General features: G+C 38.8%; 3 protein-coding genes across 8 annotated transcripts; 1 reads left to right on the top strand and 2 right to left on the bottom strand.

Annotated features, from left to right (window-relative positions):
• Window positions 1-6753: 6753 nt before the first annotated feature.
• On the bottom strand, window positions 6754-11413 carry LOC148184495 (uncharacterized). The gene is made up of 4 exons (XM_088054635.1): window positions 11348-11413; window positions 7945-8038; window positions 7132-7677; window positions 6754-7055 (listed from the first exon to the last, which is right to left on the bottom strand). Exons 1-4 carry the CDS (start codon window positions 11411-11413, stop codon window positions 6754-6756), a joined length of 1008 nt encoding a protein of 335 aa, XP_087910761.1.
• GCNT1 (glucosaminyl (N-acetyl) transferase 1) lies at window positions 7028-16980 on the top strand. Of its 5 annotated transcripts, none has more exons than XM_088054192.1 (4): window positions 7028-7078; window positions 11289-11447; window positions 14078-14209; window positions 14609-16980. In XM_088054192.1, the coding sequence occupies exon 4, from the start codon at window positions 14752-14754 to the stop codon at window positions 16030-16032; it is 1281 nt and encodes a 426-aa protein (XP_087910318.1). In that variant the 5' UTR covers window positions 7028-7078; window positions 11289-11447; window positions 14078-14209; window positions 14609-14751; the 3' UTR covers window positions 16033-16980. The 5 variants fall into 5 exon arrangements, with proteins under 5 accessions (XP_087910318.1, XP_014107839.1, XP_014107840.1 ...); XM_014252364.2 differs by lacking the exon at window positions 7028-7078 and adding an exon at window positions 7379-7513 and having other exon boundaries at window positions 11248-11447; XM_014252365.2 differs by lacking the exon at window positions 7028-7078 and adding an exon at window positions 7387-7513 and having other exon boundaries at window positions 11398-11447.
• A 29192-nt stretch (window positions 16981-46172) lies between these two features.
• PRUNE2 (prune homolog 2 with BCH domain) lies at window positions 46173-109134 on the bottom strand. Of its 2 annotated transcripts, XM_088054431.1 has the most exons (13): window positions 102765-109134; window positions 101500-102301; window positions 80732-80811; window positions 79626-79826; window positions 74285-74461; window positions 69991-70093; window positions 66319-66450; window positions 66077-66163; window positions 55239-55337; window positions 53442-53477; window positions 52877-52915; window positions 51379-51426; window positions 46173-49159 (listed from the first exon to the last, which is right to left on the bottom strand). In XM_088054431.1, the coding sequence occupies exons 1-13, from the start codon at window positions 109117-109119 to the stop codon at window positions 49138-49140; spliced, it is 8181 nt and encodes a 2726-aa protein (XP_087910557.1). In that variant the 5' UTR covers window positions 109120-109134; the 3' UTR covers window positions 46173-49137. The 2 variants fall into 2 exon arrangements, with proteins under 2 accessions (XP_087910557.1, XP_087910558.1); XM_088054432.1 differs by lacking the exons at window positions 52877-52915; window positions 53442-53477 and having other exon boundaries at window positions 102765-104943.
• Between the last annotated feature and the right edge of the window lie 35045 nt (window positions 109135-144179).

Genomic DNA, 144179 nt, shown 5'->3' with positions numbered 1-144179 from the left:
CCTCTGTGATAACATATTTCAGAAAGTGTAACAACCACTCTACAGCAGCTGTGAGAGAGAAAGTGAGAAAAATGTGGAAAAAATAGCCCTATGGACACCAATGCCAGCAGGGAGGGAGGGGGGAGGAAGTGCTTCAGATGCTGGAGCAGATGTTCCTCTGCAGGTCCTGGAGAAGAACATAGTGGAGCAGGTTGTCCCCTTGCACCCCATGGATGACCACAGTTGAACAGATATCCACATGCAGCTAATAGAAGATCACATAAAAGGAGGAGCTGGGTGTGTGTTTTGAAGAAAGCTGTAGGCTGATGCTGCTCTTGGCGAGCTTCAGGCTAGCTCTACGGTGCTACTCCGGCACGGGCAGGCGCCAGGAGTGGGGAACTGCAGGGGAAAGATGACCCCACTGCAGAACCTACAGAGCGCTGGTTCACTCCGACCTCTGCTAATTCAGGCATCACAGGTAGTCATAGAAAGACGGAGGAGACTCTTTCGGTTGAGATTCCCAGGAACAGTTTTATTGAGGAGAGGGGAGGAACACGAGGGTCTGGGCTGGAAGAGTCCAGGACCGAAGAGAGCCCTGAGCACCTTGGTGCATGGGGTTTTATCCCAAATGAAGGTACAGTTCAGGGTCCAATGGGAACTCATGGTGGGAGGAGTGAGGGGAGGAGGTTACAATCTTAGGGAGCAATGGGGATATGTCGTGGTTTTAAAGCAGTAACTAAAAAATCACCAGAAAACTTACTCATTTCTTGCTGTGAGATATCGATTAGAACAAGAGCAAAACAGGCTTAAAACTTAAAATGAATAAAGAAAGTTTATTAACAAAAACTACAAGAATAAGAAACCAGAATAAAACCTCCAGAAACTCCTTTTTCCCCCAACTACCCAACCATTCCCTTGTTCACATGACAACATAGAGACAAAAAAAAACGGTGGTTAAAACAGTCTCAATTTTTGCTATAGTCCTTTCATCAGTCTTTGTAGAGAAAAAGAAGTCTTCTTCTGCTAATCTATGGAGTTTTTCACAAGTAAACTATTTTCTTCATAGCTTTCTATTTCTCTGATGCCCGCTGCCCGGAAATTCTGCCATCAGTTCTCTCCTTCCATTTCACATTACTCTGAAGTGTGCTATGGGTCAATCAGTCTAGGATGTCATTTTTAAGGATGAGTTATTTAAAGGCAAAAGTTCTCTTCATCTGTTTTTGTGAGCCTCTCTAGAAACAGAAGTTTTCTCTTTGCCTCTTAAAGGCCACAAATCTTCAACTATTACCTCTCTTTTTCTGTTCCAGCATCTCATAGGATCAAAACTACTTCACTTTGAACACTCCATTCCTCCCAATATACTCTGTCATGAATTAAAGGAGTTCTTTTCAGAACACTACTGTCCATAGCTTTAACAGAAAAATATTTCATGCTTATTAAAGCATCTCCTTATTTCTCTCCCCCCTCTGATATATATTATGGTGTCTCTTTACATGTTGATCATTCTCTCTCTCTCTTCCCCTCTCTCTCTTTGGAGAAAAAAAAAAAAATTAATCTGCAAGTCTCATCCGGGTAGTGAAAGAGTTGAAGTCTTGCTCAAGCTGCAGATGTTCATAGTGTCAGGTTTCAGTTCGGCGGCAGAAACTGCAGCCGAGCCAGGAACCGGCCTGGCCCGGCCGGCCCCACTTTTCCCCCCCCACCCTCCGCGGCCTTGTCTGGCCTGGTGGCGGCAGGGGGAGGAGGCTGAGCCAGAGCCCGTTACTGCTTCAGAAGCTGGAAACTAAAGAGAACAAGAAATTCCTGGCCTTACATCTTCAGGTGGTGTTCACAGGTTGATCTCACTGTTCAATGGTTAAATCCACTGTCAGTTCTCAGAAATGGCCAGTTATTGGCTAGGAGAAAAAACTCCCATCAGCCTCCAGCACTTTCAACTTCCCTAGCTCTCAAAACTAATCTTAAAGGTACAGAACTTAATATATAACATAAACTAGGCGTTTGGGGATACCAGCATCATAAAGTCACCCCAGGACAGGATACAAGGAAGATGGGAATGTAACATAATAACCAATAAAGTATCAAGGAAGGGATGCTATACATGGAAAGGTCTGGAAGGAGAGGTGGGGTTTACAGTGATGGATTAGGGGTAAGGGCAGGGCTAAGGTGATTGATAGGGAATGTTCAGAAAAACTAGGAGGAGTTTACATAACGGACAACTGGAACATATAATGTAATCAATGGAGGAAACCAGGAACATACCAATAGACTCTTTAACAACTTCAACAAAATTAAATAAGCATACTACAACAGTAGGAAGCAGAAAGGAGGCTCCTGGCTGGAGTAGCTACCTGGGACGGGAACCCATGCTGAAGCAGTCTGTTCCTGAAGGACAGCAGCCCATTGAAAGGACCCACACTAGAGCAGTTTGTGAAGGACATGGAAGGAACAAACAGCACCAGAATGAAGGATTGGCAGAGAGGAGTAGTTATGGACAGATGACAATCATTATACTTGACACCCCTGCAGTGCTCAGGAGGGAAGGAGTAGAAAGAGTAAGAAATGAAGTGATGAAATTGAACCTGAGATGAAGCCAGAGGGACTAATGGAAATAAGTTTTTAGTTTTGTCCTTTTTTTTTTTTTTTTCTCACCACTGCACTCTATTTTTAATTGACAGTAAATTAATCTTTCCCAAGTTGAGTCTGTTTTGACCATGATGGTAATAGGTGAGTAATCTCCGTGGCTTTATTCCAGTTCATGAGCTTTCTAATCCTGTTTTGTGAAGTTAGCAAAGTAAGAGAGCTGGGTAGGCATCTGGCAGCAAGCCAATGTCAAATCCACCACAGTGGTAGAACAAGATGCCCCTATTTTACCCACTATATGTTTTACAGAAATTCTGGCAACCCAGTGTTGCAATCCACACCACATTATTTTCAATTCTGTAATTAGTACTAACTGCCAGCCAAGGTCTTGGAAAAAATTTGTCCTGGCATGTCCTTGATCATACCGTACTGACATAGTCCATTCATATTAAACTTATGTGAGAAATTTTCCTCTCAAACAGTATCAGAATTCTGTGTACGCACACTACAGGTAAAGTGAAATAGTATTTTCAATATGTATTACACATAGTCTGAGGAAGAAAATATGACCTTCCTTAATAAACTTTAGGCACGGGCTGCTCTTGCCCCTACCAATTAGTACTGACCCGTATCAGTAGATATTTTGTTCCAAAGAGAAGCACACTACAGTGTGCTTTAGATATGCTTTTCTTTATTTTCAAAAATGGGTTGAGATGTCTTTCTTCTTCAGACAATGTTTTGTGTTAAAATGATTTTGGCAGTTGCGATCATCTTCTTCAGACCTTTTATTTCAGCACATGATATTCACATTTTTGGCCCACTCCACCCCCACCCCTGATTTAGGTGGAAGCTCAGCAAATTGAAGATTACTTTTTTCCCCTATTCAGATACAGAGCAAGCAGAATTGGGAATCTAGGACAAGAACATTAAGTCTCATAAACTTTGCAACAAAGGTAAATGTTGCTATGGATGTTTATGGAGAAGATAATAAAAAATTCTGGATTGGAGCAACTCTTTCCTTAGAGAAGGCTAGTGCAGTAAGATCACTTTCTTTATGAAGAAACCTTCAAGCCCTTCAAGGATTCAAGACTGAGGTTAGTCTGTCTGAGGACAGGACAATAGGACCTTGCCTCTTTCTAATGTTAGGTCTGAATTATCAGAAGAAATAGATATTTGGGTTACATTTACATGATAAATTAAGACTAGTCATTTTTTACAAAGGTTAGTAGGGAAGCTCTTATTACAAAATGCTGGATCACTGTCGGCCTTTTCAGAAAAAGAAAACTTTTATTTCCTTAAAACTAGTAAAATTACAAGAATTAGCAGTAAGCCTGAGGTTTAAAAAAATTCTCTAGCATTTAAACTTTTGACGTAGCATAAAAAAATCTAAGATATTTAGAAACATTTTGCATACTTTATGTTTTCCAAGAAAAAGCCTAAAGCCTGGAGGCAGCTGTCAAATTGCAAATGAGATACTAATATCAAATTAGAGAAAGCATGGCTGTGAGAGAGCTGTCCTCATTATTGGAAATATATTTGAGCTGTATTCTCCTGCACCATAACTATGTAAGTTTAGCCAAAGAAAACTATTTTTGAAACTTTCTCAATGTAGTTTGTATGTACTTTTTCTCACTGGATTGTTAGTCTTGCCACATCAATCAAATATTCATGTATAAACTGATTTCACTCATACCAATCAAAATTCACAGCAAAATAATTTATGTATTTTAAACTTCCCACATTTGTAACTTGCTTTTTGTTAATTTTTGTCTTTATTTTGCCTCTAAGGTCCACTTTTTCTATTGTTTTGTCTGTCAGTAATTCCAAAATTGTGAAAAATGTAACTTTCCTTGTGTTTTACAGCTGCCATACAGTCACATCCATCACTGGCTTGTCACATGGCAGAAAGGGCAGCTTGTGGGCCCTGTCATCTTCATATTCCAGACTAAAGAAGAGTAAAAACCAGGCACAAACCCATTTCATTCATTTTTTTCAGGAAGACTTAAAAAAAAATTACCTATGAATGGAACCACAAGTGAAACACAGTCCTTGAAACGTCACAAAGCAGCACTAAAAACATGATGGGTCTCTGCCAGCATGGTCAGCCAAGAATCACAACCTCTGTAATTATGTCAGTCTATAGAGAACTCTGATGCAGTGCCAGGACCAATTTGCCAGCTTGGCTGTCCTGGACTGCACCAGGTATGGCCTCTCTCAGGCTATGAATAGCCTCAAGTAGAGGTAAAGCAGGTCTGCTCAGCTCAGCAGCAATAAGTCTGCTTTTCAAAGAGCTTTTGTGGTCAGTGTTGAGGGTCAGGGCAAAGACCAGGGAAGGGTGTTTTGTGTAGGTCCCCACAGAAGTTTATGCTCCAGAAGGGTCCAGGGACAAAAGACAAAAGATACAGGGCTACAGTAACTTATATACAGGGGAGGAGCCAGAGGTGGGGTACAAACCATCAACCAATAGGGAAGACTTAGAGGAGGAATTCAAGGCGGGGTTCACAAAACATGGACCAGTGAGGAAGCCTGAGGTAACAGTTTCCCTGTTACCTCCTAATGGAGCATCAAATGACATCAACAGGGAAGATTCCAGAACAAAGGTTAGGTACCAAGTAAAACTGACAGGGAAGGATCTGGATAAAGGGGTAGGGTTACCATGACTGGCAGGGAAGGTACTGGAAGAAGGGGTTGGGATACAATGATTGATGGTGCAGGGGAGGAGGATTCAGCTTGGATTATACCAACAAAACTGGGGGGTAAGCGAGTCAACCATCTGTATAAGAACCTCAAACTTATTGAAAGAAAAACACACCACAACAGAACTCCATTTTTTTACTTGTGCGAAAGTTAGAATAGTAGAGAATAACAGGCTTCTTAACTTCAGTCCTCTACCTGAAATAATTACATGCAGTAATCACTTTAATGCCTTTTTTTTTTTTTCTCTCCACAGGAAGTACTTGTTAGATGGTACTTTGTTAGTGCACCAATATATATCAGCTCTAGCTGGTGACTTTGCATTGGACATCCTTGCATCTGTAGCTTTGTAAGGAATTAGGGGGAGGGTGAATGGAAAACTGAGAGGAAACATCTGCCCCTAATGCTTACCTAATTCATTCTCTTAAGAATACTGGTGTGCAGCTCTACTACTTGTACTGTGATTGCAATACTGCAATGTTTTGCAGGCAGTTTAGCAAGAGAACACTTAAATTTATAATTTACATTATAATTTATTTTTCTAATTTACATCAAAGACCAACAAGACATAGTCACTGTCTATAATCATAAATCATTAGTAATTACAAAACATTACTTTTCATGGGGAAAACTAATAGGAAATCATGCCCACTCCCTCAGATTTCTGTCTCCTGCTGAAAGCTTCTTACCAGCCTCTACTGGGTTTACAGATGAAAGGCCTTTTTGGCATGGTGCTCCATGAACAATCAAAAGTGAACAGAAGTTCAGCCCTATAAATAAAAGAAACACTAGAAAACCATCGTTTCCCCCCACATCTGTCAGGAAAAGAGGAAAAAGGGAGAACTGCCAAGCTGGCATGCAGCTACACACTAATTCTTTACCCAGCATATATATTTATATATATACACACATTAAATATTCTCTTGACAATACAATGATGAAAATTTGAGATCTTGCTGTCCATTCCTAAAATAAGCTGTTTGATCCATGTGGTAATGTGTGGAGGCAATTCCCTCTTCTCTTGCAGTGTGTTCCAGTAAGAGCCTTGAAAGCTAATCTCATTTTCTTGTTACCTTCCAGCTTCTTGATCAGTGCAGATGCGGGACCCCTCAGTACAATCTCACAATTGAGATGAGAAATTGCCAGTAAAGTCCGCAATTAAGTGCGCCTCCAGCTGCCAAATCAAGCTGTATGCCAGATAATGCATGAGATTCCAAGGAATTCTGGAAACACCGTTCAAGCTGCTGCAGGCTGCAGCACGTGGGACTTTTTAACGAGGCACATGCTCTCTTTGAACTTTTTATTTCCTTGAAATTTAATTTTCTCGTTTCTGTCAAAGTACTTTGCTAAAATAATAAGAGGCTTGCCCCTAAGGTTCACCTTCATGTTTCACAGCTCTCCAAGCCCAGTGTACTATGTTTATCGTCGGACAGATATTTGATGGGACAAAGTGAACAAGAAATCTGAGTCTTCTTCACGCTCTGCCTAGACACGTCTTACTCCTCACCGCTTCAAGTTTCGTACACCGCTTCCCAACGAGGTCTGTTGCCCTTCCACCCCACCCTCCGCTCCGTATCTCGATTTTCCCTCAGGGAGTCCTTCCAGCTCACATGTAGCAGCCGCAGGCGAGACTCGGGCTGCCGCCTCAGGAGCACCGGTCCCGCCGGCTCCCCGCTGACAACGCGCGGCTGCCGCAGCCACATCGGGCCCGCCCAGCGCCTTCGCCCCCGTGGCATCCGGCCCCCAGCGCGCTGGGGCTGGGAACCACGAGAGAGCCCTTCGATCCTCCAGCAGAGCAGCTGGTCCTGCGTGGATGCCAACGTTACCGGTACTATCGGAAGAAGCGTTAGAGCAAGCAATAAAAAAGAAAAACACGCGTACTTGCCAATGCTGCCAGGGCACGGTGTGGGTGAGGTCCGGGCCAGGCGGGGGGCGGAGAGGTAGGGGCGGGACCCTGAGCACGGCCGCGGTGCTGCGGAGGGCCGGGCCGGCTGGACCCACGGGTGTGTGCGGGAGGGGCGAGGGGCCGGGCAGGGACCCGCAGCCCAGGCCAGGAGCCGGAGTCCGGCTCGGGGCCGCGCCCGCAGGGGAGGTGGCCGGGCTGCCTGCCTGCCTGCCCCGGGCTGCTCCGCACCTGGGTGCTGAGGGCGTACCGGGAGCGGTGTGATCCCGAAGCGGGTGGCCTGGAGCGTCGCTCTCCGCCGGCGCCGTACCCTACGGAACCTCGCAGCACTACTTCAGGAGCCGCCGTATCGTCGGGCAGGTGCTGCACTGGAGGGCAGGGAGACGCATCTGTTGTGCCTCTGTCCTTTTCCTCCTTCTTTCCTTCTTTTTTTCCACACCTCTTTTTTCTTTCCTTACCGCTCTCCTCTCTCCCCCTCCTTTCCCGCCTTGCCCTCCTCTTCCCCCCACCTTCCCGTCTCCCCTCTTATTTTTGATTCCACGTATGTCCTTCTGTTTCTTTCTTTCCCCTTTTTTTCTCATTTCCCCTTTCGCTTTCTTCCTCTGCTTTTTCCCCGCTACGCCTCCTTTTTTCTTATTTTGTTTTGTTTCCCCAGTTTCTGTCTGTCTGTCTGTCTTCCCAGCCTCCGTTTGCCTTCTCCCGCGGCAGTGCACGCAGGGAGCCCGGGGCAGGCTCTTGCCCTCCGGGGGGGTGTTGGTTTGGTGTGAAATCGGCTAGGGTTTAGGGCATACCAGATGCTCCTGAGCTGTTGCAGTCGTAGGTGGTGCTTTTTTTCTCCCTCTCTCTCTCTCTCTCTCTCTTAAACTCTCTGTAACCGGGGAAACCCTGAAAAAAAAAACTTCGTTTTGGTCAGAATGAAAAAAGCAGTTTAGAAGGTTGTAAATAGGTTTTTTTGTGGCCCAGGTTGGGTGAGAGGACTGAGAAGGAAGCCTGACAGGAGACTCAGTTATGCTCTGGCACTTTGCCTTCTTTCAGCGTTACTCAGAAAAGTAGACTTCTTTGTGGGAAAGAGGAGGAGTGGCAGCAGGAGGGAATTGCCATTTTGGAGTCTGCTATTTTAAATATAATTTTTAATGGAATATGAGGTATTTGACCACAGAGCTGGCAAGAATGAGAATCAGAAATGGTAGTGAGAAAAGAGGGGACAAATCTAGCTTTTCTGTCTTTAAACTTGAAAATCTTTGTGAAAATAATGCAGTGTTTGTGGCTCAAGTTGGAGTTCACTTACATTGCTTTTGAAAGTAGGTGTATACAAAAGAAAATACTTTCTCTCCTCAATGATTAGCTATTCTGCCTGTAGTGTATACCAGTTATCAGCGTAATGCCTTTCCTATGAAATCTAAATTCTTGGAGTGATACTTCCTGAGGCCAGGAGAGCCAATAGTTGCTAAAAAACCTGATGAATACCTTTGCCAAATCTGCCTTTTTTTCCTAACATAAACTAAATGCAAGCTAAAGATTCACAGTCTATTTGCTGAAAATATTACATTTACTGAGCAAAATCCTGCTCTCCGATTTTATTTCCACGTTGGAAAACTCACTGCTAGTCTTACTGAAAGATTTAATTTCACTTTTTTAAATAATCCCTCTTAGTTTTGCTTTGGATTTTAACATAATTCAAAAGTTCTTCCTTTACTCTGGTTCGTAAGCTTCTGAAACTGGAAAACACCTAACTTTATCAACATAGAATTTCACCTTAGAATAGGTGAAAAAAAGGTAGTGCCACAGAAATGTAACATACCCAGTACTACAGCTGAAGTAACTTTCACTGTTAGGTTTACTTCACAGCTCCAGAGACACGGCTTTTTGCAATGTGGAGCATTATTCTACATGGGATAATTGTGATGCTATTAGAGGAACTTAGTAAAACAAACATAATCCTCATCTTGGAAACTGTGATAGAGTATCTCAGAAGTTCATTGATGATTCTTTAGCTCACTGATGAGCTGTAACTGTAGATATGGCTTTAAAATGCTGGCTTCTCCATAGGGCTAAAGAAAATCCCAGAATACTTTCTATGTTGTGCTTGAAGACAGATCCAAGTACTCAAAAATTTGAAAACCCTTCTGCTTTCCTTCTGGTTTTATAGATTACATTTCCTGCTATTGAGTCCTGTTATAAAATACAGCATTGTCACAAAATTAGCAAAATTTTTTGTGTGGGCATGAGGAGTGCAGCAATTGCTCTCTTCCTGGTGATGTTATAGGTCCTACTTTAGAATAATGTGAAAAAAATGGGTGTGCGTTTCACCTTGAAGTAGCTGAAATTATTTGAGGAACCCCAGGCAGTTCTACCACATGTTAAATTGGCCACCATTAGTTTAGATTTCATGATTTTTTGTTTTCTGATCTATCTGTACTTTCAGTGTTAGTAACCTTGAGGTAAAATATAACTTTTTGTCCATACTAAGAGTCACAAGCTTCCTGAGGTAGGAGCTGGTCACTGAATGACTTCACCATAACATCTTTACTCCCCTTAGTTGAAATTTCGCACTGTTATCTCTATCTGGGAGGCCTCTAAGGACAGACAGGATTCAAAATAGGAGTCAGGCTTTGAACTGTTCTGCAGAATGTTTACGTGATACGGTAGTATAAGAGTCTACTAGAGAGGCTAGTAAAACTTACTGCTTTTTCAATTTACAATCTACACAGAGTATATGTTCATGTGAGTGTTACTTATTTTTTGAAGCAAAAATACTTTAGTGTGTTAGATTCCTAAAAATTGAATTTAAGATCTTCAAATAACCTGGAGCTCTGATTTATTTTCATCTCTCTTTTTTAGCTCTGAAAAAAACATCTGTCTACTTTCAGCTACTCTCAGTATTTAATTTCCATGTAGTGGTGGATGTAGCACTGCTAGTCACTTGTGGAGTTTTGTTTAAAACATCTTCCTAGTTAACAAAGGACTGTAAATGTGTTGGGGTTTTTCTGCAAAAAAGGGAGTGTATTTTTCCCTTTTTATTGTTTTCTTAAGCACCTCTGAAGGAAAAGCATCTACTCTTACAGAGCGTTGTCAGTTGCAGACAGCTGTGCCCACATGAAACCCTGCTGCATATGATTTCAAAATTAAGGGTCCCGTAAAGGCTTATGGTAAGCTAACTACGCAGCTTACCATAGCTAACTACTCGTCCTCATTTTCATGTAGACTCAAGACTGAACACTACCTAACAAAACAGATCCAAGTTCTTTGATTTAGTTACAGGCAAATGTGCTTTCAAGATTGTGCTGCTTGCTGTCGTGGAAAGCTGAGTAAATGACTTCTGTGTCTGGCAGATCTTTGCAGATGACGCTGCAGTCCACGCAGTCTGTCTTTGTGTTCATGGATGTTTGTGTTTATACAAACTGCTTACTGCTTTAAAAATCACTTCCCCATCAGAATGAATGTTCTGTGTAACTGCAGCTGAATGGAAGCATGGTTATTGCAGTAACTGTATGTGCTCTGAAGCATTCTGGATATACCTTTGTAACATGTTAGGACTTCCCAGCAGATCCATCTTTGTGGCTCCTCTGGCTGGAGAGCTCCCCAGAGGCCGTCTGGTTGGACCTGTCGTTGCACTCCTCCTGGCACTATTGTGGGTACCAGAGATGGGAGCAGGGTTCCTCCTTCATGAACAGCACATCATGGTGCCAGAGCAGAGGTGTGGTGAAACCGCAGAGGTGGCCTGGTGTCCTGGCTGCTGGAGTAGCAGTGTCCTGCCACCTTTGCATGCCCACAAACATCCTCATTTGTGGGACCAGCAGCTCCAGTCCAGCCTGTCTGCAAAAAACCTCCACACCAGCTCTGATCTCCCTCCAAGCTGTGGTATACTACTGGGAAAGTGTTTGGTGGGGTTTTTTTTGTTTGTATGTTTGTTTTGGAGATTTTGGGTGGTTTTTGTTTTGAAGACCTAGGTTTCTTATTTGATTTTGTTTTTACTAGAAATCAAGCTGAAATTATCCTGGTTTTGTCTAGTCATACCATACAGTTTGTATATGGCAGGAAAGAGGGAAGTGGGCAGCTAACTCGACCTTTGTACTTGCTCCCCAAACTACCAGCAACTGCTGTAAATTTCCCCTTTTAATGACAACTGCTTCAGAAATACAGATTTTGACTTGAAGAAAAAGCAGTTAAAAAAAGGAAGTGGTTCAACTCAACCTCAGTTGAGAGCAAGACGAAGGCTGCCAAATAAAGCATTTTCTCCATAGCTTTGCAGACCTCCATCTCTCCCAAAGTGCAAAGTGCTGCCTCTGACAAGGTAATTCTCTATCTAGTGTGCACATAAGACTATGCAGGGCTAAAGCTTACTGATGGTAAAAGCGTAACTGAATGCAGTCTTAAACTATATTAATGAGTGTTGTAGGCTCAGTAAATGTATTAAGTGTATTATTAGATGAAAGGTAACAAATCTTACCTTGTGAAAGATCAGCTTTTTTTGGAATGGGATATGATCAAATTTTAGGACTTTGAAATTGTGAGCATGAACAAATAGTAACTTACTGTTAAAATTGGTCTGAGGAAACAGCATGCCAATGAGAGAAATTTGCAGGGAAAAAAAATCCACATGAAGATAAGAGCCATGTTAATGTGTAAATGTTTGCAGATCTCTCATTTTGTTATAATGAAAATGCCGGGTCTGATTATTCTGAGCTCTGAACAATAGAGGAATTGCACCCAGCTGGGTATACAAGATCTTTATGAAAGGAATTTTTTTTAATTCTTTATCCTGCACTCAACTAAATTTTCTTAGTTTTCATTCTAAAATGGGAGCAGGGAAGACTTCTTAGCAAGCTTTATTCTTTGAAAATGTTAGAAGGTGAAGACTGCCATGGTCACTTTCAGTTAAGACTGTCTGCCTCCACTGGAACAGTGATGGCTTGGTAATCTTCTTGAGTGTGTGTTATTTCTCAATGGTAGTGCTCCTATAAAAACTAAGAATAGGATAAAATAATAGTGCTAACAACCTAAAGAAAGGATTCCAGTGTCAGCTAAAGTATCACAAATATAACTGTATTTGAAGCACACTTTAAGTTCTAGAAATGTCTTAATTTTTGAGTTTGTAGGCAGAATACAGTAATTGAAGGTTAACAGTATCACAAGCTTCATCCTATGAAAATATATACCAAATGGACATTATCATATATTTAGTCTCCTTCCTTTATTAATTTAATATGTGATAAATATTATTTTTAATGGATTAGATCTAGTAGTGAAAACAAGCAGGACATCAAGTACAAAAGTCTGTGATAAGTTACAAAGCATATTAAAACATGTTCTAAATTATGTTAATTCTATATTATGTTATTTGATGTCATATTGCAAGCAGAAATCCAGAATTTTGGAATTTTCTTTTTAATATTTTTTAAATTCAAAATGTAAGACCTTAACTATTAGAATTTCCCTCTGTGTGCTCTCAGCTGAATTGTATGCTAGCTCATGGGGCTACTTTTCTTAAGTTTTAAAATTTAAATTTTCTTCCAGTTTGACTTCAGCATACATCTAAAATATACTGTGAACAAATGTTTGCCTTCCTTAAAATAAATTAGAAATGCAGGGTAAAATACTTAAAATTGTAATTCTGAAGACAAAGTACACTTCAGCATAAATCAAACATTTATATAATGCTGTTAGTCACATAAATTTGTGTCTAGTTTGTTTCTCTGCCTGCTGTTGGCTTGAAATATAAAATATTGACTACAGTACTTAAAAATTGCTGATTCCCATAGCTGTGCTAGATGTTTTCGCAGTGTTCCACACCTTCCTCCCACCTACCACATTCCCCCAGTCAGTTTGCAGTGCCACGGGCAAAGTGGTGGACCCAACGTGTAATGCATCCCGGGCAGCATTACTAACAAAAAACTCTGTGATGCCATCCCTTACTTTCTTAAATGCACCTGTTCTGATATCTGCATGTAGCAGCTTAAGAGCCACAGTTTAGGAATTAAAACCTAAAATGCAGCTGGGGTGGCTTAAAGAAAATAGGCAGGAAAATGAAATTCTTACGCTGAATAGCTTATGGCAAAACACAGAACAAACACAGTACAAAATTATTTTTCTTAAACAGAGTTTCTTACCAGTCTTTCTGAGTAGCTGTTATTCTTAGAGCTATTCAGAAAGTTGTTCTGAGGCACTGTCTTTTTTCTTGAAAGTAGTAAGAATGTAAGGAACCTTGTATCTCTCAAATATTTTATATTTCATAAACTTACACTTATTCATGTTTATTACTTATTCATGTTTTGGAAGACATTATCTGTAAACTGTGTGGGCTTTTGCATGTAGAGGCTGGGTTGAAATTCAAACCTGCACTAAATTGTTAGGCAGTGAGTTTGTGATTAGATTTGGCATCTGAGTAGCAACGTAAGTTATTTAAGGATATCCTGTTCTTGATCAATTTGCCTGCATGAAATAGCACCTTCAGAAAAAAAAAAAGGCAGCCAGTTCTGCTGTTCTAGAGCGCAGTTTTCTCAACAGCTACAGATTTAGCTACTGCACAACTGCAGTGATTCTTTTCAGAGAGTACTGAAACAGAAAACAGGTGCTTAAAGAGTAGCAGAACTAACAAAAATTACCTAGTGCTTGTGCAGTAAAGCAGAAAATAAAATTGGCTAGAAATCTTGTTGAAATCCAGCATTGCAGCAAACCTCCACATAAAAACAATTGCTGAGTCATAAAAACAAGTGTGTTTTAATGATGGTAGCACAACACTGCTGTGCACTTAGATTTGTGCACTTGCAGTGACTTGATAAAAACAGCTGGAGATATGGGTCAGAACTATTGCCTCTTACCTAATAAAGCTATTTCAGCAATTCAGTAGCAGTTTTTCTCACAACTGTGAAAATTGAGGTGCCCTGCTATAATAACTTTTTTCTTTCTCACACTTCTCATCAGCTCTTTCCTGGTGGTATTTCTAAGTGCATATGCAGGATGTTGACGAGACTATCTCACACAAAAACCTTGAAAGACTGCAGTGGCTTTTTGCCAGTGAGAACTAAAGCATGACTATCATCCAGGAAGTGAGTGGTAAGTTTTAATGATAAAGAAATCTATGTCAACCCTGAAGTGGGTATTAAAAATTCTTATCAAGCTCTAAGGCATGAATTAACAAGAAATACTTGCTTCTCAGCAGTGTATCTGACTTCAATTTTTTATAGATCTATAACATCCATAGATACAGCTGGATCAGCTCTATTTTCTTACTGAACTTCAGTTAGCAGCATTAGCACTGTGAAAGTTTCATGAATGTTGTCCGCTTCTCCCAGTGTTTTTCTATAAAAAATTGATTAGTTTTTAATTTTCAACAGAATATTTTTGGCTGAACTATTCAGCTTTTTACTGTCACTAATTGAGAATGTCATTATTAATCACTGATTTTTTTAAAGAAACCTTTTAGTCTGACTGTCATATTCCATTTTATTTTAGGATTTTTCCTTCCATTTCCCTGAAAAACTTGCCAAATTCCTGCAAAACGCAGATTTTTTTTCTGAAGTTGTTGAAGCTCATATGAACAGAGAAGGAGGACCTTTTTTTTTTTTTAAGTCCTGCAAAGCTACCTGGTATTTGAAATGCTGAAGAGGAAATTACGGTTTTGCCACAACTTGCGCTTTAAGCTTTTCTTGGGTCTAACTCTCATTTTAGTAATAATTTCAGTTTTGAAAGTTAACCAGAAAGAAGACTTCCTGAATCGGAGACATCTGGAGCTAACAAAGGAAGATCCTATTAGCAATGTTAACTGCACCAAGATTATTGAGGGGGATATAGAAGAAATACAAAAGGTACAGCTTGAGGCATTATCAGTGTCGTTTAAGAAACGCCCCAGATTAACAACAGATGATTATATTAACATGACTGCAGACTGTGCCTCCTTCACCAAGACTAGGAAATACATTATGGAGCCTCTCAGTAATGAAGAAGCAGAATTTCCAATTGCTTACTCAATAGTTGTTTATCACAAAATTGAGATGCTTGATAGACTTCTAAGATCAATCTACGCTCCACAGAATTTTTACTGCATTCATGTAGACAAAAAGTCTCCAGAATCCTTTTTTGCTGCTGTGAAGGGAATAGTCTCATGTTTTGATAATGTCTTTATTTCCAGCCAGTTAGAAAGTGTGGTATATGCTTCATGGAGCAGAGTGCAGGCGGACATTAACTGCATGAAAGATCTCCACAGAAGAAGTTCAAACTGGAAATACCTAATAAACCTGTGTGGTATGGACTTTCCTATAAAGACAAACCAGGAAATAGTAGAGAAATTAAAAGCCCTTAAGGGTGAAAACAGCTTGGAAACAGAAAAAATGCCAGTTTATAAAGAAGTAAGGTGGAAAAAACACCATGAGATTGTTGATGGTAAAATAAAGAACACAGGCATAGACAAACAGCTACCACCTCTCAGTACTCCAGTTTTTTCTGGCAGTGCTTATTTTGTAGTTAGCAGAAGCTTTGTAGAATATGTACTAGAAAACAGCAAAATACTTAAGTTCATTGAGTGGGCGAAAGATACTTACAGCCCAGATGAGTACCTGTGGGCAACAATTCAGAGAATCCCTGAAGTCCCAGGTGCATTTTCTTCCAGTGACAAGTATGACGTTTCTGACATGAATGCACTGGCCAGATTTGTCAAGTGGCAGTACTTTGAAGGTGATGTGTCCAAAGGTGCACCCTACCCACCATGCAGTGGAGTTCACATTCGCTCTGTCTGTGTTTTTGGAGTAGGAGACTTGAACTGGATGCTACGAAACCACCACTTATTTGCTAATAAGTTTGACACTGATGTCGACCCTTTTGCAGTGAAGTGCTTGGAAGAGTATTTGCGGCACAAAGCTCTGTATCTGCAAAAGAACTGAAACGTATGCTCCTGTTAGGTATTTATACAAAGGTGCAAATACCCTACTGCGACATACTTTAACGTGTTACAGCAACGGTGGTGATGCTGATAATGGGTATAATGACTCTCACCATGTTGGTGTGGTGGTGCTCATGCCCTGCCTTGTCCATGGACAAGGGGGAGAAAAAGAAATGTCTCAAGTATGCCTTGTGGCATACTGAGGCTTGGAGCTTTAGGTACAAAATCAGACAGCAGTTTTTGGAAAGCCAGTTATTTGGAATATTTATTATCTAGAAGGCATAATTAATGGACTTCCTTTGGTTAAACTGTTTTAAGGCATAGAAAATGCATATTGTTCATGGTTATTCTCATTTTTTATTTTTTTTTCCCATGAATGTAATGCTAGTTGGAAGAGATAGATGAGGGGGTGGGGTAAAAAGCAGCTGGACTGCACTTCATATTAAGTACTGAAAGATCTCAGGAATATAACATTAGAAATTATCTAAAAGCTGTGCAAAAGGGGATATGCAAAGCCAGCTATTACCATTTTACTTAGATCTGTTTGCTGCAGTTCTCTTACATGAAATTGTTAATCCTCTTGAAAATTTTGTCTTCAGCATGGAGTATTAAGGAATTCAAATCTTTATTTTGTATTCTTAAAGCACCCTGATATTGTGATATATATTGTGTAGGTACTTTATACACTAGTTAGTAATTACATCTTCTCAGGGAAACTTCAGTTTTGTGCCTGATGAGATTTTAGACTTGTAATTTTACATTTCTTACTGTATGGGGAGTTTTGCTTTTGTATCCAAAATCACTCAAGCTTCTCAAAACTTAAAGAACTGCAGTAGTGTCTAAATATTACTGATGGAGCTGCTGGTTTCTGCTTTCTGTTAAGCTCAACTTGTATTCCAGATTATTTTAACACTAACTTTGGAAAAAATAAAATTATTTTTTTAAATTATATTGTCTCTTCGTACAATTAGAAGTTGTAAATTACAAATAAAGTCCCTCTGAAAACATCACAAGTAACTCCTAATGGTAAAGGCCAAAGATATTTTTACTATGGTTTTCCATACATGACTGAAGCTGCAGCTCCACATTCATTCAGTCTGTGCTTGTTTTGATTTAACTGGTTCATCTGATTTTAATTCCAGTTAGGCCCTTGCTTAGTTTAGCTGCTGCAGTGTGGCACAGAAGCTTGGGGATGAATGAAGAGGACACTGTGAAGGATGATGTTTCCTTCTGTATCAATTCAGGTTTGTCATGCATAGTTACTGCCGGATGTCTCATTCCTGAGATGGCAGTGGAATTCAAGCATTAGCAATGGGCAAAACAGACTAAATTTTTTTATTGGTGAACTGGTGCTGTAATTGCAGCCTGTGTTTCTTACAAAAGCAGTTTGTTCTGAAGTTTCTCAGAAGAAACTTAGACATACAGGACTGCTTACTGGTGATCATGCAAACAGCTAGGGAGTCAAGCCTTTTAATCTGAAACGGAGCCTGGTTTTGGCAAGCCCTGCCTTCAAAACCACCTGAAAGTTGATCAGGGAGTTTTCAGAGACTTTCACATTAGCACGTAATTAAAGCCCGTGAGCAAAGGCAGTTGAGGGAAATACCCCATCTTCCCCACTCTTTGGCTTGTATCCAGGAATGATTTTTTAGACAGCTGTGCTTTTTCACCTTTGCAGAAGCTACAACAAACTTCACTGCATATAGTACTGGGAATTTCCAGGAAGTCATTTTTAGCAGAAAGCAGTTTTTAAGAATTTGTGCCTAAAGACAGTCTACATGAATATCTTCTATGAGGCCAGAACTTTAAGTCTTCAAAAAGACCGAAAAAGTGATGAAAAATAATAAAATATTCTGTGCACCGGGTGACTGCTGACTCAGTTGCTTGAAATCTACTTGACAGTTAGAGCATTTTTACCCTACCTCTTTCAGTCTGCTTTGTACTTAGTAATTTTTGTAATACAATGAATGCCTGCTTGTATTTATGCTATTAATAATACTGCTGCTATTGATAGTGAGGATGCTGCTTGATGAGATGCATAAATATCACCCAGTATTACTATTTAGATGAAGTCAAGAGCAATCCTGTGTATGCTCACTGTATCTTGTGTACAGAAGGAAAAGAGAGCATTGCTGTTAAGCATACATTTTTCCCTAAGGTAGGGAAGAATTTTTTCTGGGAAAAGTGAACTACAAAAAAACCCACCTCTCCAAAATTGACAAGAGAAGTGACCCTGCTCTGGTGAAATTTAAATGTTCTAGGAAGATGTTTTTATGGAAAGAACTCTATTTCCTGAGCAAGCACGGAATATGCCAAAGGAAATTACTGAATTAATTAAAGGATATTGCAAATACACATAAAGAAAAAACACTTTCACCAGCTGTAACAAGTAGAGAAAGCAATCCAGTGTAAATTAGTGTTGTCCACAAAATCAGATTTATTACCTGGTGAGCAACAAGCCAATAACCACACAGCTGAGAGAGACACATTGATTGAATGTGATTCATTTCACATCTGTGCAAGCTTGGGTTCTCACAATTCAAGCACACACCTCCAGACCCTCCCTGTTAGTTATACACAGAAGTTCAGAGTTTATAACTTCTCAAGTACAGCCTCTCCATTATGCTTGCTTAGTAATTTCCATACAAGTTACATAATCCCAGCTAATTTATACACATACTCAGGGGAAGAGTCTTCACATGGATAGGGGTCCTTTTTTTCCTACTTGTAGGCACAATTTTTAGTACTAAAATGAACATAGTTGATAGTTCAGCTATAGGATACATGGGCCTTGAGTATTTTGCCAAGTTAGCAATATGTAAATAGACATACATCAAAATCCTGGTTTACTACATTCTTAAAGCTTGTTAGTTCCAGGTTCTGCTTGAGTAAGGTTGCTAACTGCTATCTGTTATACTGACATAAAACAAAAGCTTGATTTTCTACATCCTTGAAGCTTGTTAGTCCACTAAAGGATGCTGGCTGCTGTCTGTTCCTCTGTTAGCTTTCCTTTCTTGCTAATTATACTTGAAAGTGTACAAAGACGTTGGATCAGAGAATATCCTTAAAATGACCTAAGATAATCTTGGCACATTCCACATTTTGCAGCATTATTATTCTACAGAATCTGCCAAGAAACTTAGCCAAAATAATCATCATTCTTAAATCAAGCACCTTTGTGACACCAATAAAACAAATAAAATCTGGACTATATTCCTTACTGATGCTAGCAGTTCTTTTCATAACTTGTTTCACTTTTCTACTAGATATTCAGAAAACTGGAGTAAAAAAGTCTAATATTAACATAAGTGAACATGAAAGAAAAATGATTCATTGATACTGCACAATAAGCTAGTCTTGATGCTGTGCTGAAGACGCTGGGCACTTGTCAGGAGTAGCAAAACTTTAGTAATTAATTAATTGATAAGCCTTTCAACCATACCTACTGAATACAGTGATGCTCTACTGCTGATTTACTCTGATCACCGTCAGGTTCCAAATGAAGGAAGAAGGCAACATACAGACCTGTGCTAAAATGGACAGAGGATAGAGCAGTAGGTATCAAAGCTGTGATGGTGGGTTCAGCTATGGTGCTGCCCAAGTCACACACCCAAGCTTACACCAGCCTTCACACCATGATCCTGTCATCCTGTGGGCTGCTAGGAGTGAAACTGGTTTGCATTTTGCCTATTGAATAATAATTTTTTTTTTTTTCTCCTTTTTATTTTTTCTGTGGTTTAAAGCTGGTTCAGTTTCCCAGTTCAGCTGGCCAGCATTGCTGGGAAGCAATCAGTAGCCACTGAAATCATTGCTGAAGTGCCAGGTATGCTATTCAAAGTCCCTTAACATTTAATTTTCCATAGCACAGCTTTTCAAAAGAGAGCAGTGCATTGAAGACACTGATCTAGTTCAGTCCCCACTTAACACATAAGCTTTTTGAGTGGCATTAATAATATTAACAACAATTTACCTGTTTACAGATAACTGTGGTAACAAGTATCCTATATCACTAAGGATCACCTAAAGGCTGAAAGCCTTTAGGATCAAAGGCTGATTTGATCCCAGAAACCTAATACTTGTGCTTTTATCTGCTGCCTGACTGAGGTTTGGTTTGACAAGGGAGCATGTGTTTGCCTCTTGCTTCTTCCTATCAAGCACAAGAAAATGACAGAAAATATACAACACTGCAGTTATAATCAAGGTCACCAGTCAGATCACCATTACTTGGTGCATTTTCAAGGGGTCTGACAATTAAAAACTGATCCAGGTCGTGACGTGAATGCAGTACAAGATAAAAATGAAACAAGAGGTCATCTGCTTCAACATATATGTACTGTGCTGATCAGGAGGATTCAGATTCAGTGCTGTTGCTAGTTCTGAATTGCTGCGGCAGTCATTAAAAATAATAAACATAATTTAATATAACTTCTGCTGCAATACTTCAGTTTTTAAATTTATGTCTTCTTTCATTGAAAATTATAGTAGTGGTTTTCTTTTAGTCACAGAATAACTAGAAGAGCTAATGTTGTAGGGAGTACCTCTTCAGTAAATTGAAATAAGGAAAATTATGTAATGTAAAATGGCTTCCAAATATCAATACCATTCATCCTTAGCTTAATGTTTCAATAATCTAGACAAGTTTCCATAGTTTTCAAATTATCTTTTCAATGTATCATTTTAGTGCATTTTAATTCCCTAGATTACAGTGTGACAACAGTAACCTGCTTTTGACAGACAACAGCCTTGCAGGTGCCTTAACAGACATGAAAAGCAATAACCTTTGGATTATGTTCTTTATCTGAAATCAAGCCAGCAAACTTTATACAGATATACTTACTCAGTTTTTAACAATCTAACTGTTGTTGCTGGAGAAGAATAGGATCACACAAACACAGCTCAGGGTGTGGTGAAAGGAAGAGAGCTTTATTTCTTCTCCCAGAATTTATAGGTTTCTGACCACGCCCAGGGATTGGATAGTCGGGATAACACCTTCCTAACTGCACTGGCCGTGAGAGATGTCCATCTCAAGATGTGTATCAGAAAGAATGTATACTTACCTATGTTTACTGTTGCTGTCCTGGGAAAGTTTTTAGAAGACTATGTCAGCAAGCTCAGAAAACTGAGTTTTCAGGGCGACATATAACTAATCTGATCTTTCAAGTTATTTCAAGATGTTACTATTATCTTTCTGGAGTACTCTAATCTTTCTGTTTTATACCTGAAATGAGTTAGTTTGTTACTCTTTGCATACAGCTAATGATTTGGATTTTTTTCATCTTGGTCCCCCCTTCCTTCACCACCCCCTCTCCCCCCTTTCTTTTTCCCCCCCTTTCTTTTTTTTCCCCTTCCCTTTCCTGGATCTGACAGTTCTTCGTACAGATGTTTGTGTTTGCATTGTCTGCCTTATTTGCCGTGCCGTATATACACAGCGTATTCAAAGCAGGAAATATTCTGCTCAGTGCCCTCATTTAAATACTGTGCCTCTCAAACTGAGGTTTGGTGCTGGAGTCTGAAACATGGTTGCATTCTTCTAGGATCTGCCAGTATTTGTTTTAGTTTGTCTGTTTTCTATATCTATAATAGAGCTTGACAAGAAGAAGATAAGAACACAACCAAATCCTTGAAGTAAACCAGTATATTTAAAAATACATTGTTTTCTTTAGAAAAACCCTGAAGTTCTCAAAGTTTCCTAAGGAAACCACTAAGTTGTGTAAAAGATTAAAAAAATCCTGCTAAGAATGTGTCAGGATGGCTCTTGAGCAGATGCCATCTTTTAAATTCCATGTCACATATTCCAAGACAGGATGCTGGAACTTTTTCTGACAGATACAGATCTAGCCATATTTTTTTAAAAAAAGTATTTCCTCTGGACTTGGAAACCTAGGCCTTCTGGGAGATAGAGTCATATACAACTAATAGTGTTTTATTCTGTACCAGGAAAACATATTAATCTTGCATATCTTAATTAAAAAAAAAAAAAAATAAATTCAGGGACATGACCCCCTTCATTCTCTCATTTAAGCAAGTAATATTTCAGGACTATTTTAGTAGAAAATGTTTTAATTACTAAAATCTTCAGTATCTTTGATGAAGTTAGTTTGTCTAACAATCAAAACCCTTTATCTCTTTTTCTTTCAGACAACTTGCCTTTGTTACACATGGGAGTGGGGAGCAGAAATTGTCATAAGGCTTCAAAGTGTAATTTACTGACTGGTGTGTGATAGGGAAAGTGAAAATTGTGGCACAGCATCAACAGTTATGAGTGAATCTTTAGTATATTTTGGCAAAAGCTGTGTGAATTCCAGCATTAGTGATGCTGGAAATAGAGATTTCCCAGTGTTGATGTGAAATCATGATAGTATGGAAAATGTACTAGAAGAGTGCACATGACATGTCTGTAGGTCATAACCTAGGCTTATAACCTCATTTAATAACAGACTGCTGTTAATTAAACATTGCTTTCACCAGGCAGTTAAATCTTAATTACCGCTTTGAACCACTAGATTATTAGGATGATTTCATAATATCTCATCTAGAAGCAGGAGTTGAAATGTTGTTGACCTTAATTTTAAGTTAGTCCAACCCACCCTTTAAGCCTTTTCAAATTCTGCAAAAATAGCAGACCTGTTTTTAACAACATACCAAGTGATGTTACCCCCGTGGCATGTCTTTGCTGGGCATGCAGAACAAGGAGGTGCTCTCAAGAGTTAACATAGGAGACACGTGCAAGCCTTGCATCCTGGCACATTCAATTCCTGTTGCTACAGTGCAAGCCTTGCATCCTGGCACATTCAATTCCTGTTGCTACAGGGGGCCCCAAGAGCAGAGGGGATTTGCTTTTACACCAGAGCAAGTCCAGGTGAGCCTGTATTGGGACAGTGAGGGCAAAAGCATTTATTCTTTCTGCTGTGCCTGTGGCACTGTAGCACTGAGCAGCTGTTGCCTGTGAGATATATAAATCCTTAACAACGAGACAGCAATGAGAGAGCAATGAAAAAATAAATATCCAGACTACACAATTAATTTATATCTTTTTCAAGCACTTCTAATAGAAGGCAAAACACAAGTACCACACATACTCTTCCCTCCCTCTCTTCTTCCTTCCTCCCCACTAAATTTAAATTAAATAGCTACCATGCCAGGAAATGCAGCAAACAAAATACTTCACTGTGATGACGCCCCTGCTCCCTAGGGCAACAGACCTTTGGAGAGCTCTTGTTCTTTTCAAATGACCAGAATCAGAAGGGCCAAAGAGAAACTTCACTTTGATTTCACAGCAATTACTCAAAGCGTTTTCCTTTGCTGCTTTTTAAGCTTTGCTGCCTGCGTGTGTAACTGAGGGCACAGAGAAGGAGGTCTGTTCCTGCAGTCTCAGTATCTCCCATCTCACAGGCTTTCTCCTTCCTTAAAACACAAGACTTCTCCCAACCTTGCCACCTTGATTTGGAATTTCCTACCTTGACTCCTCCTGCCATTATCTGTGAAGAGAGGGCACATGTGAAAGAAACACTAAGAGACCTTCTAAGTGTTCCTTCAGCTGGCCAAGGTACAAGGTGAAATTCCAGGGAAACTGCTTTCAGATGGATTAGATCTAGCATGTGAGGGGTAACTGTTTCTCAACTTGGTAGTTATTTTTTAGCTTAAATTTTAGTAAATTCAGCATCTTAAACCCTCTTAAGAGTAATTGCTTTGTATGTCTGCCTTTTACGTGTTTGGCAAACACATTCTGCTAGGGTTTTATTTTTGAAATCACATTGTTTTTACCTATTAATGTTTCAAAATCTGCAGTCAATATAGAGGACTTTTGCCTTTCTTGACCTTTGAAGGCTGAATTTTTACTAGTAGCCTCTTCAAAGAATCTTCAGAAAATTCTAAATCTTCCAGACTGACAGTGCAGCCATGTAATTCACGTACTTCAGTTAATTTGCACGAAACTATGAGAACAGAAACTTAATTACATCAACTGAACATCTTTCTAGCATTAAAATAGTCACACATGTAAATTTTTTATATGTGGGAAAGTCCTCCACAAGGCTACTTTTGCCATATAAACATGAATGACACAGACTGGAACAGTCTCTTAAAAAATTGGATGTATGCTAAAAGCAGAAAACACTGGAAAGTGACAGTCACAGCAGAACAGAATGACAATAAAAATACCAGAACACTTCACATAGTTCTGTCTGAGATGCTACAGTCACTAGTTGCTTTACAGCCAGTGGAGGTTAAAAAAGCATATTTGAACCAGCTTCTTGAGAGAGGACAGATGATAAAGTACTTGGAGGCTTTCAAGGGAGCTGTCAACCTACTTGTGCCTGTGAGCCCAGCTGGTCTGCACCCAAGGGTGCCGAGGATGCTATCCTGTATCCTCTAAAGGCTGTTCCCCTTCAGCTCTGGTGAATCATAGAGACTGGAGAAGGCCCCAAATGGCCAAGGTAAAACAAATGTTGTACCCATCTAAAGGAAGGGCAAATGGAGCAATCTGAGGTACTACAGGCTGATTGTCTCATTTCCAGTCCCAGTGGAAAGCATCTGTGAAGCAAGAACCCTTAGGCAAGTACAAGCACACCAGGCAGAAGATGGAGGCTGGCTAAGTGATGCCTGATCTGATGGATGATCATCTGTGACAAAAATGGTTTGGTTTGTGGACGAGGTGAGAGCAGTAGATGATGCTGGCCTGGTTGTACACAAGCAAGACTTGCACAGGAGGGCAGCTTCGAAGTGTCTGCTGTGCCAACATGGAGATTTACCGGAGGTTAAGCTTTTTTGACAATCATTGCCACAAGTAGAAACAGGAGTTTTCAGCCAGAGAAAGCAGGCATCAAGAACTAAACACTGGGACAGGCTACTTGGAGAGGCTGTACCATCTCTTTCCTTCATGGAGTTCAGACCCCAGTGACACAAAGCCCTGAGCCATGTCTGACCTGCACAGCTAAGCCTGCTTTAGTGCATTTAGAAGGAAAGAAGGAAGAGTGCAGTTAGAAGGAAAATGAGTCTGCACTTGTAAAAATCTCAGTTTGGACATGAAGAATCTGCACAAGCAAGTCAGTCTTCTTCTATGTATGTCTCTCAGATGCTATTTGGCTTTTGGCTACTTAAATATTGTTTAGTAGCTGTAGTGATGAAGTAACTTCATCAAAGCAGCTGTGATAATGAGCTGTAGGAAAACAAATCTGTTTTCTGTACTTATTTGTATGTGTGCTCCATCTTGCTCCACACAGTCTGTATGTCTCGACTTGAATGGTACTTTTAAAAACAACTGTAAAAAAGGCTTGATACATGTTTGATTGTGTGGCTTGTAATCTCTTTGGGCAGAAGCTGAACATAAAATAGTTTAGACTGAGAAACCACATTAAAGAGGCCTTTGATGGGAACTTGCTATCTGACATATAGTCTAACAGTCCCAAGGAAAATCTTGTCTTAAAGTTAGTACATCAGAATATATCAGTGGTGGTATTATTTATTTAAATTTATATAAATAATAATTTTTATAAATAATAAAGCCACTCTGTGGCCTTATTTATATTATGGCATTGGGGCCATAGTAGTATGAATGGCTTTTGGCAGAAGGCAATATTTGGTTAATGTTTGTTAAGTGGTACTCTCTTTAACTGCTGGGGATAAAAAGGAAAAATAACTCTACCAAAATTATTTCAGTTTCTGCTGAGTGCTCTGTGTAATTTGTTGGCAAAGGTAATGGAAGGAAAAATATGAGCAACAAAAAGTGACCATTAAATGGATTTTTAACATTAACAGCACTGGCTCAGATTCTCTTTCCTATATTTGGTATTGCCAAAACTGCAGGAAAATACTATGATACAATTCATATTTCATTCTACTAGCCTAGGCTAATTCTGAAAAAGAATTGAAAGCACCTAATATGAAACACTGAACTGTTAAGTTCAAAATTACATCTATGCCCTACTACACCTCAAGTTAGAGGCATCTTGTTTCCATCACCATCTTATCTTTGATCCTTTACTTAAACATGTGCATTTGCACATCTTCCATCTGGCTTGGCCCGTTCTGCACAGCCCAGCAACTGACTAGTTTCTAAGTCTGCAGGAGGACACATGCTGTAGGCACGCTCAGAAGACTTTCCTTTTCTTCCTCTCCCTGTGTGAGAACTGCACAGGTACTCATTTTTTGAAAGAATGAGAAATACATGTCGCTGTCTACACAAGAATTTGATCTCTTCTCTGAAGAAGTCAGCAGGTCTATAATTGCTAGTGGATTAAAGACAAACCCTTCTCCATACTATCCACTGCCTTGGCCAGCCCCATGCAGTTGTTAATTCCCTGTGCTGGCTGTTCATGATGTTTATGTAGCTTTGTGCGTCATCTCAGATAGAAAACCAGGAACATAATGCCAATATCCCTTTGGGAAAACATTTTAAACATGAAACCACAGCCCAATGTGTACATCTTCACTGATGTTTGCAGATCTCTGTGCAGATACTACATGCTGTTTACATTTTGTGACTGCTAAGGAGGAAGTGTCACTGTTCTTGTTGGATACCACATTCCTTTCATCTTTCTCTGAGGTTGTGGTACAAACCAATCAATATCAGAGGCCCACTGATGAGCTGGGAGGGTGGCTCAGAGTGATGGCAAGCCTCAAGAACTGACACCTGAAGAATGCCAGGCAGGAGAAGACGGGAAAACACAACAAAGCAATTCAAGTTACAGGAGCCTGGATTCTGCACAGTTGCAGAAAGGAAAGTTTATCAGCCTCAAAAGGCTGATAAACCTCAGCTGGAGAAACAAATCAACCTTCGCTACCCTGCCTTTTAGACATCTCTAATTACCATATAGAAGATTCTCTATCTATATATTAAAAAATTGCAAAATAAAAATGGTAGAATAAAATTTCAGACTTGGTGTTAAATGAAAATCTGCAAAAAAAGGATTAGGTTGTTGGATAAAACACTCTCAAATAACACTTAAGTGTATGCCAAGAGGCCCTTGGCATTTTTTCTTACAGAATCGATTCTAATGTTGCAGTTCAGTATGCAAATCCTGGCTGCAGAGCTGCTTAGCCCACATCTCCACGTTATTTCTGCCATAAGGGAGTCCAGCTGCTGGGCAGGTTTGGGACTCTGCTGTGATCTAATCCTGTGGCTCTACAGTGTATTTTATGAAGGTTCACACAGTACATTTTTTTGCTAGACAGAGAACATCAGCAGAGGCTTGCAAAACACAGTGACTTCTAGGGAAATTGAAATAATCTATATAAACTTAGAGACAAAAAATGTCTTAAAAATCAGCTGTGAAAAGCAAAACCAGTGATGAGACAGTGCTTAGCACAAGCCCTAGCTTTTTTCTACACACAGCAGGGAGATGGTAAGAAAAGACAGAGGATTCAGTGTTAGATGTGAAGTAGTGAAGTGGCCAGGGAAGCCCATGTAAACCTTGAGAACATAATAGTATAGAAGAGAAAACGGCATTGATTTGTTCCCTTTTTCTGGACTCATGGCAGGGGACACACACTGAGTGGACACATACTGGTGGAAAAAAAGAAGGAAAAAAAATCCTCAGTATGGCTTTTTACTAGAGTTAAATATTAACTTGTCCAGAGGAAGTAAAAGGCAGCAAAATATCACGGGGTTATTGATTTCAGTGTAACTTTATCCGAATGCCCTACTGCAGCAAGTGCAATGTAAACAAACGGGAGGACAGATCACTTCCTCCAAAGAAACTACAACAAAAAATCACAGGGCACTGCACTAAAAGGCAAGTGAGATGATGAATATATTTTGTTATAATGAGAAAAGTAGAAAGAGAAAAGAATGTGTAGTAAAATAATCAATAGATGGGAAGTAGAAAAATAGAAAAAAAACCCAGAACAGGAAAACAGGAAGGCTGACAAAAGGGAGGAATAGAAAAACTATTAAGGGACAGTTATTGTATAACAGCAGGATATGGCAGAAAAAACTGTTCCAATGAAGTTTTGACATTTTAAAAAGTTGTCCATTCTGTCTGTACCCATCCTGTCCACCACAGCAGTGCTGAAGCATTACAAATGACTTAATACTGTACTTGTGGGAAACGGCAAGTTTTGACTGGGAGAGCGCTGCACATTTAGGAGGCAGTGAATGATTCACACCACAGCTCTGCTGGGCAGTGCTGCATGCCAGGCTGGTGGTCAGGCTGTGCTGAGCCACACTGTGCCATGTCACACCGTGCCACACTCCTTCCTCCTCCACAGCCTTCCTGGAGGAGCCTGCGGGCGGCTCCTACTCAGCCCCACTGCTGGTAAAGGGCACAAGAAACTCTGTGCAGAACGTCTTTCTTGTTTTTTTTTGACAGTAGAAATTATGAATAGTGTTGTTTTCTCGCTAGGAAACCCTGCAACAGCTTGAATGACTGTCAGGGGTGACTCATTTGCTCCCTCTGTCATAAACAGGGTCTGTGGAGTCTCTTGCTAAGAAATACCATTTTGAATGACACCTTACAAGATCTGAGTGTTTTTTCTTATGGGGATGGCAATAGACCTGCACCTCCAAGGCAAAACCAGAAGCTCTAAATGAAAATCACTCTAAGGAACTAAAATCAGCACATAGTTAAAAAACTAAAGTATAATAAAGCTAAAATCTTTCCACTAACCTCCCCAAAACAACTAACCTGCAAGGTAGTATGTATGCATTCAGTATAAATGACATCAGGCAGTGTCAAAAGATTTGGCAGTAAATGGAAATAAAATCCTTTTTTTTTTTTTTTTAACAGGCACCAAGGGCTCCTCCTCCCTGGAAAGTTAAATTTCTAGCTTACCTAAAATGGAACAGCCATTTGGGAAAATCTTTCAGTGTGGAAAATTAATTCAATGTAATAATGCCTTTATACTTTTTACGGTCTAATTCTGGAACAAGCCCATCCACACTGACTTCTACTAAACAAAGAAGTCTGAGATAGCGCCACAAACAGATTAGTGCAGATCAGGATGCTCATTTCCATGTGAAAGTTGAAAGAACAGGAAGTAACGCATCACACATCAATCATCTTAAACAACAACATATCTCTTGCACAAAGTCATATCCTAGTGTTTTCTCACAAATCATCCATTATCTTGTCTAAACCATAACAGGAAGTCCTCTGGTACATAAGTACCACATTTTCACCTGGTCTGCTCTTTGAGCCTATAAGTAAAATAAATTGAGGTTTTGGATTTATTATTACCAGACAGCTAAGAATGCATTTCTTCATTTGGGAGCACATGCCCTACTTACGACAGCAATTTATGAGATTCTGTAATCCAGATATTTTTGTCATGAGGTGTACAGTGACTATAATTAGTATTAGAATAGATTCCAGATACTTCACATGCAGTAAATGGTGATCAAACCACATTATGTATTTGTACAGCAAGAAAACAATTTTATCCTCTGTAACCTCAGCACAGGGGTGATTTCAAGATGTCACTCCAAGGTTAACAAATTACAAGAGCACAAAACCAGCCTCAGCAAAGACTTGAATCACTGTGAGAGATCTTGATCTCAAAATTCCTTCCTATTGCATATAGGTATGGAAATGCACTGTCATAGCAAAGCAGGACTGAAGGAGAGTTGTGGAGATGGGCAACACTGTCCTAGCCTTCCTGTGACTTCCAGCTCCACAGATTTAGCCCCTAGCTTTGGGTGAGGTGACTGCTTCCCAGCACAGTGGTCTTCTGGGGCTGCACACAAGTTTGATGATGGCCAGTCTGGCACAGTGAGCACTGGAGAAACACACAGTGGCCTTGTCCCCAGGGGCAGCCAGAGGGGAGAGTGAACAGGGGACATCCTGTGCATCCTCCAACTCGAATGAGACAGGAAGGCCCCAGGCTGGGGAACAACATGCTTTGTATTTTTTCTGCATTGATGCTGAGTTACTCTTGGTGTGATAGTTAAGACTGATTTAACGTATCTCCACTCAAAAATGCACATACCTTGTCAGGTACTTAAAAACCTGAGATTTCTAGATATCTTAACAATTAGTTTAAGTGTTAGAATACTTTTTTAGTCAACAGAAATGGAAAAGTTTGAGAGTAGAGACGGGTTACAGCCATCTACTGGTGGCAAGCCTAACCACCAAACATATTTTAATTTGTGTATCACAATGTTATATTTCCTCTGCTAGGCTGCTAATCTTTAACAGTAGCATTGCCGTAAGGATTGCACAGATGTCTATCCTGGTCACCACAAGTAAAGATATGTTAAAACCCACAGAACACTTCTTTAGAGAAGGTGACTGACTGACTGACTGACTGACTGACTGACTTCAATAGAACCAATTAAGATCTGTCTTATTTACTGGAAAATCTTCAAACAAGTCTTTTAGCTAACAGGAACCAGCTGCCCCTATCTTGCTATTCTTTCAGCACTAGATTTTTTTCAAATTCCTCCATTTTATCTTTATCCTAATTCTTCCAGGACCATGTAACATCACATGTGGATATGTCCACTTTTTGTAATGTCAGCCATTTATAAGAATTAAAAATACGGCATTTAAAAAATATAATACTACATTATTTTCACCACATTCTTAAAAAAAAGCAATATAGTCTTATGCCTTCATTTAGTGTAGATAGACCTGCACAGCAATCCGTGTGTTGTGCAAACACATACACAAATTAAAGAACAGGCACAATGCCTCAGCAATAAAGAGGGGTTTCACTGCACTGTACAAGACATAATTTTTCAAATGCCAGAGATGGTCACACTATGGATTAAGAAATCCCCAAAAGAATAAAATAACAACAAGAAGAGGAAACCTTTCCCCAGTGCCCACTGCACTGTTTTTTATTTCACATGCACCATTTGATTTCACATACAAGACAGATGGAAGAGTGCTGTGTGCCTAAGCTTCTCCCATGCACTTTCCAGGGAAGAGGACATAAGAATTTGAATGCTCAAAGCCTGAATAGGACACTTGTAGGTGAATATGCATTCACAGAGCAGACATTCAAGCTTGCACATTAACGAAGTCCAGCTGATGTAAAATAAAATCTCTTTTTGTCCCGTCCACAGGGATTTACTTGTCTCACCTGTATCTGGATCCTCACTCAAGCAACAGATAAGTATTGAGCAACTCAGAATCAGGTAGTTTTGGGTATCAGCTGAGTAGCAGGTTGTATTTTTGAGGCCAGGTTGTAGAAGCAGATTGCAGTTAAAGGATCATCTAACAACAAGGTTGAATCTTGCTTTACTATGCACATCATTTAGTGGCTGTAATTCAAGGTCAAACTGACAGCCCTCAGAGGAAATACAATCCCAAACCAACAAACATGCCAAGCTCTTTTTCCCTAGCTTACTTTGAATCAGTGTCTTCTAGTTCAAACGTGTTTTCCTTTCACATTTCTTCATTCATCCATTTGTTAGCCTTGTTCTGGACACGGGAACAAGCTGTCTGGAACAAACTGTTCTCAGACACCATCTCATCTGTCACCTCATCAGGACTGTTGAGGCCACCTGAAATGTATTTTTGGCTTCAAAAGTCACAGTAGTTGGCTGCAGTGTGGTGCACAAGAGGACTTTAGGCCAGCCTAGATGCTATGGGTAATTTTAACTCCACTTGCTTTAACTGGTCTTAAGCTTTCCATCTTCCTTATATATTAGCAGCCTCAGAGAACACTATGTGGCTTAATTTCATTTTTCAGATAGTTGAACATTTGCTTATTTCCAGCTCCCTTTCTCTCCCCATCTGGTAATAAATGATGGGAAGTCCTGTTAGCAGTTGCAATACCTTTGGGAAGTCTGATGCCTATAATTTGTGTCATGTATATTACCCAGTTGTAATCTGTTATGATGACTGATGGCTTGTTCAAAGACCTTCTAGGCTGAATATTAACTCTAGCACTGGCAGGAGCAGGCTGAATAGAATAAGGATTCATCCCATCTCCTGTGCAGGTATATAAGGTAATCCCAATATTATTTATAAATAAATAGTATTTATTTATTTACAAGTAATAAGATAAAAAGTAGATAAGATAAAAAGATAAGATAAGATTTATAAATCCAGGGAAAGAAGGATACCTGCAGATATTTTCTACACAGAATGAGATCAATAACTTGACTAATTCCAGCTGAGTATTTTGTATTCTTCAAGCTTTGTTCCATTCATAAACTGAAAGAATTACTGTGCTGGTTTGGTTGGGGTACAGTTAATTTTCTTCCCAGAGGCTCAGATGGGGCTGTGTTTTGTATTTGTGCTGAACACAGGGTTGATAATACAGAGAAGTTTTTGTTATGGCTTACAAACCACCAAAGCCTTTTCTGTATTTTGTACTCCATGCTGGTGAGGAAGTTGGGGGGTGCTTTGGAGGCTGGGAGGAGACATAGCAAGGAGAGGTGACCCGAACTAACCACAGGGATATTCCAAATTATATGGCACTATGCTCAGGATATAAAGTGGGGGAAAGAAGGTGTAAGAGGGGTATGTTGGGACTGAAGGCATTTGTCTTACCAAGTCACTGTTACATGTGATGGGACCCTGCTCTCCTGGGGATGGCTGAACACCAGATGCCTGCCCACTGGTAGGGCTGAATGAATTGTTTTGCCTTACCCTTGTGTGTGACTTTTGCTTTCCCTGTTAAACTCTTTTTATCTCAACATATGAGTTCTCTAGCTTTTACTCTTCCAATTCTCTTCCCAGTCCTGCTGGTGGGGGAATAAGCAAGTGACTATGTGAAGGTTGGCTGCTGGCTGGGGTTAAACCATAATTACACAGCAAAAAGAAAAAGACCGAAAAACAAGAGAAGACAGAACTTAACGTGACAAAAAAATAAGTAATAATATTAAAGAATTAAGTAAATTTAAAAAAAAAAAAAAATTCTAGGGCTACCATGAAAAAAAGATCATATAGTGGTAGGGTAAGAAGTAATGGCATTAAACTGAAAGAGGGTAGATACAGTTCAGGTATTAGGAAAAAATGCATCACTATGAGGGTGAAGAGGCACAGACGCAGGTTGCCCAGAGAAATTGTGGATGCCCCGTCCCTGAAAGTGTTCAAGACCAGGTTGAATGCACTGAGCAACCTTGAGTGTCCCTGTGGGTAGGGAGTAGATGATCTTTAAGGTCCCTTATAACCCAAACCATTCTGTGATTCTATGATATGTGGACATTTGTAAACTAAGCCAAATCTGAGGTAAGCAATTCTGCTTTGTTTTTAGTTTTTCCATGATTTTGCATCTGGAATATCATCATCAGTAGATCAGGACAATTTCTTTATAGTATGAAAAAAGGTTTTGATAAAGCAGTGGTCAAAAAGAGCTTTATATTGCAAAATGTGATTCACTTCCCACCAAGTTTTTGAGGCATCTGACTTTTACATAGCACTTTACAAGATTAATCCTAGATCTGTGTCTATTGAAATCTATTCCATGCTATTTTTTCTGTTCCTCTTTGTGGTTTCATTAAAAATGGAACTTACCTCTGTAGCAGTACTTCCTGATGTACAACTACAGTGCTGGTTTCCCCGGATGCAGAAAAGGACCTGTCCTGCATTTAACCTCATTAATGAAAACTGAGAAATAATTGTTTCTCTTGGCTGGACATTTGGTTATTGTTCAGTCCACAGACCATAAAGTGTGTTTGTTTAAGGCTCAGGGGAGAGTAGAGGTCAGAAAAGAAATATTATTTAAAAAAAAAATAAAGTTTAGACTAATTGTTATGACAGATAAAGTTATGAAAAAGAAACAAAACCTGTTCAGTAAGTCACAAACCAAAAGTCATCAGGAAATTCCAGATCCACAGATGTTCTATGAGTGCTGAGTGCTGGAAGGGTCACTATTTTCTTTAACATCCTTTTAGCTTTAAAAGGGATGTAGTAGCTTTTCACATTTATTAACCAACATTTATATTTCACTTTTTAAGCAGTGGGGAAACACTACAGAAATGTGTATACCTTCTTAAGTATTTCGTTGATCTAATTTCTTATAGAGCACCCTGTCCTTCTAGGATACTTTTTTCCAGATATATATTTCTGTGAACAATTAATTTACTTTAATGATAAACTCAGTCTCTGGGGCTACCCATCTGTAATAGCTCATTTCACTTCTTAGTAACTTCACTGGCTTCAGTCAGTGTTTCTGAACGCTGCTAAACATGCTGGCTGCAGAAAAAAACAATAGGATATTTAGATTTAGTCAGGTGTTGAATTTTAAGCCACTGTAAGCTACTTTATTATACTGATTACAAGCTAGTTCATTTTCTGTACACAAAATAAAAAAAAAAACAACTCCCACCCCACATGTACACTCAATAGTAGCACTTCAGCCACAAAACCATCAAATTGGTGATAATCTTGGAAGTTTTTCCAAGTGAAATAATTCTGTGATCTGTGAAATGACCCCTGTTATCTAACCCTTTCCAGCTGTGCAGAAAGCTGCAGGGCCATGCTTGCTGCTTGCTCTGAGGCTCATCCCAGCACTTCTACTGCCACTGCTTCCACAGCTGCTGCCACTGTCACGTCTCTTCCCACTCCACCCTCAGCAGGGGCAGCAACACAGCACCAGAGAAGGGCAGTAGCCCTGGTGATGCCAGCAACAAGAAGGAAATCATAGACCACAGCAGAGCTGAGGATTGGAGCAGCAGCAGGGGTGCCCAGAGAGGAATAGAACTGAACCTAAATGTAAAATAAAATGCTATTTAAGAAAGCTCAGAATAATGCAGGCATCATTCAGCAAGCTGTAAATAGGCTTTAAAATTAATTGTGCACAACATAATATACTACAGTAGTGATTTTAAATACACTTGTTTATAGCAAATGACAACTATTTCTGACACAACTTTAGTAAAAAAGAGGCAGCCATTGTGCCCTTCAAGGATGAGAATTGTCATGAATTGTCCCAGTTCTTGTTTGCTTGCTGACACATGGGGTTCATTGAAGTTTTTGTGCCTAAATATGAAGATTTTATTTTCTTTTTTTCTTCTAGATTTTTAAAAAATTAGACCTGTGTTTCTGCAGAAGCTTGTCTGGATACCTAGATTTTACTTCCATGTTTAAGCCATAGGCTGCCCATTGTTTTGTCAGGTCTATTCTCAACTGTAATTGTATAAACTGTAATTGTCTGGAGGAAAAAATATGTGTTTATTATGTACTATTTCCCCTGTAAGTGATTAAGTCATAGCAGGGTAGCAAGACGGGCAGCAATTGTAATTTTTAATTTTTTTAATAATTTTGGCATCCTACCTGTCTGTACTTACATAGAGCACCATGTCATGCTAAGCTGTTCAGGGCACAGCATCACTCACAAACATCTGCCACAGGCTGTGACTGTGAACCCTTCAAGGAAACAGGAGAGCCAGTCTAATAGGCAGTACTGTTTGGATGCAAGAAATAACACTTTCCCAACTTTCTGCTCTAGTTTTAGCGGAACACAAGTCCTCCATGTCCAAACCCTTCAGGATGAAAAACAGCCACTGACTTTAAAGTGAGCTGCCTGAATTAGCATGGGCAGCCCTCAGGAAATGCTTATCACATTGAGTGAGTTCTCATTATCGTTTGTCTGTTTTCATGGAATAGATCAGTTTTTGCATTTCTCCTTTTAAATATGTCTAACATTTGTAAATACCTTGTCTCTCCCAAGTCTGAGACTAGCCCACACAGCTCACTTCATGCATCCAAAGGGAATACACTGATGTAAAGGGTGTCTCAGCTCACTATGACATGATCCTAAAGTCACTTCTGTTCAATCTGGAAATGAGGGTTCAAAGCAAAGCAATTACATAGGACTGACTAAAATGACACAGACTTTCCTCCTGTCTAAATGAATGTGAGCAAGAGTAAAACTGCAGAAAAATAACAGTTCTGCTGAAAAGTTCTGAGCACATACCCTTGGAAACTTTTAAGAGGCTAATAAGTAAGACCATCTGAGTGAAAGAGGCTTTTATTCTCAGCTTGAGACTGCAGTGGGTGAAACCGATACCCAGCCAAATTAGTGTCAGGCACTCTCAGCAGAACTGAACTCTCTCATTTACTAGTAGTTACTACTGTTCTGAAGTAAAAGCCTTAGCTAGTGTGTGATTAATACTGTATATTGATTTGGTGAGAGCACAGTGAAAAAGGATTTAAAAGGTAATTATATCTGCCAACTTGAAGAGCTACTTTTTTTGATGAACAGAACAGCAAACAGAAGACAGGAAGTCGCTGAAGAGAAAACCAGCTAAGGTGTGAAAATGTATGTATACCAAGAATGTCTGTAGGCAGGTACTGAGATAAGTAAGCCAGCTGAGGTTGCCTTTGTGCTAGTGAGCAGCAGCAGTCAGTGGGCTCTCCCTCCTGCCACAACCTCCAAGCCAATGCACTCGCCTTTCAAAATATTGCTGATTGCTAAAAACAAATTTATAGTTCATCACAATGTGAGGATATCAGTACTTTGCCAACACATGGCATCTTCTCTCTGCATGTCCCATCTTACACTAGTTAGTACTTAGAAAACAAGTCATCTATGAACGCGAAGAAACCCCAGACTGGACTCTTAAATTCTGTTTTCACAGTACTAATGTTACCCCATTTACAGCAAAGAACAAAAGTAGAAACTGTAACTTTGTAAAAATTATACACAAAAATCCATGCAGACACATTTAACCTCCAAAAGATGTTAGCTTACCATTCCATCAGTACTGAAGTTATGACCAGTCTGCCTAAAATTAAATTAAATTTGTTATTTGGTCAAAGTCATAAAAAAGAAAGAAGCAGAACTCCAGATCTAGTAAACTTAATACATGAACCAAAGCTTCATCCTAGCATTCATAAAAAGAAATTCTGCTCATCAATACAAGTGTTCACATTTTAGGAAATGGGAGAGGTTGTTTTTAGCTGCACACAGTTGCATTGACTCATTCTGGAAAGTTTTTGTCAAGATGAGTATACACATACTAACTTCTACTACTTATCAGGTACTCCCCACCTACCAGTAGTAGAAATGTTAACAAAACACTTTATGGTATGTTTGTTAGCTCTTCTACTAACAATAATAACAGATGGCTCCTCCTGCCTTTGAAATAGAGCATTATTAAAAAAAAAAAAGAAAAAAGAAAAAAAAAAAAGAGTAAATTGTTAGGGGACTGAAGTAGGACTAGATAGAAAACATAAAAATAACAATATGATTCACCTTTTAGCTAGGAGTCTGAGTTCAGTGTCCCAGTTAAGCAATCTCTTCTTAAAAAATGTCAAAATAAGTTTTCAGATTAGTAGGCAATTTGAAATACAGGCTGTTTGTTTGTCCAGACTACATTTAAGCTGGTGCTAAGCAGAGTGTTGTGTTACCTAATTCACCTTTGCTCCTTGGAAGTGTAAGCAATGGAACATAGTGTAGTGCTGGTGATCATCAAAGAGAGGTACAGCTGCTTATAAATAAACTAAAGCATATTGCTGACAAAAATTTCAAGTTTTTTTTATTGCATCTTTCCATTCCTTGACTTTACTTTTTAACTGAACTCTTTCTCCCGCATTGTTAAAATGCTGCCTTAAGGAAAAGAGGAAGGGGAATCCATCCTCCTGTAAGTCCAAGATCAAGGCAAGCTTTCTAGTTTGTACAGTCTTGTAAGATTTTCATTCAGTCACATTTTTAAGGTCTTGGCTTAAGCTGTGCTATTCCATTTGTTATGGCACTAGAATAGCTACAGACCTACTTATCAAAGATTTTTTTAAGAGTAATACTCCTAATGCTTATTAAACATTGAGGCCTTCACAGGCTGAATACTGCCAGTGGGTTTGGGGATCTACTTCCCCAAACATTCCTCTCCCCAGAACAGAAGTAAAAATAAACATTAATGGATATTTAATAGGAAGGGTAAGGAAGTAAAAGTGAAGGTAATATGTAGAATAACTGGAAAACTACGTAGCCAGTATTGAGACCTGAGACTTCTGAAACTGAAAAGGGTCTCACTGGGGAAGGGCAGAAAAACCTTCAACCAGACTTTTCCTGGGGGAGTTATAACCTGTAGAAATTGAGCCAAATAGTCTGAATTCAACACTGTTGCCAGTAGCTACCACATATTTGTTACTTACTACATTTTCCCCACCTCATAATGACCTGCTTGTCCCAGGCAGAAACACAGTTCAGAAAAACTTCACACTTAGAGGAGCTTGGTTACTTTTATTATAACTCTTCCCTGAGCTATATCTAATTTTATAGATACTGGGTAATGCCTCAAATGAAGGTGTGTAAGAAAGCCTCATGAATAAGTCTTGCAATAATATTTTTTACTAGGTAATAGACTATTTGTGTCATCCAGACCAGTCCAGAACTAGTTTCTATCTAGTAGTAGTTTTCTCCTTAAGGAGCATTGCAATAATAGGTAAAACAGTTTTTCCCAGTTTTTCCCAGCAGTTAGGACAGACTATTACATTGTTAATAGAACAGCCAGAGAATGTAGGTGCAAGTGTACTGGCCCATGGCTGTTATTTTGCCTATGCAAATAGTTGCAACCCATTGCATACAGTCTCAGAAATGCAAGAGGAAGAAGGCTAATCCAGAAGGCAGAGAGCTGGAGGGGGAAGGGTGTGTAGTGGGACCGCAGCAGCAGGACAGTGCACAGCCACAGGCAGGAGTGAACCTGGCAGCTAGTAAAGAGCTGCTCAGATAAAATGTTCACTCTAAACAACAGCCTCTCTGCAGGCTATCTTGGGAAGCAGGAATCACCCAAGCCTGGTTTATGATAACCAGTGGTGAGGGAAAGGCATTTGCTGCCACAAGCTGTGAGCAGAGTAAGTTAGGCTTCTGTCCTTCTGAGCCATTGCAGAATTCTTAAGAACAGGAAAAAACCCATCCTTTAGACATGTATTTACTTTCAAACTGGCTCTACATGAAGAAGCTACCAAAAACCAGACATGGTCAGGTTTTCACTTTTCTTGTTAATATACTCAGAAAAATCTCAGCTTGTCAACCTGGATCACCAAATGACTAATGTTTATTTTTGACTTGCCATGTGCACCCAGTTTCTAACTCTTGAGTGATCTTGGAACAGCTGACAGAAATGTTCCTCAGATGAATCCCTCTGCTGATGATTGCAGCAGTTGATGACCACTACATTCAAACACTTGTATTTCCCAAGCAGAGGCACAAAACAGGCACCTTGTAACATCTGCATGTTCAAAAGGATGTGCAGTCAAAGTTTGTTCAACTTCTTGGATAGAGCATATTAAATATTAAAAAACCCACTGGAGACTCACAGAATTTCCAAGTTACTCACAGCAATATTCATATTATGATGTTTAAATAATCCAGAGTTTTCTTTTCTACATACATTAAAATGTTTTTAGGTTTGCCCCTTTTTTTATGAAGCAATTAGACTTGTTTGCTCTTTCTTTTTTATCACGCATTGTCAGCTGCCTAACAGAACCTGTGTTGACTTCCTTATTTGTGTTTCTTTAATGAAGACAGAATGTCCAGCCACTCAGCAAGCTTAATAATTTACAAAAGCAAAATCCTAGGTGAAAGCAGCCCAACATAACTCAATAGTTTCTCTCGTATACACTTGCACATCTCTGTTAGTCTTCACCAATAAATCTGAAGGGCTGTCACACATCTGCTCCTCCATGCACACCACAGGGATTTGTGGAATGACAAATCAAGTTGGTTAAAGCAGTTGCCAGTATATAGGGTTGGTTCCTTGTGGCCTCAATGACAGGAGGACACCTATCATGGGGGAAGCTCCGAGCACTTGCAGAAGCTGAGTGGCCTCCATGCTTCTCCTCCTGTGGGAAAGGAGCAGGTGCTGGAACCATACGGGCACTTCATGGACTTCAGATCTGGATGTATGGAAGTGCAAATTAACAAAAATAGGCAGACTCTCCAAAGCTTTTTCTTCCCCCTGAATTTATAAAATCTTTCTACAACTCACACTAATAAGTGAGTATGTGTAAACTCACTTAAAAAAAACCAAAACGAGTAGCAGTGAGATGTTGTGTTACCAGATTGTGAACTATCATTAAGACAAAGGTATTTTTGTAGTGTACCTGAAGAAATTCATATATTTGTTCTGTTGGGCATAAAAATGGTTGTATCCCTGGGACAGCTAACTTAACATCCAGCACCCCAATAGGCAGCAGAGCAACAGATGCAGATCTTTCAAAGCTTGATTGCAACATAAAAGCTTGAATGCAATGTAATCCTGTTCAACTCTGGCTTTGCTCAAAAATTTATGCAGCTATACATATGCATATGTATTTATTAATATGTGCCTACTGAAACGTATCATATCACACCTGTCTACCTAAGTGAGTTGTTGTCTTAGGTTGCAATGCAAGATGTAACCAAAACTGTGAATTCTATAATCAGCTATTAAAACCAGGTGGGGCAGGGTTCTTTATCTCTTCCACAACCCATCCTCCCTCCAGGGCGATATCTCCTGTTAATGGGCCAGTGAGTCTCACTGCACGGCTGATAAAATTACATCATCCCATTGGGAGATGCTCCACCCAGGGGGAGGAGCCAAGCATTCCTACCTGGATATAATCTGAGACTGGAACATCACAGTCAGCCTTTTTCCACTGGATTCTCAGAAGACCAGACCCATCTACACCACCACCGGACCTTCAGAGGAAAATTACACCCTTCTACAGGATCACTGCTTCAACAGAACCACATCTGTCACTCCAGGAGGGCTGCAGCCACCATTTAATCTGACTGCTACCAACACTCTGACCAACAGGGTGTCAGGTTGTATTCTGACTCTGACAGTGGTTTTTGTACTACTGTATTTTATTTTAATTTTCCTATTAAGTTGTAGCTGTTTGTGGTTTTTTATTTATACATAGTAGTAAAGAACTATTATTCCTACTCCCATATCTTTGCCTGAGAGCCCTTTAATTTCAAAATTATAATAATTCAGAGGGAGGGGTTTACATTTTCCATTTCAAGGGAGGCTCCTACCTTCCTTAGACTACATCTATCTTTTCAAACCAAGAGAGTTGTCATCACTCTGTTTCACCGTCTCTGAACTTCAGGTCACTAAAGATTCTGAGAAACCTTCTTTTGCTTCCTCAAGATTCCTACTGCACCACATTCCTACTTCAAGGGACAGCACTTAAAATACAGCTGTTTGAATTAGAAACATGGAAAAACGAAGCCCTTCATAAATAGTAATTACTCATTTGAAGATGGCATAAAGTTAGGAAGTTTATAAATGGAAGAAGTGCTGGTGAACGGCAACAGGAAAATAAAAACATCTAATATGGATTAGTAGCAGTAGTAGTTAATAAATTATTATTATCGCTATTATTATTATTTAATAATAATAATAATAATAATAACAACAACTACTACTTACCAGGCTAAGCAAACCAGAGAGTAAAAAGCCCAGAGTAAGCTATTAGGGATGCAAAAGATTGTCTCTTGTGGGTTCTATTCAGCATTCACAAAAAAAGTCCACTCCTGCTCTCATCCTACTCCTTTTCCTAAGCTGTTTCTTGTCACATGAGAGGAAAATAGAGAACCAGCTTTGCTGAAAGTGAAGCAGCTGAAATCACAGTGGAAAATGAGAAGGATGTCTAGGCAGCCTCAGAAGGGAAATTCTGAGGGGGGTTTACCCCATTACCCCATTTTGTCCCTGTCTGATTTGGCACAGGAGTGCTTTTTTTTTTTTTCCTCCCCACCCCAAGACTTGCTAGATCTGGCAAGTAAGTTAACAAAATTGGTGACAACATTGTTTCTGTGGGTTCACATGACCAGCCTCATGTATTTTTTATTTAGCAGGCCAAAATAATGTTTATTAAGAGGAGCCTGATCGGGTGTACTGGTTTTGGCTGGGTTACAAGTTACCTTTCTTCATAGTAGCTTGTATGGTTCCATTTTGGATTTGTTGCCAAAATGACAATGACAGCGAACAAATCACAGAATCATAGAATGGCCTGAGTTGGAAGGGAATTTAAAGATCATTTAGTTCCAAACCACCTGCCACAGACAGGCACACCTTCTACCTTCTAGACCAGGGTGCTCAAAGCCCCATCCACTCTGGCCTTAACCAGGGCAGGGGCATCCACAACTTCTCTGGGAAACCTGTTCCAGTGCCTCACCACCCTCTCAGTAAATTTTTTTGCAATTATTGCTAAGCAGGCTTACATAGAGTCAAGCCATTTTCTGCTCCTCCACCCAACCCATGCAACTGGGCATGCACAAGGAGTCGGGAGTGGAAACAGTCAGAACAGTTGAACCCAGCTGATCAAAGGGATATCACAACCTGACCATAAAGCATCATGCTCAGCACACAGCTGGGGATGAAAAGACTTCTACCCTTCCAAATCCAGCTGTGTGGAGTGAGCAAATGAGTGTCTGTGGCAGGACAGCATCTGTGAGATGGTAAGAAAAGCAGAAAGCTCCCCATCTAACCAGAGCTGTGAATGAGACACTTCTCACAGTTACTGTGTGTCATAGCCTACCAGACAGAACAGAGATTCCAAATCTCCAATTACTGAAAACTAAACAAAATTCCATTTTAAAAGAAATTTTTCCAAAGAAAATTGATTCCAGAGCAAACAGCAGCAGCCATTATCTGCAAATCTTTCCACCTGGGAAATACAGTGAACACCTGGATAATGCAACCTTACTGGTGGACCATGTTCTGGGTTTATCTGTTCAGTGAGTATGACCATATATCAGTGATGGAACTCCACCAAAGCCAACTCTTCTACTTAAGGAGTATCATTAGTGGATCAGCAAGGTGTCACTAATTTTGCTGCTTGATCCCAAAATCTGCAGTGTTCATTTCACTTTTTTCACCATACTGATATTCTTTACTGTTCCAGTGGTAATGCAGTAGGAAGTGAGCCAATAGATAATTTGAGGCCTTTTATTGGTGTATAAATGTATGCCACCATATACTACTGTGACACCTTCAGGAGATGGCAGCTTCTCCTCTGAGCACTGCTGTTGATCTGCCAAGTTATACAAGAACCCTCTCCTGAGGCGATAAGTTCGGGTTTTTTTCATTTTACATTGCATTTCTGGTCTCCGTTTTTCCTCCTTGGTACAGTTCATCTCCTATTCTGTCATTTCTCTCCTGAAGCTATTTTCCACTATGAAACACCATATTCCCCTCTATTGCATCTTGCTCTTTCCTTTCTATATTTAATTTGTTTCCTAATTCACACTTATGACGTCTTCTGACTCATGCTTATTCTGTTCAAATCACTAAGAAATGTGCAAAATTTCTTTTTCTAAATTTATACAACATTTCCCATTTCTTCAGCTTTCTCCTCTGTGCTGTCTACACAAGGGCTGAGTGGGTTTTATTCTACACTGAGTGAACACCAGATTAAGCCACTTATCTCCAGGGATTCCATAATTTCTTTAAATAAGGGGGGAAAAGAACATTTGGAACAGAGCTCACTTGTGCTTCTTTTAAGTAATGGCTCCAGGCAAACAGGCCTTCTGTGCTTCAGGTTTCCCCAAGGAGAATCAGAATTTGGAAGGAAGCTGGATTCTCAAGCAGAAAGACGCCTGTAACCCTACCCTCCCCCAGTCATTTCCCTGACCTGTCCTTCCCTCCCCTAGTTTTCTCTTCTCTGACTGATAATTTTAGCAGTGTTCCTTATTCTTACATTTTAATTTACATAAAGGCCGAATTTCACATTAATATTCTCTGTGTTCTTTCAGCTGACTGTTTAAGACAGTGTTATCCATACTTCAAAGGGATGAAGGCAGAGATGAGGTTTTGTAGTCTTGATGGCTTAACACAGGTCTGTGCTAGAAAGCCAGCACTTCATTTTCATTCAGAGAGTCTGCTTTACATGCCAGGCCTCAGGGAACAGCATGGGAAGTACTCTGTGGATTACTTTCCTGCCATTGCTGGAGGCTGCTTTGCTTGCTGCAAAGAGGCAAGGAGATAAGGTTTTGACACAGCAGATTTGAATTTTCTTTCAACTGATTATATTTTAGTGGTAAGTTTTGACTTGGCTAAATAGACAGTACTGAGAAGTGAAATAAAGGAATAAATTTAATTCCTTTGAACAGTGTGGCTTGAAAAGCTTAGAATTCAAGTTTTTCTGACAGACTAGATCCTGCATGAGAAACACTGCACTTTTTTTTTTCTGCAGCAGCCCCCCACAGAGGTCACAGCTGGTCAACTCAAACACAACAGAAACCTCATTCTCTGCAGTCAGTATTTACTCCTAAGACTGTTCATAGGTGTCTAGTGTTGTGTTAGGACAGGCACATGAGTCTATTGTTCTATTGCCTCAAGGCATTTAAAAATCATCCAGAAACAGTGCTGTGCTGCATTCAAACTATTTGTTTGTAACGTGGTATTTGCTTGAAATGACATTTCTTCTGTCTTTACAATCCAAATATGATGCACTACAGTGGTGACATAGGACAGTGCGTTCCCACACCTAACATAATTCTGGTTTCAAGACTAAAACCTTCATCCTTTGAAGCCAACGAAGACCCTGCTAACAATGCAAGTATATGCACATATTAGCACACAAAATTGATTTTTTTCTAGTAATAATAGTATTAGTTTCATTAAAAAGAAAAAAAGGCAATTTTGCTTTTGGATTCCTGTTTTATATAAAAGACCAAGACACTGGATTTTCCAAAATGAAAAAAAAAAAAAAAAAAGAGATTGCAAGTGTGCTTGTAAATCAGTCATGTGGGTTTTTTTCTTTAAAAATAACAATTGCTACAGGATCAACCAGCGGAGATACATAAAAAAGCCTACAGCACTTTTTAATGTACTGTCATGTACCAAAAGTCTTGAGAGAGGTTCTGCCTTACTTCCACAAAGCAACATTTAACATGGTTATCTCAAATACAAGAAAACAAGGAATAAAAAAATGTTACGAGTTTAGGCTGTAGTTCCTTTTAGGTTCTCAAATTTGGCAGAGCACAGCCCAGTCAATTCTACTGCTTGGGCTGAATGGACAAACTAGAGTCACCAGGACTGCTGAGAGAATTCACACTGTGGGAGCTGCTTCTGAAATGAGTGAATGTTCCTAGGAAAAGTAAGTCTAAGAACCAAGCACAATTTTCAAACACAAATTTTAAACATAATTTTTAAAGAGACTTTGGTACCTTTGCAAAGTAATTATTTGGAAGGAGAGTTTGTATTTTGTAGTGTTTTGTAGTATTTTTTCAAGGAAGGACTACATAACTGTAAATCATAACAGTGCGAACAGTATTTAACTTCACAGTGCTATTCTCTAGTCTTCTGAGCACAGAAATGATTTCCTGCATGGTAAGTGTATTTTGCAATGGGAACAGGGTGCCAGAAGGGCTGCATGTCTGGAGGAAAGGGACAGTGAATGAGAAGTAAAACTGCTAATCTCCTGATTCTTGTCCAGTTGGTTTAATTTGTGCCAGGCAATACAGGGACACCCTTCTTGTTTTTAGAAATAAATAAATATGGCTGCACAGCTAACACAATCTGATCTGTCATTTATCCCCACTAGTTTCACTAGTAGGAAATTGAGGGTCACTTCTAACACTCAAACTGATAATTTGGCAAACATTTGATAAATCTCCAAACTTATCAGTCAAGTAACCTATTTTCAACAAGCATGAAAGTTTTGTTTAATCCAACTTCTTTGACTCTAAAAGGGTCTAGAAGCACTCAGAGAGCTGCTTGCAGGTGAGTGGCAATTAAGAAGCCACAGTGCATCACCTTTAATCTCATATTTGGTGCCTCACTGGACAATGCTCAGGATAGCTCCAAAAATCAGCCAGGTTTACTTAAAGTAGTGGTAGTATAAATTGGCCCATTTGGCACAGATGTAGACTAGCCTGTGGGCACAATGCACCAGGCAGGTGAGAGGCCTGCATGTCCACCAGCTCTGACCCCTTCCTTCACTGAAGTCAGTCAGGTTGCTAATGTGCTCAGAGTGGTTTCACAGTCAATGTCCTCCTGCCCCACAGCTTTTGCCTTTCTGACATATGAGATGGACTATGTGCATTTGATCTTTACACAATAGCATGGACACAAATTAGAAAGAAATTTAAAGAGTTCCTTATGCTTTTTTTCAGGAACAAAAGCCAGGATTTCAATACATGGAGATGGGGAATGATACCATGAGACGCAAAATTGAGTCCATTTCAGTTTTTGGAAGGATAGACAGGGAATGCAAAGGAAAACAAAAAATGTTTAACTACGCAAAGAACTGATCTGAACCAATCAAGTGTTCCCATGCACCCAGAGAATAAAAAACCACCACAATTTGGAGCTGAAAGGAAACATGATCAGTGGTGCGTTGCAATTCTTTATTTAGATTCATAGGTATATATATCCATACAATGCTATTAGATATTCTTGTATTGCTTAATCTATAATTTAAGTCAGCATAGGTATTTTAACAAAAAAAAATTGCAACTACTAATTTGTATTTCATCTGAGCACTCTGACACACAGTAGAAAAAATCCATATATAAAAGCTTATATCTGTGCAATTATTAGTACTATGTTTCTCTTTCAACAAACTACTGATTTAGCAATAATGGTTTGTTATTGTTAGCATAACATTGATTTGCCATATCATTACATTAAAAAACTTTTCAAAATATATTAATAAGCAAAGATAACAATACTTTGATCCTGCAGTCATTTTTAAACTATCACATCAGTGCCCCATTTTGTTTTAATGTGACATCTGGTTTAAATTCCTTTCATCTTAGGTTGCCACTGTTATTCTACCCATATTAATCACATTAAATTCATAACTTTGCTACTTAGTAATTTTACACAAAGCAAATAGAATTAAATTCAACTCTGAGCTGACATCCACCACTAAAATCACAAATCTCTTATACCCCACGAAGGTCTCAAATAGTGATTGAAGATTTGCACCGAACCTCTGCTTTGTGGTAAACTTCTCTTCTAGTGGAAACTTCTCTCATCTATTGCATAACACAAGTCACATGGCTTGTCCTAGGAGGCTTAAACTACAGGTCTACAAAAGATGCAACTTCATGCTACTCAATGCTTTTAATAGTTTAGATCTTAATGAAGCTTAATTAGCATCTGTAAGTCAATACAAATATTTATCTGTACATAAAACATTATCCCCAATATACTAAGTGACAGCACTTTTATAAGGCAGACACAAGCCAGGATTCAAATATCTGAGAAAAGGTGGAAACTACCAGACCCAAGTTTAGGACAAGGTCACAGAGCAGCAACAATGGTCAGCAGGATTTCACAGAATCTCTGTGACAATTTACAGGAACTGACAGAAAAGATGTGGTACAGCAGACTAGCAAGTAAGACAGAGATACCAGCAAGGACCGCAGAGGGCACATATTTTGGTTTTCATGCTGGCCAATAAGAAAGCATTCTTTTGCCTTTCTGACAATTATGTCAGTCTTCTTTACAGCAGCTGAACAACTGTGAACACAGTGATAGATGCTTGCTTCACTGCTTGCAGACTACCTTGCAAATACAAGACAGAAACTGACAGGCAGGAAATGTGCAAACCACAGAACAAAAACATCGACCTTTTAAATGAAGGACAGAATAGAACTTTCATGCTCAAAAAAATGAAGGCTCATGCTTTACTGCCAGTGCTTAAACTTTATGCCCCAAGAAATATTTTGTTTTGTTCCCTTTCATTAATAATTCTGAACTGAAAGCAGGGCTAGAGTTAGACCTTACTAAAAAGGTGCAACTTGTCTTGAATTGTTATGTCTAAGGATTTCTTTACAAAGTAATGAATCCACAGGTGTAATTCTAGGGCACACAAGATTCTTGTGAAAAAAAGAGTATTTCAGAGAGTATATAATCATAAGATTTCCATTAGGACTTCCCAAAAGGCAGGTGAGTCAGCAGGTGTGGAAAGTTCATGTGTGTATTCATTAGGGTAAGAGAAAACATTTGTCATATTCTTGACTCATCTGTTTAAAGCAGACAAACAGAAATCACTCGATAATTAATTTGCACACTCCTGCAAAAGCATGATCTGAGAAACTGAAGCCATGTCCCAGTAAGGAGCAGGACTTACTGAAGTATCTTTTGTGCCAATAAATAGGATGGCAGGAAACAACCAGCGCTGAAGTTTTTTCCTTTTTGTGTTTTTACTGGTGTGTTCTGTGACACAGACAATAAATACTATTATAAGACTTACTTTCTTATCTAATAGAAACATCTGGAGCAAGATTTTAACAAATATTCCTAACAAATGAGTATGACTCCCAGTTTTCACCTCCTAGTAGGAAATAATATCTGATTCACATTCCCAGAATTAATAGCCTTTACAATTGGAGACAGGATGTAGCTTTAAGACTCATAACTGTAAAAAAAAAAGTGTTCTGGAAGAAAAAGACTTAGAAAGCAACAATAAATTAATGCTTCAAGGATTTTAGAATATATGAAAGTCATTTATGGGATTAGCTGCTTCTAGAAAATTATGCATAAAATAAATATACTAAACTGAATTATTAAAATGAAATTAATTTCATTCATCCTCTGGGAAGTCTAACGAGACTAATTATTATCTTTTAGCATATCATACTTTTCTCTGACTAAATAAAAAAGTCATTTAATGAAGATGAAAAGAGTTTTCAGACAGCAAGGAACACAGATTCCTAAAAGCATGAATACTTTGAGCCCTTAAGAAAGGCTCTTAAGAATCATCTAGTCCCAGCCCTTTGGCCTTGTGCGGGGACACCTTTCACTAGGACAGGCTGCCCAAAGCCTAATGGCCTGTCAAATTCAAGAAAGTCCTGCATAATTTCTAGAATTATTTTTAAACAATAAAGTTGCTGCTGCTCTGTGACACAAGCAAACTAACACTTACTGTAACAACTAACTATTGTGTTCAGCTACGCATAAACATTAATATGCTGAAGACAAAAAAGAAAAAATCCCCATCCTCATTGACCTATTCATGAGGCACACTGTTGGCAAAACGGTATCCTTTTAAACAGAAATGGCTCACACACATAGAAACCAATGCTAGATGGCATACTTCTCCTAATGAAAACTGTTTCTGAAAACAACAAAAATAACCAGGCCTCAAAATTCTGCTGTTTCCATGGCAAATAGGACCGGCCCTTTTGGTCTTCTTGAACTTCTGAACAACAGGGGAAACTTATAAACCAAACACAATTGATCAAATCACTTATTGTACAGCATGGTTGTGACTGTCTGGGTGATGAAAATCCATGTGAACCCTCTTCTTCAAATGCCTGGCAATGATGCTTCTTATTTCAGGGTCATGTCGATGCTATTTATTAAAGACAAAATGACAAAGAACAACAACAACAACAAATTAATGAGTGCTCTGAAAACACTAAAATAACATGGCTAATTATTTCCCCAATCCTGAGCTCTCACAAAGTGTTTGAGTATCCTTATCTCTCATTTACTTCAATGCAGTAGTCTGAAATAACTTACACACATCCTATCTACATCTATGGAAGTGCACACCTTAGTAAGTGCTGCTACTGTTTTACTGAAATCAACAACTACTTTTTCAGCAATTCCAATCTGAAGTAAATCAGTTCAGGGAAGATCCACTGGTGGAATGACATAACAGTGTGGCAGGAATGGGTACCCCTAAAAATGTTCCTAAGTGTACAGTTTTGCTATTTAGTGCAAAGCATATGCCATGAAACACTTCAGAGGTATTCTTTAGAGGAAGAAGTTGTCCTCATAAATGTTGCCTCAAGATACGATCTTCCTTAAAGAATACATAATTTTAAATTTCCTCATAATTATATTTCATATTATTCATTCAGAATATTCATAATAATTCATAATATTTATGAACTGCTACAAATTATTCTTCTACTAGGAATTACTTCACAGTATTTCCTTTAAAGTCATGAAGAAATGCAAGGAATTTACCAAAATAGAACACAGGGAGCATGACAATAGACGGTAACCTTTGAAACAGAATGAAAAACAACAGAAGCAAACTAAGTGCTGGGCAGACTCCAGAGATGTTCCAACAGAAAGCATACAGAAAAAGAGTCTCTGTAAAACTGCTGTTCTCAGAGTGAGGGGATTTACGAAGGATGCTATTTCCTGAACAAATGACAAAAAATAAGGGATATGATCACAGGAAAATTATTGCCAGTTCTGAAGAGAGATTCATATTTATGCAGAGAAAATAAATGCCACGAATTAACATTAATCTGGCCTTAAATATATATTTATTTAACATAAATGTAATTTCTCTTCTCATTTTGCTGCCCAGCTTATCTTTCAAGAAAAACAGGAAAGTTGTTCAAGCCACAAAAGGTCAAAATCATGCACAGCCTTTAACACATCATTTTTGGTTCTCATACTTCGAAAAACGGTTCTCATATTGACTTACTATGGAAAAAAAACACTGTCTAAGAAAAAAAAAAGATTAACTATAATGTCAACTGGATCAGGAATTTATCTTATGGTTCCAAACTGTGTATGAGGTATGACAGTGCGACAGCTTACTAGAGCGCTGTGAAAACCAAAGCTTCAATTTATTTATGCAACTTTTCGCTACACATACTTCTAATTATCTGCCTGTTTATTAACACTCATGTTCTTGATGGAATCTTTTTGCTGAGGATTTAGGTTTACTATATAATATTTCCCCTACAGTGTGAGACACCAGTGTATTTCTACACACCGGTCAGAAGGGCAGGGGCAGCAAAGGCCTTGATCCGTCTGCCCTGGGCACACAGCCCAGCACACACACCCCACTGCAACGCCTGGCTCTCCTGACATGCTGTTCTAGCAACAAACTCGGCACTCCTGTGACACACTGCACCTACAAGTACTCTCACTCAGGAACAGGAAGAGCAGCAGCGCAGGGTTTTCGACCTGCATGCTTCAGTTACGGTATCAGGCAGAGCAACAGCAAACCAGAGGACTGACACATCCCCATTTCCAAGTGAACAAGTCCATCTTTGAAAGGAAAAGGCACAAAGATGTTTGAGACTTAATCAGGAAAATAATTATGAAAGAAGCTGAGAAGCAGAAAAGCAAAGAGAAGGCACATGTTAAGAGCATGGCCCAGAAAACAAAGTAAAATATAAGACTTTTTAATCTTTGAATGAGGATGTCAAGTTTGAAATTGAACATAATGCATGGAACCATCTTCACTGTGATCATGCTGCACTTTTTCTATCTGTTTTTAATATAATTTAACCTGAATATTCTCAGGCTAACAATTATATCTCTCTCTGCTTGGAAATGGTTAAGGACACTTCAAACACATTCCCAATGCAACACAAATATAATATATCTTCAGTATATAACACATATATAAAGTATATAAAATATAACTATAATGAAGTGTCAATGCTTTGTCTGCTTGTACAAGTTGTTCCTGAATATTGCCATAAATGTATTTAGTTCTCAAAAAAGTTTTAAGGAGTCTGCCCAGCCTCAGTTCCTAGCAACATGGTTGTAAAATAATCTTAAAATGTAATGACAGTATTAGGCATAAATTCTTACTCCTGCTCCACTGAAGCCATTTCTGGATCATTTGAGAGGCAGCTAGTTCTGGATACAAGGAAAAAGATAAGTAAACATTTTTTCTGTGTTAATTTCTTTCTCTTTTAAAGTATGACATCAAGTTTGGGGATGTAATAACTAACTGTAGTGAGTATCTTTGACAGTACGAACACACAAATGTTGTTCTTAGGAATGTAGGGATCTTCGTTGCCACAACACACATTAGTCTGAGTAACAAATTTTAAAGCTATTTCTTTAAGCTGGGGAAGGGAAATGCACTACAGTGATCTCATACATCCAACAGTAACAATAATCAGTGGTGCCTCATATGAATATTTTGTTCCCCTTTCACTTGCTACACTGCAGCCTCCGCTATTTTAAATGGAGTAACAAGAAAGCAGCTTTCTTCCACTCATTGTCACATATACAATGCATTTGAAAATGCTGAACAAAAGGGATAGAAGTTGTATTTCAAGGCTGGGTAAGCCTTTTTGTTTAACAAAATAGTCAGGTGGCATCAGGTAACTACATATGTGAATTTATTGCTTCTGAGGCAGTGTTAACTGCTAGAATCAAAAAGCAGTGGCCAGCATTTTAGACATTTCTCTGTGGTTGTTTTAGAAACTAACCTCAGAAGAACTGAAGGAAAATGTGTACTGCAAAAGAAGGAACTTTTAGAAAAAATACAGCAAAGAAGAAGCTGTAAGTTGAAAACTGTGAAGTGCATAAGCAAAAGAAAGGTGATTGGAAAGAAACTACAAAACTCAAAATCTTTAGTTACAAAAACTGCATGAGAGAATCTTGTACTAGAACCAGCACAGGAATTTTGTGTACAATACTCACATAAGGAAAGTGCACAGTAAACTTTCTAAAGCTCTGCTCAGTGAATCAAGTATTGTGCACTTCTTAAGGATTTCTTTGGTACTCTACACTATACTACCACATTATATTCAAGTCAAAGCAAGAGTTATCACTTTAAAGTATCTGATCATCACCTACCACTGGTTTATTAAATAACCATAGACAATATAATATTATTATCAAGTATTAATTTCTCAGCATATTCAGCTAGCATTGGAAAGACAGAAGAATTTATACACCTACCTTAACTGAGATAGCTAACCATAATTTAGTGAACTGTAAAAAAATCTTAGAAATAACTACCTCTTAAAAGCTGTATAAATCAACTGACATAAAAGGGAAAGAAAATGTTTAATGACCCATTTTAATGGAGTATGTGATTTCAGACATTCCCATGACTACAGAAACAATCATCAAAAAACAGCAAATTTTTTTTTATAATGTAAGGGTATAACTATTTATTACTGAGACACAGCAGTACAAAAGCAGTGAGAGGGGAAGTCAATTCACAAATGGGGCAACTTACACAGTAATTGAAACTACAAGCTGACTGCTGTACCAAACACAATGTACTACTGCATTCCAGCTATTCCTGTGAAACAATATAATGCCAGCATCCAGCTGAAAGCTATCTTACTTAGCTGCTTCTGAAGCTTCCCTCAGTTCTTCATCCAGTCTGCATGAGTAAAAGTTATTGATATAAAGAAACAGAGAAGCAAGCAGAGCATAAGAGTGAAGCAGAGCAATAGCAGAGCAAAGAACAAGTACAGTACATGCTTTTAACATAGGCACCCAGTATGATTTAGGGCTGACTTTAAAAGCTCTTCAGTTAAGTAAGATACCATTTATTCTTGTGCTGAACCCACCTTAAATTTGTAAATTCCTTATTTAGCTCACTTAGAGGCACAGACTGAGAAGCAGCAGGGGTCTGAGGCATGCCCAGTGGACAGAGCTGAAAGCATTCATTTGCTCTATCAGATAATGTTAAACTAGCTGCAGCCTGCGCCAAGTCAAGGACATTTACAGTTCAGTGAGTTTTATTTGCAAGGGAAGCTGATCTCAACAGCTTGAAGGGGAAAGTAAGATGCCACATCATTGCAAGTCCTCTCTCATTCAGCTGTTGAGGTCGCCTGCAGGTGAAAGGCTGTCACACAGATTCACTCCATTATGAGCAACAGCATGGGCTAGAAAGCAAGTTTTACCTCATTCTTCTTTTAATATACTTCTCTTCATCATACCTTACAAGATGAGAGTGGATGAAAGAAGAGAAAAGATGTACAAGTTCATATGGTACAACAATCATATTGTATTGTGCTTCTCTGAAAACTACTTAAATAAACACATAACCCAAATTCTGGCATAACATTATGTATTTTCTAAAGGTGGGATTTTTCTTGACCATAGGTGGTATGCTTACTCTTGGAAATGAAGTAATTATGAAGGCAAAAAAATGAGTTGTATTTTTCTATACGAATCTCTCTGAATTTGCAGCAGAAGGGAAGCTATGAACTGAACACTGCACTTCTCCCTATGGTATGGGAATAGCCACTCACAGATGCTTTGAATGCACACAGCCACTAAATCTTCTTATTACAACATCTTGAAATGCTTGCCACCAACGGGTGCAATTGTCATCTTTCCAGTTCTGTCTTTTTCAGCAAAATCATGATCTCTCATCTGGCTGCTGATGATGTGAAGTAGGCATTACCCTAAAACTCTGTAAGTACTAAACTTTCTTTGGTACTAGCGCTGTGATTGTTTCATCTTTGGTCTGAGAGGTGAATGGACTTTTCAAACAGTCTTCAGTTTATAGGGAAGAAAAAAATGTGTGTAACACAGATGTGCCACTGTGTAACACTATGACATACCAAAGAAACAGACAGAAACTCTGTGAGTATCATGGTAAGGTTTCTATCAAAGACAACTATAAGAAACTAAAATGTTTACAGGAATCAGAGGAACATTTGTTAGGGATGTTAGAACATTCTCAGCATATTCCACCTCTAAAGAAGTTACAGCAGCAAATGAAGCTGAGTGAAAGTCTCTATGACCCCTGATTTCACAATTGCAATTTACTGCTATATCCAGACCTGAGCTTCCCACTTCCTCCCTGGAACTGCACCACCAGCTTGACAAAGGAAATTGCTTTATGACTACTGTAAAACAGGTGTGAAAACTCCTGCCTGGGCTGAGAAGATCTATGACAACTTCAAAAGCTGTCACTGGTCAGTCATAATGAAAATACAATTATACTTGCGTATCTACTCTTCAAACTACCTTCTAGAACAGGCTGTTCAAAACCTGGAACATTTGCTAAAGAGAACAATTAAAAAAAATTAAATTTCTGAACAGAACTTAATAACAACTACACAAAAACCATTATCTTTTCCAGTCATGCTTTCAGTCTTGGTATACCATTTCTTTTCGTTGTTTTCAGGTCTGAAAAAAAGTCATTTGAGGAAAACAATGCCAATCAACTTCCCACCATTTTTTAACAGGTATTCTCCTTTGGAAATGCCTGCATTTGGAAAACATCTTCACATAAGCAGCAAGAACTGCGAAACTGTTTTTCAGGGATTGTGGATTTAACCACTAAAATTGACAAGGCAAGGAACAGTTAACCTATGGAGTTTTACTGGTCTTCTATTGAATAGGCTGTCTTTTAATTAATGCCTCTGTTAAGAGCCTTGCACAACTAAAATTTGAAAACACTTCCACTTAAACAGAGATAAAAGTTATGAAAAAATACAGCCTAGATGATACCTCTGGAAAGGCCAAACAATTTTCCCACTCCTCTAGAAGTAAATATTTATTGTGGTTTGTGCTCCCATTCCACAGTGCTTCCCAGTTTGACAGTGACATGTTTGTGGAACAACACATAATTATTTTTAAGAACATTAGGAAAGTGCTTTCTATTCTTCTTACAGTCTTTAACACTATTATTAGTTTGTGGAAGTAGTTTCCATTAGAACAAATCCATACTGCTGTACATCACTTACTTGACAATACTGTCTGGTATATGCACATATTCCATTGGAATCATCTCATGAAGCTCTGCCAACGTGTTGACATACTGTATCTTACTGCTGAACTTAGAGCTGAAACACAGGAAAAAAAGGTATTAATTGACTTTCCCTCCCCGTCTTTTATAACATGCCAAAACCAAATGAAGGAATGTATTAAATGTATTAAATAATTAAGCATTTGGATATTCGTATTTCAATTACAGACTGAGAGACAGGACTGTTAATAATTAATGACTCAATCCACAGCTACAGAAGGCTGGTAAGAGGCACATCCTGTGAAGTGGGATAGCACATTTTATCATGCCAGTCCTCTCTTGCACAATGGCTCAGGTGTCAAAACTTCCCTCTAGGAAATAACCAGGACTTTCACATAGAGCCTGAAGGTATTCAGCCCAGACATAACTGGTGGAACATAAACAACTCAGCTTTACTGATACAAGAAAGAGGCAGCTGTAACATCTTAGAAGGCAAGGTACCTGGCCATTCCCACCTGAACTTGAGTGAATGTAAATGCAATGGACTCTGTTTTGTGGGCTTCCCCTACTCAATAAAGACAGTGACCATAACTTTGACAAGCTTGGAACCCTCATCACCAAGATCACCAGGAGAAGAGGACCAACGGGATGACATCAAGATCATAGAGTGATGATATTATTTCTACTTAGTCTGCCTGTGTTTGTCAAGCTCATTCTCCTCTCTTCACACTCATTTTATTTCTTTCTATCTCTCTCTCACATTTACTGCTAAATAAAAGTCTGTGCTATTTACTTCAGCATATGGTCTTGTCTGCACCTGAATTTGGACAGAGACATCTCTCTAATAATTATAATAACCGTATCTTAACACACAGTTCAGCTGATCATGAGCCTACCTGAGTTCTAGCGAGATTGAAATCGAGCCTACACCTTTTATTGTTCCTTCTCTAGGATGAATCACATTACTAAGCCAACATCTTAAATTGTAATGCCTATATACTAGACAATGTGATTAGTTTTACAGTTTGAAGGAGATGTGTGAAAATTTGGAAAAGAATCAAATCCCTTACAGAGTACTTGCAAAAAGAGATGGGAAGCATTACTTGACATGGATATAATCATCATGACAGTTATCAAGCGAATGTGATGACTTAGCATTTCTATTTTACACCAATTCTCAATCAAACACAATAAAGCTGAATTTTGTAATTTATTCAGAAGAGCACAGATCTGATTGTGTCTATTCTTACTGCACGGACTTTTTATGACAAAATAATTGTTTATTTCAGCTGTACTATATGATTCATTTATTGTGCTTGCAGAATGATCATTTGGAAAAAAGGCTAAATTGTTCAGAAAACACACTTAAAACTTAAGGCTATTTATTTGTCTAACCTAAGTTATTTGGTAAGTGTGAGGTTATGAAAAATCTATCTTTATCATTTGGCTTTTAAATTTTTTAAATTTAACTGTGGTTGTATTTAGATCATCTTGTAACATCAGTAATAGTGGCAAACTCATATTGACCATATATGTTAAGTCTAGGTCTTGAAAACCAGAACATATTCTTCCTATTTACTGCTGACCAGCAGGTACAGCCAGACATGGAGCGTCTGAAATAGCTCTGAGCAAAGGTTACTGTCCTTCCCCTCAACACATGTATCTTCCCAATAATGCAAAGTGAGATACCTGGAACAGGAACACGTGAAGGTGCTGTGAACAGTTCTTTAAGCTCATTCATTGTAAATTGTTTCTGTACCCAATCAGCATAACTAGACACACACACTGGATCAGACCAATGGTCTGATTTAGATTTACGTTTTAGATCCAAGAATCACCCACGATTGTCCAGTCAAACCACATATACAGATTCATACACATTTTATACACAACATACAGATTCTTAGCATTTTATCCAAATTGTTCATCACAGTCTGAAGCATCAGCATTGCCATTTAAAGTAACCTGGCAAACTGCAAGCCAAACATAAACCTCTAAAAGATGGTGGGAAGGCACTAAAAAATCTTTCAATGGGTAACTTTTCCTCCTGAGGATTCTTCTGGGTCCACCAATTCCACTACAGTGACTGATTTCTAGGTAATTCCTTCATGTGGGAGTATATGGGCATCCCAGACACACTTCCTTTCATACTTCTAGGGAAAGTAAGCTGCCAGTAGTGGTAGCTTCCCATCATTTAAATATTTCAGTCAAATGCCAAACATGTTTCACAGACTCTTGAAAAACCCCTTAGAAATCTAATTTCTTATGTAACACAGCTCAAATTATTTTTGGAGTGAATATCTATAAGGGTTCTAATAGAATAGCTAAGATCTATCTCTGCTACCTCTAGTTCTTTCATTCTATATATTCAAAAAATGATTTTTCAGTCAAGATGGATTCCACATTCCACTGAATTCTCCTGCTAGTTTTTGAGGTAGAACAAAGATCTGAGATAGAATTGAGGGTAGCCTACCCTCAGTGACTTGACTGCCCCTCACCATTTTGTTGTCTGTTGAGGGTTAGGTGTCCTTTTTTTTTTGTTTTTGTTTGTTTTGTCGTTCTGGCCTGCCCAGGGAATTTTTACCCATTATGTGCTGGGGCAACCTAACTACCGGTACTTAGGGGTGATTGACAACGGACAAAGAGTAGCCGGGCCCAGGGCGGGGGGGGGGGGGGGGAAGGGGGCAGAAAAGGAGGGTGGGGACAATTTTTTAGCTGGCTTTCTTCGGCTTCGGGGAAGGACGTTCGTGTGCTGGGGCGCGGAGCTGCTGCGGTGGAGAGAAGGGATTTTCGCCATCACCCAGACGGAGCAGTTGCTTCTTCTCCTTCTCCCCTCTTGGTTGGTGGCCTCTCACCCCCTGCCCTGCCGGGACGTGTGGCAGTGCCAGGCACCGCCGCGGAGCTGCTGATACACCTCATCCACCGGCCCAGGATCTCAGCTCGTCCCTGCTGTTCCAGCTGAGTGTTCCTCGGAGCCCTGCAGGAGCACCGGGACTGACTGCCCGAGGGGGTTTGTGAAAACAAAACCTCTCCTCCATCCCATCTCAGCTGAGAGAGCTGTCCCGGGGTCCCTGGTTCTGTGTTCTTGTTATTGCTGTAGTTATTGTTGTTTGTTTGCCTGGTTATACTAGTAAAGAACTGTTATTCCTATCCCCAGATCTCTGCCTGAAAGCCCCTTGATTTCAAATTTATAATAATTCGGAGGGAGGGGGTCTACATTCTTTCATCCCAAGGGAGGCTCCTGCTCTCCCTAGCAGACACCTGTCTTCTAGAACCAAGACAGATTTTGGCACCCAACGTGGGGCTCGAGAGGAAAAAGGCAACAAAGAATAACAGTTCTAAAATAACCTAACTTTTGTGTGCTGGATTTAGAAACCTTGTTAGGTAGAACCATGTTGTTGAGCTTACCCAGGTTTGCGGGGCATGTCGTCACAGCTATATTTCTCCCATTTGCTGTACCTTACTTAAATATGGGTCCTATAACTAAGGCTACTGTGGCTATTATCCAGCTTGTTTTGTGGATTGATAAGGTGAGGAATTCATGGATGTTTAACGTCCTCTGGACGGCGGGCTCATGGATTCAGAGCTGTCACACACTAACTGGATGGTTTTCGGGTTACTTTAATAATGGTACCTACTGGGAGAAAAAGACAGCTGGGGAAATTTTCTCCCAACCTTTCACCCAGTTCCTTGGGCCTACCCCGCCAGTTTTCGAAGGGTTAAAATCTTCTCTGAATGCTAATGACATCTTACGGTGGCTGGCGGTACTGATAGGCCTGTTCTACTTAGCCTTCAGAGACAAAGGGAAAGAGACAGGGAGTGGTGCCCCAGAGCCTGGCACAGCCCCAGAGACAGGGGGTGCTGCTCCAGAGCCTGGCACAGCCCAGGAGACAGGGGGTGCTGCTCTAGAGCCTGCCCCTGCCCCACAGCCCACCTCAGAAATGAACCACCCAGAGTGGGTGGGGGTTCTGGTGAAGGAGATACGTGAGATGAGCCAGAAGATAGAGTGCATTTCCTCAGCTGCTGAGAAACCCTCCCCCTGCCTCGAAGAGGGAGAGTCTGATGGTGCAGCAGTGGAACCCACAGACGTTACAACCATCCAGGTTCCAGCTGAACCACAAGGGCAGTCACAGCCAGCAGCTGTTGCCCCTGTGGAAACCAGGAAGTCTAAGATGAAATCACAGCACCCTGTTGATAAGGATAAGAAAGGAGGGCCCTCACAACCCACAGGGGAGCCAGAAGTTGAAATCATCACTGAGTCTCTGACATATGACAGTCTCCGTAAATTACAAAAAGACATTGTGAGGCGGGGGCGTGAGCCTTATACAACCTGGTTACTTCGGGTCTGGGACCTTATGGGTACAGGCGTGCAGCTGGATGGTGGTGAGGCAAGGAATGTGGGACCCTTGACCCAGGACTCAGGTGTGAATCAGGTATTCGTCAGGGAGCAAGGGCCCCTTTCCCTCTGGGAGCGGCTTTTGACGAGTGTAAGAGAGAGGTTTGTCCACAGAGAGAGAATGGAAGAGCACTATCATAGAAGGGAATGGAAAACCATTGAGGAAGGGATCCAACAACTGAGAGAAGTGGCGATATTAGAGGTCCTTTTTGGGAGGGGTGGACAGCATGATAATGACCCCGACAAAGTCAGGTGCACTGGGCAGATCACTGGGCAAATCTAGGGCCACGTGACTACACCACCTATATTGCACTGATTAACGCGGATAACAGCCGAGAGACGGTGGGTTCTGTTGCCACCAGGCTTAGAAATTACGACAGTATGGTCCATGGCCCACAGCAGGCTAAAATTTCCACTGTGATTAAGGAACTCAAAGAGGAGATGAGGGAAATGAGGGAAGAGATGAGGAAGAGCAGTTCCCATATGGCACCAGTGCGGGTCACAAGCCCAAAACTCCAAGCCCAGCGTCCCCCAGCTAGAGAGAGAGGGTACACCTCACGAACTGAGCTGTGGTTCTTTCTACGTGACCATGGGGAAGACATGGGAAAGTGGGATGGGAAACCCACTTCTGCCCTGGCAGCACGAGTGCGTCAACTCAGGCAGGGAACCAGTAACCAGAAAGGTTCCACTAAAGTGAAGGTAGCCTCAACCTCCCGTGACCAAACTGCCAGACATTACAGAAAAGAAGATGATCCCCTTGAAGGAACCTCTAGCATGTATGCCCAGGGAGGAGAGGATGACCAGTACTAGAGGGGCCCTGCCTCTAGCCAGGAAGAGGCACGGGAAAACCGGGTCTTTTGGACGGTGTGGATCCGATGGCCTGGCACATCAGAGCCACAAAAATACGAAGCTTTAGTTGATACTGGTGCACAGTGTACCCTAATGCCATCAGGACATGTGGGGGCAGAACCTGTTTCCATTGCTGGGGTGACAGGGGGATCGCAGCAGTTGACTCTGTTGGAAGCCGAGGTGAGCCTGACTGGGAAGGAGTGGCAGAAACATCCCATTGTGACTGGCCCAGAGGCCCCGTGTATTCTGGGCATAGACTTCCTTCGAAATGGCTATTACAAAGACCCAAAGGGACTCAGGTGGGCTTTTGGAATAGCTGCTGTGGAGGCAGAGGACATTAAGCAACTGAACACCTTGCCTGGACTATCAGAGAACCCATCTGCAGTAGGACTCCTGAAAGTGGAAGAACAGCGAGTACCAATTGCCACCTCGACAGTGCACCGCCGGCAGTATAGGACAAATCGAGATGCTGTGATCCCCATCCACAAGATGATCCGAGAGCTGGAGAGCCAAGGGGTGGTCAGCAAAACCCACTCACCCTTCAACAGCCCCATCTGGCCTGTGCGCAAGTCTGACAGAGAATGGAGATTGACTGTGGACTATCGTGCATTGAATGAAGTGACTCCACCTCTGAGCGCTGCCGTGCCAGACATGCTGGAGCTCCAGTATGAGCTGGAGTCCAAGGCAGCGAAGTGGTATGCCACTATTGACATTGCTAATGCATTTTTCTCCATTCCCCTGGCAGCAGAATGCAGGCCTCAGTTTGCCTTCACGTGGAGGGGAGTGCAGTACACCTGGAACCGACTGCCCCAGGGGTGGAAGCACAGCCCCACCATCTGCCATGGACTGATCCAGGCTGCCCTGGAAAAGGGTGAGGCTCCAGAACATCTGCAGTACATTGATGACATCATTGTGTGGGGGAACACAGCAGTGGAAGTATTTGAGAAAGGGGAAAAGATCATCCAGATTCTGCTAGAAGCCGGCTTTGCCATCAAGAAGAACAAAGTCAAAGGACCTGCTCGAGAGATCCAGTTCCTGGGAGTAAAGTGGCAAGATGGACGGCGTCAGATTCCCACTGAGGTCGTCAATAAGATCACTGCAATGTCTCCACCCACCAGCAAGAAGGAAACACAAGCTTTCCTAGGTGCCATAGGTTTTTGGAGGATGCACATTCCTGAGTACAGCCAGATCGTGAGCCCTCTCTACCTGGTTACCCGAAAAAAGAATGATTTCCACTGGGGCCCTGAACAACAACAAGCCTTTGCTCAGATCAAACAGGAGATCGCTCATGCAGTAGCTCTTGGCCCAGTCAGAACAGGACCAGACGTGAAGAACGTGCTCTACTCTGCAGCTGGGAACAATGGCTTGTCCTGGAGCCTTTGGCAGAAAGTGCCTGGGGAGACTCGAGGCCGACCACTGGGATTCTGGAGCCGAAGCTACAGAGGGTCCGAAGCCAACTACACTACCACAGAGAAGGAAATCTTAGCTGCCTATGAAGGAGTTCAAGCCGCCTCAGAAGTGACTGGCACAGAAGCACAACTCCTCCTGGCACCCCGACTGCCAGTGCTGGGGTGGATGTTTAAAGGAAAGGTTCCTGCTACCCACCACGCCACCGATGCTACGTGGAGCAAGTGGATCGCCCTCATCACGCAGCGCGCCCGCATTGGAAACCCAAATCGCCCTGGGATTTTGGAGATAATTACAAACTGGCCAGAAGGTGAAAACTTTGGTCTCACTGATGAAGAGGAGCAGGAACAAGTGACACGGGCTGAAGAAGCTCCACCGTACAACCAACTGCCAGCAGAAGAAACACGCTACGCTCTGTTCACTGATGGTTCCTGTCGCATCGTAGGGATGAACCGGAAGTGGAAAGCAGCCGTATGGAGCCCCACACGACAGGTCGCAGAGGCCACTGAAGGAGAAGGTGGATCAAGCCAACTTGCTGAACTCAAAGCTGTTCAACTGGCCCTGGACATTGCTGAAAGAGAGAAGTGGCCAAAGCTCTACCTCTACACTGATTCATGGATGGTGGCCAATGCTCTGTGGGGATGGCTGGAAAGGTGGAAAAGGGCCAACTGGCAACGCAGAGGAAAGCCAATCTGGGCTGCTGATGAGTGGAAAGACATCGCCACCAGGGTAGAGAAACTGTCTGTGAGGGTCCGTCATGTAGATGCCCATGTCCCCAAGAGTAGGGCCAATGAAGAGCACCGAAACAATGAGCAGGTGGATCAGGCTGCAAAAATAGAGGTGTCAAAGACAGACTTAGATTGGCAACACAAGGGAGAGTTGTTCCTAGCTCGATGGGCTCATGATGCCTCAGGCCATCAGGGTAGAGATGCCACCTATAAGTGGGCACGAGACCGAGGGGTGGATTTAACCATGGACAGTATTTCCCAGGTTATCCATGACTGTGAGACGTGTGCCACGATCAAGCAGGCCAAGCGGTTGAAGCCGCTATGGTACGGTGGGCGGTGGTCCAAATATAGGTATGGGGAAGCCTGGCAGATTGACTACATCACACTGCCCCAAACCCGCCAAGGCAAGCACTACGTGCTCACAATGGTAGAAGCCACCACTGGATGGTTGGAAACCTACCCTGTGCCTCATGCCACTGCCCAGAACACCATCCTGAGACTTGAAAAGCAGGTCCTTTGGAGGCATGGTACCCCTGAGAGGATCGAGTCAGACAATGGGACTCATTTCAAGAATAACCTTATAAACAGCTGGGCTAGGGAACATGGCATTGAGTGGGTGTACCATATCCCCTACCATGCACCTGCTGCGGGGAAAGTTGAACGGTGCAATGGATTGCTTAAAACCAGCTTGAAGGCACTGGGTGGGGGAACTTTCAAGAACTGGGAGATTAATTTAGCAAAAGCCACATGGTTGGTGAACACCCGAGGTTCCACTAACCGAGCAGGCCCTGCCCAATCTGAGCCCTTTAGTACGACACATGGAGATAAGGTTCTAGTGGTACATATGAGAGGTATGCTGGGAAAAACTGTTTGGGTTAATTCTGCCTCCAGCAAAGACAATCCAATCCGTGGGGTTGTCCTTGCTCAAGGTCCGGGTTGCACTTGGTGGGTGATGCAAAAAGATGCAGAGACCTGGTGCATACCCCAAGGGGACCTTGTTTCAGGGTGAACTACCCATGACTTCATGCTTGTATCTGTATCTGCATGTACATATGTATATAGTTAAAGTAGTGTGTGTTTGTGTATAATTTAAAGGTTTAATATTTAATGTAACATTTTGGTACGGGAAAAAATTCGGGGTGGATAGTGTTGAGGGTTAGGTGTCCTTTTTTTTTTGTTTTTGTTTGTTTTGTCGTTCTGGCCTGCCCGGGGAATTTTTACCCATTATGTGCTGGGGCAACCTAACTACCGGTACTTAGGGGTGATTGACAACGGACAAAGAGTAGCCGGGCCCGGGGGGGGAAGGGGGCAGAAAAGGAGGGTGGGGACAGTTTTTAGCTGGCTTTTCTTCGGCTTCGGGGAAGGACGTTCGTGTGCTGGGGCGCGGAGCTGCTGCGGTGGAGAGAAGGGATTTTCGCCATCACCCAGACGGAGCAGTTGCTTCTCCTTCTCCCCTCTTTGTTGGTGGCCTCGCACCCCCTGCCCTGCCGGGACGTGTGGCAGTGCCAGCCACCGCCGCGGAGCTGCTGATTCACCTCAGCCACCGACCCAGGATCTCAGCTCATCCCTGCTGTTTCCAGCCGACTGTTCCTCGGAGCCCTGCAGGAGCACCGGGACTGACTGCCCGAGGGGTTTGTGAAAAACAAAGCCTCTCCTCCATCCCATCTCAGCTGAGAGAGCTGTCCCGGGGTCCCTGGTTCTGTGTTCTTGTTATTGCTGTAGTTATTGTTTGTTTGTTTGCCTGGTTATACTAGTAAAGAACTGTTATTCCTATCCCCAGATCTCTGCCTGAAAGCCCCTTGATTTCAAATTTATAATAATTCGGAGGGAGGGGGTCTACATTCTTTCATCCCAAGGGAGGCTCCTGCTCTCCCTAGCAGACACCTGTCTTCTAGAACCAAGACATTGTCTTTCAGGTTTTTGATTTCTACTGTTTAGTCCCACATCTCAGCTGATATACAATTAAAATTATATTGCTTGCTTTTAGCTATCTCACTGATATATCTGCTTGCCTTGTGCCTATTAATTTCTCACTGTAAAATTCCCACTGTGCCTGTCAGGGGTTTGGGGAACAGCTGTGGGCTAGCAAACTAAGCTATTGTCATTGGTCTTCAATCTCATCAAGTTTTTATCTCCTTATCTGAAGAAAGGGAAGAAAACTCATAATGTTCTCCTGTCCTTGGTAAGGGTCCAAATATTTCATGTCATCCTCCAAAAAAATCACACTAGCCATGTGTCCTGCCCACCTTTTTCAGCTTCAGTTTGCACTTCACATTCGTCATGCATCAAGACTCAATCTATTTGGCTGAGGTGGTAACTTAGTGTGTCTAGTTTGGTACTGCTAATCTGCTTTGCCAAACCATTTAGAGTGAACATTTTCTCTTGTATGTCAATGAAAAACCTCTAATCACTGCTGCTTAGTATGGTCATTTTGAATAAATGACTAATGAATTGAAATTGACGTGACTTTAAAAAAGACCACTTCTGGGAGCAAGTAGGATGGCAACAGAAATATCTCAGATATCAAACGCAACTCAGGGAATCCTCGTAACTACTGGTGATAATTCCAAGTATTGTTTCCCTTTCACTCTGGTATTCTAAACTGTTACTTTCAACTTGCTCTTTAAGATACCACATGGTGAAAGGAGCTCTGTTATGACATTCTGCCTGTTGCACTTTGGCAGCAATGGGACAACTCATGTGCTTCCCCACCCCAGTGTCACCTATCAGGCCAGAGCACCCTGTAACAAGAGATCTCCAGTGTCTTCACCCGAGGTCTGTGAGCAGAACTCCCTGAGAACTGTCATAACTCATCTGTGTGGCTTCTGTAGGTGAAGCTTCTTGTCCTGCCTGAAGAAACTCTTTTTTATACCTACTACTCTGCTCTCCCTGATCTCAGGATTTCAACTGCATACTTGCCCATCTTCCACAGTAAGTCTGCAGTCTTTATAGCTGGTAATTTTTTTTTCTTTTTTTTACTAATCAAACCATTCTTTTCTACAGCATTAGATCTTTTTTGAACCCAAACGGATTTAAACACCTCAGGATGCAGGCAGTCCTCTTATATCATCTATGAGCAGCAATGGTATTTTAAAAACCCAGAACTGTAGCCTAATCTGGTTTGGTAGCCAGAATTTTTTAAATAAGGTGATTATAATTACATGCAGTTCCCTTTTCTATATGTCTTTTATCTGGGTTGTGAACAAAGACTAACTGAATTCCCAGTACATACAGATACAGGATTACAAAACCATGCCTATGATTTCTGCGACTAGATACTCATATAGATCACTTTATTCCTGCAATTCACCATACGGAAGTGAAATTCAACTTCCAAAATCCCAACATGATCTATAAAATGAGCTCTAGTCAGTGAAAGATTAACAGCCATGTTTGATGATTTAGGGTGCTTATGTATTTCAGGGACATAGAAAATCACTGGTACTTACTACATACCTTATAAAAGGTCGTGTCACAGCCAGAATTGTCCTGATAAACCATGATGGATGAACAATTATAAATGATTTCAAATTCTTCCGTAATCTAAGTAAAAAAGCAATAGTTTCTTAGAAAAACAGAAAAACCCACAAAAGATAAAGATCATATACAGTAAACCTTGGCATGCAGGTAGGTGAGTTACAGAAACAGGACACTGTTCAAAATAATGGCTGCGGATCAGACAGGAAAATACTACTCACCGTCGATCAATCATCTGATAACATTTTTTCATCCAACCCAGTCCAGGCATCCTTCTTCTTGGTGTTGCTCCATTCAAGTAGACAATCATATAGTCTTCAGCTACCATCAGCTCTAAGGTACTGATTACATACCTGATAAAAATACAGGTGTCAGTGAACATATATTGTACATTATCTGATTGAGCCCAAATTAAATCAGGCTACTAGGAATAAATTAAGGCAGTCTGAACACTTTATGACAATACAGGCTTTTCTCTTCCTTTAAACAAAAGCAAACACTTAGCACTGATCACCATGGTACCTGTAGATATACAGCTAGAAAATCACAGTCCTACATGTGTCTTCAAAAATATGTGGTTTCCATACAAAAGTAAGAGTTTAGTTTAGTGAGTCTTCAAGTATCCGTGGTGAATTTGCTGCTTCTTAAAAAGGAATTGAATCAGAAGATTTTGTAAGGGAGAACATTGCATCAAGTGAAGTCCTAGAAACTTCTGAAATTAACTCTTGAGAAACTTCTATTCACTATTCTAATCACCAAGTTTGATGAATACAACAATAAAAAGTGTCAGAAGATACCTGTTTATACTTCTTGTGATCCTCACACTCTGGCTACAGAGTCTGTGACTGCAAAATACAAATACTTCGACACCCAGACCCAAGAAAACCTGTCAATCAACTTGACTGATGGGACAGACAATTCCTGACATCACTTCATTTTTCCAGCAAGACACTCCCAAAACTCATTATCAGACAGTGCTCTTGGGGCCAAATGCATCCTACCTAGAAAAGCACACTACTCATTCAAATAAGAGGATAGCTTTAAATTCTTGTTTAGGACTATCTATGCAGATAGTCCACTCAGAAGTTTCTACCTCATTTGGGAGCTGATCATTATCAGAATGTTCAAACTGTTCTCTCTACTAGCCAGCCTCAAGGCATGCCTGTGTAAAAACTCAAAGGCAAAACCACAAGTCACACCTTAAAAACCTGAATGCCTCACTACAAAAGGCAGCTCTATCCCTAAGCATAATGGCCCCTTTCAGAGCTGTATGGGCATGCCTCACAATCTAATCTGACCCTTAAATTCCTTAGGCAATGTCTTTAAAAGAATTTTAGGAAGTCTAGTTCTCAACAGAGAGTGGTATTTTACCCGGGCTAAAGTAGGCAGCCATTACCTAGACCAGTTCCATGCATTTGGTAAATCCCCTCCAAATCACTACTCCCTCAATGCATTCCACAGCTCATCCTTTGCAGATGTGCATTCCCTGCTTTTGCCTGACATTTGTGAAGGTTTATGTCTAATATATGATGGTGATATAGGAAAGCAAGGGATTGCATGGACATTCTGATGCATAAAGCTTATTTAATAGCTACTTTAACAAAGCTACTATTTGACAGGTTATAAGATTAGCCCTTCCCACAGGGCAGAACATCTAGTGCTTCAAAGGCACTTAAACACTGAAACACACAGAACTGTGTAAGTGCATATTAAAGTACTACAAGTCTTTCATTTATGGAACATGACAGTCTGAAGAATGTCTGTTTATTAACTCTGAAGGGAACTGTGCCTTATTATGAATTAATTTGTTATAGTAAGAAAAATTATGCCAATTTCTCATCAGAATTAAGAGGCCTATCATGACAAAAAGGAATCTTTGCTAGTTTTTGATTCATAGCTCACATACTTTCATTCAACAGCTCTTATGCAATGCATGTTGAATTAGATAATTTTCCATTTTTAGGATGCTGAGCTCCCTTGTAAACCTTACCTATGTAGTAATTTCTTATTATTTGGTAATAATGGCAATTTCTTCATTATTTAAAAAGATGGACAGAAATTTTCTCATTGACTAGAACAACTGAATCACTCAGAAAGCAAAGTGCTGGTTTTGTTTTCAAAGTGTAGTTTTTCTAATTGAGATTATTTAAAAAAAAATTAATCTGTGGACTGGCTTTAATCTGACTTTCAGGCAGCCACAAATTAATCAGTAGTGTTTTTTTATGTGGTTCTGCATTATCTACAAAAACTGCTGTATAAGCTGTTTCAAGCATTTTCACCCAAATTCAACCCTTCAAAGACAATTTTACAGAATTTGTCAATATAAAAAACAGGAAGAAGATAATTGGAAATGTGAAAGGAATTCAGACAGGAAAGGAACAATTGAAGACAGTTGTTAATCAGAAACTAGAGGTAGCTTATATGCAACCAGAAACATTATGTATCAAAAAAGAGATTCAATGGTTTGCAGGTCTCTCCAGATCCCTATATAATTCAATAGTAAAGAATTACCAAATATTTAAAAATGTCAGTTACTGTATATTTAGTAAACTGTTGCCCTCCCCCTATTTCCATGCAATTAACAAACCTAGAATGGAAAGAAAATGGTGAACTTACTCCTTTTTCTTATTCTCTTAGAAAGAACCAACTGTCTACAAGCCTTAAAATAAGCTGCAAGTTCACAGCCAACACTCCAGAAAAAATGAATAAAAAAAAAATTATAAAATGGACTCCGGCAATATCCTTAAGCCATATGTAAAATGCTCTTAAGGCCTTCTCTGCAGAGTTATTTTATCACCAGCTCCATCTGAACAAAGGTCTTGGGTGAAGACAAAGAACAACTATTGAATGTCAGTAATGGTTACAGTCAGCTTTGTTCCTTACTTATCAAGCTAAAACCACTGTAGCAACTCCTTTCTCTCTTCTAAATCACTGGGCATTGTGAGTATCAGTTACTGTAGGTGACATTTTGTTCTTAGAGGCTCTACCAGGCAAATGATATCAGTTGTTGTGACGAGAAACTAAAACCTAGTCTTGATTTTCACACATAGACACAATGTTAAAGGCACTGGCTGCCAACAAGTGCATCTTCACAGACTGGAATATTAAAGAGACATGGGTCAGTGCCTTATAAGCTGCAAATGGCAAAAGCCAGGTCTCCTGCTGGCTTTAGGAAATACTTACTGTGTTTTAGCATAGAAAACATTGGAATGATTGATTTTTTAACAGGTGTAAGAGGAAGTAGCTGATACCACTTCAGGAGAGTGCTGCCTTCAAAATTTTGGGCTGTCAAACCAATGGCTAGTAGAAATAATTTTCCTGTGATAGACTTGGGGTTATGTTGCCAAATTTGTGTCCTACCTAACTAGCCCCTGCCACTTCTAGCTGCATCAGAAGCAGCTGGAGTCAGGAAGCACAGTTAGAGCTGCTTGTGTCAGCAATTGCCATTTATCCTGTTTTTAAAAAACAAGTGTCAAGAAAACGCCCTGTAACTCCTAAACCCAAGACAGTATATATTAAAAATACATTCAGGGATGCATATAATAAACAATAAGCAGTGAAAAATTGTCTAAGCCCCTGCTTTCCCTGCTGGAAATCACTAGTGAAATAGTGCAGAGACTGTAGCCCCAACAAGGTGAAGATACTGAATTCCTTGACATTTAGAGAGATACTAACAGTCAGGTTTGGTCCTGACAAATACACCTTAATTTGGGAAGGTAAGAAAGATAACAAAATAATACTGCACTGAGCAATTTATCCAAAACTGCTATCTTCCTTGTCACTTCCCTTCTAACAACCAAAATTACCTCTTAAGGAAAGAGAGGTTACCTCTCACTGCATAATTTTGAGTACAGACTCGAAAGACCCTGTCACATTGCTCACATATCACTCACAGGAACAGATTTTCCATGACATAGTTGTAATCAGTTCGACTGCTGTCTGGCAAGAAGCATGCCGCAAACACAATGATAGCATTCAGACCATCACCATAGTATCCTGTGGAAAAAAAATGAAAACGCATTTTTACCTTTGTCAGAGGCTTAAACAGGATAAATTTAAAAAAAGCAAAACCTCAAAGTCCTGTAATAAAGCTGCTATGTCTACTGCTGAAGCATACAAAAGTGCTTCATACCAAAAGTTTGAAAATGTATGAACTATCATGAAGGAAGGATAGTCAGCTAAGCTAAACCCTCAAAAACTAGACATGGCACAGCTACTAGTAAACTTTTTATAATGACCATCAAGAAAACCTTCTAATGCTTTACTTCTGGTTCATTGCAGCTCTATGGCAACCATGTACTGAATGCTCATCTCAGACTGAGGAAGAAGGGGCTAAAGAATATATCCTAGGTTTGTTGTCCTGCATTGCTGAATTATGCTTCACAAAGTCTTGGAGCTGGCCTGTGAAGCTCCAATGGCTTTAGAACATTACAATTATTACTGCACTCCACTATCCCTTAAAAGCTCCTGGGGATCAGTTAAATTCTTTGCTGCAAGTTTGGTGTAAATTACATTTTAACCTTGGATACTCCAGTTGTCCAATACTGGCATTCTCTGGGCTGCATCACTGCCCAGTGATAGCTATTAATCTTCAAAGCTGTAGCACTACCATTCCAGGGCCCAGCACAGTTGCTTATTATCCAGAAGAAAATGTTTCTTTTTCATGATGGATTAATGTTGGTTAATCTTCTCCAGAATCCTTTGCAGCTGCTGTGGATTTTCTGTATTTATCATTAATAATACATAAAAAATACTCCTGCATTTCAATTGATAGTTTTGCTTAAAGGATACATGCAGTTAGGAGGGAATTTATGAAGATGCTGTAGAATGGTTGTAGGTAGATAGCACTAATGATGCAGAGACAGATGTACTCAGAGAACACTCAGAAACCTTGTGGGTTTAGAAAAAAACTGACACTGAGGGAGATGATAGGATCTGTGAAGGAAACTTCAATTCCCCTCAGGAACATGTTTTCATGACAAAAATTGAAGGATAATACTAACACTTGAACAACCTTTCCAGAAGGAGATTTTAAGATTTTTACAGTGCTTTCTGGATAGTAGAGAGCAATATCCATGCCTAACTAAACTGCAGGAACTCCAGTCCTGTTTTCAGCACATACTATCATTCAGCTAGATTATTTGGAATTGGGCTGGTTTTGGCTGGCACAGAGTTAATTTTGTTCAGAGTGGCGAGTATGGGGCTGTAATTTTGATTTGCATTCAAATTCAATAGTTGATAATACAGAGATGTTTTTGTTATTGCTGAGCAGTTTCACTAAGCACCAAGGCCTCTTCTGCTTCTCATACTGCCCCCCACCACTCAGAGAGCAGGCTAAGGATGCACAAGAACTTGGAAGGGGGAAGACAAGCCAAGACAGCTGACCCCAGCTGACCACAGGGATATTCCAGACCATATGGCATCATGCTCAGGAGGGGAAGAAGGAAGTAGGAGGGGACATTTGGAATGATGGCCTTTATCTTTGCAAGTCACTGTGTGATGAGGACCTGGTCTCCTGGAGATAGCTGAGTACCTGCCTGTCCTTGGGAAGTAGTGAATTAATTCCTTGTTTTGCTTTGCTTGTGTGCACAGGTTTTGTTTTATGTATTAAACTGTCCTTATCTCAACCCAAGACTTTACTCACTTTTCTGATTCACCATGTGGGAGTGAGTGAGTGAGTGACTGACTGCGTGGGGCTTGGTTGCCAGCTGGGTTTCAACAAAACAACAACAGGAAAAAGCAGTATTTCTCTCCCCCTCAGGTTTACAAATAGGGAAATAGGGAGAACATTTCCTTCCTTCCATAAATTTAATAAAAATTTAAAGTGTTTTATATCATGCTCCCATAAAGCAATCCGTCCAGCTGGCACAGGAACTTGGCAGTAAGAGCACATTACGGCAGGTGCATCCACTAAATTACACAGTAGTCTGCAGTTCATGGAAAGCAAAACAATTATGTGCAGATGCTAACTAACAACACACAGAAGAAAAATCCACAGATAAATCTAAGCCACTTTTTCTCACACATGCTTGAAGAGAAGGAATGTTCACCCTCGGGACAAGCGTATTTTAATTCATCACTGAAAGCCAGTAAAAGCCATTTGCCCAGAATCTCACTTAGCCTAAGAAAAAAAAAATATCTAAGAAATTTCTCCATCAACATATGTTAAAGACAATCTCAAACCTACACTGCCAAATCTACTCTTCCCTTCCCTATTTTTAGGGAAATACCACCTAGATTCTGCATTTGCTGTTATCTGTCATTTGGAAGGGAGAAATGTTCAGCAGATCTTTGAATCATCAAGAAATGCTTGACTTGACTTCCTATTGCCTAATTTTAGTCAGAACCTAGTATTAATTCTGAGATTGAAGAAGACTCCTGGCCCTCTAAACACTCCACTGAATTATTGCCAAAGGGAACTTCATATGGAATGGGCCTTGCTGCCAAAATGTAGAAACTATAGTTTTCCATAGTAGACAACAAAATTATTTTGTTTCCTTGCCTTCAATCTGCCACTTCATAAATGGAGAATTTAATCCAGTCCTTAATTTACTTTGATTTGCCTAGATATCAGGAAAAAATTCCAGTTTAGGCAGCGGCAGGCTGAAACCTATCATTATATTTGACACTGTTTGTTTTACAATGAATAATGGTATTGACATCTTTCAAAAGTAAAGAAAACTAAATGCTCTTCATCTTACATTTGAGTGATCTAACAAAATATCAGACATGTAAAATTTGAATTCAAATTATTGCATACTCAGAGTTGAGGCGAATCACCTAATTACATTAAACATTGATTTTTCACAAAAGCCATTATAAACTTCAGCATTCAGTAGGAAATATACAAGTTTTTACTGCAAATGTATTTTGACTAGTTTACAGCATACAAAAATATATAAATAAACAACATTAGCAAAGCCCAAAAATATTTTGTGTTTGTTTCCTAAATTAAGCCATCTGTGTATGTTTGCTAAACTGTGTCTGAGGTGTCATCACATTCATAAATCTTTGACAGTAGTGTTGTAGTGGAAAAATGCTTGCAGGCCTAAACATCTTTATTAATTCTGGTTAAACCTTCTGGTTAAACCCTGGCCACCATGAATACCTGTAGGCTAGCATTTAGCTGCTTTTAATGTAAAAATTAACCATCATTCATTTATGTAATTTTACCAGATGGAGGCTCAACACTGAAAATGTTTTAACTTTAATATTTTAGTATCTTTAAGTGATGCTGTAGATCAACAACACTGTGACAAAAGCATCCTAATACAAACTCATAAATCTTACCTCTGAGATGCTACATTGCCTGCCTCAGTTTTTGCAGGAATAAAACAACGCAACCTAATACCTTGCTTAACAGGTAGCAAAGAGTGCCCCCAAAAAATACAGAATCCAAAGATAATCACCTGAGACACCAAGGAAAAGGCATTTAGAAAGCCTTGTTTAATTTTCTTCCTTCAATATAGTAAGACTTAACCATTTGAATTAATTTATACAGAAGTATACTGGTAACCCTGAAATCATGAATTCTCTGAGGAAGCTGGATAGCAGATGAGCAAATGAGAAAATACAGCAAGCACATGGGGCCATTTTCCTACTTCAAATGTTTCCTTTGATATGTTATTTGATAGTTATTAATAAATTCTGTAAAAAGTCCGATAAACCAGTTCCTGGTGAAATGCTGTTGACAACTATAAATGGCAGAAAAATAGAAAAAAGCAAGTAGTCAGATGAATGAAAGCCCCAGGGAAAACTATCTGTTTTCTTTTGCCACTCTACTTGTTTAGATCTGCGCAACCACATCCTTCATTCAGCAAATCACGAAGCATTGTACTTCCTCACACAAAAGGTTTTGTCAAAACTCACCAAATGAAATTTTTAAAGTTTTATTTTGCTGCAGGTCCAAAGCTTTTTTCCTTGTTCAAGACAGTTTTACCCTACAGTGACCAGATTGTTCCTGACACATATATGTCAGTATGCTGCTTCCAAAATAGCTTTGAATTTGAAATTCTTACTAGTCATTGCCACACTGAATTGAAAGCATGGCTGATTTCAGCCAAGGCTGAAAAATAAATTCTCTCTCCCCTTGTCAGTATGATAACAGAACAAAAATAAGAATAAATCATGATCAATAAAGCATTAATTTTTTACATCAATTTAGAAAACGCTTACAGCTTCTCCTACCTCCATGTGAAATGACCTTTTTGTATGGTTCAATGACTTTCATATCAATTCTCTGTTCTTGTTCTCCAATAACCACTGTCCTCCATAACCTGTTGTCCTCTCGCTCCTCCTCAGCAGTGTACTCTGGAATTGACTCAGACTCCTCTTGGGAAGCATCCTTAGTAGCAGTTCGATCTTCTGAAAAGGAGAACTGTATATATTACCTCTTCCTGTGAAATATTTTTGCTGTTACATACATTTGAGATGGATGACTGAAATCAACTGCATTTTTACAGTACTGGTATAAATAAGAGCAGAATATGATCATCTGACAGTCAGTAAAAAAGAAGTTTCCATTTTCTTAAGACAACTCATCTTTATGAACATAGAAAGAACTGGCAATTATCACCAAGGGATTTTTGCATCCAGCTGGTAAAACTGAGCAGCTGTTCACTAGAGTTACTGCACGGTAGGCCTTCTAAAATCTATGTTGAAGGTACAAGAACTATGCTAACCCACCCTGTCAAATAAATGTGAACATGTGAATACTTCCTGTCTAGAGAGGAATTACCAGAGAGCTATAGCTTCTCAACTTTTTTCCCAGTTTGTCTTCAATCTCTTTACATCCACTATCAGCAACTGTGAAGAACACTCATCTTTGTCTGATTAAGTCATGCTGACTCCTCATATAAACATAGTAGTTACTTCCCCCTGGGATTGTCTGAGATTAAATGTCAATTTTCTCCTGCTGTGAAGTACAGAGCAGCCAGGCAGTCTGACCTGTTCTATGAGCACCCTAGAGAGAACATAGACTTGTAGTCTGAAGACATAATGACCACAAAATACTAACAGTATGGCTGACAAGTGACCATAAAGTCTCTCTGCTGAATACTCCTAGTTTCAAAAAAACTGGGAAGTAATTAATAAAATCTTCATTTTCATTGCACATTGATGGGATTGCTCTTAACAATAAATTTAACTACATTCCAGTTTTTCAAATTTAATGCCTGTTTACAGAAAAACTGACATGAAAAGTGATTATGTCCACAGCTGGAATTATTTAACTTCCCTCTTTAGTTATTGTTACAACATGCTGTGTTTTCCAAGGGGGGAAAAAAATTCCCTCTCTTAACATCCTTGCTGAAACACCTTTGCCTCGTGGTTCTGTGTACATATTACTAATTTACCTTCAAAGTAAAGATCCTGTAAATTTTATGCATGACACATATTTGAAGTAAACTGTTCTTTCTAAAGCATTATTCTGGCTCTGCAGTCATAAGAGCTGAACTTGACTTGCAGATCAGTAAGTGAGGTAACAGTAAACAAAGATACAGTGAGATACTTCATGACATACACAGGTGTATATAAAAAGCTGCAGGCATTCTATTTGAAAATACTATGGAGATCTATGAGAATTAAGAATAAACTAAAAGAAGTGATTTTAACTGACAAGAACTAAAGAACACAATGTTTCATAGATGTCCTCAAACTTTTCTATGCGTTGGGTTATCTACAGATGTGCCTCTCTGATTAATGCTTCTTGGACTACTTGTAGTGGTTCAAAATCAAAGTATATGATCCTCAAAACACACTAGTTTATCATAAGAATTGAATAAGCTATCTATGAAATCAGGAATATGATAGTATTCATATATATATATTCAGATATATACAGTAGTATATACATCACATATATCTACATAGAAGCTCCAGACACATATACATACATGCACTATTAATTTACAAAACTGAATTCTCCTTTAAATCCTACCAATAATTTCACCAAATCTGTTACAAACACCAAGTTTCTCTAAGCCCACAAAAAAGGCTTCATAAAAAGATAGTTGAGCACATATTTATTACTACACTAGGACTAATGAAGTCTGAATGTCTACTGCTGCCTGTTTATTTTCTGTCCCTAATACAAAATATTATTAGGGAATTATGCTGGCAGAAGGTGCCCCTCTCTGAGGCAGATTCTCTCATGTGCAATGAAATCTGAGGCTATAAACAATTCTCTACTTTACCTAGCTGCTGCCTGATGGAATCTTGAAAGGAAGGACAAATATTTCACCTCTTTCCTTACTGTCTAACCAGCCAATGAGTTAAAAACATACTCAAATAAAATTGTATTAATGGTGGAAAGAGATGGAAAAGCAAGAAACATATCTATGTGCACCTACAGTGTGACTATGCAAGCCTTTCTGCCTTAAGAACTCCAAATAAAGTGAGTTTGAGGAGATCTAAGGTCAGACAAAGTCTGACAAATAGTGGGGTTTTTTCAAGTATAGTATTTCAAATTGGTTTAACAGTTGCTGCTCAGCAGATTAAATACTGAGGAACTGAAAAATGTTCACAATGCTCACAATGTTTCACAATAACATTCAGCTTTGAAATACCACGTATTCTGTGACACTGAGAATAAGCTTACAAAATGCATAACCCCACTACCTTCAATCCTAGGTATCTTAATGCAATTTTGTATGTTGTCAGTTTTGCAAAGGTACTGTTGGTAGCAATATGAAAATTGCAAGCATACAGTCAAGTTGTACACACTCTGAACAAGCTATTGCAGGGCAGCCCATTCCTGTAAGGATATAGGTTTTCCACAGTTGTTATGCAGCTCAGGTAATTTTAGAACAGATAGATGGGATTATCAACACAGCCTATGAAGACTGTCTGGTCAGCCGATTCCTCGTGAAGTGGAAAGAACATGACTGAGGCTGAGAAGCACAGCTGGCAGAACAAGCTTATAAACAGGCTGGGCTATGTACATGGCTGACCAATGCTGAAATTGTATTTGGGGTTTGGTAACTTTTTTTTTGGCTGGTGAAACCTAAGACGATGAAAATTACTAAGACCCTGAAAAAACTTAAAATGTTGAAACTGGATACATGAATTCTATTTTAATAGAAATGGTACCAGATTGCCTCTTCCTGATGGAAGTAGCTCTCCTTTACTGCCTGAAGTGTTGATTTTGCAGAGCAAGATGTACCAGTGTGAAATTCAGAAAGGAAATAAGTATTTGCAGAAAAAATAATAACCATTCTAACTTTACAAACAGTGTTGATTTGAGAACAGGCCTTCACTGATACTCATACATGGTTTTCAGAAATGCAATTTTTATGTCACCTACAGCAATAATCACAAAAAGTTCATTTCAGAAACTAGCATGGCTTGTAAAGGGGATGTTGGAATATATGGTATTTGTGATTAAAACCCCCACGCCATGTAACTGATGATCAACCAATCTCTGAACAAGTCAGGTGCTAGTTCAAGACAAGTAATTTAGTATTTCTGCTCTCGTCTTTCATTCATATTGCAGTTGTGGTGATTCTTCACCATTCTTTTGAAAAAATGGGTTTCAGTATTACCTATAATACAGAGACATTTTTCAGTAATGAGGTGGACCCCTTAACTATGGTAACAGTCTTGCTTTTCTCAGTTGTCTTTTGTCTTTCAAAGGAACCTTCAACAATCTGATCATGACAAAAATCACCGTTCTTTCTGGTCTCAGCAGCTATGTTTTTCTCAGTATTTACTTTTCTGGGTTTGGCAGTTAGAAACATTGAACTGTGGGAGATTGCTGGTAACATCAGAGTGCACACCAACTAATAGAGTACAGGAATACAAAGATAACAAAGGCTATTTACCATGCAAATAAGCCATTCTGCACTGGTTTTTATGACTATAAGCTTAGCTATCAGATTAACGTTACATACAGCCAGCTTCTTTTATTGCTGGCTTATTCTGATAAAATGTTGATTTTTTTTTTTATTTTTTTTGTATTTTCTACTCTTCATTGCTCATCTCAGCAGAAGATGTTTTAACTATTAACTATATAAAATAAAACTACACAACTATATAAATGTCACTAAAACCAGAGGAACCCTGAGCTCTTCACTTAGGAGTTTGGGGAAATTGGTCCGACTTTAAGAACCAAAGAATCATCACATTCAGAAAGCAGAAAATACACCACTGGGAGGAAATGCCTGCCATCAATACAACTGCTACCAAAATCACTGGAGTTGAATTTAATTACTTGAGGGCTTAAAGGCAACACCTGTTCTACTGCAGACAAGGGACCTTTTCTCTCACATGGTGGTCACAACAGTCTAAGCATGTGAGCCCGTGTGTGTGTGTGTGTGTGTGTGTGTGTGTGTGTGTGTGTGTGAGTTTTAACCTTCACCATAAAATCTTCTAACAATCAAGCAACTCATCACTACACTCTGCACCTACCCATAAGGAAATCAGCCTCCTCATGAGAAGTAACATTAGAGATGCTCATGCATGATTGAGTTCACAGTAACGCCTCTTTGGCAACACCACTTAAAATAATGCAACTGTTCTTGTATGCTACAGCAACCTCTCTGGCATTAGGGACAGTAAATGCATGGGAAAATTCAGTTTAAATTGATCCATTTTTAAAGTTTCTTTCTGCTCTTGGCTGTAAAATGCTCACACTTATTTTCCCCTGAAACAGCTTGTGATCTGTGGGTATTTATATCAGAGATTACAGCTCTTACATGTTTACATTTTGTAAGGTACTAGCAAGGAACAGGAAACAACCTATTTTGAACATCATGAATCTAAGTAAACTGAGTAAAACCTCTACATCATATTTCTATAAGAGAAAATCATTAATATGTGAAGGAAGAGTGAAGTATCCATTGTACACTTCAGGGTGCATCTATATACTGTACAGCTAGCCCTGCTGAGAAAGGACATTTAAATTAGTGGAACAAGGAATTCTGTTGTTCCATCACCTGAGCTAGCTTCACTATGCCATTCACACACCTTCCATATCTCAGCTTTCCAAACAATGTAACGAAAAACAGACCTTTCTTCCTAACAAAAGACCTCTCAGCACATTGTGTTTACCTCACTTATATACTGCAAGACCTTTGGTGCAGCCAACATATTTTGCACAAAGTTCTATTCCTAAATATGACTGATGTAACTGTAATCTAGAGCTGGCCAGAGCTGCAAAAAGCTGCAGTTAGCTGCAGCATTCTCTACAGCAACGGTCAGCTGCTTTCTCCTTCTTGAACTGTTGTTTTCAGACAAGTCCTGTGGTACTGGACAAAGACAGGACTTTGAATTTCATTCTCCCCAGGTAGCTGCTCTTTCTTTATTAATTCAGCTGTACTCTTTCTTTCTGCATTCTGAATAAATAGAAGGATAATACTTTACACAGGAGGAGTAAAGGTTAAAAAACAACAGACAGTAAAAATACCTGGATGCCTAGCATTAACTCTCAAATGCTTTAACCATACTTAAAATCTAAAAGACATGAAACTGAGCATGCAAGTAGTAAAAAAGAAACAGAGATGAACTCTACATTTACAATTTAGAATACTACCTTGTCCAGTGTATTCAAAAGAGTCTGCTTCATCAGGAGTGTCAAGGTCATCTACATTAATGTCAATTTCATCAGGTGTATCCAAATTATCATCAGACAGTATAGACCCTTCACTCTGGTCCAATGAGAGATTTATGTTTGGAGCAGTGAGCTTTATCCTTCTGGGTTGGGAACCATTAAGATCAAGAGAATTGGGAGGTTCTGAATAAAAAGGAAAAAAACAAAAAAAAAGAGATAAAGAATTTAATCTACTCCATATAGAATTCATCTCCCAGGTACACAAAAACTACCTTTACACACACTGCCACAGTTCAATTCTAGTACTACCATGTCATTTAAGACCATGTAACACAAAACACAAATATTAGCATTAATGTTCAATTAAATGAAACAAAAAATCTACAGGAGCAGCAAATGTAGCTCAGCGCTCTTAAATTATGTTAAATCCAGATTCACTATTTTGCAATTACCAGACAAAAATCAGGTTTTCAACATGCTCTGACCCACAATATTTAAGAATTTAAAGGGAAAATACAAATAATTTGAGTTATGAATCAAGACATTACCAAGTCCTGGGAAAAATCTGTATGAGTTAAAAGCCATTGTAAATATTTATTTCCTTATGCACTCAGTGCTGATTTACAAATACTTACATTTATAGCTTTAACTACATAGTATCTTGATATAATAACAAAAAAAATCTCTGAGTTTCTTAATCAGTCTTAAAAAGAAGCAATGTTCAACAAGACAAGAGCTAGATATACCTTTGTTCCTTGCCTGTACCTTGTATGGCACATTTCAAGTTGTTCTGTCTAACTCCGTTCACTTAGACAGAAGTCAATTATAAAATAAATAATACAAACTACTAAAACTTTACAAGACTAAACACATGGTAAGAATGCTAAAGAGAAAATGTCACATTGTAGTTATAATTTATCAAGTGAAGAAGAAAAATTACTAAATAAAGCAAACTCAATACTTCTTTCTTTTTAATGCTGAACTGATTCTTTACCAGCACAGAGATCATTCTCACTGCATAATTAAATGCCACAGGAATTAACCAAATTAATGCCACAATTTAGAAAATGAACAAGAGCATCTCTCACCAGGTCTCATCTCTGTAGAACTGGGACTCATTACACCCTCAGCTAAGGGGATGTCCATTCCCACATCCTCTTGTATCAACCTGAGAGGTAAATACAAAGTAGTTTCTTAAAGAGATATATATAGCTCATGATCTTATACGGAACTAAAATTTCCTCCAACATAACCACTTCAGATGTGATTACAAAATTGATGGTGCAAACAACATTATTTCTCATTCTATACAAATGAAGATGGTTTTGGTTATCCAGCAAACTGAAGACATCACTGCAAGGAGCTTCAGCTACTCTTTGTAAAACAGTATATTCAGGACTGTATATATAGTTACTATATAGCACAAATTAGTAGGTTTTCCCTTTTTTGGTATCATTTGTATCTTGGAGCAATTCTGACGCAAACCAGTAATATTGATGCAGGTGATGTGTCACAGTGAAGAAGTTCAGAAAGTAAAAAAGTGAAAACCAAAACTACATCACAGATTTTTAAAGACTAAATTGTTGCAAAATACCTTACCTAGACTCCATTTTTAGGAAGATAGTAAGAAATTACATTTAACATACATACATACATATGCAAGTACCTACCTACACATATACATACAAGGAAAAGGCACTAAGTGGTGAAAATAGCAACAAAGGTAGTTAAATGTTTAAAGCAAGTTGACTTGAACTGTTTTCATGCTTACTTGTTATTTAAATATTTTACAAAATACTTGCTTGAAGGATGGTTCAACTGCAAATAAGAAACTACATTTTAAATTTTCAGGGCACCCTTAACAGCTTCCAAACTACTGGCAAAACTATTACTTCAAGAGAGCTTCATTTACTTTATCATAGTACTTGTAGCATTTTACTCTGCATTACTGTTCTGAAATCTGTTTTCTTTTTTTCTTTTTCACAAAGGCTGAAGAACAGACTATTCTTACATTTTGACCAAAAGAACTGGGATGAAACCAGGAACTGGTACTTTTCCCTGCAACAGCATCAGCTGACTGTGTTTTGAATGATTCAAGTGATTCAGCTGAACAGATCTGAATAGGTGCGGCTTATTGCTTTTACAGTTTCTTCCTGCCCTCACTTTCCCAATGAGGAGGAAATACCCTTCTTATTTGATTGTGCCCAGACAAGACCCTCTGGTCAATCAGTGTATCGAAGTATGAGTATAGTTTCTGTGATTTCTCATTAATTTCATATGAATTATATATAAATGTGCATATGTAGGGCTGTCAAAGGCTTCACTGTGCCTAAAGTTGAAAAAGATGTTTATTTCAAGTGCCGTGAGATCAAATTCCCAATACAGACAAGCAACCTAGTGAACTCCCACTTTTCCATAAGACCATAGAGAACAAAGTTTAAAGCTATGGTCAGCTTATGTTTGTGCTGTTCAGCTTACAACCAAGCCTCTCAAAAAAACCTGATTTTACTAATTTTGATTTTATCCCCACGTACTGTATAGTAAATCTTTCATGAATACAGAGATGAACAGCTTAATGATTTTTACAAAACATATCAATTCTGGAATATGTTTAATTACTGTCAAAGAAGGCTTGATGCACAACAGAATAGTGAAGAAATTTGATCAAAGTATCCTGTTCATGAATAATATGGAGGTACACATTGTCCCTTTTCCCCCCCTTCTCTCTACAATTATCTGTATTCAGAAAAACTGAATACCACCACAACTTACATAGATAATGTAAATAAATCATTAGAGTCTTTGTGGGTTTTTTTGGTTTGGTGATTTTTTTTTTTGTTTGTTTGTTTGTTTTTGTTTTGGGGGTTTTTATACAATCCATAATAAAAGATGAGTAATGAAGACTGATTCATTCACCTGAATTAACTAGAGAGAAATCCTAGTTCCAAAGAAGTGCTGTAAGTAATAGCTGGCTAAGGCAAAAAGCCTTAGTGGAAAGGGTATGGGGAGAGTATGAGTATTTCTAACCCATTTTTAAACTCAGATTAGGATTTTATGTTTTAAAAGTTAAAATTAAATAAATAAATAAATAAAATTAAATAAAATTTCATTTTATTTTATTAAGCTTTCAAAAAGTAAAACCGTGAAGACTTCAATTAAAGCAGCTTATGACTAGTCAGATGATGACTTATGGGTACTCAAGGGTTTATATTTTGGTTGGGAAGAACAGAATTTTGGTACTATGATAGTTTCAATAGAATGACAAAAGACTCCTTTTCTCTACAAAGACTGATGAAAAGACTATAGCAAAGTTGGGACTGCTTTAACCACCAAATTTTGTCCCTATGTTGTCAGTTAAACAACAGAATGGTTGGGTGGTTTTGAAGAAGGGTTTCTGGAGGTTTTATTCTGGTTTCTTACTCTTGTAGTTTTGTTAATAAACTTTCTTTATTCCTTTTAAGTTTTGAGCCTGTTTTGCCCTTCTCCTAGTCCATATCTCACAGCAAGAAAGTAAGTTCTCTAGTGATGTTTTAGCTAGTGCTTTAAAACCACTACAGGTACTTGGTTACTACATTGGTTATTCAAACCATTAATTTATGATATTTCTTACAGCTTTATCAGATCAAGTGGCAATTTCATACTGCACAACCTTTGGAAATTACTGGAGGAAATTATTTGGAAGGAAATATTCAAAGTTGTGTGAATAGTAAGATACAGCAGGATATTGAAATTTCAGGCTTTCTGTATTGAAAAGAGACACTATTCTCTGCGTAAAACAAAAAGAAAAAAAAGTTTAAGAATGAAGATCATCTTTTCCTCTGTATGAAAAGAGCACAACTGAGTTTTATATACTCTATGCCTACAGAAACAGTGACAATTATAACCTGAAATAAAGCAATTTCCCACAAGTAATTAATTCACAAATTTAGGGTAGCTTAACATTTTTGCAATGCCCAGGACAGAATTATCCTAAATCATGGCATTTCTAGGGTTACCTCAAGACTGCTTTTCTCCCTGTGGCATCTTCTTTTTATTTTTTTAACACATACGTATTTGAGTTGGTATTGCTACTTTTTCAAGGGCCTCTTACACTTTCACAACAAAAACTCAAAGTATTTTTCTGCTTTTACTAGCAGAGACCACTGCAGCTGAGTTAAACCAAAAATTTTTATCATAGGTGTGAAGAACAGTACATTTCTAGGTATTAAAAGATATATGTGTTTGATACACTTGTTTGAATTTCGTATGAAATTCAGCTACGAGCAGCATACTCAAAAAATATCCTTCACTTATGGATTACAGTTAAATAACATCAGAATTTGTTGGATAATTTCTAATTTTATTTGTTGACACAGTGTTTTTAATGTCAAAAATCTGTACTGTTCATATTGGATTATTAAATTTGGAAAGTAAGATTCTCTGTTCCTAAAAGCACTTGGTCAAAGCAGGCATTTAAAAAGTCCAGTTACGAAAAGCATTGTTGACACAAGGTTCTCCATTTCATCTTCAATTTCATAAAATGCTATTGCCTTTCAGAAGATTTTTAGAGATTAGATTAGGAGAAAGTCTGACTTGGGAGCTAGTCTTATTTTTCGGAATCCTTTGTGCTTTACACGAAGACATTAAAGATTCCTTGCCAGACATACAGTTTAGTGAAAGTTCTTAATTTTCATATGCCATAGTCAATATTTCAGTCATAAATTAATGGGCAATACAGACATGTTTAAAATCATATTTAAATTATATGTCTGTGATACTGAACCCCAACAAAAGGCTTCAGAATTGCCATCAGTAAGAGAATAAGGAGGATATAGATGAAGACTGTTTTCTACAGATACAGCTTCACATTTTCTGATGGATTTTGAGAGGATGTTATGCTGAGCAGCTCAGCATCTTGCAGAGTAATTTCTGGCTGTGCAGAAGCTCTCAACAGACCTCAGCAGGAACCCTAGTAATGGAAGTCAGACCACAGAAACTTTAAAATAGACAACTATCTCCTGTTCCTTTCCCACAGACTACTCCACACGCTTTCAAAATTCTGGCTTATAAAATCCCTTGCCTTGCCATAAGGGCGCAGCTTATAACATGGATGATGTGGACAAAAATATTTAAGAGAGATATATATTTTTTTAATCCCTTTTTAATGAATGCTCCTATTGAAGAAATAAGTTACTTTGGAAAGCCCATTCTAGTCAAGTACGGTTTACTGGATTGATAAAAAAAGGGATCTTGGAACATAAGTCAAAGTCAATTAAGGTTTTTTGTGTCATAAATGACTTCTTTTATATTGTACACAGACTGGTCATTTAAGGATCAGCTGCACTGGGAATCAAGTTACTGATTATTTGCTCTGATATTCAGGTCTATGATCTTGTTCAGAAGCAGCTAAACACCCCTCATTTCTCAAAGGTGGATCAGAGACAGATATCAAATTCATACTAAAGGAGGAGAGGCTGGAGGCTGAAATGTTTTTCTTGCTCTTTTTTTTGGTTCAGACATTCTTACAGCTCAATAAATTAATAAGCTTTAAATAATTCTTAATGCCCTCTCAGATCAGTATTTCTCAAAACTAAAGTTATCCTTCCTGACTTTTCTAGGTACAGCAGCAGTCTGCTATTTTGGAAAGAGCAGCTTTGAATATTCACAGCAATATGTCATAATCCCTATGGGCTGTGCTGCCTCACCCTTGTGTCATCTGTGATCTATCACCAGTTTCCCAAGTTGCTCTGCAGCTATTACATATCAAGAAGTTAATTTCTTTAGTCTAAAACAAGATATGCTTCCAATGCACTGCTCTGAATAAACACCTACAACATGCAAAAGAGATCAACATTAATCCAGCTGTGACGGTCACCACAATTTATTCACCAGCTGGACTTCAAAATGTATATATTGTCCCATTTTCTTTACTCATCATTGTAGAAGTTTAATCTGAAGTGGAGCCCACAACTTCCAGGCATTTTTCCTACAAAAGTAAATAGTGTTTCCTCCATGCTCTTCTCTCTACATACAGAAATAATTTTATTCTTAAATTTTCACAAGACATAAAAAGTTTTTTTATAAGTTTCAAAACATGATGAGTAAAGAAATGGATGAAATGAGTAAAGAATGGATGAAATCACTTCTGTGCATATTAATACATGCTTGGTTTGGATACTAAATGTGAAGAGGGGACATGAAGTGCAGTGGATAGGTTACTTAGGGACTGGATATTTAGACTTTTTTAATCTTCTCATATTCCACATATTATGCAGGTATTCCCTGGTTTTGAATGAAGTAATATTCCTGCTGATAGGCCACTTTCTCACTAGCTTGCAGTGAAAAACTAAGCTGTTTTGAAGAACACATGAAGTGAAATTTTAGGTACAAAAACAAGGGAACTTAAACTCATTGAGATACTTTTGCAGCACACAGGCAGCACAAAGTTCTTTTCCTTTGAACCCCTCCCATCCCCACCCTGTGACAACACCCTTATGCAAGTACTGAGCCCAGGAAAATAGAACAGAGTGCTTGAGGGATTGGATATGAGAGGAGAGTATTTTCCTTGGAAGGTATGAAAAAGCCCTTGGCATTTATCCAGTAATTCCTGTCTACTGCCTCTCAGCACAGCTCTCTCTGAAAGTGCCTTAGCATTAGGGAGGATTAAGTGTTTTGCCAGCATCTTGTGTAAACCCATCTCTGGCCTGCCTGATGGGTTTCACATCATTTTGATCACATCCCACCTGGACAATGTCTAACTTCTTTCAGACAAAAAAAGAATTCCTTCCTATTCAGAAGCACTTAAAAGCCTTAGAAGAACCTAAAGCAATCATTGAAACACTCCACTAACTTCAGCTTATGTCAAGGATGTGTTTACACAAAATGTTTTCTTAATTGCTCCATTCATCTTCAGTTTAAAATTATAGAAATGCATATAAATTTAGAGCCAAAATCTCTTTCCAAATACATGACTTACAAGGGGTGTTTTGCTATCAACCATCTCTGTAGCTACTAGTCACCATTTAAGCTGAGCTGGCAACTAAGCATCTCACAGGCACTCATTCACTTTTCCCCACTCCAGTGGGATTGGATGGAGAATACAAAGTTAGACTTGGGGGTTCAGTGAAGAACAATACAATTGCTAAGCATCCACCAAGCCATACCAAACTCCATCCCTGAGCCATGATCACTCCCCCCCTTGCTGGGTAACCCCTCAGATTATACACCAGGCATGATGTCTGTGATCAGCTTGGGTCAGCTGTTCCTGCTATGTTTCCTGCACACTTGCTTGCTCACAGGGCATGAGACACCAAAACTCTCCTTGACTTAGGGTAAGCGTTACTTAGCAGCAACTAAAACATCAGTGTGCCATCAACATTGTTCTCATACTGACCCCGAAACACAGCACTTTACCAGCTGAGAAAAAATGAACTCTATGCCAGTCAAAACCAGGACACTACTCCAACATTCACCTCACCTCATATAAAAGAATGGCAAAACCCATTCTGTTATCACAATTAAACACTCGATGTATTATTTCATTTTTAGAAAAGAAACTGTTTTGCTATTTTGCATTTATATCCAAATAGCACATCTTTTGCTTTCCTTCATAGGACCCTACACTTGTGGCTTGTAATTACTGTGTCATTTCTGTTCAGAAAAGATATTACAGGTTTATAGACCATTGCTACAACAGCATTTTTTAAAAGAACAGCAAATGTCTACCTTCTACTTTTACAACTTGGAGTGCTCAGAGAAGAAAGTCAGTCTGTCCATCATCTTCCAGTTGTAGATGTAACTCCACAAACTGCTGTAACTGAGGTGTGTTATTTCCGAGACCTTTAACGCTACTGGACTAATAACAAATCCTAATGTAATCTACATGGTGTTTGAGTTTTGATGCTTATCATCCAGGTTACATAGTTCTTTGCAATGTTCTGCAAAGTCAGAGAAATGCTGGACAAACTTCAGTATCAACTGTGTCTACAGGCCAGAAGGACATGCCTTAGGAAACAGTGTTCATATATGAATTTCAGAAATAACACCTGACAAAATAATGGGCTTTAGTGTGAAGAAACTTTGATGAAAATACAAAGGAAGAAACAGAGAAAGAAAGCAACAACATTAGTCCCCAAAAGCCTGAATGGATTGTACACTAAGAGATGAAGACACCATTCGGAAATGCACCCAATAAACCCAAAATTACTTCCTATAACTAGTCCCCTGCTACAAAACTTCTAGGCATAAAAAAGAATTTATGCAGATACCTATTCAGAGATAAAAGGGACTGCAGTGCTAATTTTTTAGGTTCTGCAGAATTAATGATCCCTAAACTGTAGAAGAGTATGCAACAAATCAAATTGACATACACTGTGCAATATTCAGTCAGTATCAGTCAGAGATTATGCTTCAGCTCTATCCACATACCAAGAAAATTAGTGTATTGAAAAGAATCCACTTCAGGATTTCTGAGACTATAAAGAAGTAATTACTTTTACTCACAGCTGTGTAAATATGTATACAGGTGACTTGTAAAAATGGATTAATTCAATAACCTCCCAAGACCTGAATTTAGCAACCATATGTTAGAAATTAACAGTGTTTCGATTGCTATTTATTTTGTAGCTCTTAATCACAAATTAGTTTAGGAAAAATCTATAGATTGAGCACTATAATTTATGCATAGCATGAGACTTCTATTCCCATATCTGTATGAAAAGGAAAAAAAAAATGCTGTGGTGATTTGTTTAAGCCAAAACGTTTATTAATCAAACATCTGTGCAAATGCTAACTCATCATTGTCATACTACTTGCTGCATAGTAGATTACAGGCTCAAAATCCTATTTTACAGAAAAATATGTCACTTACGAAAGCTACAGAATAAGCCATTGCTAAATATTAGCAAAAATATGATAAGTTCATTGTTTTTAATACTTCAGTTTTCATGTGCTGACATTTGCTCCATTTTCAGCATGGGAGGTGAATGAAGAACTTAGGCATGACAATAAGAGGTAATATTCTTTCTGTAGAAAAGTCATACGTTATAGCCACAAGATTTGAAAACATGTTAAAATTCTCACTTAGAGCCACTGAATAAATTTTTAACCATTCTTCATTAAAACATTTCCTAGTCTCCAATCACATGCATTGTTTAGTGTCTGCTTATCTCTCCATCTTTTACCTTGTTCCTCTTTTTTAACTTATACTATAAGCCTCATTTTATTCCAGGAAGCCAGTTACAGTAGTAGGCTCTCCTGGCTCCTCGTATGAGCTTAAGACTGTTAAAAAACAAAAGCTGCTATTCTTAAGCATATGCTGCTGCTTTCACTGCTGCTAGGCAGCCACATGCTGTCTGTCCTGACCCCTTGCCAGCTCCCTCCCTGTGTCACAGCACAAGAGAAGCAGGTAAAGCCAGGGAAGGATGCAAAGAGCCATGAAGGGACAAATCCAAGTAAACAAGGATAATGGATTTCAGTAGGCTATTTCATCAACCTTATGCACACACCCATGGATGAGGAAGGCCTATGGAAGAGATCCAGGGCTCCAGCCTTTTCAATTATATGTGACTTTCAGCCACATGAAATAAAAATGCAACTTAATATAAAACGAGGGAAATTTAAGTCCCACCTATATATCTTGCTGAAATGGGGACTTAGAAATGCAAGCCAGGCTCATGCTGCCAGCAGCAGATCCCTGAGTCTCCAAAACTACGTAGCAACTTCATGGCATGAATATGGACAGGAGACAATTCTTTATGGTGCTGCTTTCAAAACGCATCCACATAATAGCACTGTCTCCAGCTATGGCTCTTACAACAGAAGGACCGAACCTGCTAGGTTCCTAATACTACCATTTTAATAACATTCTCTTAAGACAATATTCTGTGTGCAAAAACAGATAGTAACAAATTCTAACGCAGAATAACATGTCTTAACATCTATTTCTTTGCTTAGCATTGCACTTTTATACCACCACAGGGTTTTGCCCTTAGAGCAGGGGCTGTTCTCTGTTAGGTGCCTAGGTCAATGCTCCTTCATCTTCACTGAGACAATGGAAAATCACCAGAATCAACAACACAAAACTGGGGAGCTTATGTGATGGGTGCTCCTCCATCAGTATTTAAAGATCACAAGGTCTGACTGTGTACATTCAAAGCAGTACTAGCATTTAGAAAGCATGTTCCTGATCTCTTAATAGATGTTTATAGTATTCTACAGATACTGTTTCACATATCTAGATGATCTCTTAATCAACAACCACTGCTGAACAAACATTAGAAATGCAACGTGGTAATGCCAGCAGAGAAAGTGGAAATTAAATCAATCTGATTCTAAAGATCCATAAGTATAAACTGAAAATATACTTTCTTTCTATAATCAACTTTTAAAATTTATTAAGATGCCAGGGACCTGATTCCCACCTTCCACTCTCATGAAGCGATTTATTATTCCCTGAGAAAGCTCAGTTTTGGTTTTCCTAACTCTTAAACCAGTTTACCTTCCTGATTGTGTGGCTCACAGTGACCTTTTTCCTGCCATACTGTTCTGTCAGGACCAACCATCAGAATACCTGAAGCGCCAAATTACGTAACTGGTACATGAGAGGCACTTGAAAAAGCAGGGTGCACCTTGTATCCAGCGCAGCCATCTGTACTTTCAAGAAGTATGCTAATGACTTCAGAGTAGTTAACAGGAGAGAGGCTGCATGATCAGAAGCCAAAAAATCTTTAGTAAGTTTTAAATATTATACCCTACTGGACTTGTCCGTTCTCCACTGGACTTGTGGGAAATCTCCTCCAACTATTAAAATACAGACCGTATCAAGCCCATTTGTATCCAAATTAAAACATGCTAAAATGCCTCAGTCTGCTCTTCACCATTATTCATAATCACTCGTTCTGAAACTGAGCTAGTACCTGAACTTCCGTGGGTATTTCTCTTTACCACTCAGTTTCTCTGTAATATTGGCAACTTCTTGCATTGCTTAATGGATTTGTTTATCAGATGGTTGCATGTACAGCAATGATGGTACTTATTACCATCCTAAACTAGGCTGGAATGAAATGCTTTAACAAAGCATCTTACAACAGGTCAAGTATGTCTTGTCCACATGGTAAAATGTGATGATGACTTTTAGAGACGCTAATTACAAGAATTCACTTCACATCAAGATGTACATGCTTCTTTTTATCTGTCCATTAAAGCATTAGTATTTATTAACAATCTTCTGATTTCAAGCTCAGCTTTTAGACAGTATGTTGATAGATAGTAAAAGATACATGGCAACATTTTTTTAATAAGGTATGACTTCTATCTTTTCTTCCCCTCATACTGCTTTTCTCTGATCCTGGTTTATCATCTCATTCCCTATTCTCAAAATACTTCTATTTCCTCAATACCTTAAACATTGTGAAATTCTTTGTTTTCTCTTCTCACATCTGTATCACTGTACTGCCAAATGTCTATCTTTCCATCTTTTCCATGTTGCTGTATCAATAATTTCAATTTACAGTGTTCAATGTTATTATAATTTAGGTTCTTAACTGACCTACTACAAACTTAAAAATAACTAACAGCTATCTTTTCCCTGTCTTGGCTATGAGTGACCTAAAGAAAAGTCTCTAAAAAGTTGTTAATGTCAAACTGTAGTCTCTCCTAAAGTTGCAGTTGTTGGAGATGTAATAAACAGTAGGGGAATTTAAGTTACAATGCAAAATGCAGAGTGGGAATTTTAACCAGAAAATTAAAATGGAAATATCATATTGGGTGTAAACTGGTAACTGAAATTAATTCCCATCCATACTGGGAAATTATCAGCATGGGAAAAATACAGGAAAAGTCCCAAACATGAGCCAGAGAAGACTTAAACGGGTCACATAAGCTCTACTGAAGCAGTAAAACTGGAAAACATGCTGGCCTGCAGCTTGCTTGCACTGGCAAGAGGTGTTAGGGGCAAGAAAGATTGTTAGACCCGGCAGCTGGCAGGTCTGAAAGGCATGTGCAAAGAGAGATGGGAAATGCAGAAAGCCACCAGTTATCTTCAGGAGCAGAATTCTGTCACTGAATTGGAAGTGCCACACAAGCAGTAGGAAGATAAAAACCAACCCAAGTGTGGGAAAGAGAAGTAATGTCAGTGATAGCAAAAACGCTGTGAAAGAGTCAGAGTGACAGGAAATGCCAGACTGAAGAAGTAATCTTCAGGAATGAGGTGAGAAAATGGGGCTCCTCCTTCCTCCACATGGCACTCCTCACATATTACAGCTAGGGAAATACACGGGCAAGGTTAGCTATATGCTCTACTTCCAACAAGCAGGCAATGGTATATCTTGCTGGGGTTGTGCCCAGCAGAAAGCTCTTTAGAGTCTGCTGCCAATGTGTAGGACACAGTCAGGTTTCATCTGTTAGCCTAAAATAAAAAAGTCCCATCTGCTGCTGTCTGGTTTTCGTAAGTGCAATGGCTGTAGGTAAGACCACAGACTACAAGATACACTAAGAACTAATAAGGAGTAAATTCTTAAAATCCCGTAACAGCTAAACCACTTCCTTCAAAGTCCAAAGGAAAAACCAAGTAGATGAGCTGCAAAATCTGTCAAGTAACTCAAATGTCACTCCCACCTTCCTCTGCCTCAGTATCATTTGTTATTGCAGTGGCACTGTCATTTTCTGGGTATTTATACAGGGTGTGATAGCAAGTGTTTCCAGTCCTGAAGACACTACAGTGATTTTAAAAAGCCTTACACAGGTGCTTTCAAAATCATATTCTCACCTATACATTGCTTCCTATTAAGTTTGCAAGCTGCAGCTTTATTGCCCAAACAAAGACTGGGGCTTTAAGATGGCTTTTTTCCTTATGCCTTTTCCTACAAACATATTACAAACTGTAAATAACACTGTTCTCCTATTACTGCTGAGTATTATACAGAGGTGCCACAAAACTGCAACAGACTGCTTGTAGCAGGATCTAAGTTTTTTAAGTAGTGAATGCATACAAAAACTAGATTTGTCTCTAACTACATGAATTTTCTACTGTCCAGATTAATGCAAGGCCAAATAAAAAAACAGACTCATCGAAGCCAGGAAAGAAAAGGCTATTTTAGATCTTTGTACACCCCTACCCCACATGAGAGCCACACAAGAGTGTGGCTGAGAATCAAAGCATGAACATGGCAGCCCTGGGAAAAAGAAATGTTTGGCAGGGTAAGGATCAGTGTGCATTGTTCCCTGCTCTGACCCCCACGGTTGTTTTAATGCCTCCTGACAGTGCTGCTAGAGCTGTGTGCATCCTCCCTTTCTCAAAACAGCTCTGCTTTCCAAGTAAATAAAGATAAATCCAGAAATCACATCTCTGCCTGCCCCTGCTTCCCTTCCCCAGCTGCCTTAGAAGAATTCTGGCTAAATGCACCAAACAAGCCTGCATACATTTCCTTTCAATGTCGCTCCAAGTAGCCAATATTTTTACATTCTGTTTATTTCAATGCCTCCTGTATTATCACTATCATCACTATCATTTATGGGCTTACCATACTTGGAACTGAAGAATATTTTCATTCCTTCATCACAGACAGAAAAGCAAGCAACTGGATGAGCTGAATCAAGCTCCTATAATTAAATTTTAAAAAGAATACTGCCTGCACAAACCAACTTTTGCAGTAATTAAATCTCTTACCGCTGAGATTATTGCTGCAACCCTCATCAGTTAACCTTCAAAAATTACACATACTGTTCACCGCAACATTTTAAGAGGGCTTTGCAAAAAATTCAAAAATCATATGCTTCAATTGATATGGAAAAAACACCCGAAACTGTAATGGCAAGTAGCCTACAATGAGAGCTGTCACAAACAGTCGAGCTACCAGTAATTAAGCACTTTTAAAAGCAAGCTATACGCTGGCAATGCCCTTTCATCCCTTTTTGCCCATTGTATCCTCAGAGCTAGGCAAAAAAAAGCTGAAAATAATCCAGCATATTAGGTGACCGTGCAGTGAAGTTTTGTTTCCTAATTATAAATACCATGCCTGTGCTCAGACAAAAGAAATCTTTCTGAACTGATGTAAGCTTCTCTGGTAAAGAGCTGCAACAGAATTAAAATGCAGCTGCCCTGTTTTCAGTAACGAGGTCCTGAGTGCTTTGCATCATGCTGACTAGCATTTACCCTTTTTCTGTCTGAAGTAACTGCAATAAGGAGCCGCTAATCAGAAAATCTTCCGCACATCTGCCACTCGGAGCAAAGAGATGCTTACCTTCTGAAGACTTGAGAAGGCCTTTCTACTGCAAAAATAGTAAGGATGCTCCACTGCTGCACTTCAGCATCCCTCGCTCTCCAGCAGTTTACTAGGAGCACAGATCCTCCACCATTTTCTTGTCACGTGGGTAGTGGTACTGCTAAATAAGGGCGATCACCTGCCTTCACACAGCCGGCTGTGGGAACCAGCAGCTACTGGGCTTTGGTTACAGGCACTCTTAAACAAACGCAGAGCTGTGCTTCGGCCGTGAAAATTACGATTCTTTTTCACATTCCCTGCGGAGCTTCACCGGAGCATCATCAAACTTTGATGCAGCGAGTCAGCTGGCGGTAGCAAAAAGGCTCCCTGCTGCTTCATTTCACTGCCTGAGGAAAGCTTATGCTGAGATTGCATGACAAAAGTTCCTATGGATTCAACCAGTCTCAGCCCTCACTTCTGTTTGCATCAATGGCTGAAGAGCACATGCACATTCAGACAGGGTTTGGACTATTTTTTTTCAGTTTGCAATTTAACAGTGGGAATGCAGGTGAAAATTTAAACGAAAAAAAACCAGAAACACCAACAACCACCAGTTCAGAAGGCATGACAGATTCTGAAAACACCAGCTATGTGCAGCAGGAAGCAATGCCCACAGCCTGTGGTCCTGGTTGTGTTTCTTAGGGAGAGAAAGGATTCTTCTTCCCAAGCAGTGCAGTCTCACAGTCTCCTTTTATAGAAGTGAATTCTGAGTAGGACCCTAAAAAATCCAGCTTTCTTTCCAAATGCAAAACAGCTTCCAATCCTAATCTGTACAGCAAGACAACAGACCCTAGGACAGCCTAACCTTCATGTGGTTTCTCTCATCACACTGCACATATCCTCCTGGAAAACAGTGAGAACTGGAGAAGCTCTCACATCCGACTGCTTAGCCATAAACAGTCAAAAACAAACAGAAGCCTAACCCTGTTTTCTCTTTCCAGTACAGCTCTATGCACAGCTGCAGCACAGTGTAAATCACAATTCACTGGCTCTCACCTTGTTCTTCTTGGTGTAAGTAATCCTACAGAAAAAGTGGTCATTATCTGCTATGCATGTCCTGATAAATCAGACCCAGATGCCATTTTAAAAAGGAAAACAGATAAATACAAAGCATTTCAAGAGATTTAAATCACCAATACGAAAATACACTTCTAAACAGGACAGTGCTGCAGACACATCATCTTTGATGTTTCTGTCACCTAGCTGTATGTAAAATTTTCAGTGATAGGGAAGTTTCTAGGACTTTTTCAGCTGTCCAAAACTGAATTAATTTAAAATCAAAAGTCCACAAACCCAGTAACCATGGACCCAAAAGTCCAAAGTACCCAGATTTCCTGTATCCAGGAAATTAAGATATAAATATTTATGTATAATAGAAGTCATTAGTAGAAAGATTATGGTGAAGCTGTGAAATTAGTAATGTGGTCAAAAACAAGACCTTAATTCTCCATACCAATTCTCCATTCAAGTACCATAGAGTATTTTTGAGATTTTAGGATGCTGACCATCCACAAGCCACTCTGGCAGTCACACTCACAGCACCTGAGCTGGAACCCCACACTCACGCAGTCAGACCAAGTTCCCTTACCGGTGCAACCCCACGTTTCCCATAGCCGAGTCTCAATCCTTAAAATAATCTAATCATGGTGCAACAAAAGAACAGCTTGAGTTGGGTACCTCTGAGGAAAGACCCCGAACACAGGAAACTCTGGGCTTTTATACCCTCACAGTCCGTGCATGCAGAAGTCTGGGGGTCGTCCAGCAGAGTCATCAGTCCCCGCTGAGTCTTTCAGTGTCCAGTCACCTGCTGGTACATTTCCCCGTGCCCTTCATTATGCAAAGGCCAGAACCACTTCATGGACTCCTTAATAGATGCCCTGCTGGGACCACTAACCTCACTGGGGCTCACTGCCAAAGTCAGCTCTGCATCAATAGGGTTAAAATTTCAAAGCTTGTTAACACTTTAGGCTGAAATCTCATCATTGATCCCATAGATTGGAATATATTATATAGTTAATTAGCCCAGAAAACAGTGGTGCTTTTAATAGCAGGGGATTTTTTAATTTAACTGCTAAACCATACTAACAAAGTCCAGGTCTCCTTGCTTCCTGGCTCTATCAGGCCAATCTCACAATTTAATTAAAAATTCAGTACCATTAGTAAATAATAGTAAGTTGTGTGTTTTTTTCCCTTTTAAAGTTGTTTTTTGGTCACTGAAGCACTGTTCTTTTCTTCTTAAAGGATTTTTGTAAAGGTCATGGTATTTGCCATGTAAATATTAAAGCTGCTTTTACAAAAATGAGCCCATCAGGACCTTCCTATAAACAACCTTCTCAGTTGTTGCTCCTTTACTTACATGTTTGGTTTTAACCTTTAAAGCATGGTCCTTGTGTTAAGTCAAATGTCATGCTTTGTGCTGCCAAGTGGGAGATCTAAATTCAGTTGCCATTTCAAGTCCATAATTTTGTAGTTCAGCAGGAGCTGGAAGCATAACTGAAGCAGCATGCCTGGTCCCCAGAGTGCCTGGAATTGCCTTCCAGTGGATCTGGCCAATTAATAAACAATCCTGACAGAAGTGAAAGATGGCAGCCCCACAGGTTTCCAAGGGAAAAAAAGAAAACAGGTATCCAAAGGGAAGTAAATGTTACTTTATTTTTTCTTACAACAGATTTTCAAGACTTTCAGCATCCTGTATATAGCACCCTGCTATGCCCATAAAAAAATAAGGCAAACCTGGGATCCCTAACTCACTGCCTTATTCTAACTTTGGGATGACAGAAGAGACATTTTGAGAAAATATTCGGTGAAAACTTTGCTCACTGGAGTCAATATGAATTTTTTCCTGGGTTTCAGTCTGTCAGTATTTAATGTCAGTACTGGGCATTGATACTGACTTGAATAATTAATGGCTTTCAGTTTTATTTGTATTTGGCTAAGTCACAGGGACAGCAGAGTCATCTCAGAATTCTTATTAATCTTGTAACAGTCACATATTTTTCTTTAATTAAATTTAATTATATTTATACACTGGCAAGCACAGGGAAATGTGATGAAAGCAGGCTGTTCTATTAATATAACACTGGATTGCTTCCTCTACTAGGCAATTTTAATAGCCAGCAGTACAGTAGTGGTCACAGAAAGACATTTCAGACAGAGGCAGTGGAAGAACTATCTTTTCCAAAACATCATTATACATCTGAGCAGAAAATAATTATTCCTGTTACTTTGAGAAAATTCTATCAGAAAGATAAATGAAGCTTTATTTTGAAGTCTTATTCTAGTAGGTTAAATACATTGTGGTAGTTCTTCAAAGGAAATTGTCTTCGGCTCAGTTTTGCCACCAGTCTTCTAAGCTTTCCCCCAAATCTTCCAAATATCTCTGTTCTTATTTCTACTGCTCTCTCTGCTTCTTGTACCTCAAACCAATACATCATTTCATTGTATTTTGTTCAGCTCTTTTTAACTCTTTCTAATAAGGAAAAGGATAATGCTTCCCTAGAACAAAGGTAAAAGCAAGAATTATCTGGTATACACAGCCATTAAAATACTCTGAGAAATGTGCTGGGTGAAAACTAGCATAGCTATCTGCAGTGTTCTCCCTCTGCTTCTTGATCAATTCATCACCAACAACCTTCATACAGCTCTGTAAGACAAGATACCTTCTATCAAGAAGAAAATTACACCCCGTCTTCCTAAATTTTACTGCTGGCATACTTCCAGTCAGCAGCAGCAAAGTATGTTATCCAGCTCACCAAATATGCTGCATAAAAAGCTGTTTTCTTTCCGGAAAGACTGACCTTAGTAATGTGCTATCAAATCTTTTTGTACTATTTTCAGGAGTCCAAAGAATCTCTAGGGTTTGTTACTTTAGGTATTTGTCTATTTCTGAGACAAGCTTATGTCTTTTCTCCAGTGTTTTGAAACAGGAAGTAAGCTTCCTTATTCTTCACTCTCTGCTGAAGCTTTTCGTTGCAGAAATAAAACAGAAGTGGGTGGAAGAACTTTACCTCTAGCCACAGACTTCCTTAAAACAGCTTTGAGAGTTGTTACATTTGACATTGGGATGAAGGAGGAAGTGACTAGCAGACATTAAGATTTTAAGGCACTTCCTCATTCTGGTTTTCGTTTATGCCATTTCAAAATCTCAATTACCTCTTCTACGTAACAGGCAATTTTATTAGAAGAAGTGGCAGACATCTGCTGAATGAAAGCAGAAACCAATACAAACTGTGTCCTTCACTGGCCCTTACTCCACTACAAAAGGAACCTACTTCAGCACAGTACAAGTAGGATTTTTTTTTCCTAAACAGGGGCATATGGCTATAAAAGGGATTAGAAGACAGTTAATAAGTAAGTGCCTTCATAAACTTTGGACTACTAATTCAGTTGTTCATTGGCTGGGTTTGACTTTGAATACAAATTATAAGTTTCTTTATTTTTCAAAGATCATAGAACCACAGAATGGTTTGGGTTGGAAGGGCCCACAAAGATCACCTGGTTCCAACACACTTGACAGGGGAAGGAACACTTACTACTCCAGTGGGTTGCTCAGAGCCCCATCCAGTCTGGCTCTGAACACTTCCAAGGACACAGCCCTTGCAGCTATTCCAGGCAACCTGTTCCAGTCCCTCATCACTCTCACACTGAAGAATTTCTTTACATCCTACTTTGACATAAATCTTTGGCAGACTCAGAGCATGATGACTGGCATCATCAGATGCCTTCCAGAAATTGTACTGCAATAATCAGGAAAGTCTTAGTTTCTTCTCTTACATGATGACACCAGGGTTTCTTCACTAACCTCCCAAAGGCTGGCAGCTCAGCTGCATCACATTGTTTTAAACTTTGTTGGCCATGAAGGGCAGTTAATTTCAGACTAAAAAGTCAAAAGCTGCATAGTGAGCTATGTTTTAAGAAGGAACTTCCGTGTTTAAAACTGTCAATTAAACATATTAAGAGAGCATCTGCAATTACATGCTTCTACCATGTCAGTTGCTAGTTTTTCAGCTGTTTATGTATCACCTACAAATAATGCCTCCTGTATGTGTTTCATCATAGCATTTTTCATGTGTTTGCTTTGGTTTCAAAGGAATCAAGGCCTCTGTGATCATGCTGTGGGCATGCACAGGGAGGCATATGTCTGTTCTCCTAAGAAGTCTGAAGTTTTATCTAACTGACTGAATATATGGGCTTATTACAAGTTTATCAACTACCAAGCAGAGGGGAAACTGAGGGGAAAACCACACCAGAAAAGCAATCTCTATTACATAAAAATCCATGTATTTCCATACATGGAAGAGGATTAATTACTTTTAATATTATCAATGGTGGAAGAAACATCTATTAAAGTTTACAACTTACCAAGAAAAATATCTAACAAGAAAACTTAATCCAAAGCGAAGTAGATTTTACTGGTTTCATGCTCTCACAATTAATTGTTAATGTGGAAGCTGAAGAAGTTCCTTACCTTGCTTCTCTGGGCATCAGTATCAAGTAGTGTAAAGGACAGAAATAACCACTGCTACTGACTAAAAAGGCATTTGGTATTAAATAACTTCTAAGTGAGATATGAAAAAAGACTAAATTAGAAGCTATAATGATATATAATATATATATATATTCCATATATATATAAGAAGCTATAGTGATATATAAAATATATATATTCCATACCAAGAATTATTTTATCTTTTTCTTGCAGGATGCACCATATTCCATCATCTGTTTAAATTTCTACTGAAAACACAAGAACATTAAAATTCATCCAATTCTGGATTTTAATGTGGGAATTAGTCTAAGCAAATACACTAAGTTCTAAGAATAATGAATGTACTGCATGCAAAACTCCAATGTGAACTATTGTGGAGTAGTACTTCAGGATTTGCTGAAGTTCCTAAAAAACAGCTCTTCTCAAAGTGGATCTAAAAATTTATAGTAATAAGACGTTAAACCCCTCCTATTAATCCATGGCCATATTTTTTCTAGTATCAGTCTAAGTTCAAAAATCAGATTTTTTTTCCTGAGGTGTCTAACTAAGAATCCTACTGCACTGAAGTTATCTCAAGTCCAAAATGTGCTGGTTCATTTAAAATTTATTCTAAATCAGACACCTAGAGTTTTCCTCTCTAAAAACATCATGGGTATGTAAGTATGACAAATCAAACCACTAGGATATTGCCTGCATGTAATTAATCAGCGTGACTTAGACTGGGTCAGCATCTGCCAGTTTTTAATTTAAAATGCTTTAGGAAATAACAGACGATTTCTTCATGTCAGATTTGCAAGCCTGCAACTAGCCAGCACCCCTAAACAACTCTTCTGTTTCCTGTGCCATTCAATACTGATCGTGAGCGGAACTGGTAAGCATTTCATGATCCTAAATTTTTTTACTAGAAATGCATAGTTTGTCAAAAAAGCATCTTTATTAATTGAAATCAGTTGTTTTTAATGAACTCCTAGTGAAACCCTGCAGAGGTAACACCAGAAAATGGCTTCCTGGGTTAACAAATAAAGCACCTCCAAGTCAAAGGACATCTAGCTTTCCTAGATTTGCTGATCCTAAGCCACCCTTCCACACAACAACATGGATGCAAAACAGCTGCTTGGAAATCTTCTTTGTTTGGGCTTCTCCCAGATTTCTCTTCTATAGGAAATTTCTACTTTTCCTTCTGGAATGGAATTCAGAAGCTTAGAGGATTGGGTGCAACAGAAATGCCAACCCACCATTCTTTTGCTAGTTTCAAGGATAAGCACTCAATATTTGGTTTACTTCGGACTCTACAGATCTGATGAGTGCTCATCTTCTGCTAACACTTCTGAAATTTTTTCTCTCTCCTGATAGCAACCTGCTGTTTACAAAGGAGGAGAGGTCAACAACAGAAGCACCCTCCCCAATACACTACAGTAAATGGAGTCAGGAGGGCCACCCCTCACTATATCTGATAACACAGCAGGGAATCACTCGGCAGCAGGAATACTACCAGCACAGAGGCTGCATGTCCACCCAAAGCCAGGTCCATACATACTCACTCGATCTGCTTCAATTGCCAGTTCAATTCAAACAGTCATAAATGCTCCTCTGACCTGATCAGAGCTTGAAAATAATCACATAGACCACAACTTTCCTTCATGCTTTTCTTTCCTGTATACGCAGCACATTTTTCTGACTCTGGGCCTTGACTCCTTACTTTCTTCCTTCTCAGCAGTTTTGCTTTGGGCTGAGACAGTACTTCACTTCAATCCCTCCATGATCACATCATGTACTGGTAATATCATCAGTACCTGCCTTGGGCCTGTATTCCCTGGCCACGTCTGTTTCAGATTTAAAGGTAGGTAATACAATTAATGGGACTTCACAGAAGGAAGATAGATTTACTCTTACAAGAAAGTGACCTTCGAATCAATTGTAAAACAACCCTAATTTGGCTCATATCAGGCAACGAAGAACCAAGAATCTGTTTACAGAAAGGGGGAAATACATTGATAGTTAAATAATGTAAATACATTGCATATTTCAGACTTGAAAGTCTTGCCATCTATTCATAATGGCACACACCTCAGTAACATAGGTAACAAATGAACAGAAGACTTTTGAAAGAACATGGGTTTTTACTCACCCTGATTTTTGATTCAATTCTCTGTCATTGCTGAGAAGAACCATTTCCTCCTTCATTTCTTGTTCTGTTGCTACATTATTCCCAAGCCTTTGTTGAGAATTTGCTTCCCATGTACTATCATCACCAACTACCTGCAACTCTGATGTTCCTGCAGTGCCCAGACTCACATTCTCAGCAGTCAGTCCATCTGAAGGAGAACAGCTTTCACGTTCAAAAGATTTCTCAAGGGGAGTTTCTACCTGAAATTCTGTCCAAGTGTCAAGAAACAATTCCTGTGCTACAGCAGATGCCAGTTCTTCAGCAGTATGTCCAGACTCTGATTTTCGCATCTCTGTCTTGTAAGAAATTTCTTCAGGTGATATGTCACTTACTTCATTTTGGCCCAATATAATCCAACCCTCATCTTGCCCACAGCTTTCCTGTGATTTCCTTTCACCATTCAGCTTCTGAGGCACAGCAGAAGAGTTTTTCTCTTCTAAGTGAACAGCATCCCATCCAGTCCCACAACCAAAGTGATCTTTGCTTTCATCTGAAATGGGGATTGGCGGAAAGGTATCCAAGGAGCCTGGTGAAAAGCCTTCATGGGATTCTTGAAATGCAAAATTAATTTTGCTTCTTTCAAGGGTATCATTCGTTGCAGATGTATTTTCTTCCTCAGTAACAAGGATGTAATCTACCTCCAGTGGCACTGGGAACACCTGCATCCTCGCATCTTTCTCACTCTCTGTACCTTCCAGATCAGGGCTCATAGGGGAATTTCTCAGCTTTTCCTCCCGACAAAGTAGGGAGTCAGTGCCAGCTGCTAAAAGAAGAGGCAAATAGAAACTCTTCTGAATTTTTTAATTACTGATTTAGTCACCATAACATGCTTCAATCAGTGCTGTGAGATAAAGCTCTTTTCAGTTTGCTTTTCTCTGTTAATGTGTACTTGAATTTTATAACATCATCATCATCATTATTGTTAAAGGTTATACATTAACATGGCAATCGTCCCCAAGGCACAAACAATTCAGTGTCCCATAGGTTAGGCCAGAAAAAACCTGAAAAAACAACAGAAATTATATTCCTACTTCACTGTTTAAAAGCTTTAGATCTGTCTGAGAGAGTGATGCTAGAGCTCTTTCCACAATACATATTCTGTACATTAGGGAGATACACAAACTTCACACTTCACTCAAAGCCTCCTCCTCATTAAGCAGAAATACGCCAGACACTTCCTCCTTCCTCCATCCTATATATTTACCGTGGAAAGCAGATTTTCTTACCATCACATGATCTTCTATCTCCACCTGGTGGTGAGTCGGGATCGGTTGTTTCTGCTTCAGATTTTCCTGTCAAAAAACCAGAGTCTAGTGGAGTTACTTCAGACATGGAGAGCAAAGGTACCGAGGTGAGATTTTCCTCAAGGCACTCTGTGGATGTTTCAGACACCTTATCTTCGGTCATTAGGATGCCCTCCACACCTTCCGGAGGGGCTGGCAGTGGCAATTGTTTTCCCAAAGTAATGCTGTCATAAAATGGCTGCTGTAACAAGAGCTCACCGTTTGCATCCTCTCTGCTGCCAGAGGGTTCAGCATAAAAAGATGCAGAGGATGGTGGAGTACACACTGCTGGTGATTGGTCATTGGGTATTTCCTTAAACACAGGAACATAATTTTCCATTACAGCTTCATATTCTTTTGTTGTGTCATCAAACAGTTGATTATTTGAATCAGATTCATCACCTTTATTACCACCAGGGAGAAAGGGTTTGGGAAACAGTGTCTGTTCATCCTTTGATTTCCTTTCTGCTGCCTCACTACTTTCATTGCCTAGCAGTGTCAGTATGTTCATTGCATCACATGTGCCTGCCGGGACATGAGTCACTGAGGTGTTGCTGATACTATGTTCTATCCCTGTGTCAGATCGGTCCACACATTCTTCTGACCTATCTGGCTCAACACCAGTTACTGCTGTATGGTCAGTATGAGAATATTTTACAAATTCACCCAAGGCACTAATTTCTTTTAAGCCTTGTTCTTCCCTATCAGGTTCATTGAAATCCATGGGAAGCAAATGCATTTGAGAGGTTGCTATTTGAGCTGCATCAGTTGGTGCTCCTTGGTGGTCTGCATGAGTGAAACTTTCATCGAACACGGCTTTCAGATCTAAGGATGTCACTTTTATAACTTCACTGGCAATTTCAGTTGACTCTACAGGGTCAAAAACCAGCTTATTTTCTAGACTGTATTCTTCCGGAATTGCAGATTCAGGAGGCTCCTGAGGATTAGAAGAGATAAGCTGATAGAATTCTTTGGTCATTACTGGTTCATAGTCCTGGGGGCCACTGTTTTCAGAGTGCATCTCCACCTTCTGCATTACTAGCTTACACTCTGAATCAAAATCTGCCTCTTTATTCATATTTGACTTCGTATGAATTGGCTGACTGTCTTTGTCTTCAGGCTCCACTGCAAGTATCTGAGAATATGGGATAGAGGCATGCTTAGCTCCATACTCCTGGCACACATCAGGACTGCCTGATGACTCTGAACCATTGTCTTGGTCACAGTGACTTAAAATATCAGGATTTTCACCATCTGATTTCAAAGTGACAGTCTGCTCAGCATTAGTCCATAGGTCAGGTTCCACTGAAAACTGCTGATTGCTTCCTTGTGTGTTATCCTGTAAAATATCTGGGATAAGTGCAGTTTGGGGAACTAATATGTTCCACTCTGGACTTGACTTTTCTGCCATTTCAAAAGATAAGTCTTCTACAGTGGAAGCACCTTGCATGGAGCTGTGCAGTTCTACTCTTTCACAGGTGCTGTCCTGTTGTCCTTGAGGAGTGAGATTTCCATTTCCCTCACTGTCTTTTGGTAGATCCAGTACAGTGCTTGCTTCAACCACTGCATTTGGTACAGGTTGTTCCTCACCTGAAAAAGAGTTCTGGGGAGTCAGCTGATTTTCCTCATCTGTAGAAAACAACTGCTCTATCAGCTCCCTTTCCTCTTTATCCAGTATGAAAGAATCAAGCTGTTTGAACTGTAAAGTGTCTTCATTTATCTGACCATCAGGACTATTGATAGAATGTACTAGTCTTATATTTTCTTTTTCATCGGAGTAGAGTGGGGCAGGTGGATTTTCATCATTACCTGTATCAGTGAAATGTGCTTCTGTCAGTTCTTCTTCTTGTGAACAAGAACCACAGGAGTCTTCTTTACTATCTCCTAACTGATTTGTTACAGAGTGACCTGAAACAGAATACTGATCTTCCAATTGCTTTTCTTCAGAAGTTTGTGAACTCCACCATTCTGAACTGTTATCTAGAAAATCAGATGTTCCTACTGTGGATTTTGGATTAGTTCTTGATTCAGCTTCCAGTGACATACTCCATGGATCAACAGCTTTTGAAGTATGCTTTTCTTTATCACCAGCAGCAGAAGTCAACGTAGGATCTTCATTCATTTGATACAAATATGAATCTTCTCCACCATCTGTTTTTTCATTGAAAATACTCACCTGAGTTCTTTCATCAAGTGTTTTACATTGGCCTGTAGCAGATTGAGTAGTCTTATTATGATCAATAAAGTCAATAGTCACATCCTCCTGCAATATCCTTCTGGCTTCAACTGTTTCAGAATTTTCACTGAAGATGCTTACCAGAACCTTCTCTCCTCCCACCTTAGTTTTTGCACCTAAATTGTCTTCATCAGCTTCAGGACTTGTTGAATTGGATTGAACATAATCCTCTCCATTTTCAGCTCCTTTGTGCTGTTTGTTTTCACACACTGAATCTTCATTAATCACTTCAGGACATGCTTCTGAATTCTCTGAATCCTCATTTATGTCAGGACTTGATAAAGAAGATACAGTGTCATCATCTACATGGGCATTCCAAAAATCTAAGCTTTTAGGAACTTTGTTCTCTTTGCCACTTGTTTCAAATCCTTCTTCATATTCATTCCCAATTTCCTGCATTTTAAAAGAATCTTCAAGATTTTTATTATTTTTTATCTCCCACATATCCCTGCTTCTTCCATGATGACTAGCAACTGGAAGGTCTCCCCAGACATTCACAGATGCATCACTTAAGTCAGGACTTGTTCCACTTGAGTGTGTATAATCATTTATTGAATTACTCCACACATTATCTTCTTCCAAATAGCTTTTGATCTGTGTATCTTTTGAAAGGCTGCTTGTGGTATTTGCTATTTCGAGGACTTCGCTTGCCTCAGGACTTGTTCCAGGAGATTGCATATCTTCACATGGCTGTGAATCCCAAGCAGTTTGCGGAAAACTGTCATTAAGCACTGCAAATGGCTCTCCACAAAGATTATTAGCAGGTTCTAAACTTTCAGGGTTTTCATTTCTCCCAGAACCTATTTCAAGTGAAAATGAATTTTCTACCACAGACATATGTGTAATATCAGGAACACTAACAAATCCAGAAGGATTTTTCTTAAACTCATCCATGAAAGAATTTTCATTGGTCCTCATCAGTTCTGAGCTATTTTTAAAAGATGCTAGCTCAGAGTTACAAATGTTTGGATGGTTAGGAGTGACTTCATGGAAGCATTCTTGCCCTTCTCCCAGAGGTTCTTGTTGTTTATCCATCAAAGGAATTGATGTTGCCTGGTCATAACCATTCTTTCCAGAGTCATTCCAGACGCCTGAGCTTCCAGGCATTTTAGAAGAATTATTTTCAGGATTATCACTACCCTTATCAGAACTTTCAAAAATACTTTCCATCTTAGGACTTGTTGCATCCTCTGTCACTGTAGCCTCTTCAGCTCCCTGAGAAAGCAGCTGTGACATTTCACTATAATTGTAATTTTGTTGTAAGGTGTCATCAAAAAATTTATAATCTCTGCCTCCTTCAGAAATACTTGGTGATTCTAAACTATCCTGCAAAATGCCTTTTCTCTCTTCCTGAATAACTGGATTGCTTTGATTGGAAAGTGACACATTCTCTGTGATTAATACTTCCAAACTAACAGAATTTCTCATTTTTTCTGGGGAGGTGGCAATTTCAGTTGGCTCATTTTCTTCCAAATCTGTTTTATCTGAAGATTCACTGCCCTCTTGCACTGGTTTATTACAAATGTCATTAATCATCTGCTGTCCACTTGTCACATGTGTTCTCTTACATTCTTTTCCTTCCTTAGAGATGACAGTGGTATTATCCCAGCCTTCCCCGTGACCCTGCTCACTCTGTAAACTCCATGAGTTCTGCTGGTGCACTGAATCCTGACTACCCAGCTCTTCATCAATATCAGCAGTGTTTTGTGCTGCATTCTTACTAAGTATCTCACTCCCTAAGTCACTTATATTCAGTTCCAAACCATTCTTATTTTCTGAAGTTGGCATAGAGGTGTTTGTGTCTTCTACAGGAACATTGCCCACTGTTTCTGCATTGTCATCTCCTCTCTGTCTCGTATTTAATTCATTCTGTGATGGTGATAAGTCATTCACTGTTTGATTATATGCCACTATTACTCTTCTGCTTTCAGATTCAGGAAAGTTATTTTCACTGGTACATGTTTCAGTTGAAAAACACAGATCAGATGTTTGTTCTGAATTAAGACAAGGTTTAGCAGAGGCAGAAGGAACTGGAATTCCAGAATTTCTTTCTTGTAACTGGGTGATGTTATTTAGGGGAGCGTCCCAGATATCTGTATTTCTAGTATTTGAAAAAGGCACATTGTTAGGAGATAATGGTTCCTTGCTTGATTTCTCAGGTACTTCTGACTCGGCCGAATTTGTCTTCCTGAATTGACCAGTCTCTTCATCAAAATCCTTGTCCTCATTTTCTCTGTCATCTTCCACATATGTAGGTGATAAGTATGAATCAGAGGTTGAATAATTGGTGTCTGGTGGAGAAACAACTAAATCTTCTGCTATATTTGAGGAACTAAGGTCTGAGTTTTTGTATAAGAAGGTATCCTCCCATGGCACCACTACTTCTGTTACTTCATTTCTGACGTTTTTATCATACATATTCCAGGTATCTATATTTTCAAATCCTTTTGGTCTGTGTTTAGGATCACCAAACACAGTTTTTTCCCCCGTGTTCAGCTTGGAGATATTTTGCATATTGTTGAAAACAAAATTTGTATTTTTAGATTTTTCATGGTCTTCTATTGAATAGTATCTTCCTTTATCCCACACTTCTGGATTTTCAGTCTCACTGTCCACTGTGATTTCTGAAGAATCTGATAAACCAGTTTTTGATATGGCCCATTCCTCAGGAATATTTACTGATTTTAGTTCTCTATCTAGTTTGGGCATATTCCATACATTTTCTGAGGATCTACCAGCATTTCCTTCATCAAACTCGGTCCAGATTTTGTAAGAGTCTCCAGCTAACTGGCTGCCTTTCTCTTCACCATGACACCATGCATCTGATATCATAGGTGCTGGCTGGCTGACCCTCCACAAGTCTGTAAAGCTCTCCACTTCTTGCTTTGTCTCATCTAAAGAAGCAGGTTGTAAACATGAATGTTCACTGTTTTTCTCTTGATTCTCATGGTTCCAATTATGTTGTTTGAACTCATTATCCCACAGACCTGCTTTCATATATTCCATTTGCTTTGACTGTTTTTGGAGGAACACAGAATCTGAGGCTCTTCTATCACTATGTTCTTGTAACAAGGGACTTTCTTTGGAATCTTTCCATAAAACAGGACTCTGAAAAACAGATTCCTGCTCGCTTGAACTCCATGCATCAGCATTTCTGGAATCTAGGTCAAAGCCATCCCACCAGCTCCCATATCTAATACGGGACTGACAGTAATTTGTGCCATCTATTTCATTAATTCTTTTTATGACATCTTGTGAGAAAATTAAAGGCTGCTCATTATCTAGTGGTGAGGTATCTACAAGACTATTCATAGGAGTTGGTGGAATTCTTGAATCAGCAGATTTCAACATTTCTGGTGAAGAAGAATCACCTTCAACTGAATCAATCAAACTTGAAGTTTTCTCACACATTCCTCCTGGATTCTCATCAAATTCAGCCAGATTGTCTTCCTCAATTTCAGTCGTAAGTAAGTCAGTTGAATACTTTACTGTATCATTTTCTAATAGGCTTGCCTTGTCAAGTTTTTTCTTCAGAGTGAGTTGATGCCCTTCTGATGAATCATTATTGAGAAAATAGTCATCTGCTGGGGAACAATCAACAGAACGAGAAGATGACTCAGATGGAGCTGTAACCATGGGTGCTAGATCAAAATTGAAAAGATCGAAGTTATCACTATTGTTTTCTGACTGAGACTTTTGTTCTTCAGCTATTGCTCCTTCAGGAATAGGGCTGTAGGAATCAAAGCCAGGCAGAAGACTGTGATGAGAAGCAGCACCTTCTGCAACAGGGCTATCATCACTAAGAAAAACAGAACTCTCCTTGGAAGATCGGCTGCTTCTAATGGTAGCCAAGCCACTGTCTGGACTCACAAGGTCTACATTAACATCAATGGGGGCTTGCATAGACCCATTTAGCTCTTGAGGATTGTCTATAAAATTGGCAGAACTGGGCTGTGGTTCTACATCAGAACCATATAACTCCACAATACCAGAAGATCCTTGTGAAAGTGGAGCACTTCCAGCAACAGCTTCAGTAGAGGAAGTTCTACTATTTGATACCATTTCTGGTTGCCTTCTATTTATAACTTCCTTAATTAGAAGAAAAATTTGATCACAGGTCACCAAAGAATTTTCTGGTTGATAAACGAGAATTTGGTCACATTCACATTCTAGAGGATCCAGCTCTAAACAAGGATTCTGACATTCTTCTAATTCACAGCAGATCTGTTGAAAAACGGGATATTTCAGAAGTCGCTGCAGTCATGGACATAAGGCACATATTGACTACTTCATAATTTAATACAGCCATACCTGTCTTTTTCTATTAACCTATTGCTTGGCCGTTTCACTGCAGCATCATTATTATGATCCCCAAATAGATTATGTATTACAACACAAGATCAAGAAGATAATATTTGTTGTATGATTGGTCAGAAATAATACCATTTGACTTTTATTATTTTATTATAGTTATTTATATTTATTTATAATTATTATATTTTATTTTTATTATATTATTTTAATATTTTATTATTTTATTAATTTATATTTTTATATTGTTAGTAATAGAAAATCCAAATAAATGTAGGGTTGTTTCCTTAAGAAATCTGAGTAAAATGTATGTAATAGTACTTTCGGAATGTATTTCTATAACAAGATAATTGTATTAGTAAAATAAATAAATGCATTTATACTGACGTTGAAAACAATGCAGGTACTTATCCACCTTTCCCCAAAATCACAAGTTTTCAAGACTGAGGAAAAGGTTTAAAAAGCTGCCACTGAGATAAATATCATCTGGAATATTCCATCTGGAGATAAATATAGTTTAAAAAAATGGCAAGCACCTAGCTCTGGACAAATGTACACAATAGTAATAATATGTTTTCAGAGCTTGAATTCTTTAGGAATATACATACATATATGTACATAATGAGTTCTGGTCATTACCATTGACAAGGTGTTTGCTTATCACTCATGGCCAAAGATGCATTCGTGTAAATCACAAGACAAACCCAAGTCAAAACTAGGGAGAAAAAGAACCCAAAACAGCATTTTAACTGAATTGAAAAATCTTGCCTCTTTCAGTATTTCTCATAAACTTTTCAACTTGGTCTGAAGCAATAATAAATATCATAATCTTTCATTCTCTTACCATGTAAATAATTCAGCCATTTCAAACAGCTGATCAGTTGCTGGTCAACTGTTGCTATGTTTTGACCTCACTTAATGAATCAACATCTTGATACAGACTACTTAAAAAAATCCCAACATTTTTTTCCAGGAAAAACATCTGACTCTTTTTCCAGGTACTTACTTGATTACCTAGCTCTACATTTTCCGAGTATACTGCTATTTGTTGTTTTGTTTTCTTTTCATCTGACAAGCTGTTGGCCAAAATGACAAGTACATCAAACCCATATTTATCTATGAATGCTTTCAGATCACCAATGAGACTTCTGTGTAATATGCAGTCCTGAAAAACATTAAGAAATTAAAATAAATGTCAGCAACTTTTCTGGTTCTTTTCATCCAAATATGTCATAAAAATAGCTGTAAATGTTAAAAAGCTTCAGCAAATCTAACAAGCAAAATAATTTCATTTCACTTGTCAAAACAACTATGTGCCTAATAAAAATCAAGAACCAGTCCCATAGCACAGTAATGGAAGAACACTAAAATACTAAATGCAGGTTTTGCCTTTTTGAATCTGCTGATGAAATTTAATTGTTACTTGTTCCAGCTACCTGCTTTTGCAACACTGCTTAAAAGCAGTCCAAGCTCTGGGCTAGTGTATCCCCATGATAAAGAAACTGGGCAAAGAGGGTAGGAGTCTTGCATGGATGAGCATGAAACTCCCTGTAAAACTCAAACTCAAGAATGAAATATATGCGATGCATATATTTCCACACAGAAGGACTCCAGGAACATTGAGTTACAGAGATACAACAAGGAAGGCCGAGGCCCACTTGGAACTGAGTCTGGCAAGGGATATCAAGGACAACAAGGAGGGCTTCTACAAATTTTTCAGCAGCAAAAGAAAGATTACGGAAAATGCAGGGCTGCTGCTGAATCAGATGAGTGTTCTGGTTATAGAAGACACAGAGAAGGTAGAATTACTGAAAGCTTTTTTTGCTCGTCTTTACTGCTGAAACCAGCCCTCATGAGTCCCAGACTTCAGAGGTAAGAGAGGAAGGCTGGAGAAAGAAAGGTTTCCCCTTGGCTGTCAAGGGTTGGGTTAGAAATCAGCTAGGCAAACTTAACACCATAAATCCATGGGATCTGACGGGATACACCCACAGCTCTCAGAGAACTGGCAGTTGTTGCTCTGCTGCCCTCTCATCTTTGAAAAATAATGGAGACAGGGAGAAGTGCCTCATGATTCAAGAAAGGCCAGTGTCACTCCTGTCTTCAAAAATGGCAAGGAGACCTAGGAAACTACCAGCCAACCAGCCTCACCTCAGTTCCTGGAAAGGTGATGAAACAGATCATTCTGGAGATCACCAAAAAGTATGTGGAAGTCAAGAAGGTCATCAGGAGTACTGGAGCAGTCAGGATGGATTTGCCGAAGGCAAATCAGGTTGGACCAATCTGAGATTTCTATGACAGCATGGCAGGACAAGGGGAGAGGAGTGGATGTTGTCTACCTGAGCTTCAGCAAGGGTTTTGATGTTGTCTCCCATAACATCCTCACAGGTAAGCTCAGGAAATGTGGGCTGAAGGAATGGACAGTGAGATGGATCAGGAAGTGGCTTAATGGCAGAGCTTCAGAGGGTCATGATCAATGCAGTAGAGTCCAGCAGGAGGCCTGCAGTCAGTGGTATTCCCAAGGGATCAGTACTGGGACCAATCTTACTCATCAGTGATCTGGAGGAAGGGAGGGATCAAATGCACCCTCGGCAGGTTTGCTGGTGACACTAAACTGGGGGCAGTGGCTGATCCACTCTGCTGCCATTCCCTGGGACCTTGATCAGCTGGAGGGTTGGACAGAGAGAAACCTAATGAGGCTCAACAAGGGCAAGTGTCAGGTCCTGCTCCTGGGGAGGAACAGCCCCAAGTGCCAGCACAGGCTGCACCTCCTGCAGAGCAGCTCTGTGGAGAAGGACCTGGGACTCCTGGTGGATCACAAGTTGTCCATGAGCCATCAGTGCCCCTGTGGCCAGGAGGGCCAGTGGTATCCTGGGGTGCAGAGTGTGGCCAACAGGTCGAGGGAGGTGACTCTCCCCATCTACTCAGCCCCAGTGAGGCCACACCTGGAGTGCTGTGTCCAGTTCTGGGCTCCTCAGCACAAGAGAGACAAGGAGCTGCTGGAGAGGGTCCAGTGGAGAGCCACAAGGATGGTCAGGGGGCTGGAGCTTCTCTCTTGTGAGGAGAGACTCTGGGAGCTGGGCCTGTTTGGTCTGGGGAAGACTGAGAGGGGATCTTATCGATGCACAGAAACATCCCAAAGGTGGGTGTCGGGGGGATGGTGCCAGACTCTTTTCAGTGGTGCCCAGAAACAAGATGAAGAGCAGTGGCCATAAACTGAAACACAAGAAGCTCCACCTCTACAAGAGGCAGAATTTCTTTACACTGAGGGTGGCAGAGCACTGGGACAGCTGCCTGGGGAGGTTGTGGGCTCTCCCTCTCTGGAGACACTCAAAACCCCCTACACTGTGTCACCTGCTCTTGGTGACCCTGCCTTGTGATCTCCAGAGGTCCTTTCCAACCCTAAGACTTATGTAATTCTGTGATACTGGTCTATTGCTATTTCTTTATTAAATCACGTTTTTTTGTTAGAAAAAGAAAAATACTTTATGAAATTTGTCATGCCAATATTTCATCTAAAAAAATAGATGTTAAAATAATAGCACTGAGATGCAAAGTCCACAAGCTAACTTAATTTTCCAGCCCTTTATATGTGTCCATGATGATGTTACACTATTGTAACACACAATTACCACAGATTGTTCCTATAGATTCCCTTGTTCCCTTGAATTGTGCAAATCTTAAAAAAAACACACACACACACACACACACAGACACACACACAGACACAAGCAAGGACTGAGGCTAAGTATTTTTACACTCATTGTATCAAAAAAATTGCCTTTTTTCACACACACCCCACACCAAATACACAGGAGGTAAACATTTACATTTCCTATTCTCATTAATGCTTGGACTAGTCCAGTTCTGTAGAACTTAAAACATAAACCATACATCCACCCTTCTCAACTGGGAACATAATGCACAAAGTATAAATGTCTTTTTTCAGCCCTTACTTCTGATAACTACTGGTGAACACAGACTTAGAAATTTTATTTTCTCCTTTATGTTTCTGCTGTTTGTACTACAATAATTTTTTTCCATCTTCTAGCCAAGACTTCTTTTGATGCTGCCAAGCTACACTGGCCTTGAATAAACAGCAGTTCATCATGAACACAGCACAACTGTATGTGCAGACTGGCATGCTATTCCCCTGCACCTGTCTCCTACCTAATAAATTACTGTTTTGGTTACAAATACTAAATACTATTTATTAATCTACTCTAATGTGTCCACACAATGCATCTCCCTCCAAGTTAAAACAAAAAAATCTGTATGTCAAATGCTTTGGAAGTAGATTCCTTTCTGCAGCTAGTGATGAAATTTCCCTTTCATTTTTGCATAGCACCTAAAAATGAGGTTTATGTGAAATCCACACAGATCAATGCACAAACAATCAGCTGCCAGTTTCTCGGACACTCAGATGTGAAATCTGAATAGAGGGTTATGGTGAGGAATTATTCTGAATAAGCTTTGAGTGTCTAAACCAGTAAAATCTCCTGAAGACACAAGTATTGGATAGATTGGAAACATTTCCAAAATGTTCTTAAGCATGAAAAAGTCACCTAATTTATCCCATTCCTAACAGCAGCTGGAATAATTAAAATCTATTCAAATAAAAAAATCTGAACTGTAGCAGATTCAAAACCACCTGAAAATCTCTGGTAACTCACCTAAATACCTCTAAATTTTATTCTTTTAAACTCATACCAGCAACAAAATTCAGATACTCCCTTCACAAGCATTCAAACATGCAATTAAATAATGACAGTTGCAAACAAGTCTTAAAACCTACCAAAGAACATATATTGAAAGACATGATAGGTATATGGACTTTCCCACAAATCTGCTAACCTAAGTTAACAAGCAGAACATTGCAAATATTATAAATGCTTCAGGAAAAAAAAAAATTCTTCAGAAATGAAAAAATGCAAATAATTTCAACAGTTAAGCTGGTACATCCCAAATTAATTACAAGCATTTAAAATATGCCGTTGATGAATTAGTATAGCAGGAGATATACTGACATAGCTGAACAATGACAAAGGTCAGTTAACTGGACATTTTTTTACACTCCTTTTCTTTTACTAGCATGTGCTGGCTTAAGTATTAACCAATATTTAGAAAGTATACAGCAAGTAAACAGCATCTGTAAACATTGTTAGATTTTATAATGCACTCTAAGTAATTTAAAAACAAAAAAATTGTTTTAATACTTGAAATGAATGTACTTGAAATAAATAGAATCTAGTAATACATATATTTTGCATAGTTAACAGCAGTGTAACCACTGGAATAATTTAGTGTCATAACATATAGTAAAGCGGTTCTTTTGTCTGATGCATATAAGCAGCTTCTGCTGTAACACAGCAATATGATGGCAGAATGAAAAAGTCAAAGAAATCCAAAGAGTTTTGAAGGATTTTTGAATATGACCTGTTTAGTAATTATGTATTTTTTTTTGAGAAATACCATTTTATGCAAGTTGTGTACTGCTGGGAAATCTCTTTCTCTGAAATTCTATTTTCTTTCTTGATTCTCAAGAATCTCTTTTTAAGTTTAAGAGATAATGTAACTATAAACATGGATAATCCTTTAAAAGAGGCAAAATATCCAAGAAATATCTGAAGAGAATCTGTAACTTCTCTGTCTCTTACAACATTGATTCATGAAATCAACAGCCAATTACCCAAGTGATCACTGCAAGTGTACATTACACACACTTCTGAGTCTTCTAAGCTAACTGTGTCAATATTAACCTGACCAAATTAAGAACAAACTGTCTCTTTTGTTCTTCACACTTCTCACATGGGGAGCACAATATGGCTTTTGTCAGAGGTGCTCCATCATTTTGGCTCAAGGAAACTGTCAGTACAGTTTGGGATTCGTTATTCATGGGCAGATACCCTGATGGGTCTAATGAAGCCTTTCTGCTGACAACTCATTTGCTAAAAATACCCAACCGTCACAAAATATAAATGAAGAATAACGTATCCCATTACAATTTTCGCAACTGATGCAATTATCACAATACAGAAGTCATACATACTGCTACATACTGCATTCTCTTAATATTTCATAGTTGGTACTTTTGCATTCCAGTTTATTTCTATGTGATCACTGATAAAACTTTATGACATACTTAAATTGCAGTATAATAGGGTAAACACCAATGATACAGCACACATGCAGAGCTAACAGTCTGTGTGCCATTTGTTGTAAATCCAGCTAATTACTAGAAGCCCCCTCCTTTATTAAAAACAAAATTTAAAAAGCAAGGCAAAAGAGTGCAGAAAATTACTCCATTTTTTATAAGTTCTCAGGTAAAGATCACTAAAACCTGAAAGATCACTAAAAAACTGAAAGAACAGTATAAACAGTATGATGTCTAGAAGACTTCAGAAACATGAAAAAGTGTATTTGTTGTTTTACTTCTTTTTTTTTTTTTTTTTTTTTTTTTTTCTCCTATCAACATCACTGGTAAAAATACTCTATGAAAATCACTACCTTTTCTGTAAGGAAAGACAGCATTTTTCTATTGTGCATTTCAATGTACCAAACAGCAGCTCTTCTGCACTGATATTTATCAGTCTTCTGGAAAGAACAAAAATAGCAGCAAATTCTGCTTCCTTTATGTCTACAGTTTTAAAAGATGAAAAAGGCACTAGGTCCTAAACTGGAGAGTAAGAAAATGGGCATCTTCGAGCTTGCTCAATGACAATCCCGGTCATACATTTAACTTTAGGCATTCCAAATTTAAGTTGGAAAGAATTTGAACTGGAACTCCTATAGCATTGTGGAATGTTCTTAGTGAATAATGCAATGAGTGCCTGTTTAGCACTCACACCCCTTAGTACTGATGATGGCTGTGTTTTTACAGTCTATTATTTTCATTAAATGCAGAGTTACTAAAAAAGAAAAAAAAAAAGAAATATTCCTCTTTAATAAAAAAAACAAAACAGCATGCTTTGTTCAATGGAAGCATGTTTAGACAGGTTTATAATGGAAAGAGTGCCTTTTCTACAGCACTGGGGCATTTTATCATAATGTCCTAACAATGATCCGTTCTTTATGAATTCAGATTGCAGCTAAACAGGTTTTACTTGCATTTGATACAGGCACTAATTCTATATATTCAAATTTAGGCTTGTCCATTTTAACCTGTGTTTAAGTAGAACTTATATATATATATATAAAGACTTACATGTTTTTGTGTATTTAGCACAGCACATTATTTCTGGGCAAGACTGTGAAGTCTCAATTAATTCATAAAACTTGAGGTATAAAAATTTTTCAAAACTACAGTTTCATTATTCCCCATTTACAGAACTAGCTGAGACATCTCTGGATTTAGCAGCTGAGGTACAGCATCTTCATGTATCCTAAAAGACATGATGATATACATGTAACATAGAGTCATGGCACATCTGGCTTACAACATTCTTCCTAGAGGTGGAATAACCTGCCTTCAATGACTGTCACTGTCACCCACTTAAGGAACACAAATTGTTATCCATAAGCAAGGCAGCCCCCCATGAGTGCTGAGGTATGCAGCTAACTCTCTGAAATACAACAGTCAAAAATGCTCCCCGGTGTCAGTGGGTTTTGTGCACGTGTACTCGAAGAATGTAGCAGATCAGAAGGGCTGGAGATGCAGCCCTGTTAAGGCACTGCCACTACTGCACAACATAAACATTGAGGGCATAGCCTAAAGACATTAACAAACAAAGGTAATAGTCTGCACACTCCTGTGTATCTGATAATAGTATTAGATTGCTGTGACCTGAATATCTATCAGAAAAAAGGGTTTGAAGCACTACAGGGATCAGAGAACATCAAAAAACATCATGTAGTCTGGTGAAGAGGTGAAAGTACTCATTTATTTCCATCTCTAAGGGAAGAAATTCAAAGTGCTTGTAATTCGTCTCATTGTTAGTAGATGTTTTCTGTAACAGGAAAACCATGACTGATAAAGTTGCCAATTTTGAGCATTTCTGGTAGTTGAAGGGTAAGTAGCTTGGAGTTGTTAAAAATGCAAAATACGTTAAAATATATAGATGTAATTTCAAGTTTAAAGGCTTAAATTACACCTCCTCTTTCAAATGTGTCTTTAAAACTCTACCTCTGTAAAATAAGTAAAGGGACCAACTAGAAAATTTGCAATCATAGCAGTATGACTTTTGGTCCTAGTAGAGAAGTACAGAGAAATGTAGTATGCTGGAATGTACACTTTCCAAATAATTTAAAAGGTTGAAGTAAATATGAACATTTTTTTTTTACAAAACTACATTTTATTTTGAAATCACAGGCATACAAAGCCTGAAAGTAAAGGCAACTGCTTATGCACCTTATTTATACACAAAGATCCCCCATAGAAAGTACACACAGAATATGTACAAATTAAAATAAATATCTCCATACTAAAATACAGAATAGTTTATACAATCTAGTAACTATTTACCTCAAAAATTTATAGGAGAAAAAGAAGCATTATTTTTTATTAATCCATAAGCCATGTGGACATAGCCTACAATACACTTTTTTATTCTCCTTTATATTATTCTGTTTTCTGATTCTAGGTTAAGAACTTCCATTTGATTTTTCCATAGCTTGTAAATCAATTAAAAAATACTGAAAAAGACACAACCTATTACTTCAGTTACAAGGTTCATTTAGTCACATACAATATTTGATTTCACCGTTGACTGATTAGCAAGCGGTAACAAGCAAAAGGCTGAATTGACAGAGTGATGAATTAAAACATAAGAAACATCACAACCATACATATACTGACCAGAAGCTGTCTCTTTTAGCCAGCTAAGTCTCAGGTGTAAGCTTATACATAATAATTCATACCTTACAAAATAATCCCCATGCAAACATGATAATGCAAAAACACATTTCTGGCTGTCAAGAAAATTTCTGGCAAAATTAATCAACCATTCATCCATTCAGGCTCTTTGCATATCCTTTTGTCAAAGAGAGAATACTAAGAGATTTCTTTCCTCTTTGACGCGCTCATTGCAATGGTTTGTAAAATCCATCAAGCCTGAGTTGATTTATTGAACTGTCTCTTAGCTCAGCAGTGCAACTATAGCAAATGAACTGGTAACTTCTTAAAAAACAGCAGTGATTCAACAATATCTGGTTTATTTGATTCCTTCTAAGTTCAGATAAGCAATTTCTTAAAGGCACTGACTTGCATTATTTAGTAGTTCTAGCTGCAATTTTATACCAGCATGTTTTATTTGTACTGCCCCACATTTTTAATATTCTGTTTTTACATTTGACAAAGGCATTTTTGATTTATAACTGATATTAGGCTCTACCTAAATCTTCACACCAGCTAGTATGCTTGTACTGTTACTCAACAGAGCTTTCAAATTTAAATACAATACTGCTGTGTACTGTTATTTGAGCCATCTCACTCATTAGGCTATGAATACTGAAAACTAATTACCCCCACCTATTTTTTTTAATTACACACACAACTTTGCATGCATATTCAACTGTTCTTGTATTTATCTATTCCCATCACTAGTAATGAGAATTGTTATAAAAAGTAGTTAAGGCACAAAAGACGGAGATATGCCAAGCCATTTGAGGCACATGGATTTTATTGCTACGCATCGTCCATTGAACCCCATGAAGCACATTCATCACTCACCAGCTTTGCATTTTTCTTCATAAAGATATATGACCTTTGCCTATTAGATTTCATTAGCAGGGCACCATACAAGGCTCGTCTGCAGATGACAGGATAGAAAGCTAAACAACCTCGCCTGAAGGATTTGTGAGAACAAGCCCATCTTCAATCTTTGTCCCTGGGAGGCACTTCTAACACCTGCCAACCACAGCACTATCATCAGAAAAACATTTAGAGATTTATCTTCAGGCTGGTGATTATAAGAGATAATTTGTTTGGAGTATGGATAAAGTTGGTCTAGCATAAACAAACTACAAGCTCAAATTATACGATGAACCTCATTAACTATTGATTTAACCACTGCAAATCCATGAACAAATGTTGTATCAAAATGTTAATTCTTCATGAAAATATAATTTAAAAGAAACCCAACAAAAATGTCAAGGCAGGATGGCAGGCTATTCTTAGTGCACTTTTAATGTTAGCTTAAACTGGATTTGGAAACTCGTTTTGTCATAACATCAACACTATACTATTGCCATTTTCCCTTAACATAACATAACTCTATAACATGGAGTTTTGTCTGACAAGAAGTGATAGATCTTTTCAGTTGCTGCCACTACAGAGGGATGAAACAGTTTTTTCTCCTACCTTCAGGAACACTTCTTTTGTTTGGAGACAGCAAGACTAGATGTACCATTAAAAACACTAATTAGCAAGAAGCTAGAAGTATTATAAATGGATGCCATCACAGGCAGACAGTCTGAACAATTATATATTCATGGACACCTTCTATATTACAGATACCACACATATTCTATGTTCCAGAATAGGAAATTACTTTCTCCTAATCTTTGAAAATTATTTTAACTCAAGCTAAAAATAAACCCTCAGTCTTCAGCCAACAGTATACTTAGAAGCAGTACAGCTGCATTAGTCCTGAGGTCTATTTTTGAGGGGGAAAGGTTGGGGTTTTTAACTTCTTTTCTAATACAATGGCATTCAGGCCTGTTCCCTTTTTGGTAACAGGGAAAAAATGGTGCCAGACTTAATGCTGCAACCCAAAGAGAAGAGCCAAAAAATGTTTCCACCTGATGTTGGTGGAATACGGATGGCTTAGGATAATTCCATTGCACCCTCTCTGACAGCAACACAATTCCTTAATACCCCTATCCAGAGAGCTCATTTGTGTATAGAAGGTAGAAGGAAACCTGTGGTACCTACACTCTGGCATTCTAAACAATCATTCAGTGTGACTTGCACTTAATAACAAAACATCAACACTTTTAAGATATTATTACTGTAGAAATAGCAGAAATCTTTTGGAATGAACTCAAAAACAAACTAAAAAAAAGTTACATGGCGATTTTAGTTTTTTCTTTTATATATACCTTTTTTTCCCTGCTATATTTACTTTGCTAATTTATGTATTCAACTCACAATGTCACTTCATGAATAAACCACAGTTATTTAATTATTAAAACCATTTCACTCCATATATATAGAGAAGAAAATTATGTTGCAAGATAATTGATAGAAAATTTAAAATAATCAGCTGGTAATAAATGAAAATCATTTGTGCAGGATTCAGTTCTATCACTTCTAATATAATTTAAGTTGTTAAAATCATTTGGATTGTTTCACCAAATATCAGTAGTTGGGTGAAGCTTTCTCTTTCATCTAGCTGCATCTTCCGCCTTTCTAAAGCAGCTGTTTGATTCTTCACAGTCTTCTGACTGCAAATAATTTTTCTCAAAAAATTTACTTTTTCCATTCCTGCTCTTGACTCCAAAATACTATTTTCTCCAAGTTTTCTTCCTCCAGTGCTGAAAATTCTTGACTTATATAACGTTTTACTTTTGCTATCACTTGTCATGAACACTCTTGCTCCCGCTTTCAACTTCTCTTCCCCCTTCTTTTTACCCAAAATGTGTCTAAATGCAAAATACAGTTTCATACTGAGGCACAATGCCCTCTAATTGTACTTCAGCCTTTCTTATACTTTTATCCTTTGGTTCAAAACAAATGTTCCCTGTCAGCACCACAGACCCATGTTTTTGAAAAACCCTTCTCTAAACAGTTTCTCTTCATATGGGAAAATACGAAGAGTAATTATTACCTTTAGATGTTCAATCTGCAAGCCTGAACAAATAGGCCAGTTCAGAATTCCACAAACTAAAAATTAGTGGAAATCCTCTCACTGACTTCACAGGATTTGGCACATGCCACTAATCTACACATAAGAATTCTCCCAATCAGTTAAAATACACAGATGATATGGTATTGCCTAGGCACTCAAGTTTACAAAAGGCCCTTCCAGGAAGTTAAAGTTCCCTGCTAAGCATGTTAGTATTTTAGAAATGCATTTTCAATTATTTTGATTAAATCACTTTTGCACTGTATGTTAAATCACTAACACTCTGGTTGACCATAGTGCCTTGTCAATATGGAGCAATTGTCTGGAATACAACTGTAGATGAAAGAGAACTAATTTTCTATTCATTCAGTTTATCTCTCTGCTGTGGGAAACTGAACATCTTCCTCCAAAACACATGAACAAAAAAGGATCAATATATTACCAGTGCAACTGACTTAAGTAGCATCTGCAGTGAGACTAAACTAGGAACTAGAAATTGGACAGAGATAGTCAAATGCTGTTTGCTGAACTTTGCCACCAAAAAAAAACTCCCAGACAAATAAGAGTAGCAATTCAGTTTCTTGTAATTCATTTAAGTTTCCTATGGATTCTTCTAATAAGCACTTCCAGTTATGCAAACAAAATGCCTTTAGCAACTCGTTTGTTAAACAGTCAGTTCCTTCAGAAGAGAGAACAGGAGTCATTACCAACACAAGCAAAAATAGGATAAAACAAAGTTCTTTGCAGATGCCTGCCAGGGGACTCACACTTGGTTACACCAGGCTGAAGTTAGCTGTGGCACCCTTGTCTCTGTTTTACAGTAACTAAGAGCAGCTTTATCACTGAGATGTTTCTATTTCCTGAGAGCCAAATACAAGCTTTCTGTAAGGCTGCTTTTGGACCTGCAGGACCACTGTCCAGCATACATGCTTTCCTTAGGTTGTATCCTTCAGAAAGTTGTCCTTTTCTCTCTCTCTCTAGACAAATAAAAGTGAAAAATGAGATGCAAAGCAAAACAGTACCCTAAAATCATTCTGAAATTAACCACTCTGAGACACAGGACTGCTTTGGTGATACTGGCATGTAAATGCAGTTAAACAACCACCCAAATGAACTGGAATATGTTTCATATTGTTTTAGTTTTACTTGATACTTATACGAAATATTCAATGTTTAAAAGAAATTATGACTAGGAGTATGTCAAAAAGGAAAAAGGTTTTTTTTTTCTAAAGAACAATAACACAGGGATTTTGTTGGGGTCAGTAAACAAAAATGTGCTTTAAGATTTAGCATTACAGGAAAAGTAGCATGCAAAATCAGTTTTTTTCCAATATGTTCAGCAGCCATGTCAATTAGTTTCCATAATCTTCAGCTATATCAATACAGCTCCTGCAGCACAACAGGATTCTCAAATGGGCTTTACCAACTTACTGGCAATAACACCATGTGCAGTAGTGACTCTAGCAAGCACAACTGACTCACACCATTACAGCTTTCTTCCATGAACTTAAATTTTATGCCAAGCCTAAACATGTGCTTAGTCTCTGCTTCATCATTGCAGTCATTCATTGTGACTGAAACATCTTTCTAACACACTAAGAAACAGATACTGCTCAGCAACTTAAAAGCAAAATTTCACCCAACTAAGCAAGCAGCCTATTTTACTAGATTTTGTACCGCTTCCCATTGACTTCATTGGCCTGTTGCAAATTTGAGGCTTCAAAATTAAGGTTTTGAATGTAATTTTTTATCATGTTGAATTTGTGTTGTCTGGACATTGAAGGAAACGAAGTAAAGTTAGGATGGTCAAACTGGTAATATACTTTAGGAAAAACATGCTTAAAATGTATTCAATGATCTTACATGGAATTAAAACACAAATCTTATTAATAAGGCCACATCCAAGGCTTTCTATCCTGCTGGCTCATTTTTAGAATTCTCTCACTTCAAACTCTGTGAAATTGATGTCTTTTAATTCAGAGCCTCATTTATTTTCTGAAAATATCGTTAAAAACATTAACATGTAAATGAGAAAGTCAGGCTCCAAGTAGCAAGTCTTCTTTCAAAACACTTGAAAAATCTATATGGAATGACACAAGGGCTTTACCTCTGTTACACTGTGCTTTGAAAGACCATCTATTGCTGAGTGCTAGAGAGAGGCATATAGCAGAGTGCAGAATACATTATCAAAACAATGTAGTAATGCTAAGTAGTAAAGAAAAGGCATTTTTTAACAATATGTACATTAAATAGTGCATCTACTGCATTAATCCAGTTTTAGTCTCTTGCAATTCTGTTAAGAATAAACAGCAGTAAAACAGACCTACAGCTCCTTCAGTGAGTATACTTAATCATAATCCTTAACAAAGACACAATTTAAAACATCCAAATTGCAAGACATGATGGTCCAGAGCTAAAAGAACATAAAAGGCACTGACTCATCTCTCTTTACAGTGAACCACAAGTCCTGCTATTCCTCCCTCAAACAAAAGTAACTGACCATAGTTCTGCTGTACTCTTCAGCACAACAAAATTATTACATGTAATGTGTGGTTTACCTTCACCATTCTATATCCACCAGGAAGAAGTGATGAGAGGAAATAGTACAAGACATACACTTCTTTGTCAGACCTTTTAGAAAACAGCTGCTTACAGGTATCAGGGAAGACAGAGAGGGTATGATAAAGAAATTGAGACCAAATATAATGAGAGGGACCAAAAGAAGGTATCCGTAAATTGGGCACATGAGTTTATACCAGAATAATACTTACAGAGAATTCTCAGTAATGTAGAGTTCATTGAGTAAAACGTTGAAAAATGTAAGGTAGAGGAAGAAATACTACACTAAATATGTACAATAACAAGTATTATGTCATCTTAGTATGAACATTACCAACAAAGGGAGCCGACAAGAGGTCTTGATTAAAACATGTTTAAATCTGATTTAATCTTTCTTTTCTATCCACCAGATGGTGCCCTTGCAGCATCCATGAACAAGCTAAGCGAATCTCTGCCTCTGTCCACAGACAGACAGGTCATTCCGTGTGTTCTCATACCTGGTTCTGAAGGGACAGTTTTGCTGTATCACTGACACTTGAACTGTTCTTAAAAGAGAAGACTTTTCAGATAGTTCTTGGCATACATATTTTTCAAAATCTCATTAGAAGTCTAACTAATTTTAGTAGCAGCATGATCTACAGGCCATACCTACCCCTACGGCAGCTGGTATCCGCTGCGGTATATGGATCTGTGAGCAGCAGAATGACAGTTTGGCATCAATTAGGAGAACACACAAACTCTTAGAAAACACTGGAGATTTATTTCGTTGCCTGAAACATGGTTTCTAACCTGGAAATACTTCATCTCTGCAGAGCTGTGTATTTCTCCCACAGTGATGGAGAAAGCTTTGCAGCTGTTCAGGTTAATGTGCTCCTGTTTCTCTGCTGACATTTAAACTCAAGGATACACAGCATTCTTCAAAGCTTGATTGGCACACAGAAGTAAAATATGTGTTCAGTGCTAATCTCCTAGTCTATTACTACTGTCTTTCATAATCTACATATATTTTACAAAATTCTTTAGTAAGAAAGGCTGTCAGAGCAAATGATGCATCAAATTCAAACAGGCCATCAAGATTGCTAATGGATTTTAATAGCAGCTATTACAGCATAATGGTATTTTCCCAACAGCTGTTTGTTTATAAAATTTTCAGTTTACAAGACCTTTATGTCCAATCCCAGGAGAGATCCATCAATTCATTTATAATCATTTGGTTCAACCTACATGTAAACGCTGTCTTATTTGCACTGGGTGTGATTGTGTATTTGTAGAAGACATGACCAACTGCCACAGCAATCAAAATGCTGGGGAACTTTACAAATTAAACTAATTAGTGTGTACCTTTTGCCTTTAGCAGAAAATTAGGTGTTTCACTTGTTTCTTTCCATTCTTGAACAGCTCATTCCTCATAAGGAAGAGCAGCCTGGAATACAGCCTATTTATGTCCCAATCTGACATGAATATTTGTTTAGTCCCATGTAGCTATAGTGGTTAAAGATTTCAAAACATAGCACATAACTGGACATAACTGGAGCAACTGGCCAGCAGACAATAGCTCAATGTGGCCTGCAGAAGTAGTGGACAAGTATTAGAGGAAAAACATCTTGACAGATGTTAATACAAAGTTAGATCTGATCTGGAAAAGTTACTGGACACAAAACCAAAAAAAGCATGACTAAGATTTTTTCCCAGGTTTGTGATGGATTGGTTTGGTTCAGCTTGGCTTGGTTTGTTGGTTGGGAGTGTTTTTTGGTTGATTGGTTGGAGTATTTTAGTGTATGAGCAAGTATTTTTTGATATCTATTAGACAAAAAAACAGGAAGAAATAGGAAACTAGGACCCTGGCATGCTTTTCCATTGAGTCATATTCAGAGCTGAACTGTGTGAAATGAGTGGGATTTAAAAAAAATTATTCAGAAAATAACTAGTAATGGGAGCCAATTATGAACTGAGGAAAGAGAATATTGAATGAGATGTTTTGATGTTGCACACTTAGAGATGGCTGTTTGTCCAGCTCTTTTCCTGATTTTCAAGCTGCCCATGTAACATAAATTTCTGATTAATACTCATGTAACAAAAATTTCTCATTAATGCTGAAGTCTGGATAAATGCCTTTTAGTGTATGTACTAATGGGTGATTTTTTCTAAAAACACCCATTATAGACCTAAATAATTTTGCTTCCATGGTGTTAGCAAATACCCTACTAGCAACAAACAACAGAACATTTTTGAGGATAAAGGACAAGACAGAAAAACCACACACTTCACCTTAACCAATGCCCTCTTTAGACAGCAGATGGCTCCAATTTTCCACGAAAGAAGGCTATGACTAAAATTTTCAGCCAGGACTCTCACTTCCATCATACAGAAATAGGGGAGTTGTTATGCAGTAAGAAGGATATGGATAAACAAGCTGTTAAGTGGGTGCTATTTGTGAGCAGTGTTACGCAGCCACCCTACAAACCAGCAGTCTTCATCCCCACAAGCAGTGTCCTGGGAAACTAGCTTATAGTAAATGCCAATTACAGCAGGCTTTGTACATTCAGATTTTACCTCTGTGTTCGCTAATCTGATATGCATTTAAATATCTCAAACAATCAGGAAAATTACTAAACAAAGAATCTTTGGTTTTTTTCTTGGAAAGCCTTGACGTTTATGGCTCTTTACATGAAGATGCAGCAACTTTTCCTCCCAGTCATTTCAATACCATATACACCGTGACATCCCATTACCATTCAGTTTACTCTGATTTTTCACATCTGTTCTGCACAGCACACTTAGCAGTAATTTTCAATGCAGAAAAATCATTTAAAAGTTAAAAAAAAATTTTTTTCTCCTCAGACACATGATCTAAAGTCATGTCTGCCAAGAGAGTTATGGTCAGATCTATGGACATGCAGCTGATATGAGGAAAGCAATTAGAAAACACAATCTGAATATGATCTACTGGGAAAAAAGCACTTTCTGTCTCTAAATCAACACTACAGAAGAGCTGGGCTTAACAAAAAAAACACCAGTGAGATTAGACTGCAAAACTGAAAACTGGTATTTATAAACTAGCTGGCCAGAACAGTGAGGGACAATAAAATGAGTTTTTTCAAATACACTGATGGAAATATGCAATGTAAAAATAACATTGTCCCATTACAGGATGTGGATGGTTATCCCACAAACAGGGACATGGAAAAGGCAGACGTGTTTAATGCATTCTTTGCCTCTGTCTTTAACACACATGACTGACCAAGAAGGTCACAGTGCCATGAGCTGGAGGATCATGACTGCAAGAACAATCAATTCCCAGTGGATCCTGAAATTGTGAAGGACCTGTTGCTCCAGCTGGAGCCTTACAAATCTATGTGTCCTTACAGGATTTTTCCACTACTTCTCAAAGAACTGCTGTCATTGCAAAGCTGCTCCCAATGATTTTTGACCCAGACAGGTTCCAGCTGACTGGATGCTGATTTTCAAGAAGATCAAGAAAATACAGGCCTGTCAGTCTCACTGCAGTGACAGGTAAAGTTACGGAGAAGATTATTCTGGGGGTATTGAAAACCACCTAAAGGACAACACAGTAATCGGTCAGAACCAGCACAGCTTCATTAGAGAAGCTGCTTTATCCAACCTGATTTCCTTTCATAACAAGGTAACACGCCCAGCTGATCAAGGGAAGCCAGCTGATGTGATCTTTTTGGATTTCAGTAAATCTTCCAAGACTGTCTCTCACAGAATCCTTCTGAACAAAATGTGCAGCCCACATCTGGACAAACACATCATGGGATGGGTGAGCAAGTGGCTCATGGGTCAGGCACAAGGGGTTAAAATGAATGGGGAGACATCAGACTGGGGACCTGCCATCAGTGGGGTTCCAAAGGGCTCCATCCTTGGCCCTCTGCTCTTCAGCATCTTCATAAATGAGCTGGATACAGGACTGGAAGAAATACTCAGCAAGTTCCCAGAAAACAAGAAACTGGGAGGAGCTGTTGACTCCCTCCAGGGCAGGAAGGCCCTGCAGAGAGACCTCAACAAATAATGGGTCTGGGCAATCACCAACCATATTAGGTTCAACAGGGGAAAATGCTGGATTCTGCATCTGAGATGGGGCAACCCTGGATGTATGGACAGACTGAGAAATGAGATGCTGGGAAGCAGTGTCAGGGAAAGGGACCTGGGGGTCCTGTTTAACAGCTGAACATGAGCCAGCAGTGCCCTGGCAGCCAGGAGGGACAACCCTGTCCTGGGGGACATCAGGCACCGCATCACCAGCCAGGCAAGGGAGGGGATTGTCCTGCTCTGCTCTGAGCTGGGACAGCCTCACCTGCAGTGCTGGGAGCAGTTCTGGGTGCCACAACACTTAGAAAAATATAAAGCTATTAGGAAGCATCCACAGGAAGGCCATGATGATGGTGAAGATGCTGTGAGGGGAGGCCATATGAGGAGTGGCTGAGGTCACTTGGTCTGTTCAGCCTGGAGGAGACTGAGTGGAGCTTTCATTGCTGTTACAACTTCCTTGTGTAGAAAAGAGGAGGGGCAGGCACTGATCTCTTCTCTGTGCTGGCCAGTGGCAGGACCCAAGGAAATGCCTGGGAGTTGTGTCAGTTGGAAAGTTTATGCTGGGCATTAGGCAAAGATTCTTCACCCAGACGGTGTTTGGGCACTGGAACAGCTCCCCAACGCAGTGGTCACAGCACCAGCCTGACAGAGTTCAAGACATATTTGGACAGTGCTCTCAAGCACATGGTGTGACACCAAGCAATGGTGCTGTGCAGAGCCAGGAGTTGGACTCAGTGATCCTTGGGGGTACCTTCCAACTCTACATATTCTGTGATTCTGTGGTAAAAAACAGATGCATCACCTAAAGCCTGACTGATTACTCCTAACTCACGAGTTAGGAAAGAGACTATTTTTTGATGGGAGAGTTACTTGTTGAGAACAAGCAGTGATACTTTGGAGAGGTCTGTGCAAAAAAACTTAAGGAAAAAATACTGATTCAAAATGGTATTTTTGTTGTCTGTATGTGGACCCTCCTACATCACACAATGACCACATGCCTATGAATATGACACTGAATATCTTTAATTGGTTTTCACTGAGAAATACACAAATATACAGAAGAAATATTACTTACCTGCTAGTTCTGGGACTCTGAGAAACTACTTAGATTTGAGCTTCTATGGTCACAGCATTATTTAATTTTACTTGATGCCATAAAAATGAAAGTTGTCTTAACTTGTCTGAAAAGTGCACGGTGTACGTGCAGGTATCTTCATCTTAGTATGCGGTAATTTTTCTTGTCTCATCTATGATTTTTCCAGAAGGTTTGTTCAAGTACTTTGCAACAAATGAGACATATTCTGAGATAACATCACAAGTGGTTTCTGCATTAGCAAGTTAGCAAAGATTGTAGAGTCTTCTGGCCTACTTGTCTTGTATCGTTATGACATCACAGTGACTGGTGAATTTTCCACCTTTAGTTAAAAGGAAATGTCAAGTGCAGTGAAAAATATGACAAAGAAAGCTTACGAAATCTAAAGTAATGTTGTGATGGGAGATGAAAGACCAGCCCTCTCCATGAAGCTTTCTTTCAAAATTCTAATAGCTTTCCAAAGTGAGAAACTGAAACCACAGTAATTAAAGAAAACACTTTAGAAACATTTAGAAATTACTAAAGGCAACATTCAGACTTGAGGTCTCTACCTTCTTTTACTGATAGAACTGCTTATGGGAAAAAATGTTAAAAAAATCTAATGTATATGCATTTTTTACTGTATATGCCCTGAATATTTTATATATACTGTATAAAAACTGTATATATACTGAATAGTTCATATTTCCAAAGTTTCCATATGCATGTATGTATTTTTCAAGATAGTCTATTTCTACATAAACAGAGACACACTACTTCTTAGGTATCTCAATTCAAGTAGATCCAGTACATAAGTAAGTATTTAGGAAATTAAGACTTTAAAACACTGTAATTCAGAACACTGCTTAGTAATATAATAAGCTGTGGGTCAGCAAGTTTATTTAGATTAGAGATGTTACAATGAAATATTCTAAAAGTAAAGATAAGCAACAGAACACTAACTCATTTGTGATAATTTTTAATTTTAGAAGTCTGAGTAAAGGAAAACCTGTAATATATTCTAGAGTTTATTGCCAGAAACTCACCTAACTGATATCACTATTACCACAGCAGCAGCCACAGAAGAGAACATTAAGCCAAAGAAATTCAAAGCTAGGTAATTAGATATAAATACAACTTGTGAGTTAATAAATACTTTCTTCATAATAAATTAGTAGCTACACTCTCAGTTCTGGCGGAGCTGTGCTAAACACAGTATGCATTTGTCTTGATAACAAGTATTCTGGCTGATGTGCTTCACCAAGTGTCACGTTCACACAATGGTGGTTTTAAGGCACAACCATGCTCTGACACAATCACAGCAGAAACCAAGTACTGCCTGCAACAGAAACTGTTTTGCAACCTATTTTTGAATGATGGAATATTCAGCCATCTCAATCATTCCAAGAAGTTAGAAGATGTTATCTCTTTTAGCTTAAATTGCAATTTTGAAGAACTGTGAGTACTTAATTCTTGCCACTGTAACATGTTCCATATGATCTCAAACATACCCTGCATTCTCCAATCCATGTACCACGCTGACGTAAGGAAATGTCAGTTCAATAATAAAACTAGGAGATTCTAAAGAGAAACTGAAGATACAAAGTATCTGAGACATGACTACTCAAAAACAATTTTCAGCTCTTCAATACGTATAACACATCAACTCACTCTCTGAATAGTTTTCTGTGCAATAAATTAAGGGAAGAGAAGGAGAGCCAATGCTCTTTTGTTTCCCTTGCATGTTCCTTGTACTTTCACTGTTGAACAGATTAGTATCCAAATATATCATACTACATACATACAGGAATGCTACCTCTCCATACAGAATATACATTATTAACTTATTGTTCTGTACAGTGCATTATATTTCCTTGTACTACTGAACACATACTGCATTTTTTGCTGACACTGATGAGTGAAATAAGAATTACATGGATCAGATATAGACAAGCAGATTAAGAGAATACTGATTTTTTTTTTCTGGCTCAATTAATGAATTAATGTGATCTGTCAAGATTCATAATGATCCATAAGAACAACATTTCAAAGAACTAGCATGAAAATTGAGTATTATGTGATACTCCTCCAGAATTTATAGGTAATTCATATATACTTACTCCAAATATTTTGCCTCAATAGTAAAGAATTTGTCTATTCCACAGTGGGAAATATATGTAAAATAAAATGTAAAACAAAATTTCTAGCAATGCCAAACAGATGCAAAGCTGGAGCAGAAAAACATAATGCATTACTTGCTATGGCCATGATAAACTGGGAGCCTTTAAAAGGAAAAGACTATTTCAACATTTTTTAACAAACCAAATATATATCCTGTTGCCACTGACAAGTAAGCTAGAACATATTTCTGTGCCTTGGATTTCTGCTAAATCCTCCTCATTTATTTTTACCGATCAAATTATGCACTATTTTTTCAATTATTAGAAACTATTCCTAAGCTGTTCATAGAACTGTCTAATGAGTGGGAGATAATCTACCTCTGCTTTCATCAAGTGGATAAATTTAGCTATTTAATTTTATTGGTACTAAGCATTATTTTAAGAGGGACACAAGGACAAGTAACAAATAATCCTGGTAACACTCAATCCTCCTCTTCACGGAACTTATAAATGCTGAGTAAACATTTTTTACATTAATCTCTCAAACAAGTCTTTGTCCTGTCTTCTCACCAAAAAAAGGCCCTCTTTTTATGTATCAATGGAATTTACAACATCTAATAACTGCCTGTCCACTTACTAGGTCAGATTCTGATTTCAACTGCATCTCAGAAGATGAGATGAGACGAGATGAGACGAAGAGAGAAAAAATGGCTTCAAATAAGTTAACAGAAGTCACAGGGGAAAATTTACATTGGAGAAATACCAATACCAATGTACTGAAGAGACACCAATCTATCCAACCAAACATATTTTCAGATAGAATGAGTTTCCATGTCTTTCACACTCCTATTATTTTATTCTATATTATTTGAAGAATTGTTAGTATTGATTTACTTCACATACGTTAATGGAGAAAATGTTTCTAGAGTAAGATATTTCACCAGAGAATGCATAACAATGTCTAGAATCCTAACAAATACCGTTATGTCTGAAATGAGTTATCTCAGTAGTGACTTGGGCTCAGATTTATTGTACAGTTCATCAACTTCTCAGCATGCTGGATAATGAATGTTTCATTTACATTGCTAATTGCCAAGCCATGGTTCCTTCAACCTTTAACCCTTACGCTTTATCACATTATCACCATATGTCAATATAATTGCATTCAACATTCCAAACAACTAACTTTTCATGAGGTCAAGAGATTATCTTTTTTAAAGCTTTACCAGTGGGATATCTTTAAATCTAGCAAGAAAACCAGAAGTATACAGACAGTGGGAAGCTAAGGCAATTTTTTCTTCAGAAAAACTGCTTCCATCTTCTGACCCAAAATAAGTTGTTTTCTGTTAAAATCACCATTTTCCCACTGTAACTAAATCATGCATGGTTCTGTGAAGAGCTTCACCTTTACTGTCTGCAATTACAAAACACTATTAACTAAGTCCTAGTACGAAATATCCTCTATATCTGTGTGTGCTTTTTAATCTGTGGAATTATGCAGTTATTTCCATATCTTGATCTTCATTCTGCATTGTCCCAAAAATTAAAGTATTTTACTGTAGGTACCATTCAAAATGCTGCCTTAGGCAGTGTCTCTGTTACAAAAGAATTGCCACTCATTGCTTACATTTATGCTTTCCCACAACTGGGTTGTATCTCACCTCTACAATATGTTAACTCTCTCTGCACCAGAAAATTCCTTTCTTTCTGTTGACTTTCACCACGAATACTTCTTTCATCCCTGAAACCTGCATTGTCAATTGCAAAGCTTAAGCCAAATCACACACAGAATAAGCTGTCCTGGAAAAAGATTTTACTACTGAGTGTAACTGAATCAGTTTTATGGCTTGCAAATGGTCAAACTTAAGAGAGAAATGTGCTGCTGGTTGGTAACAGTTACATCAGCTGAGACTCTGTCATTTCTCCATTTATTTGGGACAAGAAACTTTGGCAAGGTACCTTCTTAGAACAATTCTGAAATACAGAAAGTTAGAAATTTATTTCTCAGTATTTGAGTCAGAAATCTAGATGCACTCTCACAGACAGAATTAAGCAAACTGCATTAGAATAACGAAAATGGGTAATGAAGATGAGAGTAAGCCTAATTAATCTTCCATGTAGCAGAACATCCACATTATATGGCAGATAGCTCATATGTCTCAGATATATCTGGTATATATGTACATATATACAAAGACAAAAATGGATGGCACACTTTTATATGGCATGCAGTGCCACAAATCAGCAGCCCCATCTTTTAAGAAAAATACTATGGCATAGTCTTGAAGCCCACAAGTTGGTGGAAGCTTCAAGCTGGCTTATATCACACTTATACTGTTTTATGTCTTCATGTTCTGTACCATAGCAGCTTGCTCCCCTCCTCTGCCATAATTTTGTATCTTTTCTTTGAATCTTGGAACACCAAACACCAAATCCATGCAGGCTGCTTTCTGTCAGTTACTTTTATCCCCGACTTCTACTGCAGGAACCTCGCTTGATTTTATGCCAAGAGCCCTATAAAATAATATATGCATTTGAAAATTTTAAAGTATAATTTTAAAAATTTTAAAGAGTTGCAGGCATGAACACTCAGTGTATCTTGAGATTCATGTAACACTCCTTTGCAACTTGCATCTATTAAAAAAGAAGTTTTAGCACATATTGTTGACCCTCTTCCCAAACTGAGATAACCCATTTTCAAATCATCTGCAGTATCCACCCAGTAAACATCCATTTATTAGTGTTCTACTGATGTTCCTAGATGTCACAGAAAAGGACTGCTGCTGCTCCCTGATAGCTTGGACAAGACATAACCCTCTGATTTACCTATACATAAAACATGAGAAAAGCCTGGAATCAGAACTATAAACCCCTTTTGAGACAGATTAAGACCAGAAATGTATGTTTTCTTCAAAGTGTTTCAATCCATTAAATATATATAAAAACATTTTATAAAATCAAATTCCGTGTTACCACTGAGAAATGAATGTTCCCTCATGCACACCAGCTGAGACACAACGTAAGTATTTCACTCCTAAATATGAAGAACTTTTAGCAGTATATGCCAAACAGTGTGTTCCTAAGAGATTTAAGTATGTGGCTATTCATTTCCAGCTGCTTCTGTGGAGTCAAACTTTGTTCTTATGTTAACAGGTAACATGATTATCACATTTTGTGAAGGATAGTGACATCAAGCAGAGGTAATCAGTGACAGTGCAGAGGGACAATTTAAAGTGTGCTTGTTTTCTTAGACTTTAATGTGGATTGAAAAAATTACAGCCAAATTCTATGTAACCTTAAATGTGTTCAGAATGTGAGTTCATGATGACTGAGTATATGGTACACAAAGGATCACTCATCACTTCATCTACTTTAACCTCCCAACTCCTTCCAGTTGACACAAGAAACTAAATTAGCATTTTTCTAAAATGGTTTCAGGCATAAACACCAGTGGCTCCTGACTGCAGCTAACTAGTACTTGTAGAAATTTAAATGCATAAGTAGTGCAATTACTACTTCCAGGGTTCTGTTCACCTGGGCATCTTTAAACCTTACTTCAGATTTTACAGTTACACTGCTAGTACCCCAAGTCCACAGTAAAAGAGGCTGAGGCTTAGCTTCCGAGTAAATACTATTTATACTACAAAACAAAATTCCATTACCTCAGAGGATCTGCGTAAGTGTAACTGACTGCTACACTATAAACAATTAAGCTAATGATATACAGTACGGAAAAATTCACAGTTGATGATAAAACAACCAATACTTTCTATTTATTCAGCTGTCAGTATTTACAGATTAGTTTGTGGAGAAGACCAACAAGACTCCACACACTAGAGCAGCACAAAATACCCAAAACCAAACAGAAAAACAAAACTGATCATTCCAATTAACCCCTATCCATAAGATGGAACAAGGGGAAATCAAACATAACTACATATACTAATATACCAGCCAAATATGCAACCTGGATCACACCAGCAACCTGTGGTGACCATGCTAAGACAAATATTTAGGATACAATGAAAGAGTTTGCATTTATCTGAACTAAATACCTCCAGATGCTGTAAACTAAGTATTTTCTCTTGAAGACATGGAAAAAATGTTGCCTTGGATACAAGGATACTTGTATCATGGCTGTTCAATGTTCAATGCACTTCCTTATAAATCAGAATCATGAACAGTTCTGAATTATCACAGAATCAAGAACAGCCTGGGTTGGAAAGGACCTTAAAGGTCATCTAATTTCAACCTACCTACCATGGGCAGGAACACATTTCACTAGACCAGGTTGCTCAGAGCCCATCCAAACGGGCCTTGAACGTTTCCAGAGATAGAACATCCATGACCTCCCTGGGCAACCTGTTCCAGTGCCTCATCACCTTCAATGGAAAGAATTTATTTGTAGTATCTAACCTAAACCTACTCTCTTTCAGCTTGAAGTCATTTCCCCTTGTCCTATCACTATATGCTCTTGCAAATAGTCTCTCTCCATCTTTTTTGTAAGCTCTGTTAGGTACAGAAAGGCTGCAACTGGAGCACCCCAAAGCTTTCTCTTCTCAAGGTTGAACAGTCCCAATTGTCTCAGCCTCTCCTCATAGGAGAGGTGCTCCATCTCTCTAATCATTTTGTTGACTCTCCTCTGGACCCTCTCCAACAGGTCCATATCCTTCTGGCACCTCAGAGCTGATGCAGCACTGCAGGAGGGGTCTCAGCAGAGCAGAGGGGCAGAATCCCCTCCCTGGCCCTGCTGCCCACGCTGCTCCGGATGCAGCCCAGGACACGTTTGGCTCTCTGGGCTGGGAGTGCCCATGGCTGGGTCATGTCCAGCCTCCCATCCACCAGCACCCCCCAAGTCCTTCTCAGCTGAATCCGTATCTGGAAATGTGCAGGTTTCCCACTGGAACAGACAGCATCCAGGCAGAAAGGAAAGCATATGCATTATCAAGGTCTAATGTATAACAAACAATAAGACAGAGGGCAGGATGCAAAACACTGCTTTTTTAAAAGTATTTCCTTTTGTAGTTATTTCATGGTTGTAATTACAATATGGAGTGCATAATGGCAGCCATTTCTGTTATTCAGAAAAATGCATCCATTTATGCTACAGTTTCTTTTGCTCAGATATATCTGCTCCTAAATGTAAAACAGGTATTTTTGGGGTATTTTTAAATATAGCAATGCAGACGCACCTGTGGGGAAAAAACCCTTTCTTTGGGCTGGAAGCACTGATTAAAGACTGGTCACTTGGGCTGCTAATACATACAAGGACTAGGGTTGACCAAACTCTAAAGAGCCCTTGAAGGACAGTAATGACAGTGAAGTACCAAGAGAAGAAGACAACCTATAGAGAGAAAAAAAGCATATACAAAACACTAAGAGAAAGCCCCAGGAACTCATTGTAGATCTTCAAAATATTGATGCTATGAATTTCCACGGCTGTGACTGAGAAAAAAACAGTGGCCCAGAAGATGAACACATTCATTTATTTGGTGATTCTCTTGTGGGGAGGTCCACAGAAAAGCTAAAGTAACCCATACCACAGCAAGAAAATGATGTTTTCCACCAACTGCCCTTCATGGAGAAAGCACAGCCCTGGGGCAGCTGGCAGCATGCCAGACCAGAGGGAGGAAGGTATAATTTACACACGGCCATGCAAGTTCCAGTAAATCAGTCTCATGGCAAGAAAAGTGCAGCATTTCAGTCTTCAGAAACTCCCAGGAGAGTGGGAAATACATACTCAACTAACCACAACTATATGGGCTGAACCTGAATAAGCTGATTTCAATTTAAAAAAATAAAAAAGGAATGAAGGGAGAATATGAATATTTTCACTGCCTTTTTTTTCTGTTCACTCACTGTGTGTTTACCATAAATTAGACCTGCTGAGAGTGTAATGCTGAGCAACCCATATGGCAAATACTCAACTGAGAGATGTGAAAGGAAAATCACTTTTTTATTTCTGAATTACATCTAGCCCCTTTATTTAGAAAGTCTTCTTTAATAGCAAATACCCAGAAGCAAACCAGATAATACTGTTTTATATTAAAAATTATAAGGTGGCACACCTTTTAGACCAAAATAATATATTTGCAGAAGAATATGATTCAATACATGATGAAATAGGACAAAAAATTACACTTAAATCAGTGTTCAGTTAAGATTTTTGGTTATAAAACACAATTACAGAGGTTCTTAGTTGTAAAGTGGCCATTTATTCAAACTCATCCTCAAATCCTTCTTCTAATGAAACAATCTACAACTAGTCTAGGTCTGTGGTATTCCACCAATTGTAGAGCTAACCTAACAGTTCCCATTTGAGGTACAAAATTAATCTATTCCAACTTTTTTTCCTTACTAGACTGTGACAAACACTGATGATGAGACAACCATGCACAGAGAGCTATCATCCATGAAACCTGAAAAACAAACAAGTTCTGCATGTGGAATCCAGGCACAGATTGCTGATCAGATCTCTATGGCAATCTTGCAGTGGAGAAAATAAAGAAATCGACTGAAGATGATTCCTTGTGGATCTTGTTTACTCTTACCTTCCTGTAAGTCTAGATCTAACCTAGAAATCTAAAATCTAGATCTTCCCTTCTACCCCTGCCCCCCATAAAGGATGGAGAGAGAATAATTTTTTACAAAATTTCTCTGAAAATGAGACTAAGGCAACAACAGCATCAAGATGGGTAGGGTAAAATGCAGACAAGTTACAATATATCTAGCAGTGACATTTGTCCTCCTGTAGAAAGTGCCAGAACCCGTAACAGATATCATCTGATCCACTTTGTTTGTAAAGGTAGCATCCAGGGAAGGAGACTTTTTTTTCAAGGTCTTTGGCTGTTCATGCAAAGGAGGAAGAAAAATTGTCTGACAATTAAGATAGAAAATTTTTCAGGTTCTCTATTTCATTTTACTACCAACTCTATAATCCTGTTTGACCTGAGCCACAGAACAAAGCAGCTTGTATTCAGACATATTAATTCTTTCTCACAGAACTGAGAGAAATGTGAAAAGGTTGTATACATGCCTCAGTTCCCCATAGCTGTAATGCAAAATCTTTGATTTTTCATATTTGGCTAAGATTAGATTAAACAGGTTCTACTGTTGTGCTCTGCTGTAAACTTTGTGGCCTCAATAGGTTTTTCCTCACCAGCCTCAACAGTGGTCTGTTGATTTTTTGTTTAGAAGTAAGAATTCTGGAAGGCATTCTTATGTCCAACAGGCAAAAGAAATTCTAACACACTGAGAGCTACACGAGCACAGCTGAATAAAGTACCCTATTCTGCTTATGTCTTGCCTTTTTTTTCTTTAGTCTAAACAGTAAAAAAAAAATCTCAGGCTTTGTACAAAATTCCAAAACTTATGCCACCATGAGAAAATAAAGCTCTCCATACCTGAATTTTCAGTCACAGGATTTTTTTTATTAACCACAAATCACAAATAAGTAGAAAGTTATGAAATTCAAACTACAGTGATTATCTTCTGACAAAGAAATTTAAAAAAACCCAACAACAAAGCAGTCAGGAAAACAACAAATGTAGACCTTCCTACTCTTTTTTTTTTCTTTTTGTAATTAATAAATTCAATCTGTACTATGCAATTTTTGTTAAAGATGTTATTTCATTTCAGAAATGCAGCAATTTTGGGACATTCATGCACATTATATCTAATGGACAAAATAATAAAGGTCTTTATCATGACAGCGGTGCAAGATTACCCTGAAGGAATTTTCATTTTACACTTTGTCAAGTCTATATGGAAAAAGAAAAAATGACAAAAAAGTAAGATGTTGCAGTACTCTCAACATACATAGGAGTTATGAATGTTGGTTTTTCTGCCCTAAAGAGCCTGCAGGTTAGACTTAATATGTACTCATTTAAATACACGAAGTATTTAATGTACCCGAACAACTTAGCTACGGAGTTGCAGAAGAAACTATACTTTTTGGGGAATACCATTCATGCAGCTGCTTTATGACGAAAACTACATTTGGATGGAGACACACAGAAGCAGTGAATAATTCTAAGAAGTGGTGACCTTTCTGAGAAAATGTTATCTGTCTCCTGGAATAAGTGAAAGGAAAATTGCAGTCTTTGGTAGAATTAGTATTCTTAGCTAACCTGAATTTGAAAACTCAAATAGGGGCTGAAAGCTTTCAACTTGAACTATTTTGTAAATTTTTAATCCCTGTACTATAAATAAAATATATAAAAATGCATATAAAATTAAATAAACCCTGAAGTTTCTGGTTAGACAAAACACTTGACTTCAAGTCCTGAGAGTGGATCCAGTTACAGAGTCAAAAAAAGGATCTTTCCCATCATCATCTAAACACAGAATATATGCGAATTGTAAAAATCTTTCAAAGCACTTGATCTGCCTAATTCAAAATTCAAAAATTCCTACATCCTGAAATATCCAACAGTTTCAGGACTGCGCTTCCGATATGTAGTATGAGGTATAAAATCCAGCAGTGTATGATAAATCAGAGGTTATTGTAGTGTTTACAAGTGCTAAGCATTCCTTTACATTAGAGTTCAGAAGAAATTTTAGGACATGCTTTGCCAAATGGAACAGAAGTAGTATTCCAAGACACATCAGGAAAACTTCATGGGATTTCAGCATCAAAACATCAGTATTCTAAATAAATATTACATGATTTTAAAAGTGGGAGGATTTAAAAATTTTTAAATTAAAAGCACAAAAGCAGTCATCAAGCAGAATATTTCTTTAGAAATATACTGTATCTCTCTTCATATCCTGTTGACAGAATAGCTAGCTTCTGTAGTACTGTAACACTAACACTAGCAAACTCAAAATGTCTTTTTACTTATAGCTAGGTTATTATGTTATGTTTATTATATTCACATATTATATTATATTATTATATCATTATAATAATGATTACATTACATTATACTGTAATATTGGATCAACAGTTCAACATTTTAATTAATTTGTTTCCCACACACTATCAAAGAAAAAACAAAATTTACATAGTAGAAAATATAATTTCTGTAATATTCCTATTGTCATCCCTATTATCAGTTCTTGTATTCTTATGCATTATGGCCAGATCTTAAAATGTTAAATGTTCACGCTAGCTTTTACATTGAATTTTTTTTAAAAGTGCATTAAATTTCATAGAAACAACTCTTTATGCTGAACGTTTCTCAAAATAGCACCTCCCGCTGTCAATGTCTATGCCCCATAAGCAGCTAAGCTGAGTGCTACTGACAAGAACTACAAGAGTATACAAATGATAAATTAGTCAGCTTTGTAGAAGTCAGAAATACAGGCCAATAATGATACGGTGGATTATAGCATTTTACTTAGCTGAAAGATAGTGCATATTTTGCAACTGTATTTCATAAAGAAACTACCTTAATTTATTTAAACATGTTTCACAAATGATACAAAAGAAAACACTTTATCTTTTTAAACAATGTACTTGTGAGCACAAGCACATTTTTACTGTAATGTTAGCAGATTGCTCATTCCTTTTATAATTTCCATAGTTATTTTACTTTATTAACTTTTGAACCAAGACTGAAATAAACCATTAAAAGCAAAATTGTAAATGATAACTTGGACCAAATTAAACCAGATGTCACACTCATTATAACCAATGACATCTATCCAATTTATTCAGATGCCAAAATAAAAATTAAATCCTAAAATCATACCTGATGCCATTGTTTACCCTGTGCACTTTTTAGGTGATACTGCAAGTACAAAAAATTCTGATGCTTCTGGCTTACTATCTGTTGTGACAGTGCTATAGAATAAAAAGATCAAATACACCTTGCAAAAATGACAGTTGAATAAATCACACAGCTGAATTGGGAAGATTCGTAGATGTAATGGTCCTAGCCAGTTTTACAAGTTTACATTTTTCTCAGATCTCAAGAAACCATAGTAACAACCTATATGACTTCATGCAGAAACAGCTCATTGAGTGGAGGAACTTTAGCTTGTATCACTCCCACATCACCTTCTGAAAGGAATCTGATATGAAAACTATAAGCAATCCTGCTAATCACTGTAATCAAAGTAATTTTTGATGCAATTTGATTTTTTTATACTTAATTAGGAAGCACTCTTTTGAATCACAGAATAACAGGTTAGACGACATCTCAAGGATGACCGAGTCCAAACTTTTTTGACAAAAGCACTCTAGACAAGGTGGTCCAGCATCCTTCCCAGATGAACCTTAAAATGCCTAATGCTAAGGAATACACGACTTCTCTGGGGATTATTCCAATGACTGATTGTTATCATTATGAAATATTTTCCTTTTGTGTCTAATCAGAATCTCCCCAGGAGTGACTTGTATGCATCATCCTTCATTTTTCCCATGTGACTCATTGTAGAAACCGAGTCTCCATTCTTTTAACAGCCACTTTTTAAATACTAGAACCTGTTGTTAAGGTCTCACCTAAGCTTTCTTTTCTAATGTCAGGCTTCCTAGCCCTTTGATCATCTCTGTGATCATCTCATTCTCTCTACCCTCTCCAGCTTCTCCATATCTTTTTTGTATTGCAGAGACCAAAACTGACAACAGTATTCCAGGTGTGGCCTGACAAACACTGACAAGAATGGGATAATCTCTGCTGCTGAAGCCCCTGTGGATGCAGACCAAGATCTCACTGGGCTCCTCTGCTGCAGCAGCACACTGCTCACTCATACTGACCTTGTTGCTCACTGGCACTCACTTGTCCCTTTCCATGGAGCTGCCTCCCAACCTTGTGCTCCCAACGTGTGCAGCGCTCCTGGATTTGTTTCCCCAGGTGTAAGACCTTGCACTTGTCCTTGCAGGACTTCAAAAGGTTCCTCTTTTCCCACTCTTCCAGTCTACAGGGTGGCTCTCCTTTCCAAAGTGTTCACTCGATCCCTGAGTGACTTTAAGCGCCCTGGATGACCACTTATGAAGACATGAAACATCATTGGACTAACACCAATCCCTGGGGGACCCCACTTGTGCCAGGCTGCCAGCTGGAAAAGGAGACATTTACCCCCACTCTGGGTGCTGCCTGTGGGTCAGTGCCCCACCCACTGCCCAGGCAGCTTGTCCAGACTGTTACACAACAGCTTCACCAGGAGCCTGTGGGAGATCACAGAGGAAGCCTTGCAGAAACACAGGCAGACAATGTCCATGGCTTGTCCCACGTCAACCAAACAGGCTACCTTGCTGTAGAAGGCAATCAGGTTTGTCAAGCACAATTTGGCCTTGGATAATCCGTGCTGGCTTTTCCCAGTCGCCTGGTTCATCTGAATCCCAATGAATCCTCCCAGAAGGATTTGCGTCGTATCATTTTCAGGACCTCTAATTTTGTGGGGCCTCTTTTAAGCCCTTCTTGTAGATGGGGGTGACATTAGCTTTCTTCCAGTCTTTCTGGATTGTCTCCTGATCTCCAAAACTTCTCAAGGATTATGGAGAACAGCCTCACAATGACCCCAGTCAGCTCTCCAATGCTCTTGAGTGGATACTGTAAGGTCCTATCGATTTGCAGAAGCCAAGTTCCTGTAATAGCCCACACAGCAACTTTTCCTTCACTGACAATGGGTCTGCTTGCATCAACACAGACTTTTGCTTCCACCAGCATCTGGGGCCCAACTGTGCTGGTGACAACAGAGGTCAAGGAAGTTTTGAGAACTTTTGACTTTTCAGTGCTGTTGGTGACTATTTCACCTCTCCCATTTAGAACTGGGACAGTAGTTTCCCCTGTTTCTGCTTATCATTTATATATTCAACTTATATCCCCTTTCTTGTCGTTTCTGACATCTCTTGTCAATTTCAATTGAAGCTGAGTCTTTGCTTTTCTAATGGCATCTCATGCCCTGGCAATGTTCTCAGGGCTCTCAACAGATTTGTAATTCTTTTTCCATCTCTGGTGTGCTTCTCTTTTGGTCCTGAACAGACTCAGAAGCTCACAGTTAAACCAAGAGGATCTCATGTTCCACCTACTTCTCTTCCCTTTGAAGAGAATGAACTGGCTTTGTGCTTTCATGAGAGCCATCTTGGAAAATTCACAGCAGTTGCTAGCTCCTTTATTCTCCATTAAAGCTTCCCTTTCAATTGAGGGCTGAGCAAGCTGAAGCTTGCTCTTCTAAGTACTTAGTACTAACCTTCAGAGGTCACAGATCCCAAACTCCGCAATATTGCTTGGAGATGACCCTTTCAACCTGGACCAGAGGCACTTGATACGGCTTCTATAGTCACTGTAGTTATCTTCCATACATTTGAGGTTCTCCTTAACTTAAAGTGCAAGTCCCCCTCCTCCCCTCCCTCTCTTCACAAAACAGCCCATCATATTCCTCCAGTCATTGGACTTGTCCTGTCATGTTTCAGTTACTCCCATGATTCCTTAACTTTCTGACTAGATGTAGAGCTCCTAGTGTTTATTCTCCAGGCTCTGCACACTTGTATAAATACACATGAGGTGCCAGGTCTTCCTGAGAAGCAGCTAAGGAACAGTTGTCACTGCTCTGATTGGTCTGGCTTATTTCCCAAATGGCTACAACAGCAACCACTTAAAACCACCACTTAAACGGTTCTCCCCATCAGATTCATTTCTTTAGAGGGAAGTCACTACAGAGAATTCAGCTTGCCTGTCTAAACCTCTTCACACATTGAATTGTACTTGTTACAACAGGGATGCTTTGGCTGACTTGAGGCATCAACTGGACAGCTATTGTGCTCCAGAAGACGGCAGTCTGATGTTTAAGCAGAAGTATGGTATTTGTGTTAATGCACGTGTGGCTGCACTACTCAGTCATACGAGGTTATGACATTAGCCTCTTAATACTTATGAAAAAGCAAATGAAAGTATGTTTAAGCTTTATGTACTATATATGTTATAAATTTCCTAAGGCAGATATCACACACTGACATTTTAAGACCTTAATTAAGGTTGATTTATTTACAAATGGTATGTTTTCAACTCTCAGAAATGATGTATTTAATGTTTTATTTTTAAACACAATTAAAAAATAATATATAAATATATACATACTGCAAATGTAATACAGATAACAAATTCATTTAAGCCCATTTATGCACATTAGTGACACACCATGTGGCAGAAAGACTAGGACGACAAGAAGACCCCGTGGCGATTTATTTTATATTAAATCCCTAATGGCCTCTTCTCATCTTTGCAAAAATATGCACAAAAGTCCAGACTATGCAGCCATTGAAATGAATGGTTATTTATTTGC

The sequence above is a fragment of the Pseudopodoces humilis genome, chromosome 4, assembly GCF_049639895.1.
Source record: "Pseudopodoces humilis isolate 2021_Gansu_Grassland_sample_001 chromosome 4, ASM4963989v1, whole genome shotgun sequence".
NCBI classification, from domain to species: domain Eukaryota; kingdom Metazoa; phylum Chordata; class Aves; order Passeriformes; family Paridae; genus Pseudopodoces; species Pseudopodoces humilis.
This window is presented reverse-complemented; position numbering and strand designations above follow the sequence as displayed.

What these genes read in the sequence shown, in the direction of transcription:
- LOC148184495 (XM_088054635.1), bottom strand. Translation starts at nt 11,413, where the DNA reads ATGGAGGTCTGCAAAGCTATGGAGAAAATGCTTTATTTGGCAGCCTTC. An exon ending in TCGTCTTGCTCTCAACTGAG is followed by an intron (nt 8,039 to 11,347) that starts GTTGAGTTGAAC and finishes TTTTTTTTTCAG; the next exon opens with GGTTTCCCCGGTTACAGAGA. An exon ending in CAACAGCTCAGGAGCATCTG is followed by an intron (nt 7,678 to 7,944) that starts GTATGCCCTAAA and finishes ATCAAAAATAAG; the next exon opens with AGGGGAGACGGGAAGGTGGG.
- GCNT1 (XM_088054192.1), top strand. Translation starts at nt 14,752, where the DNA reads ATGCTGAAGAGGAAATTACGGTTTTGCCACAACTTGCGCTTTAAGCTT.
- PRUNE2 (XM_088054431.1), bottom strand. Translation starts at nt 109,119, where the DNA reads ATGGTATCAAATAGTAGAACTTCCTCTACTGAAGCTGTTGCTGGAAGT. An exon ending in AGATAGAAGATCATGTGATG is followed by an intron (nt 102,302 to 102,764) that starts GTAAGAAAATCT and finishes CTCTTCTTTTAG; the next exon opens with CAGCTGGCACTGACTCCCTA. An exon ending in TTCTACAGAGATGAGACCTG is followed by an intron (nt 79,827 to 80,731) that starts GTGAGAGATGCT and finishes CTTTTTATTCAG; the next exon opens with AACCTCCCAATTCTCTTGAT.